This window comes from Mercurialis annua, linkage group LG3, assembly GCF_937616625.2.
Source record: "Mercurialis annua linkage group LG3, ddMerAnnu1.2, whole genome shotgun sequence".
Taxonomy (NCBI): Eukaryota; Viridiplantae; Streptophyta; class Magnoliopsida; order Malpighiales; family Euphorbiaceae; genus Mercurialis; species Mercurialis annua.
This window is the reverse complement of record NC_065572.1, coordinates 4,546,603-4,686,442: the sequence shown is the minus strand read 5'-3', so window position 1 is coordinate 4,686,442 and position 139,840 is coordinate 4,546,603. Positions and strand designations below refer to the sequence as shown.

General features: G+C 32.3%; 23 protein-coding genes across 27 annotated transcripts; 9 read left to right on the top strand and 14 right to left on the bottom strand.

The window, feature by feature from the left end:
• Positions 1-3,267: 3,267 nt before the first annotated feature.
• On the bottom strand, positions 3,268-5,191 carry LOC126671314 (NAC transcription factor 47-like). The gene is made up of 3 exons (XM_050365078.2): positions 4,914-5,191; positions 4,407-4,732; positions 3,268-4,124 (listed from the first exon to the last, which is right to left on the bottom strand). The coding sequence occupies exons 1-3, from the start codon at positions 5,083-5,085 to the stop codon at positions 3,507-3,509; spliced, it is 1,116 nt and encodes a 371-aa protein (XP_050221035.1). The 5' UTR covers positions 5,086-5,191; the 3' UTR covers positions 3,268-3,506.
• Positions 5,192-6,773: 1,582 nt separating this feature from the next.
• On the bottom strand, positions 6,774-13,819 carry LOC126671817 (pentatricopeptide repeat-containing protein At5g15010, mitochondrial). Of its 2 annotated transcripts, XM_056105275.1 has the most exons (4): positions 11,148-13,819; positions 9,856-9,991; positions 8,845-9,219; positions 6,774-8,699 (listed from the first exon to the last, which is right to left on the bottom strand). In XM_056105275.1, exon 1 carries the CDS (start codon positions 13,384-13,386, stop codon positions 11,608-11,610), a length of 1,779 nt encoding a protein of 592 aa, XP_055961250.1. In that variant the 5' UTR covers positions 13,387-13,819; the 3' UTR covers positions 6,774-8,699; positions 8,845-9,219; positions 9,856-9,991; positions 11,148-11,607. The 2 variants fall into 2 exon arrangements, with proteins under 2 accessions (XP_055961250.1, XP_050221582.1); XM_050365625.2 differs by lacking the exons at positions 6,774-8,699; positions 8,845-9,219; positions 9,856-9,991 and adding an exon at positions 10,755-11,046.
• A 425-nt stretch (positions 13,820-14,244) lies between these two features.
• LOC126671819 (apyrase 2-like) lies at positions 14,245-18,872 on the bottom strand. The gene is made up of 9 exons (XM_050365626.2): positions 18,201-18,872; positions 17,108-17,236; positions 16,969-17,025; positions 16,778-16,870; positions 15,967-16,172; positions 15,689-15,780; positions 14,984-15,201; positions 14,708-14,897; positions 14,245-14,617 (listed from the first exon to the last, which is right to left on the bottom strand). The coding sequence occupies exons 1-9, from the start codon at positions 18,519-18,521 to the stop codon at positions 14,502-14,504; spliced, it is 1,422 nt and encodes a 473-aa protein (XP_050221583.1). The 5' UTR covers positions 18,522-18,872; the 3' UTR covers positions 14,245-14,501.
• A 1,004-nt stretch (positions 18,873-19,876) lies between these two features.
• On the bottom strand, positions 19,877-25,292 carry LOC126675137 (aquaporin SIP1-2-like). Of its 2 annotated transcripts, none has more exons than XM_050369733.2 (3): positions 24,847-25,292; positions 21,079-21,351; positions 19,877-20,206 (listed from the first exon to the last, which is right to left on the bottom strand). In XM_050369733.2, exons 1-3 carry the CDS (start codon positions 25,228-25,230, stop codon positions 20,054-20,056), a joined length of 810 nt encoding a protein of 269 aa, XP_050225690.1. In that variant the 5' UTR covers positions 25,231-25,292; the 3' UTR covers positions 19,877-20,053. The 2 variants fall into 2 exon arrangements, with proteins under 2 accessions (XP_050225690.1, XP_050225691.1); XM_050369734.2 differs by lacking the exon at positions 24,847-25,292 and adding an exon at positions 22,075-22,705.
• Positions 25,293-29,460: 4,168 nt separating this feature from the next.
• Positions 29,461-30,994, top strand: LOC126671137 (syntaxin-related protein KNOLLE). Its single transcript, XM_050364855.2, has 2 exons — positions 29,461-29,611; positions 29,848-30,994. Exon 2 carries the CDS (start codon positions 29,870-29,872, stop codon positions 30,812-30,814), a length of 945 nt encoding a protein of 314 aa, XP_050220812.1. The 5' UTR covers positions 29,461-29,611; positions 29,848-29,869; the 3' UTR covers positions 30,815-30,994.
• Positions 30,995-31,116: 122 nt separating this feature from the next.
• Positions 31,117-33,774, bottom strand: LOC126674855 (violaxanthin de-epoxidase, chloroplastic). The gene is made up of 6 exons (XM_050369382.2): positions 33,629-33,774; positions 32,990-33,300; positions 32,721-32,881; positions 32,391-32,487; positions 31,812-32,203; positions 31,117-31,716 (listed from the first exon to the last, which is right to left on the bottom strand). Exons 2-6 carry the CDS (start codon positions 33,275-33,277, stop codon positions 31,215-31,217), a joined length of 1,440 nt encoding a protein of 479 aa, XP_050225339.1. The 5' UTR covers positions 33,278-33,300; positions 33,629-33,774; the 3' UTR covers positions 31,117-31,214.
• Positions 33,775-34,575: 801 nt separating this feature from the next.
• On the top strand, positions 34,576-39,874 carry LOC126674318 (probable leucine-rich repeat receptor-like protein kinase At5g49770). The gene is made up of 8 exons (XM_050368755.2): positions 34,576-34,868; positions 35,458-36,030; positions 36,120-36,143; positions 36,434-36,892; positions 37,348-37,463; positions 37,782-38,042; positions 38,957-39,157; positions 39,525-39,874. Exons 1-8 carry the CDS (start codon positions 34,772-34,774, stop codon positions 39,594-39,596), a joined length of 1,803 nt encoding a protein of 600 aa, XP_050224712.1. The 5' UTR covers positions 34,576-34,771; the 3' UTR covers positions 39,597-39,874.
• Positions 39,875-51,546: 11,672 nt separating this feature from the next.
• LOC126671377 (phenylacetaldehyde synthase-like) lies at positions 51,547-53,633 on the top strand. Its single transcript, XM_050365146.2, has one exon. The coding sequence runs from the start codon at positions 51,572-51,574 to the stop codon at positions 53,036-53,038; it is 1,467 nt and encodes a 488-aa protein (XP_050221103.2). The 5' UTR covers positions 51,547-51,571; the 3' UTR covers positions 53,039-53,633.
• Positions 53,634-55,233: 1,600 nt separating this feature from the next.
• LOC126671193 (uncharacterized) lies at positions 55,234-58,047 on the bottom strand. Its single transcript, XM_050364927.2, has 5 exons — positions 57,612-58,047; positions 56,869-56,919; positions 55,948-56,081; positions 55,661-55,761; positions 55,234-55,560 (listed from the first exon to the last, which is right to left on the bottom strand). Exons 1-5 carry the CDS (start codon positions 57,981-57,983, stop codon positions 55,403-55,405), a joined length of 816 nt encoding a protein of 271 aa, XP_050220884.1. The 5' UTR covers positions 57,984-58,047; the 3' UTR covers positions 55,234-55,402.
• Positions 58,048-59,648: 1,601 nt separating this feature from the next.
• Positions 59,649-62,104, bottom strand: LOC126671671 (uncharacterized). 2 transcript variants are annotated; one of them, XM_056105274.1, is made up of 8 exons: positions 61,853-62,104; positions 61,440-61,752; positions 61,096-61,267; positions 60,844-61,021; positions 60,680-60,760; positions 60,485-60,595; positions 60,076-60,345; positions 59,649-59,939 (listed from the first exon to the last, which is right to left on the bottom strand). In XM_056105274.1, exons 2-8 carry the CDS (start codon positions 61,726-61,728, stop codon positions 59,841-59,843), a joined length of 1,200 nt encoding a protein of 399 aa, XP_055961249.1. In that variant the 5' UTR covers positions 61,729-61,752; positions 61,853-62,104; the 3' UTR covers positions 59,649-59,840. The 2 variants fall into 2 exon arrangements, with proteins under 2 accessions (XP_055961249.1, XP_050221414.1); XM_050365457.2 differs by having other exon boundaries at positions 60,844-61,024; positions 61,853-62,102.
• A 1,543-nt stretch (positions 62,105-63,647) lies between these two features.
• LOC126672166 (uncharacterized) lies at positions 63,648-67,262 on the bottom strand. Its single transcript, XM_056104984.1, has 8 exons — positions 67,116-67,262; positions 66,704-67,016; positions 66,267-66,441; positions 65,135-65,300; positions 64,981-65,061; positions 64,615-64,722; positions 64,188-64,457; positions 63,648-64,004 (listed from the first exon to the last, which is right to left on the bottom strand). Exons 2-8 carry the CDS (start codon positions 66,990-66,992, stop codon positions 63,906-63,908), a joined length of 1,188 nt encoding a protein of 395 aa, XP_055960959.1. The 5' UTR covers positions 66,993-67,016; positions 67,116-67,262; the 3' UTR covers positions 63,648-63,905.
• A 1,095-nt stretch (positions 67,263-68,357) lies between these two features.
• LOC130014505 (uncharacterized) lies at positions 68,358-70,684 on the bottom strand. The gene is made up of 7 exons (XM_050365456.2): positions 70,299-70,684; positions 70,036-70,210; positions 69,581-69,761; positions 69,406-69,486; positions 69,217-69,327; positions 68,839-69,077; positions 68,358-68,687 (listed from the first exon to the last, which is right to left on the bottom strand). Exons 1-6 carry the CDS (start codon positions 70,648-70,650, stop codon positions 68,883-68,885), a joined length of 1,095 nt encoding a protein of 364 aa, XP_050221413.1. The 5' UTR covers positions 70,651-70,684; the 3' UTR covers positions 68,358-68,687; positions 68,839-68,882.
• Positions 70,685-72,891: 2,207 nt separating this feature from the next.
• Positions 72,892-76,003, bottom strand: LOC126671669 (uncharacterized). 2 transcript variants are annotated; one of them, XM_056104983.1, is made up of 8 exons: positions 75,835-76,003; positions 75,436-75,748; positions 75,009-75,183; positions 74,174-74,351; positions 74,011-74,091; positions 73,816-73,923; positions 73,367-73,636; positions 72,892-73,219 (listed from the first exon to the last, which is right to left on the bottom strand). In XM_056104983.1, the coding sequence occupies exons 2-8, from the start codon at positions 75,722-75,724 to the stop codon at positions 73,121-73,123; spliced, it is 1,200 nt and encodes a 399-aa protein (XP_055960958.1). In that variant the 5' UTR covers positions 75,725-75,748; positions 75,835-76,003; the 3' UTR covers positions 72,892-73,120. The 2 variants fall into 2 exon arrangements, with proteins under 2 accessions (XP_055960958.1, XP_050221412.1); XM_050365455.2 differs by having other exon boundaries at positions 74,174-74,354; positions 75,835-76,002.
• Positions 76,004-76,554: 551 nt separating this feature from the next.
• On the bottom strand, positions 76,555-80,308 carry LOC126672165 (protein FAR1-RELATED SEQUENCE 5-like). Its single transcript, XM_050366110.1, has 5 exons — positions 80,203-80,308; positions 79,609-79,646; positions 78,947-79,011; positions 77,598-78,697; positions 76,555-77,492 (listed from the first exon to the last, which is right to left on the bottom strand). Exons 1-5 carry the CDS (start codon positions 80,306-80,308, stop codon positions 76,555-76,557), a joined length of 2,247 nt encoding a protein of 748 aa, XP_050222067.1.
• A 14,709-nt stretch (positions 80,309-95,017) lies between these two features.
• Positions 95,018-97,716, bottom strand: LOC130015233 (uncharacterized). The gene is made up of 5 exons (XM_056104989.1): positions 97,712-97,716; positions 97,544-97,629; positions 96,578-97,462; positions 95,825-96,429; positions 95,018-95,746 (listed from the first exon to the last, which is right to left on the bottom strand). Exons 1-5 carry the CDS (start codon positions 97,714-97,716, stop codon positions 95,081-95,083), a joined length of 2,247 nt encoding a protein of 748 aa, XP_055960964.1. The 3' UTR covers positions 95,018-95,080.
• Positions 97,717-101,503: 3,787 nt separating this feature from the next.
• Positions 101,504-104,318, top strand: LOC126671387 (uncharacterized). Its single transcript, XM_050365153.2, has 4 exons — positions 101,504-101,759; positions 102,115-102,348; positions 102,995-103,231; positions 104,035-104,318. Exons 1-4 carry the CDS (start codon positions 101,754-101,756, stop codon positions 104,083-104,085), a joined length of 528 nt encoding a protein of 175 aa, XP_050221110.1. The 5' UTR covers positions 101,504-101,753; the 3' UTR covers positions 104,086-104,318.
• Positions 104,319-105,239: 921 nt separating this feature from the next.
• LOC126673244 (U11/U12 small nuclear ribonucleoprotein 48 kDa protein) lies at positions 105,240-110,155 on the bottom strand. Its single transcript, XM_050367320.2, has 5 exons — positions 108,717-110,155; positions 108,113-108,227; positions 106,872-106,979; positions 105,954-106,753; positions 105,240-105,870 (listed from the first exon to the last, which is right to left on the bottom strand). Exons 1-4 carry the CDS (start codon positions 110,102-110,104, stop codon positions 106,061-106,063), a joined length of 2,304 nt encoding a protein of 767 aa, XP_050223277.1. The 5' UTR covers positions 110,105-110,155; the 3' UTR covers positions 105,240-105,870; positions 105,954-106,060.
• An 867-nt stretch (positions 110,156-111,022) lies between these two features.
• LOC126673247 (germin-like protein subfamily 1 member 14) lies at positions 111,023-112,277 on the top strand. The gene is made up of 2 exons (XM_050367322.1): positions 111,023-111,169; positions 111,657-112,277. Exons 1-2 carry the CDS (start codon positions 111,046-111,048, stop codon positions 112,202-112,204), a joined length of 672 nt encoding a protein of 223 aa, XP_050223279.1. The 5' UTR covers positions 111,023-111,045; the 3' UTR covers positions 112,205-112,277.
• Positions 112,278-113,905: 1,628 nt separating this feature from the next.
• Positions 113,906-115,821, bottom strand: LOC126673246 (inorganic phosphate transporter 1-4-like). The gene has a single exon (XM_050367321.2). It carries the CDS (start codon positions 115,716-115,718, stop codon positions 114,114-114,116), a length of 1,605 nt encoding a protein of 534 aa, XP_050223278.1. The 5' UTR covers positions 115,719-115,821; the 3' UTR covers positions 113,906-114,113.
• Positions 115,822-118,972: 3,151 nt separating this feature from the next.
• On the top strand, positions 118,973-120,296 carry LOC126674757 (germin-like protein subfamily 1 member 20). Its single transcript, XM_050369258.1, has 2 exons — positions 118,973-119,109; positions 119,585-120,296. Exons 1-2 carry the CDS (start codon positions 118,992-118,994, stop codon positions 120,130-120,132), a joined length of 666 nt encoding a protein of 221 aa, XP_050225215.1. The 5' UTR covers positions 118,973-118,991; the 3' UTR covers positions 120,133-120,296.
• A 1,085-nt stretch (positions 120,297-121,381) lies between these two features.
• Positions 121,382-123,071, top strand: LOC126674490 (germin-like protein subfamily 1 member 20). Its single transcript, XM_050368940.2, has 2 exons — positions 121,382-121,581; positions 122,323-123,071. Exons 1-2 carry the CDS (start codon positions 121,458-121,460, stop codon positions 122,862-122,864), a joined length of 666 nt encoding a protein of 221 aa, XP_050224897.1. The 5' UTR covers positions 121,382-121,457; the 3' UTR covers positions 122,865-123,071.
• A 6,263-nt stretch (positions 123,072-129,334) lies between these two features.
• Positions 129,335-130,813, top strand: LOC126672164 (germin-like protein subfamily 1 member 18). Its single transcript, XM_050366109.1, has 2 exons — positions 129,335-129,461; positions 130,272-130,813. Exons 1-2 carry the CDS (start codon positions 129,335-129,337, stop codon positions 130,811-130,813), a joined length of 669 nt encoding a protein of 222 aa, XP_050222066.1.
• Positions 130,814-137,760: 6,947 nt separating this feature from the next.
• Positions 137,761-139,501, top strand: LOC126672162 (germin-like protein 8-8). Its single transcript, XM_050366108.1, is given in 6 exon segments — positions 137,761-137,778; positions 137,925-137,986; positions 138,255-138,324; positions 139,017-139,183; positions 139,185-139,361; positions 139,363-139,501. Coding segments are annotated over 6 exon segments (633 nt in total).
• The last annotated feature ends 339 nt before the right edge of the window (positions 139,502-139,840 follow it).

Below are 139,840 nucleotides of genomic sequence, written 5' to 3'. Positions count from 1 at the left end.
CAAAAACACGCGAAAGTTGGTGATTTTTTGTGCATTTAAACCTTAATTTTGTCAAAACAAATATATATATTTTTAAAAAATCTTCGATAATAGAAAAAACATATGAACGTAATATATAATTACCATAATAATTAATAAAAAGTTGTCATAGTAATTTAATTTGAAAATTTTCTCTTTCAATTTGAATAAATGACTGTAATTAAAATTAATTCTGTAATTAAAATTGAAAAATGAAAAATAAGTTAAAATTAAAAAATTTTAAAGTTTGTGTTTTAAACGAAAAAATGAAAATGTGGACAGATTTTTATGATTAAGCTTAAATTATATGACTAAAAACCATTTTCTAAATAAACAAAGATGGGGTTTGTTAGAATTTGAAAGGGTTTTCCTCAAAATAGACTCACATTAATATGCTTTTAGATATGTTCAAATTTTAAATTAAATGTGCACTATAAAAAAACATGACTATATAAATATATATTTCACTAAAAAATCATGTATAATTGAATGTGGACGTGTTTATAAATTTTCTATAAAAGGATTGAATTTTATTTAATTATCTAATTCCCAAAAGTGATCATATAGCATATACCCTCCTTCCAAGTTCCAACTGCTCTCAACCATGACAGTATTAATTCATTTTCAGTTATGAAAGCAAATATACTAATTACGTGAACATTAGATTAATCATATCTTGATTAATTACTGGTACTTGCTAAAATGGGAAATTAATAAACTATGGTATTACTTGTCTCTGAATTATCATTTTCCTTATTTGTTTTACTGACATAATCATCACCATTATCACGACTAGTTTCATTCTAACTTTATTATCTGTAATAAAAAAATAAAAAAATAAAATAAAATTTAAGTATATTTTTTTATAGGAAAAATTTAGGTTTATATCAATTATAGGCCGATGATAAAAAAATTCACACATGTTAGATCCATTTCTTCGTTGCACTAAATAGGTTGATTCCATTCATTTAATCAATGTAAGTGGGCGATTCACAAAAAAAAAGTGGATGATCAATTGGTCCATTATATTTTTATGGTGTGTTATATGGGGATATCCAAAAACCATGTAGTTTGCAAAATTTATTTATCTGGTTGTTTTTAAAATTTTTATTTTATTTTATTTTTAAGTTTGATTTATTTTAAATTTATAGGTGTTTTCTTGAACCAGAATAGGGAATTCGTTACATCTATCATAAAACACACGTGAGACATAATTTAAAAGGGACCAAATAAATAAAATATATAAATACAAGGGCCTATTAAATAAAAATAGAAAACCCAGTAAATATAAATTTAAAAATATAGAGACTTTTTATTACTTTTAAAGTAAAAATTATTAATCATGTAACGGCGATTGACATACTCACCACTTCCGTCTATAAAAGGACCTATTAAAAAAATAGAAAAACTTATTAAATAAGAAAAGATAAAATAAATAAATACCTAAACATTTTAATAAGTTATTTTTTCCCTTTCCTATGGTGTCATGTAAATTCATTGACGGCATAAATTCTTATGATTTATATAAAAAAAATACTCTCTTTGTTTAATATGTTTGTGCTAAATTGCTAATGTCAATGAAATTAATTTATTTTATTGTATTTTCCATAATTTTTCAACAAGACTTCCGTCATCATATACGAAGAATTTATTTAGTTATTCGAAATGTAAATAATAAAATTTGATTACATTTACAAAATCAGTCATAATCCAGAATTCTTTCTATAATAATATTTTGTATGCACAAACTATGTGATTAAATCTTTTATTGGATAAATAAACCTTCTATATATTTTTTCTGTTAGATTTTAATATTCAATATTGAAATCCAGATATAATAAATGTATAAATTTTGATAAAGGAACTGAACAATTATAAAGAGGAATTTTTAGGTAGACTCAGTCTATCACGTTATTTGTGAGTCTATCATATTATGACACGTCATTAAAATAGTGGCAATATCGTAATTTTATTTATTATTATTTTACACTTATGAATAGTAATATTACAATAGTGGAGAGATTTTTAGGTAGACTCGGTCTACCACGTCATTTATGTACTAACCTATTATATTATGACACGTTATTAAAATAGTGTGACCATTGTATTTGTTTATTTTTTTTTTACACTTTTGAATAGTAATATTATGATAGTGTTTATTTTAATGACATGTCATAATGTGATGAGTTTAGTCTATTAATAAATGATGGACCGAGTCTATTTAAAAAATTCTCTACAATAGTGTTATTATTTCAATGATTTATTATAATGTGATAAAGATATGCATTTAGGATAAAGAAATCATGACATGAAGCAATCATTTCAATGTCATGAACGAAGAATATTATAATCTAAATTATACTATAATTAGGTACAGATAGTGCTAAATCTGGCCGCTGATCAAGCAATTTCGTCATTGTCTCATTATTATGCATACTTGAGAAGTAGATTCTGCTAAGCATCCCCCATGACAATTCGAATATAATATACTAGACAAGATGATTTTATTTAACAATAAGTATGATCGAATTGAAAAATATTTTTAAAGAATAATTTTGACAGTCTGATTTATTAATTTTACGAATCATAACAACTATATCCAAACGGTAAAAAAATAGACTGATAAAATTATTAGTAAAAAAATACATAAAATTCTTTAAATATGGACTAATTTATCATAAAAATATGATGTCATATTGAATTATATCTTTTATTTATCAATTAAAGTCCTTAATTTTTTTAATTTGCTTAAAAGACGTAATTATTAAGACTTTTAAAATTAATAGACTTCTAAAATTATTTTTAAGGATGTTTATTCAATTTGGTCATAACTCATAGTTACGGCCCAACAATTTCATTTTGCCTATATTTTATTTGTTTATGAAAATATATATTTTTTTTCATTTTTTCAGTTAATTTTACATCACACGAATGAAATTTTCTATTTAATAATTATATTAATAATAATCAATTGTTATTAATTAAGTATGATTTTGATCCATCACCCTTATACTCGAAGCTTAACAAGAGTGTTGAACTTTAATGATAATTAATTATTTGTATCAACTACTATATCTATAAGTAATCATGATTACATGGCTAGCTAGTGTGAATGGAATCTTGTTAATTTATCCATCATCATCATCCATCACAAACTGATGCAATCATCCCAATAATTTTATAGCAAATTAGGATATTGATGATGCAATCAACCTTTATTTTATTCCATATTGAAAAGAACCAAAATCCTAAACTGTGAATCTGATTTTTCATTTCAAATTTATTATTTTACACATATTAAATTTCTACAAAAATCATGTCTACACATATATATGATGATTCCACATATACAATCAACCCTAATTTTTGTTTTCTTTTTCTAATTTTCTTTTGACTATTATCAAATGGTATAATCTTTTTGACATATACCATATTATCCATTTCAAGCAGCTCAATTTTTTTATGTTCTATACACAAGAAATGTATTCTTAATGATGCAATAATTTATCCTGGAACTGAAGATTAGGGTTTAAAACTAGTTGCTGGTTCAAGAACGGCTGGTTCAGGAAATTGTATTGATGATCAGTAATTTGGGTTGTGGTATTACTAAAATTGTAAGAATTGTTGAATCTCTTGAACGGCTGATAGTTATTGATATCTTCATCAATGGTGGATAATGGACGCTTGAGCTTATTTTCCATGTTTGGCATTAATGGAGTATCCGAATTCAACTGATCTGGTAACTTGTGAAGCAAGTAACTGCTACTGCTGCTAGTATTAGGGTTAGGGTTAGAGTTGTTTAGCATTGCAGTAGTAGTGTTGAGTGAATTATACTCAGTTGAGTTGAATTGGTTATTGTCTGATAGGAAATTACTGAGTATATTGTAATCCATGGCATCTAGTAGGTTTGAGAAAGAATATGATTTTTGAGGCATGAGAGGGTAATTGTTGGTTATGGGATTTTTCAAGGTTTTTAAAACATTTTCTTTGACAAATTGATCTTCTTCTTCCTCTTCTTCTTGATCATGATCACTAGTTTCCGGAGCTGCCGCCGGAGGTGGAGCTTGTGTTTTCTTGTAAATCCGGCAAAGAACCCAATCATCTAGCTGCAAAACACATACAAATGTTTTTTAAAAAAGTATTAATTTGTTTTCTAAATTTATTTTTTGAAAAAGGTAAAATGGGATTAAAAGTTTTGGCGATTACCAAATTTTAGTGTTTTTACACAATGGTTAACGACTTTCAAATTCTTCTATTTTAATTACCAATTTTAAATTTTACCTTACAATTGACAACTCACTAAATGAATTTGGACGAAAAAAATACTTAAGTGACGTACAAAAAAAGTGCAATTAAGTGCAAAATGCGAAGTTAAATGGCAAGCATACCCTCATTGTAGTGGTTGAATTTTTGGGCTTGTGATTGTAAGTTGGAGCATCAGCTAAGCGATATTCATGCATAATCCAGTTAGTTTTGATTCCTTTAGGAGGTCTACCCTTGTAGAACACAAGAGCCTTCTTCACTCCAATATTTTCTTGCACAGCACCGCCACCGCCACCGCTGCGGCCAGCAGCTGATGCTACTATAACCTTGTCTGTGCCGGTTGCCTTCCAATACCCAGAAGCTGCTGATCTATTAGGCCTTGCTCCATTAGGGTATTTCCTATCTCTTGGACTGAAAAAATACCACTCTTTCTCTCCAAACGCAGCTTTTTCTGATCAACAACAACAAAAACATACCATCAGCGCACGGAAACAAAAACACAAAAACACCGAAAAGTTACTGAAAACAACGAAAGCGGTGTTATAAATATAGAGTTTTGGAGTTTCAGAAGCGCTTTTAAAAATAAAAATGAAACATCAGAAACGTAAAACGGATAAAAGAATGAAATGAACCTGGTAAGTCCCACGGATCAAACTTATAAAGATCAACATCTGCAATGATCGAAAGAGGAAAAGGAAGTGAAGTGAGTTTCTTTTTAAGGTAATGAAGGATTAGTTCCTCATCGGTCGGATGAAATCTAAAACCCGGCGGCAATTTCGATTCCGGGTTCTTCTTCATCGTCATGTCTATCAAGATTTCTAAGTATCCAACTCAAACAAAGGCCAAAAAGACTGAAGATAGAAGAGAGCAAGTGGGAAAGATTGAAACTTTTGGGAGGACAGAATTGGATGGCAATTTATGGTTGAGGTAATTTGTCCTCATGTGGAAAAATATAGGGATTAGGACAAAAAAAGTGATCAGTTGCATGGCTAGGACCCACAAAGCCAGCTGGAGTAATATAATTGCTTTAATTTACTTTTGTTTTTAATAGATCCCACCTATCCAAATATGGCGGCTGGATTATGATCATCCAATTCCAAGGATTGATGAACTTAATCTCATGACATCATTTGCTTAAGATAAACACTTGACACGTGTCCTCTCTACATCTCCACATACACTCTTTTGTCGTTTTATTGAACCCTCAATTATATTAAGTTCAATGGGTGATAATTAATCTTGTGTCCTAATCATTCTTGCCTATGTTCAAATTGAAAAGACTGTAAATTTGTAATTGACCTTCTCAACTTTTTTTGCATTTAAGGACATTTTTTCAGTGATTGATTTACCTTTTTTAAAAGGAAACAATTATGTGATTTGTTGCGCGTTGTATATAAGCATTAGAAGTGGGGGCCTAAAAACAGTGAACATAGACACCAAATGACAAAATGAAAGCATCTAAAGCACATATAGAGATAATGATATGGAATATGGATGTTTTTGGAGGAGGAGGAGGTGGGGTTTTATGACAATGAAGGGTCCTTGTTCATGTTTTATTTTTATTGTAAAAAATTTCGAGTTCGAGTCTACTAACTCAGTTATTAGATAGAATTTGCCATATTTGTATAGTGAATATAAAAAGAACAAATTATTTTAGGATTAAATGCAAAGTCTCAAATCTTATAGTGATTTGTGAATAAAACACGAACTTTAATAAATTTTTATGTTTTGGCTAATCAGAAAACAAAGAATATTGATGCGGACACCGGATATATACATAGAACCAACATCCATATTACCCTTTTTTTAATATAAACATAATAAATTACAATCATTCAGTGGTTTGTTTGAAGAAGAATCAACCTCAATTGATACAATCAAGAGGGGACTTGACTACAATGGACTCTTTTTTAATTAGGTTATGATTAATAAAATTAAAAATGTAATTAAAATTGGTAAAAACGGCAAATGTTTAATCTTTTTAGCATCGTAACACTTAAATATTATGTGAATGATGAAATGTTTCCAATGCCCATATCCCCTAATTATGGAGCAGCCTTAAAACTTTTAAAGTTAAATTATCCCAATGCAGCCGGAGAAGATGTGGTTGAAAAAAAAAATGCAGGTTCTTACCTAACTTTATATGTATATGACCAATGAATTGTAAAATAATGTGTGTGTTGGCAGCATTGTACTAACATTGTGAAATTTAAATCCTTTCACGAGCGTTTAAAATCTTCCCTTCCTAAAAAAATAAAGAAAAAACTATATCTGTATATTGGCCAATCTTGTGAGAATGAGGTTGATAATGCTCAATTTAATTTAATATAAGGTCTGGAGCATGCGTTGTTTAAAATGAGGGACAAAATGTAAAAATAAACAACTCATTCAAGAATAATTATTGGTTAGTTTAAGGTAATAATTTATAACCTAATTGCATGCGCCAACATTATTGGCTTTCTTAAATAAGATAAAGTTAAAAGAGCAGACTATAAAGTTGAAGATGATGCCCTCCCTGTTCATTGCATTCATACTGAAATTGATACATAAAAATCAATTTTTTTTTATCATAGTAAGTATGTATAACAAAAAATTATACCCAGAAAACTATATAATACAAAATTTAACTACATTTTCAACCAATACACAACTTTTAACTGAAAAATGTGATTTTAGTTACTAAATAACTCTAAATGTGTACACATTTCAATTAAATTTGACTTGTAATTCAAGTTATGCGGCTCGGCGTGGTCCTCCTCACCCTTGCAAACCATGCTACCATAAAATATGCACGTTTTTTTCTATAAGTAACAACTTTTTTAATTCTGACATTGTACTCCAAAATGAGTAACAATTTGGTGACTCTAAACATCAAAATTACAATAATTACATTAACTAATTGTCACATGAACTAAAATAAAAATGTGCAAAAATTAATTTGTGGACACAAATGAGATTAATTAATACTATCAAGCAATGTAAATGGTAGTAGTTGAAAACTCTAACTCTCAACTACACATGATCTGTCAACTGCATTGAAATTAGTTTTTAATTAATTTTATCCTTAATCCTCCCTCATGGCAGTAATAAAGAAAAAGATGCACGTGGTGACGAAACTCTCTCCATATGATTATAAAGTCTTTTATAAAATGGTTAATTATAGTTTTATGTTTGTTTTTAAGTTGTTAATTTAATTAGTTTCAACACATTAGCATTCACATTAGATTAGAGTCGACTGAATTTGCTATTTTAATGTATCGGACACCTAAAATTAATTTTTTATACTAGATTCAATTAATAGTGGAGCATTCTCACGTAATTTTGAGCATAGGTATGTGCCGCCAAATGAAAAAAGGTTCATTTTCCCCTCAAACTTGGTACAAAAGATCAAATAAGATCAAATCCGTAGTTTGAGACAAAAACATCTTCAAAATCTATGATTTACAAATTGGAGCGTGATATAAAAATTGGAGATGAGGGGCAAAACGAAAAAAAACACTCATTTCGAGAGTGTTTTTGTCCAAAACCACGAGTTTGGATTTATTTGATTTTTGAGGCAAATTCAAGGGGCAAAATGAACCTTTGTTGGATGCCAAATACAGTGCACTTTATAGGCGTGTGTTTTTTAGTTAGTCATAGTAAAATATACCAAACTAAAAGATTTCCATTTCACAATAATGTGAGTCATAATCCCAAAACAAGCCTACTCATTACTCTTTCTAAGAATGACACAAATTTTGTCAGCATCTTCAGCAATATATAAACTTCGAGTAAGTCGGACTCAAAATCCTTTATTAAAACATAGTTCAAAAACAAAGTTTGTTTTAGTATAATGAATCCGATTATATCAAATATTTGAATTATTCATACGATTTTTCGACTTCAACAGCAATATTTCAATTTTTAAATTTGATGGCCAAATAATTAGCTAAAACATGTTGATTTTTAGTTTTTCCTCAGTATGGTAAAGGCCTCTCGAGTCTTGGCTATTAAACAACCACGACACACTCAGAGAAAAGAAAAATAAAGAAAAAAAGAGGAAGTTCCCTAAGTATGGGGATATTTCCACAATGCAATAAGGCCAAAAGGGTTGTTGAGCAAAAAAAGAAAGTTGTGTCAATTTGGAATCAATGTGTAGATATAGTTGATAGGATTTTGGGAGTATATGCTAAAGAGTTTTAGGTATAAATATAATCAAAAAAAGTTTCATGATTATCCACAACTCCTTAGACTTTATATTTATCCTTCAAAGATGCTTTTGTTTGGTTCATGGAATTTAACTTTATGTTTGTTATCATGCAAAGAATAGGATTTTTTTTGCTGTGAACATTATGTCATGTATGATGCAAAAATATAAGTACCTGAGATTTTGAATGATTCTTCTCTCCTTTTCCATAAGCTTGAGGTTACTTGTTCGGCTGAAACACAAATGCCCACATGCTAATTATGCAATATATTAATATTAATCATGAAATTTAAGTTCCACCTTGACAAAGTATAGTCTATAAGATTTGTCTAAGTTCCTCAACTTTTAGATAGATCAAGAAAGTTAAGGGTAATGACCTTATTGGTCAAAAGCTACTCTCCACCGAGTTTTCGGACTCTTGACTTCCAACTTACCTGCAGAAAAAAAATGCAATAACAGACACTTTTTCCCTAAAAAGGTAGATATGATAATGATAACTTAATCAATGAAAACTTCCTTAAAACCAATGATACAATCCTTATCCTAAACCCGCATTTCCTTTAACATGCCTTAATTCTATCTACTTACACATCATAATCTCGATTAATTTATAAAACAGTAGAGGATTTGATTCTACCTTTTATTTCCAGCCAACCGCACCAAGCACCCTGCAGCTTGAATTCATACCCTGGCCGAACATTTGATAATTTTGATTGGTTATCAATGTTACATCAGGCTATAGGAGGATTTGACTGGAAATCAATATTAAAATATGTTAGACTAGTCAAAAGGCATGGCAAGCATGTAACAGCTGCCAGAATTTCAACTATGAAAAACTTAAAAACAAAAAAGTCATAATATGGCAAGCTGCAAGCATGTAATAGCTATAGCAGGTTTTCAACCATGAAAAATAAAAAAAAGTCTTGATTATGACCCCCTGTAGTTTTCCACGTGTAGTTCACCTAATCTAATAGCTAGCTAGATTGTAGCTATCTCATGTCAAATGACAATGCACCAGATTTCCAATTTCAGACACTGCATAGTGAGTTAGGCCTAACCTAGAAGATGCATGTGTGGATTATTGTCTATTATTCTCTTGGCTAAAGACCCATAAGGAAATTGAGCTAGCATATCATTTTCAGCTAAGCAAGAATCATGGAGTGCACTATACTTATAGAACCAGAATATACAAGATAGTTATACCTAATATGATGCATGGTGAAAAACTGCAGTTTTTGTCAAAAATATGTATTTATCAAATAAAAATTGTCAATGGCTGCTATTCATTTTCTATCAACACATAAACGCAATGAAGCACAGGTTTAAGCCTGTTGACTCAATACAAATGAAAAATTATAGATACAAGCATCACCAAACATCAACTCTACCTCAACTGAACTGTGCTGAACCTTCATTCTGCAATAAGATACATCACTGATCTCCATGTCAGGCCAATAAAAATGGAATGACGATTATGCTCTATATTCGATTTCCACAGAAGTTCAAGTCTTCTCCAATTAGAAGCTGGCATCCGCCAAGAAAAATAAACTGGAAGAACAACTAAAACTTTCTTTTCCTACTTAGCATGCATGAGTATTTCATCAAAAGACATCCACATTTTCATCATTTCAGTTCTTTATTGTCCCAGAGTGGTTGTAAGTTGTAACAGAATTTTTTCGCTAAATAACGCATTCTAGAAGACTCTGGCAGTTGAATTGGTGATCAGCCTTGAGGTTATAGTGAATCACTGATACATTCTGATTGCCTCAGACAGACTCGAGCTGAGCTCTCACAAGAAAATTGATATAACAAATTAACCAGCAATATATTAAATGATAACTGAAATGACACGGAAATTCTTTAAATCAGTTTGGTGAAATATGAGATGATGCAAAGTTGCTCAAGCTATGCAAAATGATCATCCAGAAAATAGAGAAAGAATCATAGATAAAGAATGAGAACTGAATCCAGTGCATAAATACCCTATGGTAATTGCTTAAAGTGTACAGTCCCTCAGTTATATAGTTTTCATCTATTGAAACCAAAGTCTTTAAAAAACTTGCAGGCTGTAGAAAGACCATCAGTTTCAATCTCAATGCTAGGTAGACACATCTCATTATTCATTCAAATTTTATGTTCTAATCTTCTTCTACATAACCATTTTCTAACAAACTGACAAACCAGGGTATTGCTCTTTTTTCTCCTTAAACCACGTGCTACTATTAGGACATACACTACTTCTGAACCAAAGAACTTTTATGCAGAGTAAGTTGAAGGAAAACACCAATAAGAAAGAAGTTTCTAATACACACCACCCAGAAAAAGCAGGAAATAAATTGAAATTTGCGTAGCAATAGATCAAGCAACAGAATTTCTTCTGTGTTACAAAAGAGTGTGTACAAGCACTATTATAAGTTGAATAAACTAGCCTATTACTTAAGGCAACTAGGTATAAATAAAAAACCTACATCATTAGACAGGGAAAGCACAAAACTGATCAGCAACTGCAACTGAAAAGAGAAAATATTAGCCCAGGAAACCAGAAAAGATAACCAAATTCACAGCTTAGCCATGAGTTCCTGTCACCAAAAATGATCACATTGCTCAATTGAGAACTTCACACCCATGAAGCATTGGTTAAATTCTAACAACTTTCAAATCGGCTGTTGAATTAACATACCTCAAGGATTGACGAAATACAAAACCACCAGCGTCAAGATGAGACTATTACAAACTGATCGCCACAATGCCACTTCCCACAAGCATTAAAAAGTGAATGATCAATATTGCTTTTACCCTATGAGTGAACAGCTGAAGCAAGCAATATTGACACAAAAAACATAGCCTCTGAGAGTGTCATTATTATCACACCTTTTCTTAGTAGCATGTATCAATACATTATATTTGGACTATCAATTACATTAGTTGCCACTTCTATATCTTTGCCCAAGTCCGATTTGTGAAAATGTTGTTGACTGCTTTGCGATACTCACAACAATGTAGTATGGCCTTTTTTCCACTAAGACCCTAAGAACTCACGACAATGTAATATGCACCTGTATTAGTTCATGGAGTATTTGATGCTGCAAGTTGTTGAATGTGCGAACCACCAGCTATTTAGACCTACTGTTGCATGAAAACTACTGACCCAAGGAAAATCCTCGTTCTCTTACAACTGTTCTAGTATCAGTTTGCTGGATAAAATCCTTCTCATGATTAAATCTACTAGAGGTTGCTCTATTTTGCCTGCCTGATGGACTGCAATCAAATTGATCACCTTTCAATTCTTTCACTTGACATTCAGCTATTTGCTTATTGGAAAACCAAGTTTGAAGCATCTCATCTATCTTAGGCTCTGGCAATAAATGTTTTCCCAACATATCTGCATAGTATTTATATGCTTCCTCCAACTTCCCATTTAAGAAGAGTCCATGTATCAGCACAATATATGAGCTACGATCAGGACCTATGCCATTCTCACTCATCTCATTCCACACCTTAAAGACATCATCAAACTGACGCCATCGACAAAATTTTCTAATCAACATAATGTAAGTATCAATAATTGGCTGGCAGCCTATCTTTCTCATACTCTTCAAGAGAGCAAACACTTCATCCCCTGTCCTTAATTTACGAAAGAATGCATGATAAGTCTGTACAGTTGGAGAGTGACCACGCTGTAACATCTCATCAAAGACCCCTCTAGCCTCATCCAATTTCTGTGCCTTACATAATGGTCTGATCAGTGAATTGTACGTGACAGTATTAGGAGTAATACCATTCTCTTCCATTGTCTTCATGAGATTGATAGCTTCTTTGACATGTCTACCTTTTGCAAGAGCATGGATAACAGCATTGTAAACCTTCCTATCTGCTTGAATACCCATCTCCTTTATCCGATCATACAGCTTAAGCACTTTATAAAGATTACCCGCCTTTGAGTAACAAGATATAATACTCGCATACGACACAACATCATAACTAATACGCCTCTTGCACATTTCCCCCCATACTCTCTCAGCTTCACGAGGACTACCAATCACATTACACCACCCATTGAGCACAATATTAAAACTCTTGGTATTAAACGGGAAAACATCTTTATTACAAAACATCAAATGCTCAGCATCTTGAACATTCTTGTAACGACAAAGAGCAGATAAAAGAGACTGAAATTCATCAATACCCCTATCAAATTTAAACCGCTTATACGCATAAAAAGTATTTATAGCTCTAGCAACATCATGTACAGCACAATATCTCCTAATCATAATAAGCAAAGTCTGAGGTGTAACAAGAGAGATACCCGTCTTAACTCCTCGCATCTCATCAATCAACGACCAGGCTGTGTCGAATTTTCTCATTTTCGCAAGAATGGAAATCATGGAATGATATTCGCTCACCGAATGCGAATAGCCCGGCTGCTTACCAGCCCACAGAAAGAAAGTAAATGCAGCCTCCCAGTCATTTCTTACTCTAGACAAAACCTCTGTGACTAACTCATGTGTGACCTTAACTCCACATTGTTCAATCTTGTTTTTCATTTCCACAGGATTGCCACTCAACTGATTTAGTACATTCACAACGGTTTTCACATCTTTAACAAAACTATCATCATTTTTTAACTTCAACCGCCTAATGTTATCGTCGTCGTCGTCGTCATTATTAGAATCACTATGATCAGTCTCACTAGACAATTCCTCATGGTTATTTGAAATTTTTGGTGGGGTTTCAAGATTTGTTGAAGAGAAAGGGACAGGGAAATTGGAACTAAAGGGGTTTGTGATAGCGGTTTTAATGGTGGAAATTGCATAATGAAGGTTTTGTTGTTCTACATGAGGTGAAATGAGAAGGGAATTATTGGAGTATAAAATTGAGAATTTCTTTATGTTTGAAGTTATGATTCTGGTAACTCTCATTTCTAGTGATTGATTGAATAACTTCTAAAGCAAAGCATAAAAATATGGATGGAGGAGTGAATTGAGCACAACCTGTTTGTGAAAATGACTGAATGAATATAGAACGGTATTTGTGTTCAGACTTTGAACTCAGTATTACGGTAGTTCGAGTTTTGAAAATTGCTCGCCAGTTCCCTCGATTTGCTTGTGTGCGCTTAATGACCGCGCCAAGTAGGCATGTCTATGAACTTCAACTGCACTGGTCTAGTCCAGATTGGTTTTAAATGAACAAATGGTCAACCTAGCTTCGAACTTATATCTCGAGATCAAATAACTCAGTCTAAACTGTTTTTTACTCAATTAGATCCGCAAACTTGTGTTTTGAATGAAATAGATCTCAAATTTTATGTCTTAAGATCAAATAATTCACACATTTGAGATGTATGGATTAGGAGCTACTTGACCTAAAAAAAAAAAAGAGATCTAGTTGACTAAAAAGATTAAAAAATGATTCATTTAACTTAAATTATAAGTTTGAAAATCTAATCAACTTAAAAAGTTAAAAGCGACTGATTTGACCTCGAAACACGAATTCAAGAACCGGATTAATCTTTTGCTTGTTTTAAAATTGAAATTTATTTCTAAATTAACTTAATTCATTTCATTTTACTTTTTTTATAATTTTTGACATCCCTGCCATTTGATGAATTCAACACTATGACCCAAATCTTCGGTAAAAATATTGTGAAAATGAACAATAATGACTAGGCATCACAGGGCTCAGGCTGAAAGAATACTATCGAGCAAATGCGGGGAGACACATGAATTACAATTCACATACAGTTGTATAATCATTCGTGTTGTTTGGCACATCAAACAAAATGAACTAATAATTGAATTGAATGATTCTCTCAAAAATCAAAAATCAGAACATTTTGTAACATAATTACAAATGAAGATGTAAATGGAGCTATTTCTTTTTTTCTTTTTTCATTATTTTGATGTAATAATCCAATTTCAAATTTGCCGGTAATTTCTAACGCCGTTATAAACTCAGCAGATCTAGTAGACAAAAAAATTGCCAATGCCGAAGAACCAGATGCCACATATTCAACTCAAATCAGTTGTAATTTCCATCATTTTGACACTGACAGAGCCTCTATGGCACTGCCTAGTGGCCATGCTGCTTCAACACGGGAATCACGGTATTTGACCTGCTTCACTAATGTAATTTGTTGCCAAGGTTCAAGAGCTATCCACAAAAAATCACCATATGAGAAAAGTTTAGAATCCTAACACTAGTAATAGCAATCATCAGCACACAATCGATATGAAAACTTACCGAATCCGTCGACAAGCAATGTATACTGGTACACAAGATCCATGCATAAGTAGGGCAGATTGCTCTCTTCTACACGTGGATATGTGGATTTTGCGTCATCAATTTTCAATTCACAAGCACGCTTGGCTGCCTCCTCGAAATTCCCGGGATGAACTGTGGCGACTGGTTGAGCAGGATCAATAAAACCAGCCTACATATCAATTATTTTGTTAGCATACCAAAATGGATATACAATTTTGAATTTTTGAAAATGTCTACGAAAACCAAAATTAGTACCTCAGCAGCCCTGTCAAAAAAGAATGAAGCGACAAACAAATTCTTTTGTCCATCCCCACCTCCACCGTTCCATATTCCCCCAAATGTGCATTTCATGTGAGTACATGTTGATTCATTTACTTTGAGAGCCTTTAAAGCAAGACTTCTACATCCTTCCAAACTTGAACCAGAAGGAGTAGCTGATGCTTTATAGTTCACTCCTCCATATTTGTAAATACCTTTTTGATACAAGGGAGAAAAGAGAACACATGATCAGAGTTTCACTCGGCCAAACTAAATGTCGTAAGCCATCTAAGTTTGTGTGTGTGTGAAAGAACACAATGGAGCAGGGGCAATGGTCAAAAAGTAACACTGTTAAACATCACTTGTTATTTGGAAGCCCTAACCAGTTGATTGCAAATAGTGATAGGACTAGATAATAGAACATCCAAAGTGTGATACCGTTACAGAAATGACCAAGTTCGTTCCCACTACACTTATAATTAACAGCACTTCCAAACAGTGATGACATTGCATAGATATGTGAGCCAAAAGTAATATTTTGAAGAGTGCTTAACTGTTGTCAATGGGCATTATCTAAACATCTTTCACATCACCCAAAGCATACCAATTTTTTACTCTGCTTGTTGTGCAGCAGAAGCTAGAAATGAAAATGATGTTTCATTGAGGAGGAAGTCATAAAATTGAAAACTTTTTTTTGCATACCATCATAGCCTTTCGGGATGCATGCATTGTCAGAATCTTCAGACGCCTTCAAAATTTCAGCACGAGCTGCTAATAAACCATACTTAAGGTAACTGCAAATGCAATTGTGAAAAACCTTATCAACCAATGTGCAAAGATCTTAATGGCCAATTGGAAGTTCATTGAGAAAATCAGCTTAATTTTCTTTTAAACTCATATAACAAAATGACAACCCATCAGAATAAAAAAAATCCAAGAATCTAATCACAATATCAATTTATTAGAAGAAAGAGAGGAACCTGTGGACATAAAGGTGATAATCAGTATTCATCAAATGCATTTCTTTTACATATGTATCCTCTCCATCTGATACCCTTGGGGCCTTTGCAGCATCTGCCTTAGAGATAGCATATGCCATTTGAACAGATCCACCACCCAGATCAACCACTCCAACTGTATCTGAATACGACTTGCCCAAATTTCCTAATAGATAATTTATTGTCACCTGTCAAGTAATTTGGGTCACAACCTTTTTGAATGCAATGTAATTAATGTTTGCCTAAAATTGGAGTGTGAAATGCACAGAACGTTTTTTCAAGTCATAAGATAATCCCAAATCACTCTGTGTAGGAGTAAAATTGCAATGTTATAACTATGGTGCAACGGCACTTGCCGGCACTAGAGGGATCTTATAGAAAAGTTGAACGAACCCTATCTGCTATTCTTAGTTACAAACACTAACAGAGAGAAACCAGAGAAAGATATCTTTATAAGAAACTATCAGCCAATTTAAAGACTGGCGATTGTTGAGTCTAGATGTATGTTGCCACTATTCAACTGAAACAAGCAACATCAACAAACAGTTTGCCGCTGCTCCTACTTATCATCCTCTAGTCCAGTCATACAGAACGCATTAAAAAGACAGGTTACCTCAGATTCAAGGTCAATATTCATTATGATAGCCAAAATAGAAATAGAAACTCATTTGTAGAAACATAAAAAATATGAAATAAATAAATGCATAATTTGAAAAATAACTAGTATCATGAACTGTTGACAAAATACTTAAGGCCTTAACAGAAAATTGCTAAACTAGTCATTGCACCATACCCATTCATAAGAACCTTCTTGAGAACCATCAAGAACAGTAACTCCATCATCCTCGAATTTCAGGTGACTCCTATCTCTCAGGAGATCCCTAACCTAAAAATATAAGATAAAATATCTTTAGTTAGAAGATTATGATAAAGCATATAAATACAATAAAGAAACAAATACCACGTGATGTAAAAAGGACTTACTGAATCTAATATTCTATCTGATGCATCAACACCCAATGCCCTTAAACCAGCAGTAGCCTATATAGACATTAAAACCGATTGCATTAATTACAATGAAACTACAGAGTGAAAATCACTACATTACAAATTAGCCAATTACCCCAACTCTGACAGGAGTAGTCGGCCGTTGATCTTTAGGGACAACACTTTCTGCCTTATCAAGCAACGGAAAAAGCGAATTAGCTGCAGCTTGTGGGTCACTTGCATACGCGCTCAACCCTCCTTTAATCTAACAAGAAAAGGAAAACATCAAAATAAAATATTCCTAATCAAAATATTTACTTACACTTTTTTTAAATATCCCAAAACTGCAAGTCAAATCATTTTTATTCAATTATAATTCTACTTCATTAATTCTCATGTCTGGAAACCTCATAGTTGCTCAGGTTCAGTTCTCAAATGATGATCATGCACAATCCAATTCATGCTACATAATATTACCATGGCATCATTTATTTCCTAAAGTTGAAAGAATTGATATCAACTACAAGCAACATTTCCAAACACAAAAACTGTATTAGCCGGATTTCAATTGAATTGAAATTAACTTAATTGGATATAATTTTAATTTAAATTCAAAAAGGCATATAAATGAAGAAAAATCATAAAAACATAAGCAAAAACTAACTTAAAGTACACATAAATCTAAGGCAAATCCTCTGAAAAACCCCTCACCTTTCAACCCCCCTTCATTTGCACCCTCACCTTTCAAAATCTCCAATTTTACCCAAATTTCCACCTTTCATTTTCAATTGTACCCTAAAAATATTAAATTAGCTCTTTTTCACTATAAAAAAGTTCAAATCGATAATTTATATTTTAATTCATATTCTAAATAGTCCTCAATGTTTAAATTTCAACAATAAAACCATATTTCCTAAAATTTTAAAAGTTAAATTTTTTTATATAAAATATAAATCAATTAAAAATATCATTAAATATAGTTTTATTGTTGAAATTTAAACATTAAGAACTATTTAGAACATGAATTAAAATATAAAGTATCGATTTTAACTTTTTTTAGTGACAAAAGCCCAATTTAATACTTTTAGGGTGCAATTGAAAATGAAAGGTGATAATTTGGGTAAAATTGGAGATTTTGAAAGGTGAGGGTGCAAACGAAGGGGGGTCGAAAGGTGGGGTTTTTTTCAGGGGTTAAGCCTAAATCTAATTATTAAAAAAATGAAAATTACCTGAACAAAAAGCTCGAGATCTTTACCCATGGGAACAAGATCCATATTCTTATCAAAACAATAAACATGAACTCTACTACCGGAGCTTCCGGCATCAAAAATAACCGCATATCTCCTCCCACCTCTCAACGCCGGCGACATTTTCCTATTTAAATTATCTAACTCGTATTCCTTCACAACAGCACTCGGCGATCGACTCGGCATAACAAATAAAACAAACAAAATCAACATAACAGGTATCGAAACCACTAACAACAAGCTCCGGTGCCGGTGGATCTTATCAGACAGCGACTCATAGCGCGGCACCATCGGACGCTTCATGTTGTCGTGAGTGGGAGAAGTGGCGGAGGCTCCGTCGGCGGAGGAGGGGTTATTGGCGGAGGCGGAATAGGCCTCGAGAAGCTCGGTGGAGGAAGGGGAACGGTAACGGATCTGGCCGTTGGATGCGACGGTGACGGAGGTAGTGGTGGAGGCGGAAGCGGCGGTCGCCTTCAAGGAATGCGCTGGGTCCTGTAGTGGATCCAGCTCTCCTTGTTTTTTGATTGAATCTGTAATTTACGGGAAGGGAATTTGTTAAGGGAATGGGATTTGAAATTGGAATGTGGGGAATGAAGGAGGGAGGGAGAATGTGATGTGTCGTTTTGGAGTGGGGTAGTTACTGTTTGTGCGTTTGGTAATTTGGTTACTTTTATTTGTTTATATTGGAGGAGATTATTAGGATTAGAGTAGATCTTAAACAAAGGTGCAAATGATTAACCAGTAAAATATATATATATCTCTGTTTAATTAAAAAAATTATTTATTGATGAGCTATAGTTTAAATGTTTTTTATTGTATAATTTTTAATTAAATATATATGTGTGTATATATAATACATTAATTTTAAGAAAATATATTGGTTACCTTTTTCTAAAAAAAATTATAAAAAATATTCAAAGCTTAAAAAATTATGTTTTCTATTTATTAAATATTTTTAATTTATTTTTCATATTTTATTTATAAAATACTACTTTAAAAAACACCTAAAATATTAAAAATACACAATTGGAATAAAACAAATATCTGACCGGTGGTGGTATGCTCATTGTTGACCTCTGTTTTTCTGTTAACTATTACATATGAGTGTATTTTAAATGTTTTTCAAGTATATTTTACGAGTATTTTTGGTATTTTTTTGGTGTGTTTTGATATTTTTTTAGTATTTTTTAATCTAGAAATTTCATAAATATTTTTTTTCCAGTATCAGGAAAACTACTTTTTCTTGCCAATAATTTTAGATTATTCTGAATAGTTATTTAAAAGTTCGGATTACAATGGTTAGATTAGATTATTACTTCCTTTAAGCAGTTTCATTCATGCGAACTCCACAATAATTTTGAGGAATTATAGGCACAACAAATATTGAGTAACTACGGAAACTCTAATGCCTTTGAGTCCAGTTTCAGAATAAACCTCCGGCAATTTTGGCTTTTATGGTAAATACTACTACAATTTAGCTCAAAACTTGATGGTCAACACAATTTAGCTTAGCTTAACTTGTATTAATATTTTCTCCGTCCAAAATTAATAAACAAACTTTCATTTTACATGTTTTAAATTATAAATTTATTTTTATTTTTAAAAGTTGATTAATTGAATAAATATTTAAAATAGTTTTCTTAAGAAGCAAAATCACATAAGGAAAAGGAAAAATAAGCAATAAGGAAGATGAGAAAATATTGCCAATTGCCACCATTCCAAGCAGCTTAAATGAAGAATGCTCTAAACATTGAGGTATGATTAAGAAAGGCTAATAAAGTTGGTTTATTACAGTTGAAACGCCCAAGCTATCAACTAATAACAGAAGCTGTCTTTCAGGCTTTCTTCTGTTTTGGCGCCGCCGGCGGTGGGAATACGAAGCGGAAGGCCCAAGCCGCCAATATTGCTCCGACGAAAGGGCAAATCCAATAAACATAGAATTGCTCCCATGTGTTGTGCCATTTGTTTATGTATGCCCACCCAAAAGCCTGTCAAAACATTAAATCATTAGCATATATATATTTGAATCAGCTACACATATAAGAAAAAATAGCAGGTAATCATTCTTTTCATGATCATTTACATATTCATCGGAACGATGGACACAAAAACTATACAGTCAACTGAAAAAATGACCGAGGTATATTCATCTTGTATTTTCCGAATTCAATATTAGAAGCATAGGGACACGATATGAAGAAAGAAAAACCGGTTATGAGCTCAGAAAATGAACTAAGAAGAGCTGAAAAGAGCATGTTAACAATTCGAGTGTCCCAATTTCTCCGATGCAGAGTTTTCTTATTAAGGTATTGTCAACCATCAAAATTTTCTCGAGTAAAATACAATTAATAAGGTAGCATGTAAGAGCATAAAACAAAGAGTACTCGATTGACATGAAAATATGCAACATTTGTCATCAGTTAACATTTAGTTTATATGAAGGCTGAGCGCTAGAGGATAAGGATTTTCAAACAAATAACAAGTTAAACATTGAGGAGTATACGACAAGGTTAATTTTAAGCAAATAACAAGAAAAAAGTAAATATTTCAAGTTAACCAAAATTGTGAATAGAATAACAACAAAAGTTGATCGAAAGAAGATTAAAGCCAGATCGCAAGAAGATTAGAGCTGGAAGAATATTGTATTTAACAAGTTGATTGCAAGAGGATCATAGTAGGAGGGAGTACTATTACGCAACAAATAAAACAAAACAACTATAATTAAATCACTTAACAAGCACGCATTTATAGAATAGAATTATTTAAATCATTAAAAATAATGTGAAAGATTGAGAAAACTCTACAGTGATAAAATAAATGCAATAACTGAGTAAATTGAAAACAGAGTTTAGCTACTCACATTAGCCGGATTCATGGAAGGGCCAGTGTATTTAGAACCTGAAACAACTAATACCACGGTCACAACAGCAATCAGCCAGTTCTGGAGAATCGAGTTTCGTGGACCTCTCAGGATGATTAAAAGAACAGCAAAACTGATTAAAAAGGTTAGCACCCCCTCGGCAATGGCTCCAGTATGCAAGTCAACTTTCAATGTTGGGCCTCCAAGCATGTGCTTGTACTGCAACGGAATCACCTCCAAGATCGCCAATGCACCACCTACAGCACCCGCTGCCTGCCAAGAGAATATCAATTATCATGAAATACATTTTCTCAAACCACCAAGTTTTAAACAATCATCAGTAATATTCCTCAGACGGGTTAAATTATTCTGTTCTCTAGAAGATACATCATTATAAAGCAGTGTCTTTTCTTCCAAGGAGTCATTTTAGATCAATTAGTTTCACACAGGCAAGCAATACAAAATGCTGTATCCGAGATACCTCGACAAGTTCATAAAGAATTCGAACAAAAAACTATCCCTTGTTTGGTTTAATTCTACTCTAGAGTCTACTTTTTTCACGAGGACTCACTACCCCAAGAGGAAGCTCGGGATCACTGTCAAATTCCGGGATGCACACCGCCCGCAAACCCACATACCTGGCAATTTTGGGCTATAACGACCAGTAGCCCATTCCCAATCACTCCATTTATTAAAAAAGGCATAGCCGGGGTTTGAACCCGCAACCATGGGGCCAAGATGGCCGAGGCTTAAACTACTAGACCAAACTCGTGCTGGCAAAAAAAAAACTCATACATTCATTCGTTTTATTATTCATTTGTTCCATAAACATTGACTAATTCTACAACATTAATAAATAGAGCTATCAAATATAATTATAAATAAACCAAACACAGTCATACTCATTACCAATAAATTCTAACAAATTTAACGAAATTCAGTTGAACAAATAATCCGAATACAGAATTGTAAAATTGAAGCCATAATCAAGATCACCTGAGCAGGAAATTTAAGAGCCAACGAGAAAAGATTATCGCCACCAACACCAGCAGCATAAAAAGTAGCAGTAGCAGTAGGATTAAAACTAGCGCCACCCATAAACGACCCAATTATACCAAACAAGAACAGAAACACAAACACAATAACAGTAGTAATAAAAAGGGTGGTATAAACTTGATCTTGAACGCCGATTGCATTCGCTACAAGGCTTGTCAAAAACCCAAATAACGATGAACAAAAAACCCACATAAATGATAAAACTCCATCACCAATCGCCCCCGATATTGCACCCATCGATAATTCCTATCAAAATCTTAAAAAAAAGTCTCTGATTTTAATGATTAAAATATTTTATGTTTAATTATTCGTAAACTTTTTGTTTTGTTGGTATTTGGAATTTAAAAAGAAGAAAACTTTAATTGTGTTAATGGAGAGAGCTGGTATGAATTAACTCATTAAAACAAGATTAGAAGAAGATTAGTGGTGGTAAGGGTGAGATGGTAAGTGATAACCAGATAAGCTTCAAGATTTAAGATTTACAGTTTGCCAAAATCTTGCCAACTTTTGTGTAGGATTTTGTGTTCTTTTTGATCCGTTTTTTTTCCTACTAAAACTCTACCTCCCCATCTCTATTTTTTTAGTAATTTCTTTTTTTGAATAAAATTAGTTTTCTTTTTCTACTTTTTTTTTGTCAAAAAGTTTTCTTTTTCTACTTAAAAATAAAATTATATTTTATTATAACTCTATATGGAAGTATTCAAAACTTACGATCTGTAAATTTTGTTATTAATTATTTAACAAATGTAAGTAAATTATATCCTAATGTCATGATAAAGATAAAGATAATACAGTAGTATTGATAAAAAGTTGCATAAGAGGAAAAGTTCTTTTTTATTATAAAAGAAAAGAAAATTTCAATTATTTTCTCTCAAAAATTGTTATTATTTTAGGGAGAAATAAAAATTAGTTTTTCTGTTAGATGTCAAAAAATATTAAAAACAAAAAATTGTGTATATTAAGAAGCCACCACATTATACTTTTCTTTATCTAGTTGATTATTTAATTAATTAATTTTACTTTTATATTTATATCTAATAATTTAATTAATTTTATTTATTCAAAAAATTTAAAACTTAAAAACTGTTTTAATTTATTATTTTAATTTTTATAAGATTATATTATTATTTTTTATTTTATAATATTATGAAATAATTAAACTATGTTAATGGTTAATGTTTAAATTGAGTAAATTTATATTATCATAAAAATAACTTACTTTATTAAAATAGAAAAACATAATTGGAAATTTTATAAAGGTATCAAACTATCAAAAATATATAAAAAAATTACATATGATGATATATTTTATAATTTTAGATTTTTTTTGATAATCCCATCCGGTTTCCAAGGCTTCGCTCTGACTAATTAGGATCCGACCCGCGTCGCGCACCTAACATGGTGGGTGAGTTTTTCAGTGGGGATTTTCTGCATTCACAAGACTCGAACCCGTGATCTTGCTTAAAATTATAGATTTTTTCTAACTAGTAGACAACTAAACATATTGTTAATGAATTTTCATATTTTATAATAAATAATAATACTCTCTTATTATTGGCCTTTTTTCAAAATTATCCGGAAAAAAATTATTTACGAAAATATTGGTATGAATAAACAATTTTTTGAAGTATTGGAAATTTTTTGTTTACAAATGTTGGATTAAAAAATTCAAAAATAGATTGAAAATCAATCAAAAGTAAACCGGCTTTTGATTTATTTTTAATATTATTATGCTGAAATACATTGAAAATAAAAAATAAAAAAAAACACCTAAAAAAACCTTATAAACACTTAAAACAAACTCATACGTGGCATTCAATAAAATCAAATATACACCAAAAAGCACCAAAAATACGCTAATAAAATGTCAGGATATACTTATAAAACACTCATATAGTACAGTCAACAGTCCACCAATTAACAATAAGAATACTAAATATTGGCCATGTGTTAACTGTGTATGCATCGCCATTGACCGGAACATTCTCCTGCCAAATTTCGATGCCAGTCACAAACTTCGACGTTGTATTTTTTTTTATGATTTATGGTGTTTTTTTTATAAATGCAATATTTCTCTAAATAAAAGTAAAAAAAAATAAAAAAAATGTTGAAGTGGTTAAGTATGAAGTGTAATTTTTAAAATTTTATAGTATTTTTATAAATAAATTTTAAAAGGAGGTGAATGATACATTTTAATTTTCTTCTTTAAGCTTGATGTTATATTTTAGTTTTCAAGCATTTAGATATATAATATAAAAATAGATATATTAAAATTATTTAAAAAATAAAATAAAATTGTTAAATAAAAAATATAAAAACTAATTTAGCTAACTAATAAGTACTGCTCGATTAATACCCAATTGAGCTCGAATGAAATATTTGAGTCAAACTCAGACATCAAAATATTCGATTCGATAAACTCAAAAACATAATTAAATTTTATATCTTTTATAACAATAAATATTTACTATATTATCTTTATTTCTATATTAAACTTTATAAATTTTAAAAAAATTGGATAATCGAAATCGAGTTTTATCGAATTTAAGTTTGAATACCCAAAATAAAATTTGATCGAATTCGAGTCGAGTTTCGAACTTCAATGTCGAGCTCGAACTTGGGAGAGTTTCGTCTCTACTACTCCACCCTAGACTGTTAAACAAAGCTGCACAAAAACTATCAACCATGGCACGTAAAGAATGAATTATATACCTGAGCAGGAAATCGAAGAGCCATAGAAAAAAGATGATTACTACCGACACCAACAGCATAAAATGCAGCAGTACCAGTGGGATTAAAGCTAGCTCCACCCAGCAACTGAGCGATCAAACCAAACAAGAACACGAAAACAAAAACAAGATTCGTAGTAATAAAAAGCGTCGCCAAAACATAATTCTGAACTCCAAGTGCAGTTGCTATAAGTGCAGTAAATAATCCGAACATCGACGAACAAAACACCCACATAAACGTTATAACCGCATCACCCAATGCTGCTTTTACTGCACCCATATTGCAGATTTGATCTTTGTAATTATTTTTTCGATAAAAATTGAACAAAAACCTCAAAGTTTCTGTGATTTTTATAGTTGTGTTCATGTAGTTGTAAGACAGCAACTGGTTAGTGAGAGGAAAATTAACGTTAACGTTTTAAATTTGTTGTCTGAAAGAGATTAAGGTGCTTTTAAGGAAGTGAGAAACGTGGGGATTGTGAGTTAACTAAATAAGAGAAGATTGATAGAAGAAAGGTGGTAAGTTAGTGATTTTGAGATATGCTTTTAGTTTTTCTTAGTTGGATTTGTGTATTTTTGAGCTGTTTCTTAACCATTTATATCCTACCATGATGACTATATATCTATCTCCATATGGAGTTTCTTTTTATATCATACTAATGTAAGTTGGATACTATAGATAGAATCTCTATAAATTAGTAATTTGAGCGTATAGATTCCAATAATTGACAGGTTTATTAGTTTATGCAGTTCTTAAAAGGCTAAATCTATTTTGAGGTTCCTAAAACATACGGTTTTGATTCATCAGTTTTCTCAACTTTTATTTAGTTTCTTCAAATTTCTAAACTTTTGTTTTTTTGGTTCAGTAGATCCCTCAGCTTTTAATATTTAACTTTTCAGATCCCTAAATTTTTATTTTTTAATTCATTAGGAGCCTAAATTTTCGTTTTTGGTTCATTACGTCCTTAAATGGATCCCCGTTTAATGACCTAATTAACTAAAAAATAAAAATTTAGAAATTTGAGGATGTCAAATAGAAGTTGAGGGACCTGATGAACTAACAAAATGAAAATTTAAGGATCTTAGAAAGCCAAATAAAAATTGAGAGACCTAATGAACCAAAATAGTATAGTTTAGGAATCCCAAAATGGGTTTAACATTCTTAAAATTCAATAACTCTCCTTTCAGTTTCATTTTTAAATAATTTTAAGGTAATACCTCTAAAAAATTACTATTGTTCATGTGCCCGAATTGGGCAAGTTCAAATCGGATTTTTTACAAATATAAATATAAATTTTGTTTGGATTCGATTCGATTTAAATAGAATATTTTTAACTTAAGCCGGTTTATACCTTTTCATTTATATGTTTTAAAAATTCAATCAGACCAAAGGGTCAAACCGAGCTAATAAAAAACCAATCATCTTTCTCGTCCGGTTAAATATCAAAACCAAAAAGATATAAAACCGTTTAAAAATCCAGATTAACCGGTAAACTCTGATTTTTAACCAAAACCCGATTTCTAAAATTTCAAGTCCTAATACCTCAAAAAATCCTGACCTGTTAGCCCCTTTTCAATTCTACCCTGATGTTTAAAACTGATCAATTTTATCCTATTTGTATTTTCTCGTTTCAATTGTACCCTGATTTTTTTTTCACAATTTTTCTATTTAAATGATGAAGTCATTTAATTAACTAAGTTTAAAGATAAAATTAAATTTATTTCCATTCAAAAAAGTATAAATAAATCTTCTATTTTTAAAAACTAACTAAAAACCATAATCAAATTTAAACTAATTTAAATTCTTAATAAATTTAACTAAATCTAAATAAATTTTCAATATATACAATTAATATATGTTAGATATGGAGAACGTTTTTTAATTTTTTTTTCAATTGAAAAAAATGTCAATTTAATATTTCAGGGTACAACTAAAACACAAAAATATAAAACAGGGTAAAATTGACTAGTTTTCAATGTTAGAGTAGGATTGAAAATAGGCTAAAAATTTTGAGTTTTTTTGAGGCATTGGGCCAAGTTTAAATACCCATTTAGTTGAAGTTGACACTTTCAGTTAACAAATCTCCATCCCCGTGGGATACGGAGTCAAGAATCATGCTTCTTATACATTTTCTGCTTTATTACATATTTATGTGCTTTATTTCTATTTTTTTAACTTTTATATATATTAAAAATATATTAAAGGTTATAGATATATTATTTTATATTATTTTTTTACATTAAATGTAAAAAAATTGATATAATTAAATACATTATTAATTTAGCTAGCAAACTTAATAATATTAAAGGGCAAAAAGGAAAACATATGTTAATAACATAAAAATAATAGTTTGCTTGAAACATCAAAAAATATAAAACATGGCAAACAAATAAGACGGATGAAGTACTATTTAGTAAACTATTAAAATAATATGATGATAAACTTAGTTTTCAAATGAAAATAACTATTAAGAAAAATATTCAACTAAATTTTTATGTATATAAAATTGTAAACTTATTTATTTCATAAATTATCTCTAATATTTTCATAAATATATTTTAACAATTTAATTCATTACTAAATTTATTTATGATATCAACAAATAAAAATTATAAATTTATTAAAACTTATAAATATAATTTAATATGCATAAATTATATATGTAAAGTAACCAAATAATTTTGTTAGAATAACTATAAATTGTTGTTGAGAAATATTAATATAATTTTTGTAAGAAAAACATATTAAGATTTGCAAAATTTATAAAAAAAATTGGTACAAATTAGTTAAACACAAAAAGTACAATACTTATTTTTTTATTTAAATCTACTATCTTTTTTTATTAAATTATATATTTGATAATTAGTAAAATTAAAAAATCCGAGTTAATCCGGTTAAAACCGCTCGAAGATCCCCTTATAAAGCTGGTTTAATTTTTCGTCCAATCATAAAAACATTAATTTTGCAAAATTATATAAGGTTTTAATTAAAAATAAATAATCAAATTTATATATAGAAAAGCGGATCTAATAAAAAATTAATCGGACCAAATTTGATTAAAAATAAATATCTCTCTCCGTCCTAAATAAACCCAGGATAAACCAGACCAGATGGATACCTGGTGTAGCAACTTTTGTTTATTTTGACGGAGTAAACAACTCTACTTGTAGGTAAAATTTGAAAATGTCTATAAAGAACTAAATTTTGACAAAAAGAAGGTAGGGCATAACTAGACAAAGGTAAAATCAATTTTTATTTTTAAACAGATTCAGCTTTTTGTTTTTGTTTATTGGCTTTCTTTTTATAAGAGTTTGCAAAACCATGCCCCATGCCATATGCCAATAAAAGTTCTTTTTATTTTTTTGGTTGTAAATGAATTATAGTTCAAATGGTATAATATTGAACAATGTTTGTAAGTTTTTTTTTATAAATATAAAAATATTTACTTTACCAAAAAAAAATATCTTTTTAGTTTTTAGCAATCTATTTGAATTTTTATTAGTTTAATGGAGTCTCACTTTTTCGTATAGAACTCTTTTATTCCTCCAAAAAGAAAAATATATTTTGCTTTGTCTGTCAATCAAATTTTAATATTTATATTTGCCCTGTTTTTTCCAGCAATAGAAAGATAAACAAGACAATAAAACATTTTACAAATTGAGATGCATCCAAATAGCAAATCTAGCCTTGACTTCCTGAGTCAAATCATGAGCCTCCCCAACTAGAATCTGAGGAGGAGACTCCTGAATTAATGGATTGGGATACAGGATGGCATCGTCTTCGAAACAAACACTTTTCCAATTGTTGTTAAGGCTCCAAAGCATAACTTCCCGTAAAGTTAGGAATTCCATAATGTCAAGTCCCAAATGTGTCCGAAAATGGCGAACAATTCTAATTATTTTATGTAGGGTGAACGGTTCAAATTATTTTAAAAGTAAAACTTAATGGCCTGACATGGATTAATTATTTTACACTAACATGTGACATACTTAATTCGTAAATCTATTTAAAAATAAAAGTTAATGAATTGTTTCATAAAAAAGTGTAGTTTCAAATCAAACTCTCTTTTAACACCCGTAAACTAATTTTTAATATCATATCAACCATAACATTCAATTCAACCACCATTGAAGACTCTTCTATGAAAAAATTTCATAAGAAAGGGACAAATAAACCAGATAATTTACAAATATATCTTCGTAAGTAAAAAAATATATATCTAAACAAGATAATTTGAAATTTCATTTTTTTGTATTTCTATTCTAACAATAATTAAAAAAAATACCTCCATCCCCTCCATAATTATTTTCAATTGGTTTGGGTGTAAAGTCATTAGAAAACAAAAATATATTATGAGTGAGATTTTATTTTGAAGTGGAGAAGCATAAGATTACAATGGGTTTCATGTGGAATCAGTTATGGGCCAAAAATCAAACACAAAGGCCCAATAGCATAAATTTAAACAAGCGACGATAATCAATAAACAACGAGCTAACGGAAATCAAAAATAATATAGCCGTTGGGAGCTTACAACGGCTACTTTTCTTAATCAGATTCTAAAGAAGACACTATATTAATTTTCTTTCCTTTATAACTCTTACAATTCCCAAAAAATATAAAAACCAGTTCAAATCTGAGTTTGTATTTCCATTTAAGAAAATCAAAACTCAAGTTCATCATCATCTTCGTGCTCACTTACCATATTGATCAGCTGTTTACTTCTGTTTTTTCTACCTGCTTGATTAAGGTATGCATTTATTATAGCTCTTAAACTTATAAACATTTCTTGCAAATTTGTTATGAAATATTAATCTTATATTACTTTCGGCGAATACCCGCGTTTTTAAATGGAAATTTATCTAATAATTTTATGATTATTCTGTTTTTTCTATAGCTGTTTATTTGATTAATTAGTCACAAAAGCTTAGTTTGAGACATAGTTTTTCATGTCTAATGTTAATTTTTGTTGTTTTTGATGTCTAGGTGTGATTAATAGCTTATAAAGATGAATGATTTGATGACAAAATCCTTCGTTAGCTATGTGGATTTAAAAAAAGAGGCCATGAGAGATTTAGAAGCTGGTCCTGACCCTGATCTTGAAATAGCTAATGCATCCAACACCATGGACCGTAACCTTGGTTTATTTCTTGAAGAAGCTGAGAATATCAAGAAAGAAATGGACTTAATTCGTGATGTTCTTCTTGTTTCTCTCAAGGAATCAAACGAAGAAATCAAATCATTGCATAAACCCGAAGCCTTAAAGTCGGTCCGAAACAAGATCAATTCAGACATTGTTACTGTCCTAAAGAAAGCAAGAACCATCAAGTCTCAGCTTGAAGAGATGGACCGTGCCAACTCAGCTAATAGGCGGCTCTCCGGGTTTAAGGAAGGAACACCAATTTACAGGACGAGGGTGGCTGTTACTAACGGTTTACGCAAGAAACTAAAGGAGCTTATGATGGATTTTCAGGTGCTGAGACAGAAAATGATGACTGAGTATAAAGAAACAATCGGGAGAAGGTATTTTACGGTCACGGGAGAGAATCCTGACGATGAAATCATCGACAAGATCATATCAGACGGTAATGGGGGTGAGGAGTTTTTGAAGTGTGCAATTCAGGAGCATGGAAAAGGGAAAGTGTTGGAGACAGTAGTGGAGATACAAGGTCGGCACGACGCGGCCAAAGAGATTGAGAAGAGCTTGTTGGAGCTGCACCAAGTGTTTCTTGATATGGCTGTGATGGTTGAGGCGCAAGGCGAGCAATTAGATGATATCGAGCATCATGTTTTGAACGCGAGTCATTATGTTAAGGATGGTGCGAAAGAGCTGAAGAGTGCTAAGGATTATCAGAGGGGGAGTAGGAAATGGATGTGCATTGGGATTATACTTTTGTTGATTATTATTCTTGTGGTTGTGATTCCTATTATTGTTAGTTTTAGTCATTCTTGAATTGCTTGTTTTTGAGATGTAAGAAGAAGATCTTCTTCTAGTCCTTGTTATGGGACTCTAGAGTGGCTTATTGGTTTATTCTTTTGAGCAATATTTACATTCCGATATGTAATGTTGTGATTGATGATGTAGATCTGCAAATTTCTAAATATAATATTGATATTTGTTATGATTTTTTCATTGCTCTGTTTTTTGTTTGGTAACAATTAAAAATCTTCGAAATGGTATGAAAATTTTGAAATTCAATTATCCGGTTAGCAACTGGACGTAATGCAAAAATGTTTGAATTCCCAAATTTGACATCTAGTGAAAAATTGAAGCTCTTTTATGGAGATTTTGGAAAAGTATAATACGATCACACTGTCAAAAAATAGAAGATTTACAAGCTTTAGGATGAATTCTATCTTAATTTCCTGATTGGCAATGCTTGTCCGAAGAGTTTTTCTACCTCACTTGCTTCCAATTGCAGTCCATCCAATATTTCTTTTTCTTCTTTACTTAGCTCTCTCAGGATATATTGCTCATCTTGCTGGAGCTCTTTTAACCCTTCTGCCAATCTCTCAAGCAAGCTCAATTCCGTTTTTTCAATCTTCTCTACCTCCTCTTCGATTTCTTCTACCTCGCGTATAATGGTTTTCTCCCCTTCCTCTACTGTCTTCTCGATTCTCTCAACAAGCGGAGGCTCAGGTCCACAAGTATTGTCTGTCCTGATGAACGTGTTGAAATCTCGCCCGACGCTTTTAGCCGCTCTTTCCAGCTCAGGTATAATGCTTTCCGGCAAAACAGAACTTCTTGTGTATATTACAGCGCCGCCGTATCCATCCCACGCATCATTTCTGCCGCGATAGTACACGAATATGTAATCATCAGCGCTATTCTCTATCTTGGATGACAAAATATACCTGGATGTGCCGTGTATGATACGGTTCGTTATTCTTGACAAAAACTAAAATGCATTATAGAAATTAATAGTTGCAGAACAGGAAGAAGACGTTACCAATCATCTTGATAATGAAGAAACTCGTTGTCGTGATTGTAGAGTATTCCAGGATTCTCAGGATCTTGAACAAACTTCTGCACAGCTGTTCGAGTGAAAAAGCCACTATCTGGAGTTCGGATTCTCCATGTCAGATTTCCGACAAGTTTGTTAGATTCCATATGGAATTCATGTAACTGGCAATCAAAGACATCAAAGGTAGGATTTAGGCCACTTGTAATGAACCACTTCCCAGTGACATCCGAAATGTTAAAGTTTTTGACAAGAGCAGCAGGGTCAGGGACGGGAAACTCCCCAACATCAGACTTCTGAGGTACACACTTCTTTCTTGAGACTGCACATTCATTGAACTGATCAACAACAGAGTTCTCAAACAAGTCCCCACATTTGATCTGCAAATTGCAACGGAGGGTACATTTTATGATAACCATATTTCCTTTTGCATAGGATTTCACTTGTGCAATCCATAGACAGAGTCAATAACATGCTAAAAACTTCAACAATACTTATTTATAAATTAAAAGTGCGTCTATTATTTTTTCCATATACATTACCATGTCATGAGAAAACAATACTGACCTGACATTCAGTCTCGTCAGGGCGGTTATTGCAGGTCTGAAGGCAAGCAACATTGGCTGCACATGCTGGATTTGCAATACACTTGGCCAATTCTAGCCTAACAACAATAAAATTTATCAAGTTGGATGATAATTCACACACAGTAAACAAAAATAAGTTCAAGCAGAAATGCAACATGTTAATAGCTGAATTTGGATGCAATTAAATTCATAGGATTTCACAAGTGAGTAGTCTTCCTTAGTGTATGATTTTCCCAAGAGATCAGAAAATTCAATAACCATAACATTAAATTCAATTTAGATTTTTAAACTGTAAAGAAATCAGGATCACCTGCACTCCTTCAATAAACAAGTGCAAGTTTTGAGAGCATCGACAGCATCAGCTGATGGAATGATTATCAATGCACATGCCACTAAGGCGGCAACTTCCAAGTGCTGGAATTGGCGACTATTTGACATACCCATCATCAAGAAATCAAACAATTCTTTAACCTAAGAGAAGAATCAATTCGGAAAAGAAACACATCAGAAACTAACGAAACAGCAACGGTGACAAACAACTCACATTGAAAAACAAAGCAGACACTAATCAGGAGTCACCTTAGTTATACTCGAGCCCCTGCTACACACCGAGAAAAACTTGTTCGTCCAGCTAGAGACACGCGAGCTGCTTAGCTCGAGCAACTGGTGATTCTTCCTGTGAGTACTCATCAACTTAACATATCTTGATTTTCTACTTTTGGGGAAGATTTTACACACAACTACATTTTGAGAATGAAATTCTCTCCTCCAATGAAATCTTTTGTCACTTGTCGAAAGTCCCGATTTGAAGCAACAACTAATACTTTCCTCATGAGACAAACAGATAGAGTTTGCTGTTAAAGCCATACTTCAGTCTCTGAAACTCCAAACTACAATTCAAAATTAACCACACTAATCAGCTTCCATTACCAGTCACCAACATATCCATAAACATAACTATCCTTGCCTGCTCACTAGCGGAACACGGACACGGCGAAACTGTGTTATTTTAAGGTTCATTATGTTAAAAATGAAGTTTCGTGTCTGAAAAGCCAAGCGAACCGGAAAAGTCAAATTTAGTATTGAAAATGTGAAAAATCTTGAAAAAAGATAGCAACTTTACAATTGAATCAAAAAAACATACAGACAATTACTAAAGTAAACGAAATGTAGTAGAAATTACAAAATGAAAGCCCAGAAAGATACAGAGAGACTGACCTTGAAGAGTGTGAGATGGTGGTTTTCATGACGGGTTTAGTAGTTAAAGAGATTGGGGATAAGAAAAAATTGTGTGGAAATTAGAACTCTAACGTGGATTTAACCTTGTTTATTTTAGTACTTCAATTTGTGGATTGGGTTTCATCTACTATCTACTATCTTTTTTAGGTCAAATTTCTGTCCTATCTCAATTTTGACATTACCTAAATATAACCTTGCTCCAATATAAATTAAACAGGAAATAGATTTAGATATTAGAATTACTTTGTAAAATTATAATTTTTTTAAATATTAATTTAAATCCGCGCGAGCTTCCGACTAGTTATATATCCAAAAAAATTGGATATTTAATCTAGACGTGCTTTCAATCTTGAGAGTTTAAAATTTAAGTCTTTTCTCTCATTATAATAAAAAAAATTACTACTATTTTTCACACTAAGAGTTGTAATAATTGAAAAGATCCTCATAAGTTTAGGCAGTGAAGTTAAAATTTTCCCTCAACTTTGTATCCTTTGATTAAGGAAACTCTTCTTGTTCTCGTGTCAGGAAGACATATCCATTAATGATGCTGCGATGTGATTGAAGAATAAAAATTTAGGAATATTTTTAATTAATTTAATTTGAAAATAAAACAATATGTGATACTAATTAATTCAAGTTTGATGTACTTAATCAATATTTTCTATTTTATAATTTAAGAGCTTGAAACAATATGATAAAAAAAACTTTATAAAACAGACCTTATTAATTAATTTCAATTTTTTTATTATCAAAGAGAATAATCTAATTGGAGCTAATCGAAGACACATAAAAGCTTCGATTATGAGCTCCGTTCTGATTGGTATAAAAAATTGCGGATTAAAATTTCTTCTCTTATATTCGTCCCCGGATTAAAATTCTCAGCTATACAACTGGATGGGCCAACCAAACATTGATAGAGACAGATGAATCTGAAGCATATGCTACGGCAATTACAAAGACAAATAGCTAGCTGTAATCACCAAGAAATGTCATCTTGTTGCTCCATCGATTCTTGCAATGAACTAACTTTCTCTATAAATATATGTTTGAATTGTTGCCACGGAAAAACTCTGCTTAAAATTCTACTGTATAGCAGCTATATGGCCTGAGACTTCAGGGGACATGATCAAGACTAGACCCCCTTCTTTCAACCTTGTCTTCCTTTTCTTCTGCATTGCTGCCTCCTCCTCCGCGGATTTAACTCCGCCCGATGCTCAAGGTCCGCTTCGTATTCTCATTTCATCGTATTTTGATATGATATATGCATGTTTTCATAACCGGTAAAGGGATAAAATTAAGGATAGAGTGGGCGACCACTTTCTATCCATCAGTCATCGATCGTCTCTCTATCTCTTTTGATATTATTTTTTTTAAATTGTTTCGTTTCCTTCTTCGATCATTTTACTCCTCTCTCAACCCTCTCTTTGTTTTATAATTCCGCTACTATAATTAACCATTTTTAGTACTACTGGGTCGAAATTTAAATTTAAATTATAAAATGCATAAACAAGTTGGTATTTATTTTGAACTTAATATTTAATTATATTGAAATGATTGATTTTATTAATTGTCATACATATCTAATTTATTTGCACGATTTTTTGAAGAAAAAAAAATAGAATTTGATATACCTAAAATTTTTTAGTTTTTAATATTTATAAATATATTCCTATATTTTTATCATTTATATTTGTTCCATGTTTTTCGTTTTTTATATTTTGAGTAATGTCCTCGTTGTTGTTTTTGTTTTCATTTCCATTTCCGTTTTCGCACAGCATAGTTACTAACAAGCTCCGAAACGTTCACAGGTTCTTGTTCCGCCTTAAACTTCACAAAATTCCCTTACAAGCCAACCGGAGAATGCATAGGCGATCAAAAGAAAGTCCAGATTTTAGGCAGCATCAGCACAACACTCTGCTGCCGAAATGTTCTCAATTTCCTGACAAAAACCTTAGCCTGGAAACTATCCAACACAAGTTCCGATTCTGTTTTTCTTCCACAAGATCAATGGATAAACTGTAACGCCGCCTTTCCCCAAGATCAATCCCCCGTTTCGCCATTTTTATGTGGTTTCGATTATCTTTACACCGGTTACAGTGCTTGCTCCAGTTATTCCCTGTCATCAATCAAAGAAGATTCATATTACAAAAAAGCAGTATCCACATGCTCGAGTTTCAACTCTGCTCCGTATAACGACGCATGTTCAAATTGCACCGCAGCAATTTCGGCTGCTATTGATGGTTTAATGTCAAAATTAAATGCAGAGAATGGAAAGGCCATATGTACAGTAGCTATGATCATTTCGATTGCTGCGGAAAATGTTGTCGATCCGGTTTTTATCGACGATTTCTACAATTGTTTGCCTGCCTTAGATGAATTCGGTAAGAGGTTTATACTAATTCTGTGATTGCTTTCAGTTCTTGCATAACTCAAGCCTAATTCCTGACAGAAATTTTGTGTTTTTTGACAGATGTGGGTTATGACAAAATCAAGCGTAAGAAGAACTTACAATTTTTATATAGCTTAAATATCAATTTTGCTCGTGAATTTGTGCATAATGAGCAATTAACATCAGAAATAAATTTTTTACGTAACTGGAGTTTTTTTTTTCCAAAAGCCAATAGAACCGAACCGAGAAACCTAATTTTTTCTATAACATCAGACTGAACCAAACTGAATTTGTCAATTTGATTCGGCTTGGTTCGGTTCTTGCACACTCTTAAGTGGAGTAACACTACTTGCCCCGAAACACTCACACGAAACTACTTTTTGGTTTATGATCAGATAGTACATTGAAGGCAATATTTGCGACTTTTTTGGCAATAGTTGCGTTGATGCTAGTACTTATTTTAGCCATCTATGTAACTAAAAGCAGAAGAAAAAGCAAGCGCCCGCCTAACCCTATCCTTGTTCGTCCGAAAGAGATCAAATCATGGTACGGTCTTTACAGATTCTCCAAGGCGGAGATCGAGAACGCAATCAACTACGGCGATGAGCGAAAATACTTGGGAAGAGGAAGTGCTGGTCAGGTTTATAAAGGAGTTCTGCCAAGCGGACAAGTAGTAGCTGTGAAGCATATACATCAAAGTAGTACTTCTGATTCTTTTCAACGCGAAGTTGAAGGGCTTTCGCGAGTTAGGCATCCGAATCTTGTGTGTCTTTTCGGTTATTGTAGCGAAGGAGATGATCGGTATCTTGTTTACGAGTATTGTTCAGCTGGAAATCTGGCTCAGCATCTCCTCAGTAAGCTCCCTTCACCCTAATTGCTTGTGGTAATTGATTTTAGAAGTCACTAAATTTTCAAATTATTTTATTCTGGTCATGAAAGTTTAATTTTTTTTATATTGGTAAATAAACTTTTATTTCATTACAATAACAAGGATTTTGTTTTTAGATCGACAAACGCATAAATATCAACTTGGTTCGTAACTGCTTATGTGTTTAGTGTACATAAATTAATAAAGTATAATTTGAAATAAATAATCAAAAATTGATTGCCACATGTGCGAAATCAAAAAATTCTTCTAGTTGGAATGAAATTAAAATTTAGTCTCAAAATGAAACAAATCAAAATTTTATGATAAAAATGAAATAATTAAAAAATTTAGTAACTCCTACAAATAATTGCCCTGATTACTTGTGACTTGATTTTGCCATTTCTTGAGGAAGAAGTTAATTTGATTTGTATGTGATTACAGGAAAGGAAAATCTTCTGACATGGGAAAGAAGAGTTCAAATCCTGAGAGACTGCGCACTTGGACTCAGATACCTCCACCATTATATAGATGGTTGCGTCGTTCATAGAGATATTAAGGTAATGTCTAACTTCTATTCCAGGCAATGGTATGTGGCTACTTTTCAATCTGATATAACGACCGGCTGAAGAATATTCTTATAATATCCTGTCACATCAGTCGCCATATGACATATCGCCTGACATAGCAACATATTATCACATTATGTTGCTATTGACTTATTATGATATGAATTTTATTTATTGACTTAAAATTGAAGTTCTGATATCATTTCGATACAAATTAAAACTTTTGATACTAAATTGAAACATAAAATAAACATTTTGATACCAACTAAATTTTTAACCCTTTAATTGTTCCTCATGTTTGGTTCACAGCTTACAAACATACTTTTGACTGAGAATTTGGATCCAAAACTGTCTGATTTTGGATTGGCAAAGATGTTGGGTATGGAAGAGAGCAAAGTATTTACGGATGTTAGAGGAACCATTGGGTACATGGACCCAGAATATATGACCAATGCCAAGCTAACATGTGCAAGTGACATCTATAGTTTTGGCATTGTCATTCTCCAAATCTTATCAGGCCAAAAAGTCATTGATTTGGACCTTGATGCCAGAGACCAGCTCACAAGAAAAGTATTTCTTCTTGCTTTTGTGCATTTTCATGTGTTTAAAATTTTGGCAAAATTATTTTATATTTCATACTTTTAACTAAATCAATAGAAGATATTTAGAAAATAATAATTTTTACACTTTAATCTATCAATTTTATAAATCTTGATAATTGTGTCAATCAGTAAATAAAAAATAAAACATCTAATTGATAAAAAAAAATTCTTAGCTCGTTAATTGATTTTTATGATAAATTAGTCTATAATTTAAGAGAAATAACATACTACAATTTTAAGAAATAATCTATATAATTTTATTAAATTTTACATGATATTATTAAATAATTTTGTCATTGTAGAAATCTTAGAACATTTCCATAAATATGAACTAGTTTATCATAAAAATGATATAATTTTTTTTAATTGTAACGATTCACAATATTCACGGACTAAACAATCCAAATTTCTGAAGTTTTTGTCAACATGGTCATAGTATTGATATATAAAATCTTTTTGCCTAAACTTTTCCGCGGTTATTGAAATATAGATTCTTTATTGAACAATTGCTATTATTTTATTAGTTTTTTTTAGAAGAATTATTTTATTAGTTATGTTTTGGTTATTGAATTTTCACATTTACATCAACGAGATGTTACTATAAAAATTCAAACTAAAATTGCTTATGTATATAGACAAGTAGGATAATCACATACATTTTTGTTACGGTATAAACAATTTTTAATCTAAATTACTAAAATAACTTTCCGTTGTAAAAATGAAAGTTCAATTATTAAAAAATAATTAATAAACTATTATAACCATTTTGTAAATAGCCTATAATTCAGTAACCATAATTTTATTTTACCTACAGTTTTTTATGTGATAAATCAAAAAAGTGGAAAGTTTGACATTAATTTTGAACTGGTTTTTGTTTTGCAGGCAAAGGATGTAATAATGAGAAAACGTCCTGTGACAGATTTTGAAGATCCAAGGCTTAAAGGACAAGTTAATAGGGCTGATTTTGAAGCAATCTTGCAAATCGCAGTATTATGTGTCGCTAAATCAAGCAAAGGACGACCAACTATGGATGTTGTCTTTGAAGAGATGGAGAAAGCCTGCAAAAATACAAGTGCATACATGGTTAATCATTTAAATTTGGCTTAATTTCAAAACAAATAATATTTTTTTAACGGATTTTATAATTACAACATAAATTTTAAATCATAGTAATATTAACTATAATTTTTTTTAAGTTCGAAACACCAAATAATTTTTTAAATAAAAAATGATGATGTAGACACAGTATTATATAATATTGTTCCATTGTTGACATCGGTATTTTTTATTAAAAATTAATCGGCAGTGCGAATTGTAAAAAATTGATAGTTCATATTTTTTGTTACGTAGTTCATTTTATAATTACCAAAATATTAAAATTGTATTTAAGCCTTTAACTTTTCTTACTCACATTAATAACATTTTAATATTTAATCTAAATTGAATGCAGAAGAAATTAAGGGGCGAAACCAACACATCAGCAACGTCAATATCAATGTCCATGGAGGCAATTCCAGTTTAAATAATAAAGGAATTAAGTAGAATTTATTTGATGATTAAGCCTTCACAAAATGAGATCCATATTTCTAGCATTAATCCCTTTACTCTTTTTTATTTTTTAGTTTTATGATATTCTATTATGAATTTTACATGTATGTTGTGTACAGTTTTGCTTTGAGTTTGTTGTGCTGCAATTGTAATTGGGCTTCATTCAGGGACAGACATAGACATGTAATTTTGAGGAGCCAACTTATAGTGAGATGTAATGACAAATTAATTTCAAAAATCATATTTATCTTACTCTGTTATTTTTTTTTTTGGTAAATTACTCTGTTATTTTAATTTGAATATAATTTTCCAAGTACATTTTTTGTGTGAAAATTGAAATTTCATATAAAGTTTAAAGCTTGTGTATGAACTTTGCCCCTAATAAATAGAAAAATTATTTTATTTTGAAGGAGCTAAGCTCGAGCTAATCATAAAATTTCCGATTTTTCGTCATTTCTCCCAATAGCTAGCTCCTTGATCTGACATGCTTCATGAAAAATTGCTGAAATTATATGAAACTATGATATTTTGTTTTCATTAACTTGTGTAAATTTATACAGGAATAACAACGGCTATTTCCAAGTACATTTATTTGTGTGAAAATTGAATTTTTATATAAAATTTAGACTTAATGCCTCAAATTTTTTTAACCTTTTAGCCCCTTTTCAATCCCGCCCTGACGTTAAAAACTGGTCAATTTTACCCTATTTTGTATTTTTATGTTTCAATTGTACCTTGAAATATTAAATTGACGTTTTTTTATTTGGAAAAAATTAAAAAACATTCTCAATATCTAGCATATATTAATTGTATATGTTGAAAATTTATTTAGATTTTATTAAATTAATTAAAAATTTAAATTAGTTTTAATTTGATTATAATTTTTAGTTAGTTTTTAAAAATAAAAGACTTATTTGTACTTTTTTAAATGAAAATAAATTTAATTTTATCTTTAAACTTAGTTAATTAAATGATTTCATCATTTAAATAGAAAAATTGTGAAAAATTAAAAAATTAGGTTACAATTAAAGCGAGAAAATGCAAAATATGATAAAGGTGATCAGTTTTCAACATCAGGGTAGTATTGAAAAGGGGTTAAAAGATCGGAATTATTTTGAGGTATTAGGTCTAAAATTTAATGCTTGTGTATTAACTTTGCCACCATAATAAATAGAAAAAATATATTATTTTGAAGGGGCTAAACTCGAGTTGATCATAAAGTCTTGTTATACCCATTTGAATTAGGTTATAATATTAATTGTAGAAAATCAAACTCCCAACAACTCTTAAATTCATTCAAATTTTTATTATACATCTATTTATTTTTATTAATTGTTTGTTGTTCTAGTTAGCTAAAATATTTATTATTAGAAAAATACTATTCCCTCCGTACATAAAAGATAGGCTGATTTCTTTTTTTAGTTGTCCTAAATTATAGACTGATTTTTTTTAGTAGTTACTTGATTGTATAATTGTCCAAAATATCCCTAATTATGCTATTACTGATACTTGATCAATTTAATTTGAACTCATGTTTTAATTATAACATCAATTAGTAATTGGTTCGGTAAGTGTGCAGCGCATGAAAAGTTTTGTGTATTAAACTCCACCATCACTTTTTGCTCTTTTTTCTATGTTATATATTTTTTTTTTTTGATAATTGGAGAGGTGGGCGCTTGTGGGAGGAATCGAACCACAACCTAGCAGTTTGCTGCCTAGCGCTTATACCGTTTGAATTATAGCTCATTGGTTATGTTACATAATCTTAATGATCAATAGTATTATGCATTTGTGGAGATAATAACTGTTTCAATGCATATAAAAGGATAATGCAGTGTATCTATCTGAGTAGTGCTATATAACCCTCCTTTTTAACCCACCTTCTTTAACCCACCTGACGTGGCAACAAACTAGCGGATGCATTAAAAGTTGTTTTTTGAGATATACACTTTTGGAGGATAATTGGACGAATTAAATGCTGCCACGTAAGGAGGGACAATGAAGGAGGTACAAAATGGTGGGTTAAATAGCATTTTCCTATCTAAAATAAGGACATTATAGAAAATTAAAGTAATTTTAATCAAAATAACTAAAAATTTTAAATATGTATATAAATTCAAATCAGCCAATTTTTTATAGACGGAGGGAATATTATATCACGCCAAATGATGCAACATGAAACAAACTATATGCTTTGATAACTGTAGCAATAAATGCATATTTATGCCTTTCTCTTTTTCTACTCAATTTTTTTTGTTTTATTTTATAAATGACACTTATTTAATTTAATATAATTTTATCAAAATTATAATTCCTTTTTTAATTAATTTTTTATACATAATTCACCCATTTAAATAATTTTAGTTTATAAAATTTTCATTCTATCATTCTTTTTATATTAATATTATGTTTATGAGTATTAAATATTTACAAAATATTAATCAAGAAAATTAAAATTGAATATATTTAGTACTTTTTTACAACTTTATGCAAATATTTTTTAAAATTTAATTTTTTAGTATTTAGAGTTTAGAATTCGTGGATTAATTAGATTTTAGAATTTATATTTTAAATTTGTGATTTAAGAGTTAAAATTTTAAATTTAGAATATAGAATTTAGAGTTTAAGGTTTAAAATTTATAATTAAAAAAATTAGGATTTACAATTTAGAGTTTATAATTTAAAATTTAGCATTTAGTAATAGTGTCTATAATTTAAAAGTTAAAATTTAGAATTTAAAATTAAAATTTTAAAGTTTAGAATTTAAAATTTAAATCATAGAATAAATACAATAAAATAAGAGAGAACTAAAAAGAAATCCAAAGATAAACGGATTATAATTTTGATAAAAAAATTAAAGTTAAGTAAGTGTTATTGTCAGAATAAAACAGTAAAAAAAATAGATTGAGTAAAAAAAGGCATAAATATGGATTCATTTCTGTAGTTACCAATACATGTACAGTCGACCCTCTGATAATTAATACACATGGTGGATCAAAAAATATTAATTATTAAAATTATTAATTTATTAAATATATATAAAAAAAATTATAAAAGATATTTTAAACCATCTACATTAATAGACCTAATATTAATATTATATTATAAAAAAACTAACTAAATACACTTTACAATCACTCAATTTAAAATAAATAATTTTATATTCAATTTAAGAAATATCAATTGATATCAAACTAAAAAATAATTATTAAGAAGTTGTACTTATAAAGTAAAGTAATTTTTAATACTTTTTATATTAGAGATACTTTACTTACCTTAATTTGTTTATCTAATAACTTCTTTTAAAAAATTTCAAAAGAATAAAAAAGTCATAATTTGATGGTATTTTAACTTCCACTTTATAAATTATGATTAGTATTGCCTCAAATAAATCATCAATTGTATATATTTCTTTAAAAAAATCTCTCTAATAATTAATATTCATGTAGAATATATTTTATATTTTATTAATTATTAAATAATAGAAATATTAATTATCCGACGTGGAACGAAGTTGGTTCTTTCAATTTTCTATTAATTATTAGAATTATTAATTTATAGAATATTAAATAGGGGTATTTCTATTAAATAGCATCACCTTTAGCGTTTTTTGCAATTTAAGCACATACTACAAAGTGTCTCAATTGTTAGCCCAAACTTTCCAATCCTTCTAATTATTAGCACAGCATATTTCTGGCATCTGAAATCCCACGTGGCTCGCCGGATTGCCTCGTCAGCGCCAGCGTGGCATTCTTTATGCGACATCGTTTTGGATTATTCCTACCAAATAACACGAACTACCATTTTGTCTCAAATATTAGCACAACCTTTCAAATATTTTTAAATTTTAGCCTAAAACCTGTTTCCGGCTATTGGAATCATATGCGCACATTTAAGAATAATTAGTGTCGTTTCACGTGTTTCACACGTGGCTCGCAGTGTGATTCGTCAAATTATTAAATAATATTTAAAATAATAGTTAATTAGAAATAGTTTATCATATATAATACTTTGGATGATTAATTTAATAGTTTAACGTTTTAAATTGATAATAAAATTTTATAATTATAAAGAATTTAAATAAAAAAATCAAATAATAATTAAAATACTAATTTATTAAAAGTAGTTTAACTTATTTAGAATTTTATATGATTTACATATAATTAAAATAGTAATTGTTAAATATTTTAAATAGTTTATTTTACTATAGTAGTTTAATTTAATTAGTACTCTAAATTAGCTTAGCATAGTAGTTTATTTTAGTTAGTACTCTTTTTCTAATAATTATCTCAATATAGCCTAAACAGGTTTTAGGCTAAAATTTGAAAATATTTGAAAGGTTGTGCTAATATTTGAGACAAAATGGTAATTCGTGTTATTTGGTAGGAATAATCCAAAACGACGTCGCTAAAGTAAGCCACGCTGGCGCTGACGAGGCAATCCGGCGAGTCACGTGGAATTTCAGATGCCGGAAATGCGACCTGTGCTAATAATTAAAAGGATCGGAAAGTGTGGGCTAACAATTGAGACACTTTGTAGTATGTGCTTAAATTGCAAAAAAACGCTAAAAGTGGTGCTATGTAATAGGAATATCCCTATTAAATATTAGAGGATCGACTGTAGTGTGTTTCGTGTTGTATCACTTGGTGTAACATAGCATTTCTCTTATTATCATTTTTTAGATTATTGATCAAGTCTTACTAAAAAAAATTAATTAGTGATGACACCTTATTTGTCGAAGTTACTTCATATTTCTAACCCATAGACATTCGTGATGATCAGTTAGCCTAGAGCAAGCAAAATCCTTTTGTTCATATGAACTTTTTGGGTCTCTTTGCTTATACAGCAACTTATGTGCCATGGGTGAGTTAGCTTACACAAGGCCGGCCTTAGATGAACTGAGGCACTAGGCAAATTTTTTAGTTTTTTTTATAATAATATCTATTTGTAAACTTATTTATAAAAATAAGCTTTTTTTAATTCTTTTCACAAAACACGTTCTTTTCATTTTGTTTTTATAAAGGTCCACTCTCGGTAAATTTTTGATATCTTTTAGTAGATCGTTGATAGATTTTTAGTAAATGCATGTTTGGTAAATTGTTAGTAGATTTTCATAAAATTTCTTTGTAAAAAATTATATTATAAAAAAAACTATATATTCAGTGTATTTACTGTTTTTTCTATTTGATAGATAAATAGATAGATTACGCCCTAAACGATTAAAAAATATAAATTATATATTATTTTTATTTGTATTACTAGTTATTACTAAAGAGTTTAATTACTAAACAACAACACCTATCACCAAAAAGGGGTCCTTTAAAATTTATTTTTTAATTGCTAGAATATCTAATTAAATTTTAAATTAAAAATTACATCTATCACACAAAAGATTAATAAAACATCAAAATATTTAATATAACATTTTTTTAATGGACCCCATATAAATATGGGCCCTTTAATATTTGTGGCCCTAGACATAGGCCTTAGTGGCCTATGCCTAAGACCGGGCATGAGCTTACACCATGATTCATGTCATCAAACTTATGTGATGGATATTAAATTTTGTAGATCACTAGACTTCTTTCAAATTACAGAAAGACCACTAAACAATTTTTTGTATAAAATAATCATTGAATTATACCTTTTGTTATAAACATATTGTTGTTATAAAAAAAAACATTATTTTTTTGTGAATAATAGAAAAATTATTGGATTAAATCTTTTATTACAAAAAGATCACTAAATTATGAGTCTTTTTGTAATTTTATTTTGCCATATAAGCAAAAATATTACATTTTAGCATGAAAACAATACGTTTTATATTAGTGAACCCCATTATAACAAAAGATAAAGTTCAGTGACTATTTTATAAAAAAAGTTTGTTTAGTGATCTTTCTGTAATTTAAGAAAAATTTGATGACTCATGAGTTTGATATCCCTTATCTGATCATAGAATAAGGTGACATTTGATAAAATTGAAAATTAAGCGCTGGATTTCAAATTGTGACAGTTCAAACTCTTTTTCTATAATTAAGGCGTCGTATTCGATCTTTTACGTTTCAAATTTCAACAAAGAATCAACTCTAAGGTCATCCAAGCAAGTTTTATTGATTTATTATTTTATTAGAAGTATATATTTAATTTAAAAAATAATTAAGTTTTAATTTTTTTTACATATATACGCTTAACTTTGTACATGCGTGTGCTTTTTCTGGGCCTAGCATTTAAAGTTACATGAGATCTTTTGCGATTTATGTGATACGTTGTAGTGACTTTCTAATTATGATCCGGAGAAATTTTTAGGCAGATTCAATCCATCACGTTATCCATGAACCAAATATATTATATTATGACACGTCATTAAAATAGACACTATCGTAATATTACTATTTAAAACTGTAAAAAAATAATAAATAAAATTATAATAGTGCTATTATTTTAATAATGTGTCATATTGTGATAGGTTAGTTCACGGATGATGTGATATATTGAGTCTACCTAAGCATATCTGTGACCAGATATAGAAGCGTATTTAAAATTTTATTTCAAATATCGTTTTGGCGCTTACCGGCTACTATCAGCTGTTTCCACATGTAACATGTTTTTGTGATTCCAGGAATGATGGTATTGAAAATTCAAAATTTATAATAGTAGTGGATTGAAATTTTGAATAGTAAGGACATGGTGATGGGATGAACATGGTTGACTTGGCTTTGCGGGACACAAAGGACCAAACCAATTCTTTCAAAGCTATGTACACCACATAAATTTTGTATAACATTTTGAATTATCATATTTAAAAAGTGTATATTATTTTTAAGAAATTGGTAATGTGAATGTTTAAATATAAATAGTTTGTATATTATTCTATTTATTTTATATGTATAATAATTATCTAATGCACAATAGTTACTTTTATAAATATTAAATTAAAAGAGATCATCAAATGCAGAGATCAATTATAAAAATTAAAATACTAATTTTAAAAATGTTTATAAGTTATGAATTATAAAATATTGTGAATTCATAGATTTTAAAGATGAAAAAAAATGTCTCCAGACATATTCGTTTTAGAGACATAATCAGAAATGTTGCTATCAGGTATACGTCACGAAATAGTAATTGATTAGAGATGATTTTTCTTCATCCATAAAAGATTTTCATAAGATTACTCTCACATTATTTGTCACATTTTATTTTTGTTATAAAAGTTTTTTTAAAGTTATGTTGTTCTATTTTTGTCCTTAATAACTATCAACAATTTGTTTTAGAGACGCACATAAGATATATTTTGACGTTTTTTGTATTTTTATGACATTTTCACGTCATCACAAAATGTCATTTTTGTTATAGTGAGTATTTAGAATTTTAAATTAGTTTTAATCAATATTAATTATAATTAATTAAAAAATGTTAATTATTTTTAAATGTATATAAAGTTTTACTATAAATAATATAACTAATTTATTATTAATTTGATCTAACGATTGGATTTGATTTTGGTTGGATTAATATATGGTTTATTATGTGGTTTAATCAAGTTATAGGTGTTGTCATGTCAACTATTAGCTGAGTTGGCATTGACCTGACCGATATACTAATAAAAAAATCGGTTCGGTTAAAAAAGGTTATACAATATACACAATATCACAAAATCATCTATTCCCGCAGATTTTTAAAGGTTTAGCTACAACTGATTTGACGCACAAAAATTTGATATTTTTTCGTGATTATGCATACACAATATAATATTTATAGCTATCTACTCCCTTCGTTCCATTTTAAAAGCAATTTTACACAAAGATTAATTATTATATTTTTTTTATTTTGCCTTTATTAACTCTAGTTGAATTTTCCATATATATATATATATATATATATATATCTTCTATTTTATTTAAAGAGGGACAAAAGAAAGTTTTGCACCAAAATTAATAAAATAAAACTATCTTATTGTTCCTTATTTACCCTTATTAATTGGTGGCAGTGGAGAAGCCACATAAAAAAATAGTTGGTCAATTGATCCTCTTTTGAAGAAAAAAAAATATTCCAACACTTTATATAGTTCTAATTATATAATTACACTTATAATTAAACGGCAGAACACCACGATATTGGCTTCTTATATAGAACATTTAAAAATGAAATATGTACCTTCTTAAATGGAAGGATAGAGTAATTTTTTAAAATTTTATTTAATGAAAGATAAAAAGAAAAATTTGATATAAATATTTTTTAAAAAATAAAATTTCATTTTTAAAACAAAATATTTTTATTTAGAATATGTGACTTTTAAAATAGGATGGAGATAATATATTTTTATTAAAATTCATAAAAACTAATAATGCGAGTTACTAGTTTTTAGTAAGTATTCCAATAATATACTCAAAAACATATCTGAGATTTTTTTTGATTTTTTCGGTTTTTGATTTGGAAAATTTTCAAACCGAACTGAACCGAACTTTTAGTTTGGAGGTAAAAAAACCGAACTGTATTGAACCAAAATTTTTGTTTTGGTATGGTTCGATTTAAATCGAATTTGACTATTTTTTTTAAAAATAAATTCAAATACTCCCTCTGTTCCAATAGAGTTGTCCAATTTGTCTTTATCACATAGTCTAAGAAAAGCAATTATTGTTTACTCCCTCCGGTCCATAATATTTATCGCATTTGAGAAAAAATTTTGGTTCATAATATTTGTCATGTTATAATATCAAGAGAGTATTAATTGTTATTTTTTCATGTTTGCCCTTTATTGAAAGAATACAATAAACAAATTAAAATGGTAGTCATAAATGTAACAAGTTTCAATGTAGGGTTAATTTAGTAAAAGTGTTTATAAATTAAGACATATTAATTGTTTTTTTAATTCTTATGTCAAAGCCAAATGCGACAAATATTATGGACCGGAAGGAGTATATGTTTTATAAAAAAAATTTTACTTTCCTTATCATACCCCTATTTAATATAGGGTCCACTTGCAATTTACTTTCAATTTATTTATTAGTGGATTTTAAATAGGGATAGTATAGGAAAATTGTGTGTAAAAGTTAGTTACTTTTTGAAAGTGGACAAGAATTTAAAAAAAAAAAAATTCTCAAAGTGGACAACTCTATTGGGACGGAGGTGAGTATTAAATAACTAGAGTCTAATAAACTATCATATATGTTTAAATAACGATTATAAATTTATAAATTAATAATAATTAAAATATAAAAACAAAAATTATAAATATATAAGGATATATGTACATTATTTTTAAAATATATGTATATATTTTATGTTAAAGTTCGGTTAATTCGGTTTTTCAGTTTTTAAAATGCTTAAACCAAACCGAACACCTAACCAAACTTTACCTAAAGTAAAAAGCCAATCAAACCGTTTTCACCAAAAATCAAACCAAATAACAAAATTCGGTTCGATTTGTTTTTTTTTGTTCTGGTTCGATTCTTACTCAGCCCTAATTATATGTCAATCCAAAAAAAACATGGAGCATGCAATTATGTATTATAGACCAGTGTTTTAAAAACCGGAGTGGACAGGCCGGTTCGACCGTTAAACGTAGTTCAGTCCGGTTTTTTGTACTTAAAAACCGTATTTACGGTTTGACCACGTTGAACCAGAAAAAACCGGAAAAGTGGGCATTTTTTGAAATGGTTGAACCGGAAAAACCGGCCGGTTCGCTTTTCTATCTTCACTGTTGCTTTAAACCAGAAGTTTCAATGAAATGACTGTCCCATTTTAAAAAAAAAAGATCACGGTTCCTATTTAAAGATGATATACAACTTTTGTATATAGATATATAATAAAAGGCCGAAGAAAAAAAGAACAGGAATAGAATGCTATAATTGTATCTTCTGGTTATTTCGAATTTGGACACAAAATTTGACCCAACAAAAAAGAGAATACGAGAGTAACAATGGTTGTAGAAATAAGCAGAGGAGAGGTGGAGTAGAAAGCTTAAACAAACAAGAATAAATGAGGGCCATACAATTTGAAATGATATGTACAGATATTAATGTCTATTTTAATTTATTTATAAAATTAATAAAGTATCTCTCAAAGAATAAAACCAATAAAGTATGGTTATGTTTAGTCAAAATTTTCAGGGAATATGGCAGAGATAACGTGTGGGTCTGATTTTATGTGCTGATAGCTCTATGTAAACGGTTCAACCGGTTGAACCGCTAACCAGTAATTTTATCGGTTCATTCGACGGTTCGATTTTTAAAATACTACTATAAATAATGACGGACTAGACTTTTTTTTTGTAGGATCTAAATTTTAAAAAAAAATTATGATAACCTTTAAAGTAATAAAAAATATAAATTAATAATCTTTCTATTAAAATCGGCGCATAATATGTTTTTATTGCTAATACTTACAAACACGTCTTTTATAATAATTATTTAGCAGTTCAGAATGCATTTCTTGATTTAATCATTTTAATGGTTTCACATTTTTTGTAATTTTTGATTGAAATGTATCTCTAATTTTCAGAGAAAAGTAAACTTAAACGACTGTTAGTTTTGTCCAAACTAATTAACTTGCCCCACTTGATTTTGTTTTTGAAACAGTAGTTAAATGTACTTTTTAAAAATCGAACTATCTTAAAATATTAGTTAAAAATAGTATTTTAAACCGCTCCTCAAAAATTTGACACAACAGAAAACTAGAACTTGGAAGACATTAGTAAAATGTTACTAATGTTTATTTCAACCATTTAGGTTATATAATTATCAAAAAAGAACCATTTAGGTTATATCTTGGTAAATTTAAATTAAATAGCTTAAACAATAAAATACTTTAATTTAAATTATTTAAAAGTTTAAAATAATGTGTTTTCACGTTTTTATCTATATATATTTTTTTTTCAAAATAAATTATCAATAAAATAAATTTTAGAAATTACTGAGATACTATTTTAATAAAAGTAAAAGCGTAGCTATTAAAATTATCTAAAAACGTGTATCATATCTTATTTATTTATTTAATATATTAATTATTTTATTCTTAACAGTTTTCTAAGTTAGATACTGCATTACTATAAAAAGAGATGATTATGGTTGCTCATTTTAACTTGTAGCTTCACTTCCTTCTTTTTTCCTTTTCTCTCTAACAAACTCTAACTACGTAGACCTTTTTTTTATTTTTTCTTCGGCAGCCGCCAATAGTTTAACTTTTCTATTAACGGTAGCCACAACTTTTATTTATGTTATTTTAATTTCATAGAATATAATAAATAGCCAATTTTTTTTCATTTTTCTGACGGATTAAAATTTATCACGAAACACAATTCAATTATCAAGAAATGACGATAGATTGAAGATTTTTCAGTAGCAAAATGGATTAGTCTATGAGCTGTATTAGTTTTATTTATTTTTTATTGTTTGTCTTTTTTATAAATGTTCTACTTTGTCATTTTTTTATGAAAGGTTTGTTGTCTTTTCTCTGTGAAAGGTTTGTTGTCTCCTTTTTAGGAGTTGTGGTCTCTTTTTTAGAAGGAGTTATATAAGTGTTGATTGAATCGGATGCTGTGAGTTTGCGGGTGTTTGGAAAAGTTTGTCAAAAAGTGATTGAATACTGCACTTAATTCGCGAAATAGTTAGTAATTTATTTTTATTTTTGTAAGTAAGGTCTGCAAATCAGGCAGCATGTTGTCTGTTCCATTTCAGATCCTCGGATTTAGTTTTTAAATTATCCCAAATTTCTTACAAATATAACTGTTTCATATTCAATTTAATGAGATCCGATGAATTAAAAAAAATTGTAGCTTCAAATATATTTGTGCTCCTCTTTATCCTTTTGTGTTTATTTCCTATAAACGAATTACAAAAAATAATATCAAATTGCAGAGGGGCGCATTGCACCCCTTGGACCTAAGCTGTGTCCGGCTCTGCCTATAAATGATCCTGCATGCTAAAGTTGAGGGACATCAAAACAAAAATGGGCAGTCTCCCTACCGACACATTTTGCTCTCTAGACACAAACACTTTCTCTGATGAATCAAAAATTATGATAGATTTCATTACTGAATATTACAACAACATTGAAAAATACCCAGTTCAAAGCCAAGTTCAACCCGGATTTCTCTCAACCAAATTACCAAAATCAGCCCCAATTTCCCCTGAACCATTAGAACTAATCCTCAAAGACATTTCTGATAAAATCATTTCAGGCTTAACTCACTGGCAAAGTCCCAGTTTCTTCGGTTACTTCCAAGCAAATGCTAGCAATGCTGGTTTTCTTGGAGAAATGCTTTGTTCAGGACTCAACATTGTTGGTTTCAACTGGGTTTCGTCTCCGGCCGCAACGGAACTTGAATCAGTTGTCATGGATTGGATGGGAAAATTGTTGAAGCTTCCGTCTTCGTTTCTCTTTTCTGGAAATGGAGGCGGTGTTTTGCATGGAAGTACTTGTGAGGCTATTGTGTGCTCTCTAGCTGCAGCTAGAGACAGGGCTCTGCAGATTTTCGGATCCGATAAAATCACAAAATTGGTCGTTTACGCCTCGGATCAGACGCATTCCACTCTCTATAAAGGCACAAGATTAGTCGGAATCCCACCTTCTAACATCCGATCGCTTCCTACTTCAGTTTCATCCGAATTCTCTCTGTCTCCTGAAATTTTACAGGACGCGATTGACGCGGATATGAAATTAGGGTTTATACCTTTGTATCTTTGTGCTACTGTGGGAACAACCGGCTGTGGAGCGGTTGATCCGATCTACGAACTGGGGAAAATCGCGAAAAGGCACAGTTTATGGTTCCACATTGATGCAGCTTATGCAGGAGGGGCCTGCATTTGTCCGGAATTCAGGCATTATCTGAACGGTGTAGAGTTTGCTGATTCGATCAGCATGAACCCGCATAAATGGCTTCTTACGAACATGGATTGCTGCTGTTTCTGGGTTAAGCAGCCAAATTTATTAGTCGAATCGCTATCTTGTGAAGCAGAATTTCTGAAAAATGAAGCCAGCGAATCCAAAACTGTTGTGGATTACAAAGATTGGCAAATTTCTCTGAGTAGACGATTCAAGGCTTTAAAACTGTGGATTGTAATCCGCAGACATGGGTTGGTTAATCTGATGTACCATATTCGCAGCGATGTCAGCTTGGCGAAGAGGTTCGAGTCACTGGTTCGAAATGACGACAGGTTTGAGATTGTGGTTCCGACGAAGTTTGCGTTGGTTTGCTTCAGGTTAAAACCCAACAGGAATGGAACCAAAACCAATGAACTGAACTGCCGGTTTCTGGACGCAGTGAACCAGAGCGGTCATGCGTTCATGACTCATGGAGTGGCCGGAGGGGCGTATTTTATACGGTGTGCAGTCGGATCAACATTGACTGAAGAACGTCATGTGGATGATTTGTGGAAGCTGATTCAAGAAAAAGCTGATTTCGTTTTGAATTAATCATTTGGTTAAACGAGTCAACCAAAATAAAGTTGTTCTACACAACGGATATATACGGGATATTTTATCGGTAACTAAACTTTTAAATAAATTTAAAAAAAGTATTGAATCTTAATTTATTTTTAAGGTCATCAAACTTCGATTTTTATTTCATAATTTTTTTTGATCTTATTTTACTTATGTGACCATCTGATTTTAAAATATTTGTTACATCAGCAAATATTATCAAATTACATATTTTATTTTACTTGGCGTATAAATGAGTTGTTAATGTGACAAATATTTTTTTAAATAGTCCAATTCGAATAGCTACATCATCAAAATTAGATGAGAAATATTTTTTTAAAACAAAAATTAATGTTTGATGATCTTGAAGAAATAAATTAAAATTTAGTATTTTTTCTGAAATAATTTAAAAATGTGACCCTTATTATATCTGACCCGTAATATATCTTGTGTAATCAATTAAATAAGAGTGTATAATTTTAATTATTAACAAAAGAAGTGTATACTTTATTATGTTTATTTGCGTGTATTATGTTCGTCCGATATCAATAAATATGTATTTTCTTAGTACGACATGGACTTTCTTGAATTTCCATCTTCTGAAATTATTTTAAAGAGGCCCACTTTTTTCAATATTTACTGCAAAAAATACTATATTCGGTAACAATAATTTTAAAGTTAATTGACATTTTATAACAATAATTTTAAAAATTGCAATCATCAGTTAAGCTATATGCAGCATTTTAGAAAAATTACTCTCAATAGTTAAATTTTATGCAATATTTTAAAAAGTTGTCAATAGTTACATTATATACAACAACTTAAAAAATTGCTGAAACAATTAAATATAAAATAAGCATATACCAAGTCATCTAAGATATTTTTCATTATAAAAATTGAAGGAAAAAGAAATTTTACTAAACCAAATATTCCTATATAAACAAAATAAAATTGAAATAATAAAAAGTTTGAGAATCTTAAATTAAATTTTAAAGATAACTAATTCTAAACGTATTTAAACTATCATTTTATTTTATTTTAATGACCAAATTTTAATTTGTTACTATATGATATGCAGTTGGATCAACATCGACTGAAGAATGACACAAGGATAATTTGTGGAAGCTGATTAAAAAAAAAGCTCATATCATTTTGAATTAATTCTTAATTAAAATTCCATCAAAAAACAAATCTTAATTAAAAATATTATTTTTATTTGTCATAGCTCATATCATTTGATTAATACAAAATGATGATTTGTGGAACCGGCCGGTCCAGTCTGGGTTTTAAAACATTGGTATGTTCTACCCTAGTTGAAAAACTTTGCATTAACTTATTTGCTTTAAGAAAAAACATAAATTTAACACATAAACACCTAAAACAAACATTAATAATTTGACTTAATTACTTAAAAACTACTCACCTTGAACTTTTTTTTCGTCTATACCCTGACGTATGTATTTATGTTTCACCTCTACCCCGAGGCACTTAACCTCTTTTCATTTAAAAAAAAGTTTAAAATAGTTCTTTATTTTTAACCCAAGCTAATTAGAGTTTAATTAGAAATGAATTTTTCTCTAAATGAAGGACTATTTTAATTTTTTTTTTTAAATGAAAAGAGGTTAATTTAATGTCTCGTGGTAGAGGTGAAATATAAACACATACGTCAGGGTATCAATGAATTTTTTCCTAGATCAGGGTATCAATGAATTTTTTCCTAGATCAGGGTATAAACGAAAAAAAAGTTCAAAATGGATGGTTTTTAAGTAATTAAGCCATAATTTTAATAGTTTGATCATCATTAAAACTTCTAGTATTTATCTCATGCATTGGTTGTGCCATGTCATATTTATAACAAGCCAATGAGCATTTGCGATAGGGAATCTTTTAATTATTACTTAATTATTTTGTTATCAATTTTTCCAAATAGCTAACACATCATTGGTTTGTTATACGAATGACATGGCGCAAACGGTTGCATGCAATAATTTTTCTAAAACTTCACTTAATGTAATCTTGATCATGAAACTTGGGGATAAACAAAAATATTAAATATAGTAGAAAATATAAATTGAAACTTTAAAACATCTAATGGCATTAATAATGAAGAAAAGCATGGTGTTATTTGAATTTATGGTATAAATAAATGCATAAATATTGAGCAAAATAAAATCAAATGAAAGTGAATATTAAAAAATAAAAAATAATTTTTTGGACTAATTTACCAAAAAGTAGACAAAATATTTATGTACCAAAAAACTATGTCAACTCTCTAATATATATGCACACAAGAAATTATTTAACTCTGTAGAAACTCCAACCTGTTAAATGGATTCCATTCTTGCAATTCCATAGTTATCAATCAACCTCATTTTCTGATCGGAATTCCCCTCGTGAGAGCATATTCATTACAGACTTGGTGGCTTGGCCAACGGCTCGGGAAGTCTTTTTTGCAGCCCCAGCAACAACCGGCTTCAATGAGATGACAGGAAGGTTGGCTCTCTCCTGAATCATTGCTACATGAAAAGCAATAGTCATAAGACTATAACAAGCTAAGAGGTGAATGCGAAACTACAAGAATACAGTGCCGATATGTTCACAGAAAGCACAACTCACAGATGGTGCGTTGATGAGCAATGGAACCAATCTGTCGAATCCCCGCTTCTGCTGCTTGAACAGCTTGAGCTGATTTGTTGACTCCATCAGTTATCTCCTGGCTGAGTGTCAATTTAAAAAAAATATTACAAAACAATAAATTTCAAAAGATAAATGCAATTGGTTAGGGGGTCAAGTAACCGAACAAAACTGACATTCAGTTTGTTTTGAATTATAAAAAAAAATGGTTTTCATAACAGTTTAATTTTGGAAGTTGAAAAATTTCAGTTTACATTTGGTACCATCACCTCAAATCACTTAATTCTAATGTAAGATCGCTGATCTCCATTCCTGAAAGCCTTATCGCAGCCATTGTACTTGGGAGTTCCTCTCGAGCTGTATCTGCTAACTTTGATAGCGACGTTGCGGCTCTAGCCATTGCCTACCAAAAGGCAACAAAGTAGATAAACAAGGATCCATATTTGCAAAATCAAAGATGTTCCACATTCATTTGCACATATTACTTTCCAGAAATCGGATAATCCACAATAATTGCAATCCTTTAAAGGCAAATACATGGGATTATATATTTGTTGACAGGATTCTAATACCGATTGGCTAGAAGAAATAAAAAAATTAGAATCACTTTAAACAAAATTACTAAAATGCCTCTCCCTTCGCCAGAGAAATTTAATGATATAGGGGAAAGTTAGACATCAATGGACAGAGACTTTGGAGCAAAATGGACAGTCCAGCGATTACTACCTTGTTATATAAGGCATGGAATCTCATAAAATCAAAAAAGAAACTGAGGGTAGCATTTCTAAATCTGGGAGTTCTTGACTGTGGTTTAGTGGTTACCATTTTAAATGAGATAATGATCATTGCATGGTAAGGAAAACATTGATTATTATCTGCTTGAATTTCAGTTAAAGTAATAAATTATAGTAATCTATGATTTGAAACATCAAAATAAAAATTGCCCTTCAATGCTACGAAGATCATCGAGTATTCAATCAGTCTGTTGGTACAATATGTGAAAACTTATGATGGTCATAATCTATAAAACTTATTGGATCGTATAGAATTTAACGGCATTGACAAGAATAAAGCATTCAAGCTACAAAAGGGAGTGAATAACTCTAGGGAATTGGAACCAAATGTAGCAACTAATGGTAGAATTTCCATTAGAAGGTCTTCAGAAAGATGTTTGAGGTCAAATTACTCACATGAAGTGTTGGAACGGCAGCAACGACAAGGCTTGTAAAAGCTATAGAAGTCTGCGCATTGTCAAAATGAACTCATATTAATCAGCCAAGCATAAGAACTTCAGCATCGAAAGACTTATAAGTCATTATTTAAAAACAAAATCACAGATTTTTCATAGTAGAAATTTAAGTGTATCGTTGCAATTCAGCTGAAAGACATACATAAACATCTATGGCATTTGCAATTGTTTAAACTGGAACCATAATCATAATAAACCCATTAAGAACATCATTAACTAGGCTCTTAATCGCAATCAAAAACTTCATAAAATGGCAGTAGGAAATCAATAATTTCCAAGTAGAACTACAGATTAGGGCCAATAACAAGTCCTAGTTCTTGATAACAGCACGAACACTGCAAAACAGGACACTTATATACAGACACAGCGGAATCGTATAATTTTAAGGTTCCTATGCTAAAAATAAAGTTTCGTGTCTGAAAACGTTTCAGACACGCCTCCGAAATGGAAAATATTGATCAAATGAAGTGTTGGTGCTACATAATATCAGCATAACTTTAAAATTTAAAAGGGTAATCTGCAAGAAGACCATAGATGCCCAAAGTTTAAAGCTTTTTCAAAAAATTAAAAAAATCCTAAGAACAAAAGTTACATAATTGATAAAAAAAAACTTCGTAAATTGAGAAAAACATTACTCAAATAAACTTAATTTAGGACCCAAAAGAGTAATTAGAGAATTAATACCGTGCAGGCAATAAATGATAAAAGAAAAAAAGCTTGGTCATTTAAACTAAGCTTATTCCATGGCTGAATATAAGAAGGAACAATTGGATTTCCAATTCCCACATTGAATTCCTCTTCATTTGAGGTCTCAGTCTCACCCACTTCTGCAGTGTTTGTATTTGATGGTAATTCGCTAATTGGGTTTGATTCATTGGTGGAATTTGAAATGAAAATAGGGAGGAAACGAGAAGATTTTGAAGAGTGGGGAGTTAAAGATAGGGAGTGACTGGAAAGTGGATTTGAAATTCTGGGAAATTGAATTGGAATTGGGTTTCTTGAGAGTAAAGAATTAGAAATACGGAAGCAATTGGTGGTGATGAGATCAAGTTTCATGGTGGAATATACAGAGAAGAATAAGCTCTGATTAACTGTTTTAAAAGAAAACAAAATTGAGTAAAGAGTAAATCCAGTACCTGAACTTGTCACTCAGGTTCAGAAAACTCACTTTCAATCAACTGAGGACAGTATCATCTATTTTTATAGTAATTAAGGGCAAAACTGGATTATTCTAGTGCCTAAACTTGTTATATTGTACAATTTTGTTTTAATTAACTCAAAAATATAAAATATCTTAATTGATTAAATACTTTTTTTTGATTGAAAATAGCTTATTTGATTTAGAATCACAATTAAATTAAAAGATCTAATTACTCCTTTATTATAAAAAATATCAATAACTTTTCTTTGATTTTTTGTTAATTATTGATTTTATATTGGTTTAATCATCTAAAAAAATTAAAATATGTCAATTTTAACTTATTTATTCATGATAATCATTTATTTAATTTAAGCATATTAATTTAAAAAGACCAAATATTTTATAATGTTTTCAATTCTAATCAAATTTATTAATATTTTCAATTATTAAGTACCAGTTTACAGGATAAAATTGGCCAGATTAAAAAAATTGGTTAAAATTAAATAAAAAGGAAGTTTTTTTTGAATGAAGCCATTAAATTAAATAGTTGGCACTAATTGAAATAAATTTATGGAAAATAGATAAATGATGGTTTTAAATTTTTGATATGAATAGAAATGACACGCAAATGATTGACTTCTTTTTTTTTTTGTAAGCCCATCCGGTTTCGAAGACTTCGCCCTGACTAATCCGGATCCGACCTGCGTCGCGCACCTGGCATGGTGGGTGAATCTGCCAGTGGAAATTTTATGCATTCACAAGGACTCGAACTTGAGATCTTACTTAAGCGATACCAAGCCGCTTACCATTTGGACCAACCTCCATTGGTATTGACTTCTTTTTTTAGGTAATTAACCTTTATATTGCTATGTCTTAATTAATTAAAAACCACCAACTTTTAACTTTTTTGCATTTATACCCTCATCTAGAAAAAAATTTAATTTGCACTCTAGTTTGGATTTTTATGTCCCACCTCTAAATTCCGTCACTAAATTCCGTCGCTAAAATTTATCGCTGAAAGCCTGTATTCTAATAGTGTCCTCCTTCCGACAGTCCGTCCGATGATTCAATTTTTATAATTTATTTTGCTTTGTCGAAAAGTATTTTTTACGGGTTTTAATTATAAATATTTATTGATAATTAATATATTAGATAAAGAAATTATTATAATTTGTTAAATTTTGTGAAGAAGAATGTTTTTTGTACTACTAATAATTTTAATGTCTAATTAGAATATATGTAAAAAATGAAAAATTATTTTAATTTTTTTTTTCAAAAGAAAAGAGGTCAATTTAATACCTCGAGGTAGAGGTGAGACATAAAAACTCAAATTAGGGTGCAAATGAATTTTTTTCTAAGTCAGGTTATAAATGTAAAAAAATTGAAGGTGGACGGTCTTTTAAGTAATTAAGCCTATTGCTATTGAAACTTTTAAATTACATCGCTCACAAAAATCAATTTGAAATTTGAGTGTTTAGCAGCAACAAGAAAAATATATTTGTAATATTTTAGTATCTGTCTTCTTGCAAAATACAAGCATAGCTTGCTAGTGGCAAAGTCATGAATAGAGGCAGATGGAGTTTCCAAAGCAACAGCATTGGCATTTCAAAATTAGAATTGAAGGACAAAATAACCAAAAATAGAGCTGAAAACAAATTCTTGCAACATTGTCTTCTTCAAAAGTCCTTCCCATTCCATGCACACACTATTTTAATTCTTAAGCTATACACAACGAAAGAAAGGGAAGTGGTGTAGAATTAACAGAATTCGGCTCATGTTAAAAAGGTTTCACAACATAAGAAGTTGTCCCATATCAGCATCAAGCTGGATTTGAGCATGTTCGAGACAGACTCATTTTGTGCTCCTTGTTCCTGAAAATTGAAAGCAATTCCGTTTTAAAATCCAATGATACTTTTACCAAACAAAGAAATGCAGTGTTATTATCATAAATTTATGTTCGCGTTATTAGATAAATGCCGGGCGTAAACACTTACGACCATAACTCACCAAAAATTCTGAAACTATCCCTTTCAACTTCATATGAACTTCCTTTCCAGCTTCTCCAAATCCCTTCCTAAAATCATATCGGTCAGCATGTCGTACTTTGAGCCGAAGTGATGGACTACTATAGGCTCTAGTTACGGTGTGCCAAACTCCAACCACACTAAATCTGTCTCCACAAGATGTCTTCCCCACAGGCCATCTCAACCCACCCTTCACATCTGAATCCAAAACCGCAGAACTAACCAGTTCTTTTATGCTATATATCTCATCCTCCTGCAAATTACACACAACAGGCAGCCTATAAAACTCGCTCTAGAGAATACAATTTTTTTAACTAGAACATCATAGCAAAGGACAAACACATCGGACAATACAATTTTTACAGAGTGATGACGGATTTATTTTTACTTACAGTAAGATCAGCTGTTAAGATCCTCTTGGAGCACAGCATTAGCCTCAGATCGAGATTCTTATCAAGGCACGATATATCAGCGACCATCTGGCGTACTTGATTTAGTTCTACCTAGAGCGAGAAGATAGAGTACTTGGTTCAGTACCACTTGTAATAGATGGATTAACATTCTTGCTATGTAGCAGAGAAATTTACCTTATAGAACATAAGTCTTTTATCCGCATTTAGGCTACATTTGCATAAAACAGTTGAATCTGTTCGCGTGTTATCAGACAACTACATAACAAAACAAAATAAAAGTCAGTAACAAATTGAATCAGATGTGGTATAATGAAGAGGTTTGTAACAGCAGCACATACCATTACACGGTAGATGTCTTTTTCCTCTTCAAAATCAATTCCAATTTTCTGCACCACTTGGTCTTGGATATTTTTCATGTATAAAGAAGGAATAGTTGTGTAAAATGATCTTTTCGATTGTCTCAAAAGAGTTTTATTGACCTGATTTTGCTGCAAGTTCTCTAGGCTTACTGATGGGCTACTGCATCACAATAGTAAGTATAAATAAGTTATGCCGTCTGTTAGCATATAAAGGAAAGTCGGAATGCTTACCCATGAAAACGAATTTTACCAAATCTAGCAACCAATGCCGGCTTTACTTTTTCGAACCCATGATAGCTCATTTGCTTCCTCAAAATTTCAAGAGAAGAAAATAGGTCATGTTCTACCTTCGAAGCTATTGTTAACCATGGACTTCTCATATACTTGCTCAGCTCAATAATCTCTACAAAAGAGAAACACTTATAAAAAAAATTAGGCAAATGGGACACTTGGACATAGATATAGCAAAACGGTGTTATTTTTAGTTTTCGTTGATCCAATGAAGTGTCCGTGTGGATTAAGTTATAAGTAGATAAGCTAAGCAACAAAACAAGAACATAGGGAAGCTTACCAACCTTCATTGACATTAGTGTTCACCAAGATTAAAGATTTTCCTCCTGATTGGTGCTTAAAACATTCAGCGGAAACTGGCTCGAGACGAACGTGAGACTGAAACTCGTCATTGTCACTCAAACCAACAGCAAACCATCTAGATATACAACTTTTGGAATACACTATTTTGCCACTCTTGTTTCTTGTATTCAGACTCAGATTTTTCTGGAAAAGAGGTCTAATCGACTCTGCAACGGGCGGCGGTCGATCCTTGTCGAGTGAAAGCCGCTTATGTGGAGGAATGTACGCCATTGAACTAGCAAGATGTTATTATATCTGGAAAATTAACAAGAATATGATCATATGATCAAATAATCAAAACGGGAAAAATGGGAGAAAAAACTGATGAATCAAAATTGTAAGCAGAGAGTGTTACCTTAGAGTTGAAAAGCAGTGCGGGTTGATGAGATAAGCTTGTCTTATGCACATACGATTATATAGAGTCATCTACTTCGCAAACAAGGGGACGAGTCATCTACTTCGCAAACAAGGCGTTGCTTACTTTTGTCGACTTATTACTAGGAAATTCAAAAGTTTCAATTATTAAAGAGTCTTAATTCGTCATTTATTTTGTCGTGAGGATTCGATTGGTGAAATATAAAATATTTTTTGAGATCAAGTTTCATGGTGGAAGATACAGAGAAGAATAAGCTCTGATTAACTGTTTTAAGTGAAAACAAAATTGAGTAAAGAGTAAATCCAGTACCTGAACTTGTCACTCAGGTTCAGAAAACTCACTTTCAATCAACTGAGGACAGTATCATCTATTTTATAGTAATTAAGGACAAAACTGGATTATTCTAGTCCCTAAACTTGTTATATTGTACAATTTTATCTTAATTGACTCAAAAATATAAAATATTATTCTTAATTGATTAAATAATTGAAAATAGCTTATTTGATTTAGAATCACAAATTAAAAGACCGAATTACTACTTTTTTTTATAAAAAGTATCAATAATGTTTCTTTTCTTTTTTGTTAAACACTATTATTTATTAATTTTATATTGGTTTAATCATCTAAAAAATTAAAATCTGTCAATTATAGCTTATTTATTAATGATAATCATTTATTTAATTTAAGCATATTAATTTAAAAAGACCAAACATTTTATAATGTTTTCAATTCTAATCAAATTTATTAATATTTTCAATTGTAAAGTACTAGTTTACAGGATAAAATTATTAAATTAAATAGTTGGCACTAATTGAAATATATTTATGGAAAATAGATAAATTATGGTTTTAAATTTTTGATATGAATAGAAATGACACGCAAATGATTGACTTCTTTTTTTAGGTAATTAACCTTTATATTGCTATGGCTTAATTATTTAAAACTTACCCACTTTTAATTTTTTTGCATTTATACCTTCATCTAGAAAAAATTTAATTTGCATTCTAGTTTGGATTTTTATGCCCCATCTCTAAATTCCGTCACTAAATTCTGTCGTTAAATTTTATCGCTAAAAGCAAGTACTCTAATAGTGTCCTCCTTCCGACAGTCCGTCCGATAATTCAATTTTTTTAATTTATTTTGCTTTGTCGAAAAGTATTTTTTATGGATTTTAATTATAAATATTTATTGATAATTAATATATATTAAATAAAGAAATTATTATAATTTGTTAAATTTTGTGAGGAAGAATGTTTTTTGTACTAATAATAATTTTAATGTCTAATTAGAAAATAAATATAAAAAATGAAAAAAAAAATTAATTTTTTTTTCAAAAGAAAAGAGGTCAATTTAATACATCGAGATAGAGGTGGGACATAAAAACTCAAATTAGGGTGCAAATGAATTTTTTCTAGATCATTTTATAAATGCAAAATTATTGAAGGTGGATGGTCTTTTAAGTAATTAAACTTATTGATATTGAAACTTCTAAATTACATCACACAAAAATCAATTTGAAATTTGAGTGTTTAGCAGTAGAGAGATTCTTAGATAGACTAAGTCTATCACGTCATCCGTGAACTAACCTATCACATTATGACACTTCATTAAAATAGTGCCACTATTGTAATTTTGTTTATTACTTATTTACACATTTGAATAGCAATATTATGATAGTGTCATTATTTTAATGACGTGTCATAATATGATAGGTTTAGTCCACAAATGACGTGGTGGACTGAGTCTACCTAAGAATTTCTCTTAGCGGAGAAAGTAAGAAGAAAAATATATTTGTAATATCTTTGTATCTGTCTTCTTGCAAAATACAAGCATAACTTGTTAGGTAAAGTCATTAATAGAGGCAGATGGAGTTTCTTTTTTTTTTTCTTTAACAAAGGGGAGTTTCCAAAGCAACAGCATTGGCATTTCAAAATTAGAATTGAAGGACAAAATAACCAAAGATAGAGCTGAAAACAAATTCTTGGACCAGTCTTCTTCAAAATTGCTCCCCATTCCATGCACGTACTTGGGCTCATGTTAAAAATGGTTCACAGCATAAGAAATTGTCCCATATCAACTTCAAGCTGTCTTTGAGCATATCCGAGACAGAATCATTTTGTGCTCCGTGTTCCTGATAATTGACAGCAGTTCGGTTGTATAATAATCCAATGATACTTTTACGAAACAAAGAAACACATTGTTATTATCACAAATTTATGCTCTGCAGAATCGTAAATTGTTTCAAGATGTGCACCAAAGTATCAGGTTCTTGGAGAAATGTCGAACGTTGATACTTATGAACATAATTACTCACCAGAAATACTGAAAGTATTCCTTTCAGCTTCATATGAACTTCCTTTCCGGCTTCTCCGATTCCCCTCCTAAAATCATATCGGTCAGCATGTCTTACTTTGAGCCGAAGTGATGGACTACTATAGGATCTAGTTACAGTGTGCCCAACTCCAACCACACTAAATCTGTCTCCAGAAGATGTCTTCCCCACAGGCCATCTCAACCCACCCTTCACATCTGAATCCAAAACCGCAGAACTAACCACTTCTTTTATGCTATATATCTCATCCTCCTGCAAATTACACAACAGGCTGCCAATAAAACTCGCTCTAGACAGTACAATTTATTTAACTAGAACATCACAGCAAGGGACAAATTTATCAGACAAATACTCTTGTTGATTGACAGCAGAGACAAAGGTGGTGCGATGCAGATTTAAATTAACTTACGGTAAGAGCTGTTAAGATCCTCTTGGAGCACAGCATTAGCCTCAGATCAAGATTCTTATCAAGGCATGATATATCAGCGACCATCTGGCGTACTAGATTCAGTTCCACCTACAGCAACAAGATACGAGTACCTGGTTCAGTACCGTTTAGGCTATGTTGGGCTCATGGAAATGAATAGCACGGAATGGAATAGCTATTCCATAACATTTTGAGAGGAGTAGTTATTCTATAAAATTATGGAATAGCAATGCTATTGGAGAATTGTTGTTCTATAAACGTAAGGAATAGATACTGCATATGGAATAGCTATTCTATTCCGAACCTACTTTATGAACCAAGCATTGCCTATGTAGCAGAGAAACTTACCTTATAGAACATAAGTGTTTTATCCGCCTTTACGCTACATTTGCATGAAACAGTTGAATCTGTTCGTGTGTTATCAGACAACTACATAACAAAACATAACAAAAGTCATTAACAAATTGAACCAGATACGGGATGAGACCAGCGAAGCGAATACCTTGACATGGTAGATGTCTTTTTCCTCCTCAAAATAAATTCCAATTTTCTGGACGACTTCATCTATGACATTTTTCATGTATGAAGAAGGAATAGTTGTGCAAAATGATCTTATCAATGGTCTCAAAACAGTTTCATTGACCTGATTTTGATGCACTGATGGGATTCTGCATCACAATAGCAAGAATAAATATGTTTAGCTTTCTCGTCTGTTAGCATATCTACAGGATGAGAGATCATCTATTTGTATCACCTAGTAAGAGTTAATTGCCCATCTTCTTCTTCTTATTATTATTATTATTTTAAAATATAAATATAGAATTTAATAGTATATAGTTTTTACGCTATAAATTTTATAGCATTGGAAACCTTAAAATATATATTTTATCAATACAAACTTTTAATACAATTTTACCCATCTTATAGAACATTTTTTAGTCGCAACTGATTTTTATGATAGGAACCAAAAGAAAACATTAGGCGAGAAAAACGGTCGGTTAAGCCGGATTATCCCGTGCAATTGATTTGGTTAGTATGGTTACTTGATTCATTTCGACATATAAAATATTTTTATTTGGTAAATGATTAAAAGTTTTAAAATTTCAATTAACCAAAATTTTCTATTATTATTATTATTATTTATTAAATTAAATTAACCGAATTAATTGAATAATTCACTCGGTTCGGTGTTGCATTTTTAAGATTATCTTATTCTTACTCGGCTAAACCCATCTAGAGACCCTTGTACTATATCATTTTTATTCAAAAAGCCCTTGTACTATTTTTTTGTTTTTCAGGTCCTTGTACTTGGCAAAATTCCGATTTTTAGGTCCTTTTGAGGGACTGGAGGAACAAAAAAATTTGTAAGTAAAGGGACTGAAAAAAACCAAAAAAGGACCTAAAAATCAAAAATTATGTAAGTAGAGGGACTTGAATAACAAAAAAATAGTACAGGGGCTTTTTGAACAAAAATATTATAGTACAAGGGCCTCTAGATGGGTTTAGACTTCTTACTCAAACCTAAGACATGTAATGTAAAGATAATACCCAAAAAGAGAATAGAAAAACTGCCAAAATAAATTGAAACAATAAATAATAAAAATTGTGTTAAATAAATTTAATGGAATGCTTACCCATGAAAACGAATTTTACCAAATCTAGCAACCAATGTTGGCTTTACTTTTTCCAACTCATGATAGCTCACTCCCTTCCTCAAAATTTCAAGAGAAGAAAATAGGTCCTGTTGTACATTTGAAGCTATTGTTTCCCATGGACTTCTAATACAATTCTTGCTCACCTCATTATTTTCTACAACAGAGAAATGGTACACTTATAGAAAAATTAGGCAATGCCATTAAGTTGTTTACTAGGCACGAACGAAACAGGATACTTGGACAGGAATACGACGAAACAGTGTTATTTTAAGGTTTTCTATATAAAAAAATAAAATTTAGTTTCAAAACCGTCAAGTGTCCAAAACGTTTCGGAAACAAGAGCTACGCTACCTACGTTATATGTATTATATACATCAATAAAGCAACAAAACTAGAACATAGGGCAGCTTACCAACCTTCATTTACATTAGTGTTCACCAGGATTAAATATTTTCCTCCTGGTTGGTGCTTAAAAGATTCAGCGGAAACTGGCTCGAGACGAACGTGAGACGGAAACTGGTCATTATCAGTCAAACCAACAGCAAACCATGTAGTTATAGAAGTATTGGCATAAACTATTTTGCCACTCTTGTTTGTTGCATTCAAACTCATTTTTTTCTTGAAAAGAGGTCTTATCGACTCTCCAACGGGTGGCGGTCTATCCTTGTCGAGTGAATGCCGCTTATGTGGAGGAATGTACGCCATTGAACTAGCAGGATGTTATTATGTCTGGACAATTAACAAGTGTAGACAAATATTAACTAATCAAAACAGAAAAAATGGGAGAAAAAGTGTGAAATAAAAGGAAAAGAAGAAGCATAATCTGACCTTGTAGTTGGGTGATTTTGCACATAAGAATAGACTCAGAAGGGTACGTACTCCTCTACTTATATATAGTAGAAGGGGAGGAGTCATCTACTTCTCGAAGAAGGGGAAGAGTCATCTGCTTACTAGCCAATTCTGAATTTTAATTAAAGTTTCTGAGTTCATCATTATTTTGTCGCCATAAATCTATTGGTGGAATTAACATTTTGATCTAGTAAAGAGAACTAGAGATAGTAAAAATAATCATATTTATTGTTAGTTTAGAAAAAAATTATTAAATAATCTTCATAAATTTTATTATATGAACATTAATTGTAGTAGTTTCAGTATTGTAAGAATATTTTAATATACTAAACATAATTAACGAGTTTCGAGTTAAATATTTTTTTGGTCGCTGAACTACACTATTTTTACTAAATAGTTACTTAATTATAAAAAGTTATAAATTAAATAATTACCGAATTATAAAAAACTATAAAATGGTTACTGTATATTATTTTTTGCGAGACCATCTTGATGATGTGGACAAGAAAAATATGTATAAGAAGATAACCTTTTTATGAAGAAAAAAAAACAGTTCGGTAACCGTTTTGTAAAAGAATTACAATTCGGTAACCATTTTGTAATTTTTTACAATTTGGTAGCCGTTTTGTAACCATACTATAATTCGGTAATCATTTTATGACTTTTTATAATTCAGTAACCGTTTTTTTACAAAATGTTGTAGTTCGGTGACCTAAAAAATATTTAACCCATGAGTTTCTTAATTCTTGTAAAAAAACTACTTTTTCTATTTTTATGGGGTAAAAGGAGTATTTGAGTAAAGGGTTGATAAGTGTCTTTAGAACACTTATTTAGAGGTAAATGAATTTAGAATAAATTAATTAACTTATATTTTCAGTTATTTAATGCTTTAACGACCCAAGAATCTACACAAACAAACTATTTATCGAACAAAAACATGCGAAAAACACATAAATCTCCAAAAAAAAACATAGCAATTTATTCAAAAAAAAAATGAAATAGACGAGTTAAGAGACGATATCCGCCAAAAGCCAAAAATTACCAACTTCTGCATTCGAAACGACTTTCTCTCTCTATAATTTTTTTTCTCTCTAAAATTTAAAAAGACCAAACATTTTTTATTGTTTATTATCAATAACAAGAAAAATATATTTGTAGTTTATGTCTTCTTGCATAATACAAACATAACTTAAATGAAGGGCCTAATGGAGGCAGATGGAGTTCCCAAAAGCCACAGCATTGGCATTTTCTTAAAGCCGCTAGAAACAGAATGAGGTAAAACAGAATTGAAGGACAAAATAACCACACTTCAACCAAAAACATAGCTGAAAACTAATTCTTACAACATTGTCTTCTTCAAAATTCCTTCCCATTACATGCACACACTAGTTTCATTCTTAAGCTACATACAACAAAAGAGAGGGAAGTGGTGTAGAATTAACAGAACTCCGCTCATGTTAGAAAGGGTTCGCAACATAAGAAGTTGTCCCATATCAACTTCAAGCTGTCTTTGAGCATATCCGAGACAGAATCATTTTGTGCTCCTTGTTCCTGATAATTGAAAGCAATTCATCAGTAGTAAAATCCAATTATACTTTTATCACAAATTTGTGTTCGGCAGAATCATAAATTGTTCAAGAAGTGCACCAGAGTATCAGGATATTAGAGAAATGTCGACCGTAAATAGTTATGAACAACTCACCAGAAATTCTGAAACTATTCCTTTCAACTTCATATGGACTTCCTTTATCGGTCAGCATGTCTTACTTTGAGCCTGAGTGATGGACTACTATAGGCTGTAGTTACAGTGTGCCAAACTCCAACCACACTAAATCTGTCTCCAGAAGATGTCTTCCCCACAGGCCATCTCAACCCACCTTTCACATCTGAATCCAAAACCGCAGAACTAACCAATTCTTTTATGCTATTTATCTCAACATCCTGCAAATTACATACAACAGACAGCCTATAAAACTCGCTCTAGACAATACAATTTTTTTAACTATAACATCATAGCAAGGGACAAATATATCAGATAATACACTTTTTACCGAGTGATGGAAGATTTAAATCAACTTACAGTAAGATCAGCTGTCAAGATCCTCTTGGAGCACAGCATTAGCCTCAGATCAAGATTCTTATCAATGCATGATATATCTGCGACCATTTGGCGTACTTGGTTCAGTTCCACCTAGAGCCACAAGATACTACTTGGTTAAGCACCACTTGTAATAGATGGCTTAACACTCTTGCTAGCAGAGGAACTTACCTTATAGAACATAAGTCTTTTATCAGCCTTTACGCTACATTTGCATGAAATAGTTGAATCTGTTCGTGTGTTATCAGACAACTACAAAACAAAACATAATAAAAGTCATTAACAAATTGAACCAGATACGGAATGAGAGTGGTATAGAGAAGAAGTCTGTACAACCAGCAAATACCTTGACATGGTAGATGTCTTTTTCCTCCTCAAAATCAATTCCAATTTTCTGCACGACTTCATCTACGATATTTTTCATGTATGAAGAAGGAATGTTTGTGTAAAATGATCTTTTCAATTGTCTCAAAAGAGTTTCATTGGCCTGATTTTCCTGCAAGCTCTCTAGCCTTACTGATGGGATTCTGCATCTCAGTAGCAAGTATAAATAAGTTTATAGTAGGTTATAATGGTACTATATGATAACATGTATTCTGACGTCCACGTCGACATCTTTTAACGAAAAATTGCTCAGTGTTTTAATTTGCAAAAAATAATAGTAATAGTTTATGTTTTAACTTGCCAAAGTTAAAAGTTAAAATTACAGAATATGTAAAAGTTCATAACTTCTTTTGCAAGTAACTCGCTGCTAAACCAAAAGCATAGAAATATAAAATAAAGGGAACTCGGATTACTTACCCATAAAAATGAACTTTACCAAATCTAGCTACCAATTTTGGCTTTATTTTTTTCAAACCATGATAGCTCATTTCCTTCCTCAAAATTTCCAGAGAATAAAATAGGTCACGTTCTACATTTGCAGCTATAGTTTCCCATGGACTTCCAACATATTTCTTGCTCAGCTCATTATTCTCTACAAAAGAGAAACACTTAAAAGAAAAATTAGCAAAAGAACTGTAACATATAGATTGTAAAAATTCCAAAACGTGCAGCTAACCAACCTTCATTTCCATAACTGTTCACCAAGATTAAAGGCTTGTGCTGGTGCTCAAAAGATTCTGAGGGAACTGGCTCGAGACGAATGCGAGACGGAAACTGGTCATTATCACTCAAACCAACAGCAAACCATCTAGATATAGCGTTATTGGCATACACTATTGTTCTAATCCTGTTTCTTTTATTATTTAAACTCAGGTTTTTCTTAAAAAGAGGTGCAAACGACTCTCCAACAGGCGATGGTGGTCTATCCTTGTCGAGTGAATGCCGCTTATGTGGTGGAATATACGCCATATATGGAACTAGCAAGATGTAATTATATCTGGCAAAAAAACAAGTGTAAACTAATATGAGCATATTTAATTAAACATGCACAGAAAAAACTGATGAATCAAAATTGTAAGCAGAGTGTTTCCTTAGAGTTGAAAAGCAGTGCGGGTTGATGAGATAAGCTTGTCTTTTGCACATACGATTATATAGAGTCATCTACTTCGCAAACAAGGGGACGAGTCATCTACTTCGCAAACAAGTCATGATCTGCTTCGCAAACAAGGCGTTGCTTACTTTTGTCGACTTACTAGGAAATTCAAAAGTTTCAATTGTTAAAGATTCTTAATTCGTCATTTATTTTGTCGTGAGGATTCGATTGGTCAAATAAAGCTTTTGCTTTAGTAAGTAAACATATTATATTGTGTATATCAGAGGAGTCTAAAATCAAACCTCAACCCTCCAACTTTTCTACCACTAGTTTAACCGGGTCAGTCAATTTGAGAGTTATTCGAGCTATTTAGAATTTTTTTTTTTAAAATAAAAATCGAACAAGTTAATCATCGGAGATGCATCTAGGAATTTCAGCTAGACTAGCACCCCCTAAGCAACTCAACAATAATATCCTTATTTGTACATTATACAGATAATCAAGTCGACTTGAGTTCGACTATCAATTATTTTATCGAGTTTAAGCTAGAGCTTTTAAAATGAAGTTTAGTCGAGTTTGGGTCAAGTTTCAAACTTATAAATTTTAAAATTGAGTCAACTTCGAAAGTAATTGTATTTTTCTTAGAATATGTTAATATCAAGTGATAATAATGTCTTGCTTAAGTAATAAAGTAAGCTCGAAATTGAACGAATAATAAATTATTATCGAAATTGAATCAATCAAACAAAAAAAAGAAAAAAAGAATCAAAATCAAATTGGCCGAATAGGACAATAATTCACAATTCGGGTAGAAATGACATAAACACTAGAAACAAATCTAGTTTATTTGGTTAATTTGGATAATTCAAATCTCAAATCGAACCAAAAATCGATATATTTTATCGAAATTGAACCAGACAAACTCAAGCTTATAATAGAACCAACTGAAAATCAGCAGTGCCGTTAGTTAATTTAGTCTGTCGGTAATTTTTAGAGTCAATGCCAGCATATAACACAACCTTTCGCATTTTTTTATTTAAGCACAAACTAAAAGACTCATTAGCATAGCCTTTCTAAATTTTTTATTCTATAGCCCGATATGCATTTTATGTTTTGTTTTGTTTTTTTAAATGACGTCGTTTTTTGTCGTACGGACGAATAAAACGACGTCGTTTTAAGACATTTATGCTATATATGTCATATAATAAAAGGTTGTATTATTAGTTGAGACGCTTTATAGTTTGTGCTTAAATAAAAAAAGCGCTAAAGGTTGTGCTATATGATGACATTAATCTTAAATTTTTATCACCCCTAATGGTGGTATTTAATCTATTCAGATAAGAAAAGAATATTTGAACCTATTCATACACGAAAAGTGTATTTTGAATTTTCCGTACGTGAAGGGTGTATATATATATGAACCTTTACATTCATAAAGGGTAATATTTAAATTTTTTCGTACGTGAAAGACATACTTGAACATCAAGTCAAATATTGATCTCATATTGGAACTATCTCAAATTCAACAAGCCACGTTAAATTCCACCTAAAAAAGATCTGATTTTTCGAACGGTGTTACAAGAAGGAGCTTATTTTAGCCTTTTTTTTAAGCGTTAAGTTTGTTTAATACATTTTTTAAACATAGCGAGGGCCAACTTGATCCAGGGCCAAACATAAATGACATTTGATGCTTTCCATTATCACATGAAGAAAGTGTATTCTTCTAATACACATAAGCTTCAAATAGCCGAAAAATGGTGTTGGAGCCCAACTTAATTACAAGCATAGGACTATAGTGTTACTCTTAAACTTTGTGTTTAAAACACTACAAACCGTATCAATTTTATATTTTCATATTACTTGCATAATTATCTCATAAAATTTCATTAAGTTTCATGACTTTATCACAATCTTTTTACATTATAATAAATATTCTTTAAAATTAGGTACGAAAATTTTATAGAAGACAATACAGTAAGTGCATAGGACAAACAAAACTTTAACTAGTACATAAATTTAATTATATTCACGTACACTCTTTAAAAATAAGAATAGAAGATCAGAAGTATAATAACAAAAATTATCCAGTTAAATTTTATAGATGTCAAAGTAATAAATTTACACCTAATGATATAATAAGACCAGAAATGAAAAATGATAAACCACCAACAAGCAAAAAATATTTGAAACATTTTAGCTTGTCTTATAAGCATAGCTTGCTATTGGTTTTTCATATTTCCTTCACAGAAATGAAGGACAAAATAACTACACTTCAGCTATAGAATAGTTGAAATCAAATTCTTACAACAATATTGTCTTCTACAAAATTCCTTCCCATTCCATGCACACACTAGTTTCATTCTTAACCTATATACAGAGGTAAGCGGTGTAGAATTAACAGAATACGGCTCATGTTGAAAAGCGTTCGCAACATAAGAAGTTGTCACATATCAACTTCAAGTTGTCTTTGAGCATATCCGAGACAGAATCATTTCGTGCTCCTTGTTCCTGAAAATTGAAAGCAATTCAGTTGTAAAATCCAAGTTATTAATATCGCAAATTTATGCTCTGCCGAATCAGAAGTCGTCTCAAGATATGCACACCAGAGTATCAGGTTATTAGAGAAATGTCGAACAATACTTATGAACAACTCACCAGAAATTCTGAAACTATTCCTTTCAACTTCATATGGACTTCCTTTCCAGATTCTCCAAATCCCATCCTAAAATCATATCGGTCAGCATGTCTTACTTTGAGCCTGAGTGATGGACTACTATAGGCTCTAGTTACAGTGTGCCAAACTCCGACCACACTAAATCTGTCTCCAGAAGATGTCTTCCCCACAGGCCATCTCAACCCACCCTTCACATCTGAATCCAAAACCGCAGAACTAACCAATTCTTTTATGCTATTTATCTCATCCTCCTGCATATTACATACAACAGGCAGCCTATAAAACTTGCTCTAAACAATACAAATTTTCTAGCTAGAACATCACAACAAGGGACAAATTTATCAGACAAATTTTCTTCTTGATTGACAGTAGAGACAAAGGTGGTGCGATGCAGTTTTTACCGAGTGACAGTAGATTTAAATTAACTTACAGTAAGAGTTGTTAAAATCCTCTTGGAGCACAGCATTAGCCTCAGATCAAGATTCTTATCGAGGCATGATATATCAGCAATCATCTGGCGTACTTGATTCAGTTCCACCTACAGCAAGAAGATAAGAGTACTTGGTCCAGTACCACTTGTAATAGATGGATTAACACTCTTGCTATGAAGCAGAGAAACTTATACCTTATAGAACATAAGTCTTTTATCTGCCCTTACGCTACATTTGCATGAAATAGTTGAATCTGTTCGTGTGTTATCAGACAACTACATAACATAACATATTAAAAGTCATTAACAAATTGAATCAGAATGGTATAATGAAGAAGTTTGTAACAGCAGCAGATACCTTGACATGGTAGATGTCTTTTTCCTCTTCAAAATCAATTCCAATTTTCTGGACGACTTCATCTACGGTATTTTTCATGTATGAAGAAGGAATATTTGAGTAAAATGATCTTTTCGATTGCCTCAAAAGAGTTTCATTGACCTGATTTTGCTGCAAGTTCTCTAGGCTTACTGATGGGCTACTGCATCACAATAGTAAGTATATATAAATAAGTTTTTCTTTCTCGTAGCATATCTACAAGATGAGAGATGATCCATTTGTATCGGGAGCGGACCTAGTAAGCGCTTATGGTGGGCAATTCCCGACCTTATTATACCATCTATTACCTAAATCTAAATGCCACTAGTTTGGATTATACCATTTTTCCAAAAATGCAGATGTTTGTTCCTCTATGCCCCCTACTTAATTTCAGAAGCTTCATACTAGAAGGCAAAATGAAAATAGTATGAGAGACACTCAACATCAAAAAAGTCCACTAAAAACTTCAGTAGTATACTTTACTAAACGTTCATGCTACCAAACCAAAAGAAAAAAAAGAAAAGTAATACTATCTATGTCCCAATCTAATTGAAAGGATACTCTATGCACACATAATGTATAAACCTTCGACTATATATACTCAAATTACATTGACTACATATATGCTAATTGAAGAGGGTAAAAAATTAAGGTAACTGTCAATTAAAATGAAACAAAAAAGATATGTATATCGATTAAATTGAGACAAACATGTAATAAAGAAAAGTATTTGCTATGAAATTTGAACATGAACTCTATTTATGATTCATTATTTATAATGAAGAGGATATGATTCGGAGTTCTTCGGAATGCTTACCCATGAAAACGAATTTTACCAAATCTAGCAACCAATGTGGGCTTTACTTTTTCCAACCCATGATAGCTCATTTCCTTCCTCAAAATTTCAACAGAAGAAAATAGATCATGTTCTACCTTTGAAGCTATTGTTACCCATGGGCTACTCATATAATTCTTGCTCAGCTCATTATTCTCTACAAAAAAAGTATACATTCATAGACAAATTAGGCAATGCCATTAAGCTAGGCAGCACAAGCACGGAAACAGGACAATTGGACATAAATCATATAGCGAAACATTGTTATTTATGGTTTTCTATATAAAAAGGAAAATGTGTGTCTGAAACGGGAACACGTTGATTGAATGAAGTGTCTATGCTATTTAGTAGATTAGTTATAAGTAGATAACTTAAGCAACAAAACTGGAACATGGGGCAGCTTACCAACCTTCATTTACATAAGTGTTCACCAAGATTAAAGAGTTTCCTCCTGATTGGTGCTCAAAAGATTCAGCGGAAACTGGCTGGAGACGAACGTGAGACGGAAACTCGCCATTATCGCTCAAACCAACAGCAAACCATCTAGATATACAACTGTTGGCATAAACTATTTTGCCACTCTTGTTTCTTGTATTCAAACTCAGATTTTCCTTGAAAAGAGGTCTAATCGACTCTGCAACGGGTGGCGGTCGATCCTTGTCGAGTGAAAGCCGCTTATGTGGAGGAATGTACGCCATTGAACTAGCAAGATGTTATTATATCTGGCAAATTAACAAGAATATGATCATGATCAAATAATCAAAACGGGAAAAATGGGAGAAAAATTGTGAAATATAATTAATCTGACCTTATAGTTGAAAATCAGAGTTGGGTAATTTTGCAGCTAGAAGAGCAGTACTTTTATATAGTACAGACGCCCAAGTGGAAGGGGATGTCATCTACTTCACCAAGAAGGGGAAGAGTCGACTACTTCATAAACAAGGGAGTTGCTTGCTTTTCTCGACTTGGTAGGGAATTCGGAATTAGAAAGTCCCTCAGGTATATTATAGTAATTAAGGGCCCGTTTGGTTCGTCAAAAAAAAGGGAGAAATGGAAATGGGAATGGGAATGGAAATGATTCCCATTGTTTGTGTTTGTTTTGTCAATTACATTAGGGAATGGAAATGTGATTACCCCTTCAATGGGAATCACCCATTCCCCCTTACCCCATGGAAATGAACTTTTGAGAATGAGAATCAAAATTTTAAAAAATATTTTAATAATAAATAATAAATATATAATTATTAAATAAATTATTTTAAATTTTTAAAAATATACTTAAAATAAAAAAAAATTTATTTTTTTAAAATAACTTTTTATTTTTTTTAAATATTTTAAAAAAAGTAATTTTTTTTAAAAAAATATTTTATTTTTAAAAAATAATTTTTTATACGAAAAAATATTTAAAAAATTAAAAAAACTATTTTTATAAATAATAAATAATTTTTTTATTAAACTTTACCCATTCCCATTCCTACATTAATTTTGAACCAAACAAAAAATAAAAGGATTGGGATTCTCTCAAGTTTTAATAAACATGTTGATCTTTAACTGAAATTCTTATGATGATCTTATGATGATCTTTCTTTGTTTTCTTTGTCTTCTTATTATGTTGGATTTCAACCGAACTTTTTAGTCGTTTTCGACCTTTCCGACCGGTTCTTTTCTTTAAGCCCTTCACATTCTTAATCAAATTTTCCACCTCAACTCTTTTTTCTGACAAGGAGGAACATGTCTTTTGGTTATCTTCGGAACAATTGCTGAACTTTGAACCCATCGCTGTAATTTGCTTGTTTAACTCATCAATAGCTTCATCAATTAACTTATATGTATCCTCAAATTCAGATGCTGCAGATGCCAATTTCACTAATTTAGAGCAAAGATATCTATAGCGTTGTGTCACAACCAATTTAACATCTTCATGAACTATCTTTCCACTAACATTCTCTACATTTTCACTCTTTGCTTTTCTTGTCCACCTCTTCACAATGTAATGGTCAGGAATTAGTTTTATATCCATCACATCAAGAACTTTCAAAGCATGACAACATAGAATACCAAAAGTTTCAAATTTCTTGCAACTACATGTGACTGTTTCTGCTGATGGAACCCCTTTGACATTGTACACTCCTTCACGGTCAAAAATTGCAACACTATATTCATAACTTTCTTGAATCTCTTGTCGACTTTTTATGAAGGCTGCTAATGACCAGTCATATTCATTCTGAAATAACTCAAAAATAGGCGGAGTATAGATTTTTGCAGCTTGTTGTAACAACGGAGATTTCTGCATTCTTAATTTAGGCAACTTTTCTCTTGAGCTATACTCAGCCTTTAATTCATTATAGCGCTTATCCTCTAAAACTCGTTCAAAGTGCTTAAAAAATTGAGAAATGTCCAAATCTGATTTCAAATAATCCTTCAAGTCTCCATTTAAACTTTCACTAAGTTGTGTACTACGCACTCCTAAAGTGCACGTATTTTTCATATAACACTTAGCCCATTTTTCTTTCACCTTGTAAATTCTATTTAACCAATTATTATCTTGGATGTTGTAACGACAAAGCATACCTTCCCAAGCGGCTTGAAATGTTACTTCTTCATCATACGCATAAATACAAGCTTTCAAGTCTTTAAGAAGATTTAAACCATCCTTCAACATATTTCCTAAATTCTTAACAGCATTTTGCATTATATGCCAAGTACATAAGCCATGATATGTTTCTGGCATTATTTCAGTCAAGGCACTAGCCATTGCTAGATCTTGATCAGTGAAGATAGTTTTTGGCTTCTTTTGCTTGTGGGCCTCTAAAAATGTTCTAAACAACCATGCAAAAGATTCACACGTCTCATCGTATAAAAGAGCAGCCCCAAAAATAGTAATTTCTCGATGATGATTGAAGCCTATAAATACACCAAGAGGCCTAAATTCTTTATTTGTGCTATATGTGGTGTCAAAAGTAATCACATCACCAAAATGAGCATAATCAATTATCATTCTTGCATCAGCCCAAAAAATATTTGTTATTTGTTCATCTTCATCCAACTGAACAGCATAAAAAAAAGACGGATTATCTAATGATTGTTGTTGAAAGTACCTTAACAAGCTTCCGGCTTCTCCATACATTAAGTCTCGTTGTCGTTTACGTCGAAGATAATTCTTTTGGTCCAATAAAATATAGCCAACGCTCGATTTTCCTCCATTATGTCTACTCATTAGTTCATAAGATGATTTTGTCTTAATTCCGGATGCATCAGCCAGATCAATTTCAAATGCTTGCGCTTTCGATATTTTCCGTTGAGATGACATCATATGGGCAGTCTCTGAAAGATGAAGATAGTGATTATGATCAACTACAAGATCATGTATCTTATATTTTTCGCTTTCCTTCACAAAGGTGATTCCTACGCGTGCAGGACAATTTGTTCTAGTCTCAGCTCGAGGATGTTTAGTCAAATTGTCACGTTTGTCTTCTCTTCGTGATCCCTCTTTATTGCAAACAAATCGGGCGGATGATATTTTTCCATCTTTTTTGTTCTTATTAAACCATTGCTTTCGACTATCAAAACCATTTCTCGCACCATAAGCCATCCAAAATTGCCATGCATCTTCAATAGTATCAAATTCCATGCCAATTTTAGGAATTAAACCATCTTGTACATAATTAGAACTGCATAAAACATAATTAATTGTTAATTTTAGCATAAACAAATATAGTTTAATTACAACCAAGGAAATGGTTTGACATAGCAAAATATAGTGCAAGTGTGCTATAGAAATGGTACAAAGTATTAGAAATTCCAATGATTATTGTCACTACACGTCTTTTTTATCTGGGTGAAGTATTTTGTAATTCAAGATTTTAGAGAACTCAATTACACAAAATTAAAGTTAAAATTAAGATTATAATTTACTATACCTTGATGGAAGTATCGGCAATTGACAATGAAGATTAGAATTCATATTTGAAAGGTAGATAGTAATCTGATAAAAGATAATATACACCAGAACATAACTTTATTTATGTTTTGCTTCTTACTGGATACAATTGATGATTTAGCGGGAAAATTAATTTTGGAGAAACAGAGTGGTGGCAAAGTTAGCGCCAAGATAATTAACATTTTATAGTTTAACAGTGTTAGTTTAGATTTTTAACACGTGAATTTTAGAGAATAGGAGTTAATGTTGTATAATTAAATCTGGGCCATCTATTATAAGGAACGGTCTAGATTTACTTAACATGATAGGTCATGTTTATTAAAACTTGAGAGAATCCCAATCCAAAATAAAAACAATCATTCCCATTCCCATTCCTTCTCATCCAATTCTCATTCCGATTTCCATTCCCAACCTTGAACCAAACGGCCCCTAAGAGTATGATAAAATTTATTTTAAAAATTTAGTTGATAGTTCCTCAGTTTTAATTTTATTAATTGGAAGAACTTTCCGTTAATTTGGCGACCAAATCGTTTGACGAAATTGAAACTGAGATACCAAATTTTTTAAAAGTGAGGTATCAAATCGTTTAACAAAATTCAAAATTGTGGGAAAAAATCGATTACGAAATTAAAAATGGGGTACTAATCGTTTGAACGTAAATGTCGAAATTAACGGAGGACCTATAGTTAACAGAATTGAAACTAATGAATCTTAAGTAAAACTTTTGAAATAAAAATATTAAACTGTTAATTATAGTATATATCAAAAATTTCAACATAATTTTACTTTAGTAAGATCAATTTTTTAGAAAAAGCCAGAGCATTTATAATATATACTCTATGCTTTTATTAAATGCTCAATGTTGAGCGCTTTTCCAGCGTTGCGTCATTGTTAGGGAGGTGGCTTTGGTCATTATTTATAAAATCACCTTCTAAATTTTCTGTAATCTTTAATCTTTACACTAAATAAATAGATTTTCATATATTATTAGTTTTTTTTGTTTTATTAGTTCATCTACCCTTTAAATGAGTTTTATCTACAATATATAGATTTATTTTCCTCAAGTGGTGAATTTTGCAAGTTTTTCGACGATTTTTCGGTTTCACCTAATCTTGCATCTATTAGGCATCTTCGGCATTTATAGTGTTTCCACAACATCTCCGGCGACTTTGTCGATATCTCTGTTTTTCTGGTGAATCAAGATATGTCCGCGCGACTCCTGTTTTCCTTAGGCACTTTCGAAGTCCTTCTCGATAGGATATGTTCTTGGAACAGATCCACGTCGGATCTGTTTCAAGAACAGATCCACAGCTTGGGGATCACCGGAAAATTTTCCGGTCATCATTTATTCGGAGAAGATGATCGGAAAATTTTCCGGTGGCGGTTAGGGTGGCGGCGGTGATTGGGCGGTTGGGTTGGTTGTTGTGGTTAATCAAATGGTTTAGATTAGATTGGGTTGATTTTTTTTTTTTATCCTTCTCTTAATTAAATTGGGGATATTTTGGATGTTTGGAATTTTAAAGTATTTTGCTGACGTGACGGCTGATGTGGCGCTGTCATTTTTTTAAGATTGACAGCTGACTGAAAATGACGGCGCTTGGAGTATTTTGATTATATTTGGGATTTAGGAAATTTTGTGAACACCGCCATAAATATCAGGAGGTTTTGTGTCCGTTTTAAACATTAAGGGTTTTTTTATGTATGTACTCTTAGCCATGGATGATTAATAGCCTTTCATGCCGGCTAGATATGATCAGGGCTTGGGTGTTGGCCCGTCTAGGACCATGTGCTTCGGTCCAAATTTTGAATAATTGTCTTTTTCTATCTTAAGTCAAGTTCAAACCCAAGCCTTAGAAGCCTACGTTAAACACATGCTTTTTATAGACGTGTTTGTTTTTTATAATTACAAGTTTCGCACTACAACGCATGTAGCTTGTAACATAACTCGTCAATTTATATAATAATTAAATTTATTATAATTATATCAATTTATTTTATTTATAATTAATATTAAACTATTTAATTTTTTTATTATAAATAAATATAATTGTTTGATTCACTAATTTTAAAAATTAGTTTGACATTAATAGCATTTGTTTGTAATTTATTATGAGTATACCATATATGTAATATATTATAAATTTTTTAAATTTTTTAAATTTTTTAAATTTTTTATTGGATTAGAAAATATTTTTATAAATTGGATTAAAACTATTGATTATAATATTGGCTAATTATATTAATATATTTTTTAGCAAAGATAGAATTATTTTATAATAGTTATTAGCGAGGGTTAGCAGGAATTAATAATCAATACCAAATTTGTTTTTAACCTGGCAAATCACGGCCTAAAAAGAATCGGAGTTGAACCCCCTACCTCACGCACTATAAGGACCTGGTCATTATAATTAAAGTAATGGTAAGTGCAATCAAAGGCTACGATAGTAACCAATTATTCTAAATGAATTTTATATAGACTGCAAAGTCCACACAGTCGACCCTCTAATATAAAAACTTATTAATTATTAGAATTATTGAACTATTGAATATTAAATAGGACGTAATATTAAAATTAGTTTCCTGAAATTTTATTAATTGTTAAAATTATTAATTTATTAAATATTAATTATTAGAAGATTTACTGTATATATAATACTTTCTTTGCATTTTTTGAGAAAATGAACAATGTCAAAGTACTAATGTGCTACTCAGACTGAATCATTCAATTAAATGAGAAGACAGAAGTAGGAAAAAAATAGTGAACGATGAGAAAAATAGGACGAGGTGGTGTAAACAGTAAAAATAATAATACCGAAATAGTTAAGGAACAATAAAAAAATATAATAGGTAATGATATTTTTATAGGAGGACTATCCAAAAGAATCTTTAATTATCAAAAATAATTCCAAAGTCTCAAAATTTCATATTTATTTATTTTAAATAAAAATTATAAAAAATCAATTGCAATTGCATATCAAATACTTTAAATAAACATTACACATTGTTGAATATTTGTATATTTTAAATATCTCTCTGATATATAGTGTTCAAGATATTAAATATTAAATAAATAAAAGTAAGATAAAAGAATGTTAAATTTAAATGTTTCCGTCTTTTATCAATTGTGACCATTAATTATAATAATTATGTCTGAATTTAAAAAAATTAGTATAATTATAACAAAAATTTGAATTTTGTCTTTTAAATTTCAACTTTTACGTACTTAATTAACTTCAACCAAAATTTTAAAATATTATTTAACTTTTAAAAAAAATTACTATAAATATTTGATTGGAATTAATAAAGAAAACCAAAAAAAAATAAAATTTAAAACAATTTTACCTAAAAATAAAATTTTGATCTCATTTTTGTAATTTTTCCATTTTTGTCCCATATCTAGGTCCGGACAAGGTCACGTGAAAAATTGGTGTGGTAGCTTATGTAACGTTGAGACAACAAGCTGGCGGGTACTGCAATTCATGCAAAGGCAAACAGAAAAATAGTACTCTCTTACACCTCATCTCATGCAATTCAACTCTTTTTTTAATTTCGTTCGTCAAAGTCTTAATTCGTTTGCTTGCTTTTTGTTTTGTTAGAAAATAAAAACTGTCGCTAAATATATAATAATGTTAGTTGAGGTTCATTTTGGCATGTTGCACAACGTCCCCAATGGTATTACAAGTCAAAATTGTATCAGCTTGGTTCACTCCACGAGGTAAAATTCAGCTGTTTCAGACATAAAATCCTCATCTTCTGTCTCATTTCTTGTTTTTTTTGACCTTTTTTAGTTTTTTTTTTCAAATTTTCTTGCTGGATATATGAATGTTACAACTTTCATGAAATTTAATGGTTTTTTTTGCCTGTTTTTGGCAGAATTATTTGGATTTTCTCATTTACCATGGAATTCTTTTGTTAGATTCTTCATGATTAATTGATGATCACTTCGTCTAGTAATGGAAGATGTCATAGAAGACACAAAAAAGATTTGTGACAACACTTGAATGTAGCATGAGCATTTGGTCGGTTGGATTAAAACCGGACCGAATTTCTTATAAATGATCAAACTAAAAACTGACCAGTTCAAGATTAGTAACCGGCCGAAGTTAAACTTTAACCAAAATTGAACTGATCCAAAAAAATGAAGAAAAACATTCAAAACCGAACCAAACAGAAAACAAATAAAAAATGAAATACTTATCGGTTTGGTTAAAACCAGAAAAGATACAAAAGATATCAATAAAAAAGTTTTAGTTATTTGGGTCCAATTATTTTGATATTTCAAAATTGAAACTGATACCAAACCAAATGATAAAAGAAAAAAAAATCAAAACGGAAACCGACCAAAATGTTAACTAAACTCAACCAAAAATCATCAGTTTTCAGTGTGACATTTTGCTGACCCTACTTGAATGTTGCTTAATTAGTTCACACTATCTTATTTTGAAAAGTCAAAATTGTCAAATTCAAAATTATATTGCATTTATTTTTTTGTATATATTCATTTTTATTTTCAAGAGCTTAGATAAAGTTATAAAATTTATATTCTTCAATATATTATTATAAAGTTTAATTTTTAATATATTATTAAAAAGAATAGTACTTTTTTTTAATTTGAGTATTTTACATATAGATCTCGAATTAGAATCCATTACATAAAGCAATGTAGTAAAAGGGACAATAATAATAAAATGAAATTATGTGAGTTTTATTTTACATATAGGAAGAAGCAAGACATTGAAGAATAAGAATGAAACCCCAGTAATCTTCACTAAAGTTGGAAACTGATCATCATATTTCTTTTTCACATTGACGGTGGGACAAAATTAGGTAATTCAGTGTGGGGACGTTAAGACATGCAAACTCTTCACACTGTCTGCTTAATTTAATACTCCATAAGATGGGTCAAAGGACAATTATTCTATAATTTATGATTTAGAAAATTTTGGAATAACGGAACTAAGGGGACTTTAAAGTCATTAAAATTTTAATATTATTTCATTTTAATATATTTTAATTATTTTAATTTAAACACTAAAATATTAAATTATAAACAACAACAAATTCTTCATTGATTTCAAGACAAATTAAGTGTATGGGATAATTTAATCTTCATATTTCCTCATATTAATAATGAATATTAAATTTATATGATCACTAATATATATAAAAAAAATGCTTCATAACGTGATAAGATCCACTTGCCAAATAAATTAAATTTGACATGAAATTACTAAATTTTTTTATTTGCTTACTAGTTTAAATATAACTTATTAATCTATCGTAAAAATCATTTCTATTTGAGGCCTTTTAAAATATTTAATTTCTTAATTTAATGTATCCATAGAATTTCTCTTATTTCATATGTTCAATTTATTATCTCTAATTGTAATGTTATTTAAGGTAATATTGGTAAATTTGACCGACCAAATTAAATTAAATAGATTGAATTTAAAATTTTGAATATATATGATTTAATTTTGATTTTGAGTGTAAGTTTTTAATTTTAATTGAACCAATAAAAAATGTTTTTAATAGGGTTCTATTAATATATTTTTTAGAATTTAAAATAAAAAGTCCATTTTTTAATAATTTAGTTAAATTTACAAAAAAAAGGAAAGAGTAAATTAAATTATATTTAATAAATATTTTAAATATTAATATAAAAATATTTTTAACAACATAAAATTTGATTTAAATAACACTGAATGCAATAAGGAAATAAACAATAAATGCATTAATTGAATGTAGTTAATATTCTTAGAAATATTAATTGTTGTCTGAAAAGCAAAAAAATGTTACTCAATAATGAGGCGTAGCGTCTCTGTTAAGACTTCCAAGTTCCAAATGGGTTGAAGTTCAAAGTCAGTGCCATGTCAAATAAGCCATGCTTTTTTTATTTAATTATGACTCAACAATCAAAGTCAAAATTCTTTCGAAATTCAAATCTCCTTTCAATTAGTCAAAGTTTGGTAAATTACTTGCCTCAATGATATCGAAGTTTAGAATAATTTACACCTACTATAAAAATTATAAATTTCTTTATTTTTTCCATTTAAATGTTAATTGTTTTAGAAATTAATTGAAAATTATAATATTTTGTTTAAAAAGATTACTAAAGAATAAAAAATATATAAAATTAAATATCTTAAAATATAAATATTTAATTTATTTTTTATAAAAAACAGTATGCTAATTTTTCTTTATGTGAACAATTTGATTACAATTGACAAAACTTTAAACTTATTTAAGATCGATAGGTTTTAAATTCGAGTCACCGCATATGAAGATAAAAGTGAATTCTTATAATGCTTATAAAACAGAAAGAAAAAATAAATAAATATAATCACTAAATTATAGAATATATTTTTTTACCAATATATCAATCGGATCTAGTATGTTATAGTATATTGTTGGGTTAACATATATGATAAATAAAATTCATTTTTTCAATTCATTGTATTTTATTTTTTTGAACATGTGTCAGAAATAAACTAACATAAAATAGGATAATATACAAAGGGCACTGCTATTTAGCCCGAAAACGTTGGACACAAAATAGCCCGAATTTGCTAACAAGTCCCTTTGTTGATTTATACATAATTTTCTATTTGCACATGGGACCTTTCTATTTTTCCTTATAGACACGGACGGAGTTTTGGATATTGCTAATAATTACTCCATCCCACTCAGAATAAGGTAACACTAACATTAATGTTCACACACACATAATCCCATTTAATGTTCTTACTTACTATAGTATCCCCTTTTCTTCGATTAATTCTTAATCTCTCTTAAAATCCCAGATTCTAATACTCTCTTCTTTTTTAATTAAAACACACTTATATTTAATTATGTTAATAGTCCCAGATTCTAGTAAATAGTCCCCGCACTACTGATTAATTTTTTTTTTACATAAAATCAACTGAAATAAAAAAATATTAATATATAGATTTATAATTCTTTTTGAGGAAAAAGATATAGATTTAATTAATATATTTTTCGGTCCTTAATATTTGTCGCATTTGCTTATTTTACATAGATTAAAATAATAATAAATATATTTCAATTTATATACATTTTTATTAAATTGTCCACTTATTTTTAAATTCGACTAGTACTTTTAATCCCACTGAGTTACTTATTGACAGGGATAAACTTAAAAAATATTTGTCGCATTTGCTTATTTTTAATGGGAGTCATCATATTCCATACCATTTTTTTATCTTTAATATTTAATTATTTTATAATTTTTAATATTTATACATTTTTTGTCAATTATACCTACAACTTTATTTTAATTCTATATATTTCGTGATTATAAAATATTGTAGTATGTTTCATGTTAAAATGATTGTCAAATTAGTCTATTATGCCAAAAATATAAATATGTTAGGTAGACATAATCTACTGATAATAAACTATACATATATATTTAGCTGTGAATCTTGAAATAGTAGAAAGATTTTATTAAATTATTTAAAAATAATACTAAATAGTGAATAAGCCAATTTCAAATTATTTAACATTTAATTTAATAATTTTTTTATTATTCAATGTGATTTTATGGCTATCTATTTACTCATATGGCTGTTTAATTATATCCTAATTTAATTTAAAAAAAGTTGCATGGTTTAATTTTAGAGATGAGTTAGTTAAGTATAAGATTGTCGCATAAAATAAATATATTATATACTAATGTTTAACCAAATGCTATCTCTTTTAAATTTTGTATTCATGTTAAAAATAAAATCACTTCAAATAGATCAAAAAATTTAAATAATATAAAATTAAACAGTTTAATACAAATTATCCTCAAAAATAATTTTATTTTATAATTTTTTTAAAGTAAGTATAATGTGATAATGTGAATTAAATAAGAATAATGTAACCCCTCTATTATTTATAAATTTATTTTATATTATTTTTAAATATGAAATTTGATATGGATATTATTATATATAATAGAAGAATTTAATTAAAACACATGAATTTAGTTGTTTAAGTAAAACCAATTTTTTTAATTAAATCAGTTTTTTTATAAATGAATTATCTTTTTTTTTTCTAAAAACAATTTATTAAATCTAACATGTCTTTGAAATTTAAGAAATAAAAAGTAAAATATTTGAAATGAATTGTAGATACTTGATATTGAAACAATAGTTTAATTAAATTTGAAATGTCAAGCAGCTATTCTAATTTTGGGATGTACAACTTACAGCTGTTTTAAGTGGTTAATGGGGTGAGAATTACAAATTTATTGGTAACTGATAACGTAGCACATCTAGTAGGGGCGAAGCAACCTCGCCAGGAACAAACATCACTAAGTCAAGCATTTCATCGACCGAGTAACAATATCCGACCTTCTTGAAATCATAGAGCACATGACTTGGGGGGTCACCGGATCGATGGGAATTTAAACATCATCCGAGACAATCATGCCTGATAAGGTCGGACCAAGAATCTTACCCGAGCTCTAAAGTATGTCTAATTCATACCTAGGCCGAGCTCCGAGCTCTTGAGCCCGAAAGACGGGACCATCTTGTCCGAGCTCTGAGCTGCTCTCAGATACGGGAACCATGATAACTTGACTCCCAAGTTATCCGGGATCCGAGGTCCTGCCCAAGAGCGCTCACTCGTGTACCAGATCCTGGGACCACAGAAGATTTTCTGACAGGTACGTGAGGAATGTTCCCTCTGACACACCTAACAACCCGTGCCTCCCGCAGGGATATTCTACCACGATTTCTGGGACCACTGGGCTCACAGCCTGCCAGCAAGGCAGGTTTGTCCTTAAACCCTAACTATAAATAGAGGGTTTAAGGACAAACCCTAGGTAATTTTCTTTTTCTCTACTCTAAGCACTCTCTTTTCTCTTCTTCTTCTTCCTTTACCTCAAATCTTACTTGAGCGTCGGAGTGAACGTCCGGTGACCCCCACCGGAGTTCTTTCTGACCTCTGTCTGCTTGTGGTGTGCAGGTCGCTACAGCTCGGATTTAGTTTGGTGATTCATCACTTGGCGCCGTCTGTGGGAACGCGTTTTGTATTCCCCTGTTCTACTCTGGTTCTCTTGACGTTGCTGATCAGATCTTGACAAGAAACAATGGCTGATGATCCTGTTTTGGACAGGGTAGATCCTCTGGGTACTACGGCTACGGACACCAACTTGGTTGGTGGAGTTTCTGCTAGTGGTCGGACCTCTGTGATCACTGGCTTAACTCCTCCGGCGAATGCTCAGGTGGGGGGATCCAGGGCCTCCGGCAGTGGAGCTGGATTTGTGCCTTTATATGGATTGGAAAACTATCCAAGGGTGAACCCTTTTGCTTCAGATGCAAGTCACACCCACCTAACAACGCCAGGAACCACCGTGCCTCAGAGCTTCCTCCACAATACCCTGTCTCCCACTCAACTCAACTTCCCGGTAGATGCAACACTGGTGGCTACGGGAACGGGAACAACTTCTGGACAGGATATACCTCCGGCGGTCTTACAAGCTCAAGAATATTTGGAATACATGGCTCGTCAACTACACCAGGCCCAGCAGATGCATTTTGCAGTCATGTCCCAGTATTACCCAAGTTACAATCCCTCGGCCACCCCCGTGGCCCCCCCACCCCAAGTTGCTGAGTTTCAGGATGGTCGTCCTCCGAGAGAGGAAGGTCGGAGCGATCACCCACGACCCAGACCTAGGGGTCCCACAGAGTATCAAGCACCAAGAGGCGAAGATCATCGTGACACCAATTTGCCGAGAGACGAAGGTCGGCATGATCGCCCTCTGCCGAGAGACGAAGGTCGGCATGATCGCCCTTTTCCGAGAGACGAAGGTCGGAATGATCCTCCTCCTCCTCGAAGGGAGGGGGTGCAAGACGAGAATCTACCACCGGGGACACAGCGCGGTGACGCTGGTTTGGGGAGGGGAGACCCAGACCCGGAGGCAGATCCTCTGCGGACCGCGAGGGCAGGAGTCCCACCGGTCAGGAGAAACGGGGCAGAGAGTGTTCACAGCTCGGGTGCAGCATCTCAGCATCAGAAAACTTTGCATGACGAAGTTACTCGTTTGGTCCAGGCCGAACTGGATAGGCATAAAGGGCACAAGGCAGAGTCTCGACCTTTTACTACCTGTGGCATTGCTAGCCCTTTGTCAAAGGCTATATGGGATGACCCATTTCCAGATAAGTTTAAATATCCGCCCATTGACAGATATAACGGTAAATCCGATCCGATGACTCATTTAAGTTGCTTTCAGGTTGCCATGGGAGTTCAAAGTGTCTCGGACGCCACGGTGTGCAAAGTGTTCCCTTCAACGTTGAGCGATGCGGCGCAAAAGTGGTACCAGAACCTCAAGGAGGGCTCTATTACTAGTTTCAGGGAGCTCGCTATGGCTTTCAAAACTCATTTTGCCCCGAGCATCGAACGAAAGAAAAGATCCAGTGATTTGAAGAAATGCTTTCAAAAGCAGGGAGAAAGTTTGAAAGCTTACATTGCTCGGTTCAATGCCGAGGCGATCATGATAGAAGATTTGAACGATGATACCGCCATCGATGCTATGAAAGATAACACCAGCATGCAAGTCTTCCGAGACAGCCTGATCACCAACCCGGTTGACACTTACACCGAGTTGATGGACAGGGCTTGGAATTATATCAATCTTGACGAGGAAAGGCAGAGGAAGTCTTATGGGACGGCTAGCCCGGTTCCCAGTAAAACGCAGAATACTCAGGGATCTAACCGTAACCAAGATCGGTACCGACCTCTGAACGAGACTTCGGGGTACAGAGGTAACAAGCCATTCAATGCTCAGACCAGTCCGCCAAGTACGGGGCCTGGTACTAAGCCAAGTTTCAGTATTGGAGGAGGAACGGAAGGATATGTGGATCGAGCAGGAGTACCGAGACAATACGTGCCACTTAACACACCAAGGGAGCAGATTCTATCCTGGATCAAGCACAACAACGAAGAGATTCGTTATCCACCAAGGCTAGTGAAAGATGGAGACCGATCCAAGTTCTGTGATTTTCATGATGGTTATGGCCACGAAACGGAGGAATGTGGACGTTTGCGAAGCGAGATAGACAAATTAGTCTGCCAGGGGCGATTACAACATTTTGTTGTGGCCAAGGAGGGCCAAGACCGAGGAAATACGAGGGTCAACTCGGTCAGGTCGGAGCCCGGGGGGAGTAGGGAAGCCCAATCCCCATCAAAGAAAACACAAGTCACGGGAGTAATCAACACTATCTCGGGAGGAACCTCAGAATCCGAGTATGGTCGCAAACGCAGAAAGAAAAAGCAAAAGATGGTCATGTCGGTATCTACCGGGTCGCCATGGCCTAACATTGTTTTCGGGCCAGAGGATGCGAAAGGAGTAGATTTTCCTCATGAAGACGCTTTGATTGTATCGGCCATCATTGGATCAAAATGGGTAAAACGATTGCTGGTGGACGATGGAAGCTCGGTTAACTTGTTGACTCTATCAGTCTTTTTGACAATGGGAGGATCCAAGACTGACCTCAAGCCTGTGAACATTCCTCTCCTGGGGCTGGGGGGAGCTCCGGTCACCCCAGAGGGCATGGTCGAGCTAGACTTAGAGCTCGGCATCGAAATAACTCAGGAGGACGGAACAGAGGGAATCCTGGCGGAACCAACACGGAAGGTACGTTCACTGTTCATGATAGTTGACATGCCTCTTGCTTATAATGGTATTCTTGGTAGACCTATGTTGTATAGCACAGGTGCAGTGACTAGTATTCGTTACTTGATGATGAAAATCCCAGTGGAAAACGAGGTCATAACTATCAGGGGAAACCAAACCCTATCTAGGCAATGTTACATGGCCACTATGGGCAGCACGGTGGAAACGATGAACATCGATACACCCGAGCTGCTCATCAGAGAGAAAAAAGCTCAGAAACCCCGAGAAAACTTAGAAACGATTGAACTTACAGAGGGATCCGAGATGTATGTAAAGCTGGGGGTAGACTGGCCAGACGAGCACCGGGAAGCTATCATAGCTCGGATAAAACAGTATGTGGAAGAGTTTACCAACAAGCCAGAGGATATTGGGGGGTAGACCCTAAGATCATCTCGCACAAGTTAAACGTGGATGCGAAATGCAAGCCTGTCAAGCAAAAGAAAAGAACTTTCTCTCTAGAGAAACAGATTGCTATCCGAGACGAAGTGGAGAAGCTCTTGAAAGCCGGGTTCATCAGGAAAGTAGACTACCCTGAATGGCTGGCCAATGTAGTCTTGATCAAAAAGTCCAACGGTAGATGGAGGCTTTGTATAGATTTCACTGATCTAAACAATGCCTGCCCAAAGGACAGTTTTCCTCTGCCAAACATTGACCAACTGGTGGACGCGACGTGCGGATTTGCGGTCTATGCCTTCTTAGATGCTTCACAGGGATATCACCAGATCCCGATGAGTAAAGATGACGAAGAGAAAACAGCTTTCACAACGGATCTGGGGACCTATTGCTACAAGAAGATGCCTTTTGGTTTAAAAAATGCTGGGGCAACCTATCAAAGACTCATGAATCATGTTTTTAAAGATCAACTGGGCAAGAATGTCGAGGTTTATGTGGATGACATAGTAGTAAAATCTAAGGGGATCGAGGATCACGCACAGGATTTGGCAGAAACTTTTGAAAAGCTGAAGGGTTTTAACCTCAAGCTGAATCCAGAAAAGTGTGTTTTCGCAGTCCGCTCGGGGAAGTTTCTAGGGCACCTCATCTCGGAGAAAGGCATCGAGGCCAACCCGGAGAAAATCGAGGCAGTAATGAGCATGAAAGCACCCAGCTCGGTGAAGGAAGTGCAAAAGTTGAACGGGAGAGTAACGGCGTTGGGCAGATTCATGAGTTGCTCGGCCAAACGATGTTTGCCATTTTTCAAAATCCTGAAGAATACAAAGAATTTCAAGTGGACAGAGGAGTGTAACACAGCTTTTGAAGAGCTGAAGGTTTACCTCAGCACGCCCCCGGTGCTAGGTAGACCTGAGCCTGGGGAAATCTTATACTTGTATCTCTCGGTGAATGACGAGACAGCAGCGGCAGTCCTGGTGAAGGAGGATAAGGGTCTGCAAACCCCAGTTTACTATCTCAGCAGGGTCTTGAAAGGCCCGGAGGTCAGATACCCAAAAATTGAGAAATTTGCTTTGGCATTGAAGGTGGCAGCGGAAAAACTAAGGAGATATTTCGAGGCTCACATCATTGTAGTACGTACGAACCAACCTTTGAGAAAGGCGCTGCAGAGGCCAGAGATGTCGGGACGGCTGGTCAGCTGGTCGGTCCAGCTGGGAGGATATGACATCCGGTATGAACCAAGACCGGCTCTGAAAGCACAAGTATTGGCAGATTTTATAGCTGAGACCACAGCAAGCGACCAACCTGAGGAACCTGACGAACAACTTCTACGGTGGGTATTAGAAGTCGACGGGGCATCAAATCTGGATGGATCTGGAGCGGGCGTAGTCTTGAAAGGCCCTCACGGAGTCACACTCCGAAGCTCGGTAAAATTCGATTTCCCGGCATCCAACAATGCCGCGGAATATGAGGCTCTGTTTATCGGATTGAGAATGGTAAACGTGGTAAAGGCCGAGCACGTAACAATAAGGAGTGATTCTCAGTTAGTCGTTTGTCAAACCCTGGGTACTTTTGAAGCTCGGGATTCGGAAATGAGGAGATACGTGGACAGAGTCAAGTTCTTCTTGAACAAGATTCAGGAGCTCGGAGGAAAATGGGTAATAGAGCAAGTTCCTCGTTTGGAAAATCAAGAGGCCGATGTGTTGGCCAAAGCAGCAACAGTGAACGAAAAGATACCAGGAGTCCATTTCTATGTTCAAAAGCATTCCAGTATCGACAACTATGAAACCATTTTTCTAACTCAGCCGTTGGAAAACTGGATGCAAGGTATAGCCCACTACCTGATGGATGGAACTCTGCCGGAAAACAGAGATAAAGCCTACAAAATCTTGCGACAAGCTCCGTACTACGCGTTCCTCGACGGAGTCTTGTACAGAAAGACATTCACCCACCCGTGGTCGAGATGCCTGACGGCAGAAGAAGGGGAGTATGTGTTGAGAGAAATACATGAGGGTATTTGCGGGGCACACATAGCTCCTCGCATGTTAGCAAAGAAAGCAGTGTTGCAAGGCTACTACTGGCCCTTGATGGTCAGACAGGCAGAGGAGATAGTAAAGAAGTGTGAAAACTGTCAGAGGCACCAGAACATCCGACACGCTCCTATTACAGAGCAGTGTCCTATTACCAGTCCTTGGCCATTTGCAACGTGGGGAATTGACATCCTGGGGCCTTTCACGCCAACCACGGGGCAGAAAAAGTTCTTGATAGTGGCAGTAGATCACTTTACTAAGTGGCTCGAGGTAGAGGCAGTGAGCACCATCACAGAAGCTCGGATCCGGGATTTCTTCTGGAGGCAAATTGTGTGTCGTTTCGGTATACCCAGAGCGTTGGTAACTGATAACGGAAAGCAATTCAACTGCCGAGCCTTCAAAGAATTTTGCAACGACTTGCACATTGACCTGCGTTTCACTTCAGTAGTTCACCCGCAGAGCAATGGGATGACCGAAGTAACCAACCGGACGATCCTAAAAGGGCTCAAGGCCAGGCTAGGAGAGTTCGATAGACAGTGGCTGGAAGAGCTACCGAAGGTCATATGGGCTTACAGAACCACGCCAAGGGCAGGCACAGGAGACACCCCGTTTTCTCTAACATATGGGTGCGAGGCAATGATACCAGTGGAAATCGGGATGCCGACTCTAAGGGTCCAGTTCTTCGATGAGGCTAAGAACGAGGAAGAACAGAAGTTATGCTTAGACCTGCTGGAAGAGCGAAGAGAGCAGGCAGCGCTAAGAATCGAAGCATACAAGCAAAGAATGGCTAAGTATCATAACAAGAGAGTTAAACCCTTGAGTTTCCAAGTCGGCGATCTGGTCCTACGACGGGCAGACATTGCTAAGGGAAATGCTGGAGTGGGAAAGCTCGAACCTAATTGGGAAGGCCCCTATCGAGTCACTGAGGTCGGACGAGCAGGAGCTTATAAAATAGCACACATGTCGGGCAGAGTGCTCCCGAGAACTTGGAACTCCCAGGTTCTTCGGAAATACTATCAGTAGTTACTTGTTTTCATTTTCGAGGTACCTAGGGGTTTTTTCACTTATGTTTGAGTTAGGCTTTTGTAAAACTCAAACATAAGTTTTTCCCCTCAATGAATAAAAAAGATTAAAAAGAATTCATGTCTTTTCCAAAACCCGAGCACTCTACTCGGTAAAAAATCCACGGGCTATGTGCCATCCACGGGCTATGTGCCATCCACGGGCTATGTGCCATCCACGGGCTATGTGCCATCCACGGGCTATGTGCCATCCACGGGCTATGTGCCATCTACGGGCTATGTGCCACCAGCGGGCTATGTGCCATCTACGGGCTATGTGCCACCAGCGGGCTATGTGCCACCCACGGGCTATGTGCCACCAGCGGGCTATGTGCCATCTACGGGCTATGCGCCACCAGCGGGCTATGTGCCATCTACGGGCTATGTGCCATCTACGGGCTATGTGCCACCAACGGGCTATACGCCACCAGCGGGCTAGATGCCACCTGCGTACTACGAGCAATTCTCGACCCCGAGCAACAACAACTCCGGGTTGTCCCAAGACAATAGGCTATCCACGCCGAGCAACTTGCTTAAACTTGGTCTATGAATAACTAAGAACCTATCCTAACATTTTCTAATCCCACGCCTAAGTCAAGAACCATACATAAAAACAACATAGAAACTAGAAAATTTACACTACTGGAACCAGCTCGGAAACTAAGCTAAGTTAGCTATGAAAAACATATTGTCACGTACTTAGCCAAAATTCTCAAAAGCAAAAACTTCATTCAGAAAGTTAACAGCAAACATTCAGATAAGAAACACATAGGCACTCAGACAAGCAAAGGTCATGGTATATATACAAAAGAAAAGTTCATCCAAGAAAAACAAGTGTATACGAAAGACAATATTCAAACTTACAAAAGAGAGCTCGAGGCTCAATATTCCAAAAATACAAAAAGAAAACATTGTTTAAAATTTACAAGATAAAACTATCTAAGATAAAACTATCTAGGGGGGTCGGAGCTCGGACCCTGATCATCGGCAAGGTAGTCCTCGATGTCGGCAGGCACATCATAATCTTCAGGCAGCTCCTTGGCCCGCCGACCCAACTCCTCGATGTCCAGAACGAAGTCGGAAACATCCAGCTCGGCTCCGAATCGACCTCGGACATATTCACCTGCCTGGACCTCGCTGACATAGAGGATGCGGCGGAAGTCGTCATAGATCTTCTCTTCCCGGCCTGTGACTTCCTTCACCTCGGCCTCCGCTTTCTCAGCCCGCTGGGTGATCTCATCGATCTGCTTCTTCTGGTCGGCCACGGTCTCCCGAAGACCCTTAGAAGCCAGATCGTTCCGAGTTGTCAAGTCGGCCAGCTGCTTGGTGAAATCGTCCCGGGCCAGGACTCTGTCATTCTCGAGTTGAGTCACCTCAGCTCGCAGCTTCTCCAGCACACCGAGGTCCTCAGCTCGGCGGTCTTCCGAACTCTTCAGCTGGGATTCCAAGGTGGCAACGAGGGCAGCCCCCTCAGAAGCTTTCTTCTCTGCTTCGGAAGCCCGCCTCTCAGCTTCCCGGGCCTTTTTCTTCTCGGTCAGAAGAAGGTCCTTGGCCAGTGTCAGGTCGATCTCCACCTTGCTCTGGTTTTGATCGGCCATGTAGGCCATCTGCGAGGCCTGCAATAAACAAAAAACACAAGTCAGAATAAACACAAAGACAAAACAAGTAAAAGGATGAGAATAGAAGATATTTACCTGGAGGCAAAAGGAGGAAACCACAGCCCACAAATTCTCAGGCTGGTGGGACTTGTAGTGCTCTCGGTCAGCAGGAAGAGTGGTCACACGAGCAACGTCGCCCGCAATGACCAGGTCATGCAGGGTAGCTGGTCGACCATCGTTGTGCCTGCTGACCCACTCGGCAAAGCTGGCTCGAGTGATGGTCTGAGGACCCGGGGCTGTAGTGCTCGACCCCGACGAGATGTCCGGCAGATCAGGCACTCGGGTCGGCGGAGCCCTGGAACTTTGGCCGGCAGGCTCGGTAGTCGCCCCTTGGGGATTGGTTGGGCCCCGAGCTGGGCCATCCACCGTCTCGGTAGAGTCCAGGTTCACGAACGGGATGTTCCCGACCGGTTTGGCACCCACCGGCACCTCGATCCCCTCCGGTAAGCGAACCCGGAGGGGGACAGCATCAACACCCCGTAGGGGTTCTTCAGGGACACCCGGGGCATCAGGTGCCTTGGCAGCAGGTGACTTTGGCTCCTCGGTAGCTCGGGGAACTGGAGCAGGAGCCGGGGCTACACTTCGGCTCGCCGGCCTCTTCCTTTTCTTCCCGGCTAGCTTACTCAGATCTAGGCTGTTCACTGCAACAAAAATGTACACAACGAAGTCAGTACTCACACAAGTAACAAAATTCAAGGTAAAAAACAACAAGACAAGCTAAGCACGTAAAAAAAAAAAAAAAAAAAAAAACAAGACTAAGCAAACAAGACTACAGAGCAAGTCACAAACCCCCATCACCGGGCGCCGAACTCTTCCAATAGTCAAAAGCAAGCTTCGGGCACAAGTCATCAGCTTGTGCTTTTTTCCCCGGGGGGGCATCATCCCGAAGGGCCGCGATGTCGTTATCCTCCAGAGGTCCCGGGATGTGGAACCACTTCTCCGGCTTGTAGCATTTGGTTACCCACGAGGTACCCATCCCATCAAAGGCCGAAGGATGGGAGATTTGAAAATAATCTTCTTTGAAATCCCGGAGTGAATCAATCACCCCAGAGACCAACCCCCCGGGAACAGCCTTCCTTTCGCTTCGGAACCGCAGGTATGCAAAATGGTTCCGGTCTTTGAGGGACATGAGGTACAGGCAGCAGAACAACCTCATGCTAGGCACCACCCCGGTTTTCTCGCAGAGCTTCAAGAAGCAAGAGAAGTGTCGAACCCCATTGGGGTGAATCTGCGACAAGGGCACCTCGAAGTAACGGCTCAACTCCTTGTAATGCTCGAGCAGTGGAAACCGAATCCCGGACTGCAAGTGCTCCAGTGTCAGCATGATGGTATTGGCCGGGGGAACATCGTTCAACCTTTTTCCTTCCGGGACCAGAGAGAGCTCGTATTCTACAGGAATACCGAACGTTTCCCGGACCGCTCTCAGATAACCCCGGGTGCATCGTGACGCTTTGATATCACGGTCGTCATTTTTCTCGCCGACCTCAGGAGCATTTTTCTTCTTTTTTCCCTTCTCGGCTGGTAGAGGTCGGGAAGTCTCTGTCTCTCCTACATCCGGGGTGTTACCTCGGAGAGGGCGGACGACTACAAACTCCGTAGATGGTTCGTCTGTTCCCATGTCTTGATCGTCATACCCCATCCCCTCTTCACGATCTAAGGTTTCACCCGACATGCCTAAAAGACACAGAAACTAGCTCGGATGAGACGAGTTCCAAATGAAAAAACTAGACAAACGCGTAGAAAAATCAAAATTACAGATCAAGACTAAATTCCTAAGGGGTGAAACCATAAGAACGTGAAGAACATCGAAATGAATCCCCAGAAATTCTGGAAACTCAGTTCTCAGACAAAAAACATAAAATTCAAAACACACAAAAGTAAATCAAATTCTGGAAATCAAGAACAACGCATTTAGCAACGTACGTCATTACTCACAGACACTAAATCAAACACAAAGAGTTAATCCAAAACTCTAGAAAATCAAAAATGCCAAACACGAAGAACACAGAAGAATTTCCAGATTTCTGGAAATTCCTCTCCCAAACAAAAAACGCAAAACAAAGAACAGAGGAATTCACAAGGAAAATGAAATCAAAAACATCAGGCAACAGAATATCACCAAGAACACATACATCTAAGCCAGAAATTACAACACAGAAAATAAAACACAAGGAACCAGAAATGCTTACTTGTATAAAATCCTTCGAAAGAAGAGTTGAGAACGAAGAAAACCACTCGATGAACACAGTATAAACAGCAGCAAAAAACTTCAGCAAGCTAACACCAGAAATGTTTCTCCAAACGACAAAGCCAGTGATCACAGAAGTTTTTCCTTTTTCAGAGAGCAAAGTTGAAGACGAAGAACTTAGAGAGAATGTGAAAAGTTTTTCAGTTTTTGAAAAATTAAATTTATAACTGAAAAGAGAGGGAAATTGAAAGGACGCCTTTAATTTTCTCTCTCTTCCCACTCAAAACGTCTCCTGGGAAAGCGCTCACGCCTTAACTGCTAGACACGTGGACCCAGCGTAGACAACAAGCAACCGCCACATAGGACAACGGCTACAACAGCTGTCAGAAAAGACATCTCGACAGTCACGTCCTTTCACACAGCCATCTTAGCTCACCTATCTCTCTGACAAGCAGCTCGGTGTCAGAGACCACCCATAAACAGAACAAGCACGCCATGGATCACGTGACTCCATAACCCGGACAACACTACCATCTCGGACATAAATATCCGATACACTGGGGGGGGACTAGTGATAACGTAGCACATCTAGTAGGGGCGAAGCAACCTCGCCAGGAACAAACATCACTAAGTCAAGCATTTCATCGACCGAGTAACAATATCCGACCTTCTTGAAATCATAGAGCACATGACTTGGGGGGTCACCGGATCGATGGGAATTTAAACATCATCCGAGACAATCATGCCTGATAAGGTCGGACCAAGAATCTTACCCGAGCTCTAAAGTATGTCTAATTCATACCTAGGCCGAGCTCCGAGCTCTTGAGCCCGAAAGACGGGACCATCTTGTCCGAGCTCTGAGCTGCTCTCAGATACGGGAACCATGATAACTTGACTCCCAAGTTATCCGGGATCCGAGGTCCTGCCCAAGAGCGCTCACTCGTGTACCAGATCCTGGGACCACAGAAGATTTTCTGACAGGTACGTGAGGAATGTTCCCTCTGACACACCTAACAACCCGTGCCTCCCGCAGGGATATTCTACCACGTCAGCATAACTGATTTCTGGGACCACTGGGCTCACAGCCTGCCAGCAAGGCAGGTTTGTCCTTAAACCCTAACTATAAATAGAGGGTTTAAGGACAAACCCTAGGTAATTTTCTTTTTCTCTACTCTAAGCACTCTCTTTTCTCTTCTTCTTCTTCCTTTACCTCAAATCTTACTTGAGCGTCGGAGTGAACGTCCGGTGACCCCCACCGGAGTTCTTTCTAACCTCTGTCTGCTTGTGGTGTGCAGGTCGCTACAGCTCGGATTTAGTTTGGTGATTCATCAGTAACCCAATTCTAAATAGCTAATGCTGGTTTAATGATTAATGGTAAATAAATATTTGCAAAGAGGTCCTTTTTGGCCATTTTGTGTCCAAGACACTTCGGGCCAAATAGAATTTCCCATATACAAAAGCAAAGAGTGTTTCAACTTGAACTCTTGTACTATAAATTAAGAAAAGAAATAAAGTTAGTTGAAAAGAGGGTTTGTAATAAAGAATGGAGCAGAGGGAGATGCTAGACATCACCAGTAGTAGCAGTGACAGCGCCTGTATTAAGCAAATTTCAAGATTTTCTTCAGAAATGGGGAGACACCTAATTAAAGCAAATCAAATTTTTACCTTTTCAGTTGCCCCATTTTGTCTCAGAGTCGGTCAATATCAAATAAACCCACTTTTTGCAACAGTTAAAATATTTTTACATTTATAAGTAGGAAGAGCAAAATGTCTCTTTTAACCTATTGAACCGATAATTTCCAGTTCGGCTGAGTAAAACTGAAGTTGGTCAGATTTTAGTTTTTGATCATGACTTTAAAAAATTAAAATTAATTGAACCGATCGAATAACTGATAATTTATTTGATATATTTTCAATTTTGTTTGTATATTTATCAATTTTAACCACACCGATCGATATTTCAAAAGAATTTGTTTTTTTTTTCAGTTTGACTTAAACATTCAACCGAGTAGTTTGGTTTTTAAATTTCAGATTAGGTTTTAGCCGAACTGAACGAATCCTCACCCTCGTAAGTCCTAACCATAATTATAAATTTAAGAAAAAAATGGATCAAACGCTTCAACTAGTTCGACATGAAATTAGAGGTCAGACAAGTTCCGTTTTTCTTTACAAATTGAAAATGCAATTCAAGATGTTTAAATAAAAAAAATGAAAATTTTAAAATTATTAAATCTATTGAACCTTAAAAACCATTTCATTCCTTATTTAATAGTTAAAATACGATCAATTTACAAATGTTCAATCTATTTGCTAATTAAGATTATATATATACACATAATATTATATTTATTTAACTAGTTAAATTAAAGATTGAACCGGTTGAATTTTGAATTATGGGCTACACTGATTCAACCACAGATTCAATTTTTAACCATATTATAATTTAAGAGTGTTTATCTCGATTCATCAAAAAATAAAAGAGTGTATCTCATGGAATGGTTATGACATGTCATATTTGCAACAAGTTAATGAGCATTTATAATAAAAAAAATTTCAATTATTATTTATATTTTTAATCATTGAATTTTTTAACATATACTCCCTCCGTCCCACAAAGATAGGCCATTTAGACAAACACAAGATTTAAGAAAAATATAGTTAAGTTTATTAAAATTAGATTTTTTTATTGAACTTTCCAATTTTATCCTTTTATAATATCTAGATATAAAAATAATAATTAATGATTAATTTGTTTATTGGTCAGTTTTGTATTGGAATATGAAGTCATTAATTCATTTGAGGATAACTAGGCATATCTATTAGGGGTATATAAGACTTTGAGTTTTTAAGTTGCTTACCAAATTTAGAAGGTGGCCTATAATTTGGGACGCCAAAAATAGAAAAGTGGCCTATCTTTGTGGGACGGAGGGAGTAATTAGTTTGTTGCATGATTGATATAAGAATCGCTGTGTTAAATAGTACTCCCTCCGTTTTGAAATAGTTGTCGTTTTAAAGAAGAAATTTTGTTTCATAATACTTGTCACTTTAAAATACCAAGAAAGCATTTATTGCTATTTTTCCACATATATCCTTCATTTATTCATTAAAAGAATACAAAAATACAAATAAAGAGTCATAGCAATTAATATTAACAAGTTTCAAGAAGGGCTAATTTAGTAAAAATGCATATAAATTTAGACATATTTATTGCTTTCTTAATTTGTGCGAAAATGGCTAAAGCGGCAACTATTTCAAAACGGAGGGAGTAGTAAATTTTATAGTAAATGAAATCAGAAAAAGTTACTGAATACAAAGAAACACAACCCTCCAAATCTGTTGAAAAATTATGTGGCCCCATTTGTTGTCTGAGGGTGAATGAAGCCCAAGAAAACTGAAAAAAAGCTTCTCCACATATACCAAATATTGGAAATGGGATTAGATGATTAGCCATATAGTTCAACAAAAGTGACCCTTTTACTTTCTTTTTCTCACTGCACTCTACTATTATTACAGTATTACTATTACTAATACTGTTTGTTATAAAGAACTGAAATGTATCTTTCTTTCTAGATTCTTTCTCTGCAAATTCTCTTCTTTGTATAAAAACTTATTTTCCCTTCATAATCCCATCTTTTTCAAACCCTTTTTGTTCTCATTCTTCTTTCTATTACATTACAAAACAACTTTCTCACAATCTTTTCTATTTCTTTTTAACTCTTTGCTTCTGTTTTGTTTTGGGATTCCCTTTTCTTGACTTCTTTTTGCTGCCTTCATAACATGGATGTAAGCTCTATTTTCTTGTTTTCTTTAATTAAGTTTCAAGAAATTAATTCTTGAGAAGCTTTTTTCTTTTGGATTGGGTTTCAAGCAATACAATTCTTGAGAAGCTTTTTTCTTTGAATTTGTTCAAGAAACAAGTTCTTGATTGAATTTGGTTTCAAGAAAACAAGTTCTTGAAAAGCTTTTGTGCATTGGGTTTCAAGAACACAATTCTTGAAAAGTTTCTTTGAATTGGGTTTCAAGAAACAAGTTCTTGAAAAGTTTTTTTTTTTTTTATAGTTCTTGAAGCTACTTAGTGTATATATGTATATGGTTTTAATTTTTTATTTGTTTTCATGATTGTGTTTTTTGATGATAGGAATGGAAAAGGAGTGGGCAAATTCCAGCATTTGGAAATTGGGAGCATGCAAATGAGATGCCAATAACACAGTATTTTGAGTGTGCAAGACAAGCTGGTTTGATTCGATACAGTAATTCCTCCGGAGAATGCGATCGTCACGGCAGCCGCGGCTGCGGCGGAGGAGGCGCCGGTGATTTATATGCAGCTAACAATTTCAAGAAAGCTTCTCGTGATCTTGGTCCACCAAGAAAGGTTTCACCCTTTAAACTCGTTTACTCTCTAATTTTTTCTTCTCAAATAAAATAAAATATGATTCAATGTGAACATGGTTAGTAGTACTTATTTTTATTATTTCAAAGAATTTGTCTATTAGTGGTAAACTTTAGTGCCAATAGTCAATGGCCTTATTATTTTGTTGCTCGAAAGGAATGTAATTTTTAATTAATTAAACATAGTACTCCCTCCGTACTTTTTTAGTTGTCCATTTAGCCAATTTTATTTGTCTACAAATAGTTGTCCATTTAGAAATCCCATGTAATATTAACTACTTATGTTCCAAGTTTACCCATCCCTAATAAATGACTCTATGTTTTAATATAAAAGACATTTATTAACTAATAGGACTATATTAGTATTTTTCTTTATAAATTAAGACAAAATAAGCACTATCTTGGTATGTGTAATATTGGCTAAATGGACAAATAAAAAAGAACGGAGGTAGTAGTAAATTTATATTAATTTATTGTATTATTTTAAATAATACTACTAGTAATTTTATCAAGATTTAGAATAAATGAGAGTAATTAAATTGGAAATGTAAAGAAAATTAAATGAGGAGAATGATGATGAGAAACATAAAGATGGTATTAATGATGATTTGGAATTTGGTGTAATGCAGACAAGGGTGAGTAGGGAGAGAAATAGAGTGGTTTCTTCGTCTGGTGGGCATGTGAAAGAGCAGAAAAAACAAGGCAAAGTGTGCGACGTGACTCAACCGCCCACGAAACAACATCAACATCAACATCAGCCCATGAATGGTGGGGGAACTGTGAATCATCGCCCTAAATTCCCTGCAAAAGCTGTCGATGAAGATCTTTACAAAATTCCCCCTGAGCTCCTACGCTCTTCCAAACGGGTTAGTTTCTCTCGTCCCTTCACCAGCTTTACCAAATTAAAATATGGACTTTAGCGTCTTCCCCAGGGGCGGAACTACGTACTTTCAAGTTAGGGCAGATTCCAACCGTGTCGAAAATTCATTAAAATTAGAGGATTTTTTTAAAAAATTTATAGTAAATTTAGAATTAGATAAAGATTAAATTTGGGCTGTCGAAAATTTAAAAGTGAATTCAAAACTAAGGTCTTATTGAGAAAAAAATTATAATTTTGATACTGATTTAACACGCATATTTAATCTTGATAAATTAACCACAAGCTATCAATCATTTTATCTCATTTATAGTAGTTTTTTTAAATTATGTTTAAAATTAGGGTCATTAATATTAGAAAGAATACTTATATCTGCAATGATATTAAAAGTATTAAATAAATTTTTAAGTAGAATAAATAAAAATAGAATAGTACTACTTTAAAAAAAAGTGTGATGGAAGTAGTGAATGGATGAAAAGAAATATGAAAATGAAGTCATTGTAGGCAGGTTAGGTATGTTGCATGATCCACTGATACCTCATAATTTCAACTGAGATAGAAAAATTGTCAACTAATACATTGATTTTATTTCACCTTTAGGGTCCACACCACTGATAACATACCAAACTTTGTTAAATTTCAATCAACATTCAAGTCAATGCAAGTCTTCGTTATTGTAACATTGGGCTAACTGGGCTACTTGGCCTCTTATACACACTACTGAAAAAGCCCATTAAGCACAAACTGATCTGATCCCATATTTATTTACTAATTTGGTTTGTGTATATGCAGAAGAAGATGCCAGGATTCTTTTCGTGCCTTGTGCCTGCCTGCGCTTCCTAAAACTGTGATGCTTTTATACCAAGTAAAAGTGTAGAAAGCAATAGTAGGCCAAAAAATATAAAATGCTCTCACTTTTGTGTTTCCTAGAATGTTTAAAGATACTCCGAGCTGTGAAATGAATATATATATATGTTTATAAGATAAATTGTACATTTTATTTGAACTAAAATGAATCAATACCGAGCTGAGCTGAAATTTTATTGAATTAAAGGAATTCAAATCGAATTGAACTACTCAACTTGCTCGGTTTTTTTAAGTTCGATTAAGTTACTTTGTCTGGTTTACGCTAGATTTGTTTTTTCCCGAAAGCTAATCAAACTAAACTAACCAAATTTCTTTTATGATAGTCATTTCAATTTGATTTTTTCACACCATTAATATATTTTCATCTGCATGAGTTTAAATTTTGCTGAAGCAGAAGAAATTACAAAATTCCAATACAAAGCCCGAGCAGCTGAAAATAAAGTTAAACTTCATTGTAGGGAAGTCAAAGTAGATTGATGGATCCTATAAGGGCAACTCGACTTAGAGCATCTCCATTGCATGTTGTATTTTTTATGTTATTTTTAGCACAAAATAAGATAAAATGCTATATATATTATATATTATTGAAATTCACTCCATTGCAAAATGCTAAACTAAATGCTAAATTTATAATTTTATAAGTGATTATCATTATTAATGGCAAATCAGTAAATAATTTAGATATAAACAAATTTGGCATATGCTAAACTTTCTAACAAATTTGGCACAAAGTTTAACATATGCTAAATTTAGCACATGAAATAGAAGTGCAATGGAGATGTGTTTTTTATATTAAATGCTAAATTATAGCATTGTGAGGTATTTTAGCACTAGAGTGGAGATGCTCTTACTATGTCCAATTAAAATCAACATGAACACAAACAGATAACACCACCAACCTCACGCACTTAATTATGTTTAATTTAATTTGTATTTCATAAAGGCGGATTCGCTAGAAGAACCATAATACAGCCCAACCGTTTGTTTTGTGTAATAAACATGTGGGCATGTTTACGATACAACCAGTTAAGGCTCAATCCAGTTTCGCCAATTTTATATGTTAGGCAAATTGGATTATTGACAGCCTATTTTCAACTGTTTTGATGAGTTAAATTAAGAAATATGCAAAGTAAAGAAAGATAAATACATTAAATGTTCTGTACACAAAGCGCCACATCATACAAATCTTCCTAGGACATCAAATACACTCGATATTCTATAATTGATATAATTATCTCTTGGTGTTAGATTGAAGTTTCCTCAAGTCATGTCCTGCCACATTGCCTCTTAAAATCCTGGTCTGCCTCAACTTGCCGCTTGCGTACCGCCCATTAACAAGGACTTGTACAGTCCTCTTACCGAAAACGACACCTTACTAATATCAATCTACGACTGAATTTAGTCATAAAAGTGACTGCCATGGGATCGTATTTCGACCATTCATCATAGAACACCTAGGTGAGTCAAACTTGATATGTAGAACCTAGTGAATCACTTACCCTTTGCAAACAATTTCTTCTTCTCTCAGAGTAGATTTCGTGATCTTAAATGAAGTATGCAAGACGATAATTCTAATGTCTTAAAAATATATAAATAGAAAATGTATTTATACTAAAAGCTAGTATTGCTATAGTATAATGATGCTCCAGCAAGTTAAACAAAAGAGTCCATGCCAAAGAACCACAAAGAAAACAAGAACACTAAAGGATACATAGAAGGATACAGCTGTAGATAAAACTGCTGAAGCCCGATCACTTCCTACTGCAAATTCATATAGAGAACAAAATGCAGTAAGTTTCATGTAGAATATTTTAAGCTTTATGAAAGGGGGGAAAATCACTTACCCCACATCAAAAAACCGCTTATATTTAGGTAATCATGGAATTGGTAGTCACAGAATTTCCCAAGACTTTGCAGAAGAGCTGCTAACCTAAATGACTCTTCTGGACTGCTATGCTTGTTGTCCAGAGTAGACATCGTCTTCGCTGGTTTTATGAGATTCTGCAGGGTTGTATCTATCCTCAAATGCATTTTTTCCTAGAAATTTGGACCTATGAATCCCATCAGAGTTCCTTAGGTGCCTGTCCTTAACAACTGCTTTCTCATGATAAATTCGTGCACTTGGATTTTTCGCCAAATCTGACCCGTAACTGTAATAATCGGACTTGTCAGAAGATTTTTTCTCACGACGCTTGAAAATGTTGGTTTCCACTCCATCTCGTTCACTTTGGCGGTTATTCTGCTCATGCAATGAGTCATGGCTTCTCTGCCTTTTCGAACTTCCAGAATGGTCATCGGTACCACGACTATCGTGACGGTTTCTTCTCTGATATTCTACATGTTCAAGATGCCTATGATGGCTTTTTCCGCGTTGCTCATAATCTCGATTTGTAGCATCCTTGGAGCTCGTAGATCTGATGTTATGATCAGAGTATGAATGGTTCCCGTAATGACCTGAAGTTACTCTCCTTGTTTCAGCAGACTTGCCACTGTTTTTTCTATATTCGTTATCACCTGTTGTAATATCAGAAGAAACAGAAGGTTGGAGCACCACGCCTTCCTCTGAAGCTCTACTCTCAAAACAACCAATCCCTCCAGCTTTTTTGATTTCCTCCATAAATTCTTCTATTATATCTCGCATAACCTAGGAGAAAAATTATAAAATATAAGCAGAATAGAAAGGTTGTGGCTTTTCAAAATCACAAACAAGATGGTAAAATAATAAGTAAATTGACAATGTCAACAAGAATACACAATTCAACCTGCAAAGTTGTCCTTTTCAACTTCTTCCCGCGGTATGACATTCTTCTGCGTTTGTAATCCCTTTCTTCAGCCAACAACTCCTCCCTTGTCTTAATCTTGCCTGCGTCCTAGTGCAAAGGGAAAAAAGAAACCTAAGTTTGCAGGAACCAAACCTCATTGAAATATATATTCATATTTACATGGAATAACCTGATAGCAAAACAACATTAAGTTGTCAACTTATTATTTACTTGAAAACAAGACCTCAAACAAACTACCTAATTAAGACACTAGATTGACAAGATCATACTTATTGGTCGTGTGATTTCAAATTTCAGCACAAGCTACTACACATGCAGTCTTCCTGGAGAGAAGCAAGAAACGCTGTTTACTAAGAAATGCACTTATCAGAAAGCACAGATTGGAACTTGCTTCTCATTTTGATTCAAAAGAGAAATCTTTTTGACTTGCTTTCAAAGTGCAAAATGAAATTCATCATTTACTTATCAATCAGAGCAGGGCCGGCCTTAGATGAAATGAGGCCCTAGACGGGTTGTTTTAACATTTTTTTAAATATATATTTGCTTTATCTTTTTTTATATAAAAAATGACATTTCACTATTTTTTCTTATAAAATTACGCTTTTAGTAGATCATTGGTAGACTTATTGAATCGTTAGTAGATTTTTAGTGAATTTTTGATATATTTTAAAAATCGTTATTTTTTTAAACAATTAAAAAAATATCTATTTATCAATAAAAGAATATAAAATATATTTTTTAATAAGTAAATAAATAAAGAGAGATCATCTCTATACGGTTAAAAATATATAAACTATATATTATTTTTATTGGCACACTGATTATAAATGGTTCCAATTAATATTTAAAACAAAAATTACAACACCTATTTTTAAAAAAACCAATGATCATTTTATATTTTAAATAGCTTAATATTTTTAATAAGATCTTATAGGAATATAGGGGCCTTTTTAATTTAACATCCTAATTATTTAAATATATAATTAATTTTTAAATAAATTTTTCAACACTTATCAATAAAAAAAATCCAATAAACATATAAAAAAATTAATATATATATATATATTTTTAAAGAACCCCATCTAAAATGGGGCCCTTAAAAACTTGAGGCCCTAGGCATAGGCCTTAGTGGCCTATGCCTAAGGCCGGGCCTGAATCAGAGTAAATCATTAACGGCACAAACACATGATATCCAGTTCAATCTTTTTCAGATGAAGTACCTCATTACTTAATTGCTTGCGAGGCAGGCCATCATGATCAATAATAGCTCTGTAGTTAGAACGCTTCTTACGCTCGTCCTCCGCTCTTTTTGATACATAAGTATGCTCGTTCATCCTGCACAGAAGGATAAGTTATATCAAGCTTACAAAATTTTTATGCACATTCAAAATAATGCATATGTTGGACTTTTAAGCTATCAAAATATTAAAAGCAGAAAACAAGCCAATCCAAAGTCAGAAATAAAAAGACTGTTCACCTAAAGTAGAGTAAACCCACCAATTACATACATCAGATCAGAGCATTTTCAAAATTGAAAAAAAAAACTGAGAACTTCAAATCATTAAGCTCAAAAATTCCAAATAACCATCAAAGGAAGCAGAAAACTAGCTAGATTAATTGAGAGCCAATTCATATAACCATAGTTTCCACTCTGGCTATTCTTCTCCTAAACCCAGATCCTTAATCGGCTCCCTCGCCAAAGTCAGATGCTATATGTGTCAAATTTCAGCTGTAGATCAATGTGTCAAGTGGATCTATTCTTTGCTTGCTCACTTATACTAACATAAATTGAGCAACGAGGAAGGAAATAGAAGGATGGCATACCGCATATATCTTGGTGGTGGATGATAATTCCGTAATCGCTTAATCCTTGCTTCTAGCAAGGCCCGCTCACGCAAAGCTGCAACAGAAGCTGCTACCTGGGACACAAAAATTACCTCCTCATCAACACTTGCATTCACATCTCTGTCCATTTTACACTCTATACTTCCTTCCACAGGCTCTTGAAGTTTAACACCTCTTACATCACTCCCATCACCATTCTCGGCTGATCTTTCAGTGACATTTGCCTCCAGGGGAAGTAAAACTCCATTGGAAACCTCTAATATACATTGCCTTAGAATATGAATAACAAAGCCATTAGCATTTCCCTCACCATATAAAACCGAAAGCTGAGACACGATCCACATAAAAACTTGAGCCAAAACAGGACAGCTAAAATTCAAATTCACATTAATCCCATGACATACAAAGCTCATAGCTTCTCTTTTAATCGCATTTAAACAAAGCCGTAAAAGCAGATAAATATGATCCCTCATATACACATCAGTCACAACACCGTAACGCGGAGAATTAGCAATAACCCACATCTTTAAGTCACTACATTTAACAAAATGTAACCTTAAAATAGCACAAAAAACACCATAAGAATACACGCTAGGACAATCAACCCAACCCTCAACTTCTCTCCTAATAAACCACAGATCCGACGGCAAAATTCTAAACTCATTTCGATCAAAACCCTTAAAATCATCCTCAATTCTATCAACAAAATTAGCACATTCAACAGATAAAACACCAGGCAATGTGAAACTTTTATCTAAGCTATCTAAGTCGTTAAATTCAACTACACCGGGGCAGTCCTTGTAAAAGAAATTAGAACCAAACTCACTGCAAAAACCATCTAAAGACAAGCACAAATCACTGTTTTTATTGACTGGGTCATTATTAAATTGGGCTGTTTTCAATGGGTTTTTAAGGTTTAAAGTTTTTGGGTAATGAAGAGAATCAATTAGGGCAACTGGGTCTTCGAAAAGAGGAGATGGGCAGCGAAGAGAATGGAGAAAAAGAGACTCTGGCGGCATGAGGTGGTTGGGATTGTACGGACATGAAATAAAATTGTCATTTTTATTGTTATTACTGGTGCTATTAGGGTTTAGTACAAGTGCAGAAAAGGAATCTAGGGTTCGTTGTGAGAGATGGATGAGATTAGATAGACAAGATAGTGTACTGGAAATATCGGTAATTGGAGTGTTGGTGGTGATCGGAGTAAGTTGTGGCGGTTGTGGTGGGGGTGGCGGTGGTTGGGGAAGAGAGTGGTGGAATGGGAAATTTGGATTAGGAGTTTGATAATTAGGAATTGTATGGTTGGGAAGTTGGTAATTAGGGTTTTGAATGTAAAGGGGATATGGAGTGGAAGAAGATGGATTCATGGAGGAGGAGGAGAAAAATTGTAAATTATGGCGGAAAAAAGACGACTAATTTGATGTTTAGTCCCTTTATACGATAAATTACATTACTGATGTCTGAAATTTTCTAAAGCTTTCATTTTGGTGTCTGAACTTTTCTTTCTATTAAATAATTGTTTTAACCAATAATAAAAGGTTAACCAATTTTTCTATTTTTGTTAGAACAATTTATAAAATTTAATAAAAAAATGGTACTTTTGTGCAAAGCAAATTTCGTCTTTTTTGCCGCGATAGATTAAGTATAAATTTAAATAAAATACTTTTTATTTTATTTTTCATTACTATATATAAAATTTATACTAACTTATAAAAAAATTGACTGATACCTTTAACACTGAACTAGTTAATTAACTTGAAAAGTGGTTAATTACTTATAATTAGTGGTTAAATTAAGACAAAAAGAAAAGAGAAACTCTTTGTAGAATGGCATGCAATGCAAGTAAAGTGCTTAATTAGCACTTAGGGTTACTCTACTACTAGTAGCACTACATGCTAAAATGTCACATTAAATTGTTTGTTAGCAATTAGGATTTTATCCCACAAAAGAAAAGGCAATGCTTCCATTTCTGCACTCAAAATGATTTCTATATTTTACCTAAATGATCTCTTTCCATGAAACAGAAGTAATTTGGCATGTTGTAAATTACTTAATTTCTGGAGCTATTACAATAAACAATGCACTAATCTGGTTGAATTAAAGTGTGATTAGCTGTTTCAGCTCGTATAATCTAACGACGATAGAGACATTATAATTTTAAATAGAGTCTCGTATATATTCGATTTCATCATCTATCGTCATGGTAATAAAATAAGGACGACGAGCTGCATATAAATATCGGACAAGGTTTTGTACCATTTCATCCAATTCAACATTAACAAATAGAAGAATCTAAGAGTTACACATAATGAAAGTTGATAATTTCATATTTATTTTTGCTTTATTGGCTTTGGCTTTCTCATTAGCCGTTGCTCCTGATCCTGCACCTCTTAATGACTTCTGTGTAGCACCAACTGATCTCAAGTCTGCGGGTAACTAATGTCTTTTATTTCTTTCTTTATTGATATTACTATTGTTACAGTTTAATTTGACGGATATCTGTTACGAACAAAATTTATTGGTAAAATTTTGAAGGGTTTTTATAATTATAACAGAATATTGTGACAGAAAGAGATGTTATAAAATTTTATGACGACAATATATCCCGTCACAAATCAGTCACAAAATTTTATGAAAATACTTTTTCAACAAAAAAATTGTAATATCAAGCATCAATGTGTTTATGGTAGATTTTCATTGTAGGATTATTAAAATTAACAAAAGGGGTTTTTAGTATAGCGCAAGTAAATATAAGAATGTTCTAGGGTACGTATTTTTTAAATGTCGGAGTATAAAATATCAAATTTTAGGGTTGAAAGTACGTAGTTACCTCCAATTATTACTATTATTGTGATTAGTATTTTATTGGGAAACTAATATTAGCAGTTTTATGGACTAATTAAGATTTTGTTGATGCAGAAATTGTGAATGGACAAATCTGCAAGGATCCAGAACAAGTGAAAGCAGATGATTTCTTCTATTCAGGACTGAACAAAGCAGCAGACACAAACAATAGAATAGGAGTAAACGCTACTCTTTTAACAGTCGAAGAAATTAAAGGACTCAACACCTTAGGTATAGCCATATCTCGAATCGATTTCGCACCCGGCGGTGTCAACCCTCTGCACCACCACCCTCGATCATCCGAGATCTTTACCGTCTTAACCGGCATTCTCTTTGCCGGTTTTGTCACGTCGAACCCGGAGCATCGTCTCTTTGCAAAGATTCTACGTCCCGGAGATGTTTATGTATTTCCACAAGGGTTAATTCATTTTCAGGAGAATATTGGGAAAACACATGCAGTTGCAATTGCAGGTTTTAATAGCCAAAATCCAGGAGTTGTTACAGAAGCTAATACAATCTTTGGATCAGTGCCACCAATTAGGCCTGAGGTTCTTGCTAGGTCATTTCAACTTAAAGAAGAAACTGTGACTTTTCTTCAAAATCAAGAATGGGTTAATCCCTAAAAATATTTGGAATTGTTCTATAAACATTTCCTGTAGTATTCATTTGCAAAAAACTACTTAGAAATAATTACTATTAACCTTCAAGTTTGGGTCAAAATTACTATTTTTTCGTTAATATTTTAAGAAAAATAGTGCTTGTTTAAAAAAAATTAGGGAGAAAATAGTAGTTTTGACTTGATTTGAGAGGTCGATAATGATAATGATTATCCAAATAATATTCTTCTTGGCTGTGTGCCAACTTGCTGGTTTGTAATATTTCTTCTTTTCAATAAATAAATCTACATGTTTTATGTCTTATATTTCAATTATCGATGTTTATATTTTAAGTTATGCAACACATAAAAATCAAGGTATTAAATTATGTAGATCACTGAACTTTTACTAAATTTCAAAAGAAGAAAATTCTATATTGATAAAATAAATTTAAATTGATTGATGTCAAAATTAAGGGAGAATATATAGTGCTACATAAGACTAATTAAGATCATACCCTAAAAATACATGTTGTTGAATTTTTCTTTTTTTATAATTCCTTGCATAAGAATTTTAAAAATATTGGGTTCATGTTTATTATTCTTGCCCGACGAGAATAATGGGAATTTTTTTTTCCAAGTATACTTTATTTTGTTTATCTTTTGTTATCAAAGTTATAATTTTATTTTACCAGAAGTCATTTGCTGGAAATCGATGCGATGCATGTTATCATTTTATTTCTTTAAATATTAGAAAAACTAATATTAACTTAATGAAAATAATAAACTTAATCAGTAAGAACAAAACTACAAATTTATCAAAACAAAAAAAAAACTACAAAAGAATATGTAACTAAAATTATAAAAAGAAAAAACTTGATGACCTACAAACTTCATCTCATTTCTTCTTCACCTTTCAACCACTACCATCCTTTAAAAAAAAACATTCACCACAATTTGTTTTTTGATCTTTAATTAAGTGGACTACTATTTACCGCCCCAAATTACTACCTACCGCCCAACTTTTTACCAAAATACCCCTAAGCCATTTTCAGTTTTTTTTTTTAAAAAAATCAATTCTCTCAATTCAATTAAAACCCCAACGAATACCCGAGCGAATTTATAATAAAAATGTCAAAATCGACTAAAAATAAAAGGCGGAACATTCGGTAAATAATCGGTTTTTATTTACTTAATATTTTAATTTTTTTTAATGGACCATCGCCGTCAGATGGCGATGGCCCATAGGGGTCATCGCCTCGATTTGGCGATGGACCCATAGGTCCATCGCCAAATGATGGCAATGGCCCCATAGGGCCATTGCCATCTCAAGCAGATGGCCCCATAGGGCCATCGCCATCTCAGGCAGATGGTCGGCCATCTGCTTGAGATGGCAATGGCCCTATGGGGCCATCGCCAAATCGAGGCGATGACCCCTATGGGCCATCGCCATTTGAGGGCGATAGCCCATTAAAAAATTTTAAAAAAAAATTAAAAATTTGAAAAGCGAAAAAATTAAAAATCGATTAATTATTAGAAGTTACCGTCCTCTAATTTTAGGTGATTTTGATATTTTTATTATAAATTTGCTCGGTTATTTGTAGGGTTTTTAGTTGAGTTGAGAGGATTGAGTTTTTTTTTTTAGCTGAAAATGGCTTAGGGATATTTTGGTAAAAAGTTGGGCGGTAGGTAGTAATTTGGGGCGGCGAATAGTAATACCCTTAATTAATTATTCGACAAATTACAATAGATTAATTTTTTTAAAAAAGGTTACATTGAGATGACAGAAGACTTGACTAAAAGAAAGAGAAAAATAAAATTCTGATGCATTTTGTCCATTACATGGATAATGCATCAGATAACAATAAATCAAACTACAATAGCCTTCATTTACAAAAAATCATGCTACTACTTGAAAGTGGAAAATTAAATTAAACCTAACGACCCAATCTGATTGTATTTCCAGTTGTTAGCTCATCATCTTCCTCATTTTCACCAGACATCTCCTCCAAAGATTTTCCCTTAGATTCTGGCACCAAGAAAGTCAGACACATTCCTAAGAAATTCACAACTCCCAGCACAATCAATGAGTTCCTCACACCAATGCCTGGAGGGTACCCTGCATCTGCCTTCGCCGGGTCCTGATTCTGCGCCAAATACAAGAATCCGAACGCACCAACCATCGCCCCGAGCTTTCCTGCCGCTGCTGATATTCCGTGACAGGTTGACCTTAACCTAGCAGGGAATATCTCGGCCGGAACGACGAATGTGGTTGCATTAGGTCCAAAGTTGGCAAAGAAGAATGTGAATGAATACATAACCACAAATCCAATTCTGTTGTCCTTGTGAGTCCAGTGGTTGTACGGAAGTGCCAAGGCGAACATGAACACGGTCATGAAGAAAAATCCCATAAGTTGGATGGCGAATCGTCCCATTATGTCGATCAATGCTACGGTAAACCAGTATCCTGGAACGGTACTGCATAGAGCGATAAGTGTTTGTGCTCTTGCAATTTTGTAAACTTCTTGAACTGCATTCATACTCTTGGCCGCAGGAATCCATCCGATCGCGGTGAAAATATCTTTCTGGAATAGATTCTGACTGTAAAATGCAATGTCAAGCAAGAACCATGTCGTTGTTGTTCCGAGTAAGTGAAGTCCATGTCGATGAAGAAACGCTTTCGAAAACAACCCGAATGAGTTGCTCGATTGCTGATTCAACTTCTCAATCTTATGCGGTTCTGCCTCGATATCAACCTGCATAACTCTTGACATATCACTAGCTGCCTGCTCTGCATTCTTGGCAACAAGAGCAGTGTAACGGGCGGTCTCAGGCATCTTCATACGCCAATAATAAGTCAATGCAGCCGGCAATGCGCCAAACATAACGATAATTCGCCACACGTAATCCGCCTGAGGGACCGTCGAACCAATAGGATCAATCTCATAGGCAGGAGCATTGAACTTAGATTCGAATATAGCTGATATGAATATAGCAAATATTCCTCCAGCTAAAATGCCAAACCCTTGCATAGCGAAAACAGCAGCAATGAACGCGCCCCGAGTTTTCTTATTCGCGTATTCCGACATGATCGTTGCGGAAAGAGGGTAATCCCCACCAATGCCAAATCCAAGCCAGAATCTGAAGAAACAAAGAGTTGCCATCACAGATTTTGCATCTTTCCCGAAAGAAAGACCCGAAGCAACCGAGCAGACCACCATAAGCATAAGGGTCATTCCATAAACTTTTTTCCTGCCCATTTTATCACCGAGCCAACCGAAAAATAGCTGGCCCGATAAAGTTCCGACGAATGCCACCCCGTTAACAGCTGCTGCAACGTTCGGTGGCAATGATCCAGGCTTCGCTGAACCATCGACGTGATAATATATTCGACCGAGCAATTTTGTTACGAGCGATATGCAGAAAAGATCATATGCATCCGTGAAAAAACCCATTCCAGCAATCACAATTGCAGTGAAATGGTATAATTGTGTTTTTGCTACATCAAGTGCATTAAGCACCTGTAATTGATCGTTCCCCATATCCGAATATGTTTCTTTTTTGAGAGAGTAATGGCAGAAGAATTTTTTTAAAATCTAGAGGAAAAGGATTTGAATAAATTCATACAACTGACAAAATTTTAAAATCTAGAGGATCAAAAGATATTTCAAAATAATAGGTCAAATAATATATTGTTTGGTCCTAAATTTTTTGAAAACAAAAATCATTCGGCTAAATAACATTTTGCGCTCCCCCAATAACATTTATGGCTCATTCACTAATTTTAACCAAAATATATATAGACTGAATTGTAAGAGCATCTCCAATGTATTCTTTAAAATAAAGAGCATATTTTGTAAAATAAAGAGCATCTTAAAGATAAAGAGTGATATTTAAAATTTTACTCCAATGGACTATTTAATATCAGTTTTTTATTGTATATAATTTTAATAATTAATAATAAAATAAAAAGTATTAAATAATAATAATATTAAATTAATTGCCTCTATAATATTAAATTTTATTTTATTTTATTTTCATAAAAAATATTAATAAAATATTAAATATTAATAAAATAATTTTTTTATTCATTTATTTATTCAGTTTTTTTACTAAAAGTAAAAATATAATATTTAAAATTAAAAATAACCACCTTATTTTTTAAAATTTAAAATTTTACTATTTGAAAAATTAGAGTGAAAATGGCTCTCTACATGTGGAGAGCCATTTTCACTCTCTACTCTAAATATAAAGAATAGAGAGTCCATTGGACTCCTAATTTATGGCTTAATACATAGTTTGACCTATGAACTTGTACCCTTTTACCCATCTAACCCCTAAACTTAACGTCTCACCTATCGAACCTATGAACTTATTAAATAATCCAATTTGACCCCTGAACTTGATAAATATGCAAATATTGAACCCTTCGTGTCCACCTGTCACTTGAAACGTTCTAGAAGAAATTGTGTACGGAGGGGTTCAATGTTTACGTATTTATCAAGTTCGGGGGTCAAATCGGGTTATTTAACAAGTTCAGGGGTTCGATAGGTGAGACGTTAAGTTTGGAGGTTAGATGGGTAAAATGGTACAAGTTCAAGGGTCAAACTATGTATTAAGCCCCTAATTTATTGTCAAACTCTTTAATTTAAAGAGTTTGACAATTTTAAAGAGTCCATTGGGGATGCTCTAACCAAGTCAAAATAATATATATGTTTGATTCATTCATTTATTTGGTTGATCGAATATGCATGTAAGTTTCATTAACATCGGTGATAGCTTTGCAAAAAAATAAAAGATGAAAAATTTATATAACACTTTTTAAAGTACGTGATTAAAATGAAAAAAAATAAATAAAAGTGGTAATTTTATATTTACCTTAAGAAAACAGCACAATAACAGAATTATTTTGATGTTAATTGCTTCTAACATACAAATTCAAAGAGCAAATTAATTTTTGAGTTATAAGAAAACTACAATAATGCCTTAGACTTCTAAAGATTATAAAAATAACAATGGTTATATACTTCAGTTAATTGGCCTAATGGTCAAATCTTTCCATTGCATGAGGACGGGGTTCGAACCTCCGATTCTTTTCAGACTGTGATTTGCATGGTTTAAATTTTAAAAATGCATACTAACTCCAGCTAATTTCCGCTAACAACTAACTTAGAGTAGTCTATCTCTGATTAAAAAAAAGTTAATTAGGCCGGTTGTGTTAATTCAAAAATTCCAAACTAAAAACTGAACAGAATCAAGCAAAAATGTTAGAATTGTAAACGATAACTACACTAGATTAATCAGAAATTAAACCAAACTAAAAATTTTGTTTTGATTTAATTAGTAGATTAAAACTCTATTGCACACCACATGTACACCTAACCATAATAAAGCTTAGACTTGCATAAAGAGACCTTAAAGACTAGGAGCTTTATTCATTAAATGATAAACGAAACGATAAAGGGCTAAAGTATGTAGATTAGTTAGGAACCACTTCATCATTGAAATTGATTTTGATGTTTTAGACTATACACTAATTATGAGGCTAACTTAAGACAAAAGAAAAAGGCAAAATTGAGTATATTGAATACTATACAAGGAAAGTCCTTATTTAGAATGACTTAAATGAATGCAAACTAAGTCCTACTAGGACATGACAAGAGGTCGCTCTTGAAGATAATATTATAATTGGAACCTTACCAAAAAAAAAAAAATGAATTGACTATACAGGATATTAGAGTCTCTAATAATATTAAAATTTAAAAGTTTAAAATTTGATCACTGTGAATTCCCATTTAATTAATTAAATTAACATACAAATTATAAAATGAATTCAATGAATATTTATTGGAATATTACCTTACATCCTAAATGAACTTTCAGGTCTAATTTATCGATCCAAAATAATTTACTCAAGTTAATATAGTAGTTTTTGAGCATTATAAACTATTAAAGCGACCATTCTCAACACTTTTAATGTGGAATTTTGAATAACTTAAGTTTTTGAGTGAATTAATTATTTTACAATCATATTTGTTGGATATTAGTGTTTTAGTTAGTCCACAAGGAAAATAAATTAGATAATAGATTCTGCTTCTCTTTCTAGACACAGAAGGAAAAAATAATAATTTAGAATTCTTCCAGTAGTAGTTTATTTTCTTGAAATATATAATAATCACTTAGGGGCCGTTTGGTTCAAGGAAATGAAAATCGAAATGGGAAGAAATTAGAATGAGAATGATTGTTTTCATTTTTTGTTTGGTTCAAAGTGTAGGAATGGGAATGGGAATGGATAAAGTTTAAGAAAAAAAAATATTTATTATTTATTAAAACTATTTTTTTAAAAATAAATTATTTTTTAAAAAAATAAAAAATTATTTTAAAAAAAAATAAAAAAGTAAAAATAGATTTTTTTTAAAAAAATATTAATTTTTTTTTATTTTAAGTATATTTTTTAAAATTTAAAAATAATTTTTTAATAATTATATATTTATTATTTATCATTAAAATATTTTATTAAATTTTGATTTCCATTTCCCAAAGTTTATTTCCATGTGGTAAGGGGGGAATGAGTGATTTTCATTAAAGGGGTAATCACATTCCCATTCTCTAGTGTAATTTGACAAAACAAACATAAACAATAAAAATCATTCCCATTTCCATTCCTTCTTTTTTTTTCGCGAACCAAACGGCTAATTAGTTTCAGTTTATAACATATAGGCTATAATTTGTGTATAAATAGGCTTGTATAATGTACATTAAGAAACATATATCTTATCAAAGTCAAATAGAAAAATTAAACTGAATACAAAGCAATGAGACCAGTTGATATATTCCAAGCAATTTTTGCATTTTTGGCTCTTGTCATCCCAATTTCGTCAGCCCAACCTCTTAATGACTTTTGTGTAGCACCAACTGATACCAAGTCCGGCGGTAATTAATGAATGATTCTATTTCTTTATAGTCTTTGTCAAATTCTATACAGTTAATTTCAGTTCAGTAAATGAAAATTGTAGTTTAGTTATGGTTACAAGTTTTAAAATTTTATATTTTATATCTTTGTTAATTTTAATAATTTATTTTAAATTTTTAATCAGTTTAACCAGTTCAATTTGCATTTTGAATAATTTAATTAATACAAACTAGCAATTCAATCTGCAGTTTGATTAAAAAGATAAATAATTTAGTTAGTCTAATTTTATTTAAATCGTCTTACTATTAACCGACCAGTTGGATCATCCCTAAATAAGGAACCTGTTAATTTTATCTTTATCCCTTTGTATGCAATAATTTACAAAAATGCACAATTCAAAAGTTTAGTATCACATATTCTTGTTTTGCAATTTATATAATGGCAATAATTAGGTGAGATGTTGCCCTAATATTTAACATGTTTTCCATGCAGCAGTGTTCGAAAATGGGGAATTCTGTAAGGATCCAAAGAGAGTTACACCAAGTGATTTTTTTTACTCAGGATTGAATATACCAGGAAACACATCAAATCAATTTGGTGTCAACGTTACTGCCGTAACAGTTGAACAATTAAAGGGCCTTAACAACAATGGTTTAGCGCTAACTCGCATCGATTTTGCACCAAATGGTGTAAACCCTATCCACCATAACCCTAGAGGAACAGAGGTTATGGTAGTCCTAAAGGGCATTCTCTATGTCGGTTTTATCACGTCGAATCCGGATCATCGTCTCGTCGCGAAAATTCTACGTCCCGGAGATGTTTATGTATTTCCATTAGGGCTAATTCATTTTCAGAAGAATATTGGTAAAACTCATGCAGTTACAATATCAGCTTATAGTAGCGAAAGTCCAGGACAAATAACAACAGCTAATACAATATTTGGATCAGTGCCACCTATTCAATCTGATGTTCTGACCAAGTCGTTTCAGATTGACGAAAAATTGGTGGCTTATCTTCAAACTAGAGATTGGACTCGTCCCTAATAATTGGAATTTTATGCTTTGGGAATTTTGTTTTTACTGTGACTATTTCATGCAACAAAATAATTATATGCCTTAGCTTGCTATATTTCTTATTCTCGAGAATAAATCTCATGTTTTGTCACAAAATAATTGAGGGTTTGCTCTTTCCTATATCATACTTTATTACCAATAAATTTCTTTTCAATTATGTGTAATTTGATTTTGTTTTTTTACAAGGTATATTTGATTAGTAGATTATAGAATTGCTGTGTAAATTATGGTTTTTGGCCATATATTTTTATTAGCACTATATAAAACAGTCAAATTTTGATTGATTGTAATGGATTTTTGGAGCATCACTAATTTTTTAACAAATATATATTAATAATAGATTTATCAAATTTATCCGAAATAGAAAATTTTGACAGTTTGGTCATCCAATTATATAATTTATATAGATAATTATTTCCAAACAGAAAATGGAAAAGATAAAATTAATAGTCTTTTTGATAAAAATAAAACACTCCTTCCATCCCTTAAAGATGGAAAAATTATTATTTTTGTTGTCCCATAAATATACAAATATATTCAACATTAGTGAAAAATAAGATTATCAAAATGAACATTAAATATTGTAACTCTATTATGATTGACATTTAAAATTGATCAAAAGGGTATTATACAAATATAGTACTTGAATTTTTTTCTAATTCTAATCAAATACAAAACATTGAATCAATTAGGACGAAATGTTAAATATTAGTGTTCTAATCAAATAAAAATCTCACCTAATTATAATCAACCACTTGAATTTTTTTTCTAATTCTAATCAAATACAAAACATTATAATCTATGAATAACATATAAATATAAAAACTAAAAAGTCACGTTATGAATAACATATAAATATAAAAATTAGAAAATTCACGTTATGAATAACATAAAAAGGTTAACCGATAAAATAAAGTAAACAGTTTATAAAAATTAGAAACTCACGTGAAGATTGAATTATATAAATATATGCAGATTAATCGGCTAAAAATAAGATAGAACAAAGTAGATAAAATGCTATACACGTAAAGATCTGAATTAGAATGGTAGGGTGCAAAAGGCTTGATGCTAAATTGTCACTTTTATTTGTTTGTGGCCAATTATATAATTAGGCAGTATTAAATTCTGCTCCTTTTCTGGGTACGAAGGGTAAAAAAGGTTTGATTTCTATATTTTCCCATAATAATAAACTTTTCATGAAACAGAAACTAGTTGGCAAGGGAAGATGTGGGAATGCTTTTAAATATGCTACGGTTCAGTGTTTGGGATTATAACATAAAACCATACACAAAGTTATGGAAATTAATATTTTGTTAGCAATTTTTGGTTTCTTGGCTTTGGGTTTCTCATTTGTCACTGCCACTGATCCTGCACCTCTTGATGACTTTTGTGTTGCACCAAGTGGCTCCGAGCTTGCGGGTAACCATGCATTATCTTTTTGGTTTATGGTTAAAAAATTTAAACTTTTACGTTTCAGGTAAATTCTGATCAAACCGTTCAAAATCACCTCATTTAATCCGCTTTGAAGGTTTGTGTGCCAATTGCAACCATTTTCAAAAATGATCAATTTTTTTTATCAACGTGGCAGCCATTTGAATGACCTAAATTTAATAAAAAAACCTGATTATTTTTAAAATTGGCTACAATTGACACACAAACTCCGGACTAAATGGGTTGATTTTGAAAGGTTTAGTTATAATTAAGATATTAACCTCAAAAGTAAAAGTTTAGTAATTTTAAGATATTAAGCTTGTTTTTTAAAATTGAAGAAAAGTTATTTTAGTCAATAAATTTGTTTGATATAATCAATTAGGTGTGATTTTATATATTAAAGTCAAATAAATCTAAAATTTTATGATTCAAATAAAATCTAAGATTTGTTAGAATTTAATCTTGATTTGAATCTATTTGACCCAATTTTAAAAAGTTTTAAATCTATTTAACCTAAATAAATCAAATTGGATCTATCTAGAAATGACCTTATTTTATTCTTGTTTTTTTATTCTTTTAAATGTTATCACAAAATACCAAATGTTATGAATTTACCAATTTAGTAATAATTTGATAAAAAAAACAATTTAGTAATTCACATCAATTGCACAATATTAATAAATTTTAAATTGTGCTCAGAAATAACGTGACTAATATGTTTTGATGTAGTAATTGAAAATGGACAATTATGCAAGGATCCAAAGTTAGTAAAAGCAGTCGACTTCTTCTACTCGGGGCTGAATATACCAAGAAACACAAAAAATAGAATAGGATCAAATTTCACTGATGTAACGGTTGAAGAAATAAAAGGATTAAATAGCCTCGGAATATCCATAGGCCGTGTCGATTATGCACCAAATGGTATAGCTCCTCCTACTTATCATCCTCGAGCATCGGAGATTCGTATCGTCCTAGAGGGTACTCTCTATATCGGTTTTATCTCATCGAATCCCGATCATCGTCTCTTTACAAAAATTCTACGCCCCGGAGACATTTTTGTAGTTCCAACTGGCTTAATTCATTTTGTAAAGAATGTTGGCAAAACTCCTGCAGTTGCAATTTTAGCACATAATAGTCAAAATCCAGGGTCCGTAACAGTACCTGATACAATCTTTGGATCAAAACCGCTTATTCACCCTCAAGTTCTTGCCAAGTCATTTCAACTCGATAAAAAAACGGTGGCGTATCTTCAGGAACAAGATTGGATTTAAAATATTTGTCATGTATTTCCATTTTCAGTAGATTTTGCAACATAATAATCGTAAAGGCCGGATTGGGTCTTGAATTGAGTTTCACAGTATTTCCTTATGATGAAAAATAGAATATATGTTAAAAGAAATAAGCATTTAGGTTTCTATATATGTTGCAACTACATTTAGCAGCCAATTCGTTTCTCTTGCATGTATTGTCGTATTTTATATAGGTCAATTTATTTTTTAAATTCAATTTTTGCTTCTTTCATTAATTACGATCCAATTTTTTTAATTATGTTCAATTTAAAACTTTTTTTTTTGCAATTAAGTATAAAATTTCAATTTCAGCTTTCAAATCAAAAAAATTGCGTCTTTTATCAATTCCGACAAAACTTGCATAGCAACTCTTTTTATATGCAACTCTTTAAAACTTGATCGTAATTGATAAAGAATACATATTTGAATTTAATAAATGAAACTCAAAGTTTTAGATACAATTATAATTTTTTTCATTGGATATATAATTATAAAAAATTAAAAGATTTAGTTGTAATTAAAAAAAATGTAAAAATTTGAATTTGAATATGTTTTTCCTTTTATTTATGTTCAATGATGAAGCTCCTGTTTCCAAATACAAGTAGAAGTCTTTTATCTTTGATGTTTAAATTTGTTTCAAATGCTATCTATATTTCATCGATTAAGTTTTTTGGATTTTGAGTACTCGGTTAGCCAAGAAGCTGTCGACATCTAAATCAGAAAGCCAACATTATCTCTTCAAAAATTATACAATTTGCTGAGATATTGATCTACTTGATGTCAGCAGCATATTGAAAGTAATAGTATAGATAGTGATGGATCCAGAGAGACGGTTTGATATGATTTCTTATGAATCTAGATGTAGTCTAAGAATGAGTCGGATTTCCTGTGGAAAATAAATGAGGAAATTACATCATTTATCAAAAAAAAAATAAAAATAATTACAAAACTACATGTTGACTTTTTCATTTACAAAAATGTTAATAATATTTACAAAAGTATAAAAAATAAAAAAATAATATCAAACATACGGTATATACTGTGGGTACAATGTTAGTATACTAATAAACTAACATTATATCAACATTATATTAACATTATACCAAAATTATACCAACATTATACATATTGAGATTTTATTAATATTAAATAAAAATTTATCAAAATTACATCAAATCGTATACTAAAATTGAATTAATAATATACCAAAATTATACCAGCAGTATACCAAGAGTGTACACATCAAAATATATTGAAATTTTATTATTACATCAACATTACACCACATCGCATACTAAATATTAACCTAACAGTATAATAAAGTTATACTAACAATATACAAATTCTCTATTTCATTACCTACTATTGTGAAAATACATATAAAAAAATATATACATGTTATCAACTAGAAAATATATATAAAAATTTATAATCGATATACCGAAAATATATTGAAATTATACCAATAATAAACCACATATTATTTTTAAATTATCTGATTTATAGTTTTAATATTCCAAAATTATACAATAATTATACCGACATTATACAAATCGTACTTTTGTAATTAATTTTCATTTTTTGGTACTTTTGTAATTAATTTTAAATCAGTCGTATTTGTGTAAATAAAAAAAGTTTACAGGTACTTTTGTAAATATTTTTAAAATTTTAGGTACTTTTGTCATCGTCCCAAAACAAATACTAGAAGCGAGTAAAGGGGAACTTTAGACTTTGGGCCTCGAGCTCACTCCAATGCATAAGTTAGTAGAATATTTAATAGGGTCATAGATGTTAGGGGTGGGCAAAAAAACCGGTCAAACCGCAAAACCGAACCGAAACCGTAAAACCGAACCGGAAAATATGGTTAACCGGTCCAAGAGTTTAGGTTTAGGTTTTAATTTTTGATTTTTATGGTTAATGGTTTAGGTTTAGGTTTTGCAATTTTAAAAACCGCGGTTAATCGGTTAACCGGTTTATAAATAATATATATTTTTATAGATTATATATATATATACATACATATGTTTTTAATTATTCAAATAAAATATATTTTACATCTACACATATAAAAATTCTAAACAAAAAAAATATTTAAAAAATATTTTATTTATCAATATATTTTTATTTTAGGAGTATATATATATATATATATATATATATATATATATATATATATATATATATATATATATATATATAAATATATAAAGAACTTTATTTTTCTTAATAAAATATTTATATACCTAATTGAAATAGAAATAAATAAAATTTATATTTTAATAATTAAATAGAATGAAAATTAAAGTTTAATTATTAGACTATATTTAAAATTTTATCGATAAATTTTATCTTTTTTATATCTAATTTTTTAATGGTTTCATGGTTAAAAACCGCAAAACCGAAAAACCGAACCGTTTTAAATGGTTAACCGATTTAATGGTTAACCGTTTAAAATTTTAGGTTTAGGTTTTTAATTTTAAAAACCGAACTACTATGGACCGGTTTACATATTACCCTCGTGGACCGGTTAACCGGTCCATGCCCACCCCTAATAGATGTACGTAGTCAATAAAGAAATGAGACAGTCACCCTTTTATAAACTTCTCCGTATGGCCTTACTCTCTTTGGCGATGTGAGATTTTTGGGTTTTGTAGTGTTTCATCAGATAGAATTATGGAAAAATTTAATTATTATTGATATGAAGATCGTTCTATATACAGTAGTAAGTTACAACAGATTGTCTAAATATTAAAGTTATTATAACAATAAATATTCAAAAGAGTTTGAACTAATCTAGTCCTATATATAAGGAGGAGAATCCGTTAATATGCCCCCTCAAGATGGACATCTTGAAAGGAGTCCAATCTTGCTCCGAAAATCCAGAAACCATGGTCTAGGAAGTGCCTTTGTAAGAGCATCGGCCAACTGATCCTTATATGAGACATGTGCAACTCTCATTGAACCATTCTGAATTCTTATTCACGTATGATAGAAGTAGAAATATTCCTATTTCCGAGGTCTTTTTATACTAATTTTCACGTTGTTTTTATTACATTTAATCTTATTTTGGTATTTATTTGTGTTGTCCAAGTATTGCAGGTGTTCGCATGGAAATAGGCGTATTCTGAGCTTGGTTGAGTAAAAATGGACATAGGTGAAGATTTGGGAAGCTTCAGAATGATTTTCAGTGTTTTTGGAAGCAAAGTTACAAGTCTCACGACGTGAGACTGGAATGGAAGTCAATTATCGCCGAACTCTCCCACGAGGTCCTCACGTCAAGCTTCACGACGTGAAGCCAGAAATCTTCAGCCTCGCTACCCGAGGGATGGGTCTCGCGACGCGAGACCCTTGGTCAAACAACGCCGAACTTTCTCACGGGCTTGTCATGTTGAGTCTCACGTCGCCAAGCCAAAATCATGTTCCTCGTGATTTTGGTTACACCTCTGTCTGAATTCTTGTTCACTTATAAAGTGAAAGTCAATCGCTGCATGTTTCATACGAGAGTGAAAAATTGGATTAGAGCATAGTTGCGTAGCTCCCACATTATCACAAGAAATGACATGTGGGCACTTGAATATGTAGGTCTGCTAACAGTGAACATATCCAAGTTATCTCAGCTACAACGTTTGCAACAGAGCGATATTCAGACTTAGTGGAAGATCTTGCCGCTGTTCTTTGTTTCTTTGAACCCCAGGAGATTAAGTTGCCTACCATATAAACCAAGTAAGCTCTTATGGATGAAAACTCATCTTTGTTTCCTACCCAATCAGCATAAGAAAATGCGTGCATCGTGGTAGAAGAGTTGTAAACCTTCTTTAACAGTATCTGTTAAGTAATGAAGAAGACGTTTAAGTAATGAAGAAGACGTTTGACAAACGTCCAATGATCAAATGTGGGAAGATGCATGTACTAAGATGATCGATTGATTACGAAGGCTATATTTGGTCTGCTGATTAGAAGGTATCGTAGGCTGCCCAATAAAGCTCGATATTTAGTTGCATCACTACGTAGGTTGTCTGAGTTAGATGTAAGCTGAGTATCACAAAGCAGGCGTTTGCACCTCTATCATCTTAGCTTTAGCCAATAACTTCAATATATATCTTTGCTGCGACATGATTAAACCGTGGGATTAGGCAAAACTTCGATACACAAAAAATATCCAAGTGTCCCCAGATCTTTGAGAGATAATGTTTTAGCAGGAAGTGTTATAAATTCAGCAACCTTTTGAGGATTGTTTCCAGTAATTATGATATCTTCAACGTACATTATGAGATGCAATATATGTGTACCATCATTGAACACAAACAATGACGTATCAGCCGTAGAATTCTTGAACCCAAACTGAAGAAGATAAGTTATAAGTTCAATATACCATGCTCGGGGAGCTTGACGTAACCCATAGATCCATAAAGACATGAAGAGAATCCTGTTAGTCCATATTATATTCATCCAAATGAGGATCCAGCTCCTGTTTTTGTTACACATCTATTGAATGGTGTTAATTACCATTCTAAGTCAAGATCCATGAAGACGGCTCTTTTGGCCAAGAATAAAATGAAAATTATAGATGGATCAATTTATGTGCCTACTAAGGATAATTCAATATATTCCGTGTGGGAACGAAGTAATAATTTGGTGATGTCTTGGATCAAAAATTCAGTTTCTCCTTCTATTAGCAAGAGCATTGAGTGGATTGATGCTGCTCTAGAAGCGTGGATTGATCTTGATTCCAGATTTGCATTAGGAGATCCATATAGAGTTTCAGATATTCAAGAAGAATTGAACAATTTCAAATAAAACACATTGAGTGTAGTTGAGTATTTCACACATCTCAAAGAAATGTGGGATGAACTTATTAATATGAGGCATGTTCCAGGTTGCAACTCTGATCCTCAGTGTAAGTGTGGAGGTTATGAAAAGATAAAGAATTATTGAGACAATGATGTTGTTATAAAGTTTCTAAATGGATTGAATGAGAATGTTGCTAGATTGAAATTTTAAATCCTGATTATAGATCCATTACCGAATCTCAACAAAAATTTCTACACTCAAAATTCAAATTCTAATTTTGCACATTGCTGATTCCACTCCTACTATTGGAAATGTTCAGAAGAAGGGAAATTACAAGAAGTTTTCAAACACCGGTATGATGAAATGCACTCATTATGGATATTCAAGCCATAAAGTAGATATTTGCTATAGGAAACACGGTTTTCCTCTAAACTACAAGCCAAAAGGAAAATATCAAAATTCTTCATATGCTAATCAAGTTGAAAGTGGTAAAACTGTAGTCAATAATCGGTTTAAAACTTAGACTATGAATACAAGGTCTGGTCGATCGGACCAAGGTCTTGAGCTGGGCTCTAGACTAACTTGGGGCCTAGTGCGATCACACCAAGCTTTGGGTCGACTTTCGGGTCCGATTTTCTTTGTTTCACACTTTTTTGTGCCTTCGCTTGTACCCAGCTGATCTCCGAAACTTCAAAACATTTAAAATATACCTCCAAATACCTTAACTTTGTACAAATGACCTTAAAATAGCTCAAATAAAATAATAAGGCAATAAAGCTAAAAAAATAGTGCAAAATCACATGTAAAACAACTAAAAAGATAAGAGTATTTCTACTCCTATCATTTAGGCTTCTTTAGTATGGATATTCTAACGGTCAACCATTTATTTTTGTAAATTAAGATGTCATCATAAATTAAGATGATGATTAAAAAAGTTGTATATTAATCCAAGGTGTCCAGTCATTTATTTTTGTGAAAAAGTTAAAGGTTGCTTTGAACGAAATTAAACTTTTGTTTTGGTGCATGTTTTAAGCTGTAGCTTAAACTTGCACCTAAATTAATAGAGATACATGTGTTGGAGCTTTATTTATTAAATGATAAACCAAGAGATGCTAAATTTTGAATCCACATTCACCATTGAAGTTGATTTTGCGATGATTTAGACTATTTAACTAGTAGTGTCGTGTAATATACAATCGTTATAATTTTTGTATTGAATTATTTTAAAATTAAATATTAACAATTTTTATAATAAAATATTTTAAAAAATAAAATAAAAAATTTTATAAAAATAAAAAATTTATAAGAAAAAATTGCGAATTATCTGAATTATATTGATATTTAAAATAATTGGCTAAAAGAAAGGACAGGATAGAATAGATTGAATGTAGTAATACACGTAAGATCTGAATTAGAAATTAGAATTAATATAGCTAAATTGTAATTTTTATTTGTTTGTGGTCAATTAAGATTTTGTCCCATAATTAAGGCAGTATTTAAGTTTGCTTCTTTTTCTGGGTACAAAGGCCAAAAAGGGATTAATTTCTATATTTTCCCATAATAATAAACTTTTCATGAAACAGAAAGTAATATTGGCAAGGGAAGATTTGAGCATTCTTTAAATACTGGATTTCAGTGTTGGGATTACAATACACAAAGTTATGGAAATTAATACTAATTTGTTAGCAATTTTTGGTTTCTTGGCTTTGGGTTTCTCATTTGTCACTGCTACTGATCCTGCACCTCTTGGTGATTTTTGTGTTGCCCCCAGTGGCTCCAAGTTTGCGGGTAACCATTAATTTTTTTTTTATTCATATGGAATGATCAAATATGAATACATTTGAATTTGAGACAATATTACAAAAATTGAAAAATATTATTAAATTACAAACACGCATAAATATTTGAATTTTTTATAATGAGACCTTTCATATATTAAACTAAGTCAACTTAAAATTTTACAATTTTAGATCAAATGAATTTTTTTTATATCATCTTGATTCCAATACATTTGATCTAACTTCCGAATCTAACGTAGATCAAATTGGATTGATATGATCTAGTGACATAATTTTATGGATGGGAAGGATCATTTTCTTCTTCTTCGTACATATTATAATATATATTTAATTCTTGCATTTTTAGACAATTGATCCCTAGAATATCAAAACTAATGTATTTTAGCAATTTGATAATTAAATTTTAATTTGTTTTATTTTGATTATTAAATTTTAATTTTACTTCAACTAGAGATTTTTTGGTGAATAATGCATATGTGACAGCTAGATTGTATTGTAATTTTTTATTTGAAAATTTGTCACGTATGCATAATTTGAAATAAAAATTCTCCTCCAAAATGAAATTATGCATATATGAAATATTTTTAACAAGCAAAATATAATTGCCACATGTCAATTAAAAATCGCAAAATTAAAATTTGGTCACTAAAATGTAAAAAAAGAACAATTATTTGACACTCTCGGGATCAATTATCACTGCATTTCTCAATTAATTAATTTAGATCAATCGGATAGTTTTAATAAATTTTGAGTTGTGCTATTTTATTTTTGTGAACAAGAGTAATTATTTCCGGTGCAGTAATTGAAAATGGAAAACTCTGCAAGGACCCAAAATTAGTGACGGCAGACGATTTCTTCTATTCGGGACTGAATATGGCAACAAATACAAAAAATAGAGTAGGATCAAATTTAAGTGTTGTAACAGTTGAAGAAATAAAAGGATTAAACAGCTTGGGAATATCCATAGGTCGTGCCGATTATGCACCAAATGGTGTAGCCCCTCCGAGTTATCATCCTCGAGCAACCGAGGTTCTTACCCTCGTAAAGGGTACTATCTATATCGGATTCATTACATCAAATCCCGATCATCGTCTTTTCGCAAAAGTTCTACATCCCGGAGACGTTTTTATAGTTCCATTTGGCTTAATTCATTTTATATGGAATATTGGTAAAATTCCTGCAGTTGCAATTGTGGCATACAATAGCCAAAATCCAGGATCCATAGCAGTACCTGATATAATTTTTGGTTCAAAACCACCTATTCACCCTCAAGTTCTTGTCAAGTCATTCCAACTTGATAAAAAAACGGTGGCGTATCTTCAAGGACAAGAATGGAATTAATTTTTTTTTTTTATCATGTATTTCTGTTGATTTTGCAACATAATAATTGTAAAGGCTATGTCGGCCTTGAATTTGAGTTTCGGAGTATTTTCTTATGATGAAAAGTATAGTATATGTAAAAAGAATAAGCAAATATGCTTCTATATATGTTGTAGTTACAACTACAATTAATTATCAGCCTATTATTTGTTTCTCTTCCATGTATTGTATTATCTTAAATAATTCAAACTATTTTTTAAATTTAAATTTTATATCTCTTATTAATTACAATCTAATTTTTTATTTTTCTATAATTATATCTATTTTAATGATTTTTTTTGTAATTACGTCTAAATTTTTGAATTTTATTTTTTTAAGTCAAAAATTTTGCGTTTTTTTATCAACTGCGATCAAGTTTTCATTGTAACTCTTTTTATATTTAACCTTCAAAATTTGATCGTAATTAATTGATAAATGATACAAAGTTTGAATTTAAAAATAAAACTCAAAATTTTGAATAAAATTGTAAAAAAAAAACCTTTAACACGGACATAATTAGAAAAATTAAAAGTTTAATCGTAATTAATAAAAGACTTAAATTTTAATAGTGATTTTCTATTAATATGTTCGATGATGAAGCTCATGTTTCCAATACACAAGCAGAAGTCTTTTATGTTTGATATTTATAATTGTTTCACACAAATTGCAACTCAAGTTATTTCGGTTTTTGTATTTCATCTGTTACCTTATACTCCCTCCATCCTATTTTAGAAGTCCCATTTGACTTTACACACAAATTAAGAAAACATTAATTATTCTTGTATTTTCATGTTTTACCCCTATTAATGATATTGGAATTTTCCATAGAACTCTTTTAAGATGACTAAAATAAGGGTAAAATAGGGTATTCAATGGAAAAATATTCTAAAAATAGTAATGGAACTTTTTAAATGGGACATACCAAAATGGAATATGGGACTTTTTAAACGGGACGGAGGGAGTATATTATTTGTTAGATTTTGAGTCGCTACCCTGTTAGCTGTGAACACTGCTAAGCGACAAAAAATTTGGTCACCAAAACCAAAAAATTGTCGCTGGAATTTTTGATGACTAATCAATTTTGTCGTCACGACTGTTGCCAGAAAGGGGTTGCCTATTTGAAACAGCAACCAAAGTCGATCCTCATTTCGTCAAATAATGTTTAACGACGAAATTTAGTTCGTCGATAACTAAATATTGGCGACATTATTTTCGTCACTAATACTAATAAATTTTGTCATTATTAAATTAATAACCTGAGTTGATGGTGATATATATGTTGGAGCTTTAGCTTATTTATTAAATGAAAATTCAGATTAAATTATTAAATTTTGAAAAACCAAAATAAAGATGTTTTGAAGGAAAAAAAATATTTAGAGGGAACAATTATGTAAAAATCTAAACATAATAACTATAATGTTTTTTAAAAAATTAAAAAAGTCTAATAGTTTTTTTGAGCCAATTTTTTTTTTGAAAGGGCCAGGGCCCCTCTTGAGGATAACATAACTCCACCCCTGAGGATAGCTGAGATATAAATTTGAAATTAAAAAATTGTTAAAATACGTTTTAAAGTTTGGGAACCGTTGGTAGAAATGGCCCGTCATAAATCAATAAGATGTCATTACAAAAATGATGACTATAATTTACGTACATCGGATAAAGGTGCATGGGTAATCATTTATTTTATTTTTTTAAAAGAAGCTTGCTTCTTGTCAAATTAAACTTTTGTTTTAGTGCATCTTTTAGGTTGTAGCATAAACTTACACCCAAATTGATGGAGATACACATGTTGGAGATTTAGCTTTATTTATTAAATGATAAATTAAAAAAGAGAGCTAACTTTTTAGTGAAAAATCCACCTTCATCATTAAAGTCGGTTATATGACGATTTAGACTATTTAACTAGTAGTGTCGTATAGTATACAAATTGTTATTCGTTGCAAAAGGCTTGTTGCTGAATTGTCACTTTTATTTGTTTGTGGTCAATTATGATTTTAACTCATAATTAAGGCAGCATTAAGTCTGCTTCTTATTCTGGATAATAGAAAATGAGAGAAGAGAGAAATGTAAATCTTTATTGAATCAGAAAATGAAATCTTGATTACAAAATGAAGATTAAACTAGTTAGTCTATTTATACTAAGCTAGAGAAGTAACTGCTCCTAACAAACTTGCTGACATGGCATCACACACTGAAAGTGTGTTTTCATCAGCAACAGAATCTTATGACTGAGATCGATGACATGGCACAGATGACAGCTGCAACAGCAAAACTGTGAATCTTGCTCAGGAAGAAAGCAAATGCAGCTGAAGCAAATGCAGATACAGATACTTGTGTTACCCTCCCTCAAGCTTAACCATACACATTGTGTGGACAAAGCTTGGCAACAGCAAGATCAAATGCAGCAGGTGGCAAAGGTTTAGTAAAACAGTCTGCAATCTGAAATTCAGAACTGATAGGAAGCAAATGCAGTAAACCAATGCCAATCTTTTCTCGAATAATGTGGCAATCTATCTCTATATGTTTTGTCCTTTCATGGTATACAGGATTATGAGCTAACTGAATAGCTGACTTGTTATCACAAAAAACCTGAGCTGGCAAAGAGAATGATTGGTGAAGATCATTAAGTAGATAAACAACCCATTGAAGCTCACAAGTCAATCCTGCAAGGGCCCTGTATTCAGCCTCTGAGCTAGAACGAGATACAGTGGTCTGTTTCTTGGATCTCCAGGAAATTAATGAATTCCCAAGAAAAACACAGTTACCAGAGATAGATTTTCTTGTGTCAGGGCAAGCTGCCCAATCTGAATCACAGAATGCTTGTAGTTTGAGAGTGGATGTAGCAGAGAAAAAGAGGCCTTTGCCAGGAGCCTTCTTAATATATCTCAACACTCTATGTACAGCTTGCATATGAACATTAGTTGGACAATCAAGAAATTGAGAAAGTTGCTGCATAGCAAAGGAAAGATCAGGCCTGGTTGTGCACAAATATAGAAGTTTACCCACAAGCTTTCTGTATTCTGTGTTATCAGGAAGAAGATCTGCAGGATCCTTAATGAGTTTTTTTGAAGTAATCATAGGTGTTGGAACAGGTTTACTGTCAAGAAAACTAGTCTCTGTCAAAAGATCCAAGGCATACTTCCTTTGAGACAAATTTATACCAGAATCAGTTCTAGCTACTTCAAGACCTAAAAAGTACTTGAGTTTGCCAAGATCTTTTATACTGAATGTGACATGAAGGTAGTCCTTGATGTCTTGAATAGCAGAACTAGAATTACTTGCAACTATAACATCATCCACATAGATCAATAAAGCAATGAATGTACCTTCTGCATTCTTGACATAAAGAGAAGGATCAGCAACTGCAGGCTTAAATCCTTGAGCACAGAGAGCAGAGGTTAGCTTAGAATGCCATTGTCTACTGGCTTGTTTGAGACCATAGATGGATTTCTGAAGCTTACAAACTGTGGATGATTTCTTAGTGCTATCAAAACCAGGAGGTAGTTGCATATAGACCTCTTCTAGTAAATCTCCATACAGAAAGGCATTATTAATGTCTAACTGATGTAGTTGCCAATTATTTATAGCTGCTAATGACAATAAAGTTCTAATGGTTGTCATTTTGGCAACTGGAGAAAATGTCTCAAAATAATCCAATCCTTCCTGTTGATTGTAACCTTTGGCAACCAGTCTGGCCTTACACCTTTCAATTTCTCCATTGGATCTATATTTTACTTTATAGACCCATTTACATCCTATGGCCTGCTTTTCTGGTGGCAAGTCAGTCAGTATCCAGGTTTTATTTGCTTCCAGAGCATTGATCTCAGTCTGCATTGCTTCCTTCCAACAAGGAAGCTTAATGGCTTCACTATAATTTTTAGGCTCAGAAATGGAAGAAATACTTAAGGAAAAGGCTTTTTGAGTAGGTGAGAGATGTGTGTAGTTTAGAACTGAGGATAGGGTGTGTGGTGTGGTTGTTGTTTTAGTAGATGGTAGTGAAACAGTGTAATCCTTCAAGTGTTGTGGTAAGTGTGTTACTCTCTGAGACCTTCTGAGTATAGGAAATTCATCTTCTTGAAACTGAGCAGGAACTGGCAAATGATTCCTGGAAGGTGAACTCCAAGGTAAAACTGGAGAAGGGGGAGTTTCAGAAAGATGTCTCTGAGTATTAATGGTCTGAGAGTGAAGAAAATCAATATCCAGAACAGGATTATCATTTTGGCTAGAAGGTGAGTAAGATGATTTTTCAGAAGAAGGAAAGATGTGTTCATAAAAGACAACATCTCTAGAAATAAAAAGTTGGTGAGTTGAGAGATTGTATAATATGAAGCCTTTAGTGTTTGAAGGATATCCTAGAAACAAGCATTTTGATGCTCTGGAATCAAACTTTTTCTTGTGTTGCTCTACATTTGCTGCAAAACTGAGACAACCAAAAGTCTTGAGATGATCATAGGATGGTTTGTTTCCATGGAGTCTTTGATATGGTGTTTCTTCATTAATAACAGAAGAGGGGATCTTGTTGATTAGGTAAACTGCATGACTAACACAATGTGCCCAAAACTGCATAGAAATGCCAAACTGGAACTTCAGGGCTCTTGCCACATTAAATATGTGTTGATGTTTGCGTTCTACAATGCTATTCTGCTGTGGTGTATGAACACAGCTTGTTTGATGCAGAATTCCATATTTATGGTACAGCTCTGGAAATTTGAACTCAAGACCATTATCTGACCTCACAGTCTTTATAGTTTTGAAGAATTGATTCTGTGCATAAACCACAAAATTCTTCAAATGGCCCCTGGTTTCTGACTTATCTTTCATTAGAAAAATCCAAGTATGTCTAGAATGATCATCAACCAAAGTCAGAAAGTACCTATAACCTTGAATGGAATTTGTAGAAACTGGTCCCCATATGTCTACATGTAACAAATCAAAAATAGCATTGCTAACAGAAGAACTCACTGGAAAAGGCAACCTTTTTTGTTTAGCATAGTGACATACATCACAAACATCTAATCCAGAAACTTGAATAGATGAGTCTATCTTGTGAAGTAATCTTATTCTATTAGGTGACAAATGACCTAATCTGTAATGCCAAACATTAGAGTCATCAATACTATGCTTAGCAACTTTATTACATGAAGAAATTCTCAAATCATCCTGCATCATGATGTACAGCCCCTTTTGCTTTCTAGCTAAGCCAATCATTCTCCATGTAGTTACTTCCTGAATAAAGCAAGCATCATGATAAAGAATTAAGCATAACTTCTTATCATCTGTGAGTTTGCTTGCTGAAATGAGATTGAAAGTGAAGTCTGGGACATGTAGAACATTGTGCAGAACTAGATGATCACTCAACTGTATTTCACCTACATGTGTTACTGAAACTAGCTGGCCAGTAGGTAATTTCACATGAACATTTGTAACACCATGATAGGTTTTAAAGAAACTTGAATTGCAAACAATATGATCAGTTGCTCCTGTGTCTAGGATCCAAGTATCTTTATAGGAAGTAGCAGTAAAAGAACAAGTATGAATAGTACCTTGTTCAATGGGGATAGAGTTGAAATTTGCAGTCAGAGAATCAACAGAATTGACATGTGCTGTACTTCCTTGTGGTATACCTTTAGCATCCTGTTGAATTAAGGCCATGATCTTCTGGCATTGTTCAGGTGTGAAAGGAAAAACTGATCCTGTTGAAACAGAAGAATCAATATTTCTATGATGAGCATTATAAGAATCAGTGTTTGGTCCATGCTTCCCAGGATCATTCATTCCAGCATTTTGATTCATTTCTGATGGACCATGAGTTGAGAAATCAACTTGATTAGCATAAGAGCTCTCTCCTCTGCCTTTTGAAGCAAAACCTGGTGGATAACCATGTTTTCTATAGCATATGTCAATAGTATGACCTGTATAACCACAGTAAGAACACAGTTTTGGTTTAGCTCCTGGTATGAATGGAAAACCAGGAGGAGGCTTTCTGAATTTTCCTCTGTAGTTGTTTCCACCTCTTCCTCTAGCATAACATACACTAGACTCATAATCAGAATTCAGATCAGTATTATCTCCATCATATTGATTGTTTCCTCTAGCAAGTAAGATATTAGAATCAACTGCATTTCTGGCATTATATGAACCAGAAAACTGTCTCTCATTTTGAATCACCATTGAAAAAACCTTGTTCATAGGAGGAAGAGGTTCAATCATAAGAATTTGCTGTCTCACAGTTCCATATTGATCATTCAAACCTTTCAAAAACTTAATGACCTGATCATTAGCAAAATTCTTCTTAACAATCTCATATCCATTGCAAGAGCATTTAGGCAAACAAATACAAACAGGAAAAGGTCTTAAACTCATCCATTCATCCCAAAGTGTCTTGAGATGAGTAAAATACTCAGTAACTGATAAAGAATTTTGTTGAAAACTGTAAATTTCTTCTTGAATATCACCTAACCTGTATGAATCTCCTTCTGAAAAACGATCTTTCAAATCATTCCATATGTCTAATGCTGTATCCACACAAGATATACTATCTGCTATGGTAGGAGTAACAGATCTATAGATCCAGGACATCACCATTGTGTTACACCTCTCCCAAGCAGCAAACAGATTATCATTTTCATTAGGAACAAGAATTGAGCCATTAACGAACTTGAACTTGTTCTTGGAGATAAGTGCCATCTTCATAGATCTGAACCACGAATGGTAGTTGTTTCCATTGAGTAAGTTTGAAACAAGAATCAGCGAGGGATTCTCATTAGGATGTAGGAAAAACGGACTTGACATTGATTCTTCTGGTCTACCTTGAAAATTCGCCATAATAAAACTGTTTGTTTGCTAAGAAAATTCTTGTTTGTTTGCTAAGAAAATACGAACTGAGAAAATCAAAAGCTGGTTTTAAAGCTCTGATACCATAATAGAAAATGAGAGAAGAGAGAAATGTAAATCTTTATTGAATCAGAAAATGAAATCTTGATTACAAAATGAAGATTAAACTAGCTAGTCTATTTATACTAAGCTAGAGAAGTAACTGCTCCTAACAAACTTGCTGACATGGCATCACACACTGAAAGTGTGTTTTCATCAGCAACAGAATCTTATGACTGAGATCGATGACATGGCACAGATGACAGCTGCAACAGCAAGACTGTGAATCTTGCTCAGGAAGAAAGCAAATGCAGCTGAAGCAAATGCAGATACAGATACTTGTGTTACTGGATACAAAGGGCAAAAAGGGACTGACTTCTAAATATTTCCCATAATAATGAACTTTTCATTAAACAGAACGTAGGAATGCTTTTAAATTTTGAGGTTCAGTGATGGAATTATTAACATTATTATACAATACACAAAACTATGGCAATTGATAAATTCTTAGCGTTTTTGGTTTCTTGGCTTTGGGTTTCTCATTTGTCAGTGCTTCTGATCCTGCACCTCTGAATGACTTCTGTGTTGCACCAAGCCACCAACTGACTTCAAATTTGCGGGTACTGTTTTTTTGTTTTGAAAGAAAAAAGTTCGCCACGTTCATAAATTTATATTGTTTTTTTTGATAAATATAAATTTATTTGTACACTATTATTCGAAATATAAGAGTTAATTTTAAATAAAATTGCAGACTTTATAGTATCTTGCTTCGAACATAAGAGTTGTTAAGAGTCAAACTCCCCTCATCCGGTTCTCTATTGGGGAATCTTCACTCACTGCTTCTCCTAATATTTTTTTTAATTATATTATGATTTTTTAGCAAAATTGATCATCAACTTTTATTTTTTTATTTTTTGACAAATCGGAACACAAACTTATATTTTGTTGAAAAAACAGTTAATGTGAATGGTGGAACAAGATATGTCATCGTAACTGTTATTCAATGAAAAATAGTACGATTTAATTTGTCAAAATATGAAAATTAGTGATTGATATTCTCAAATTTAAAAATTCATATTCTATTTATAAAATCATGCTAAAATTTATAATTAATTCATATTATCATTAAAAAACTTGGATTGTGCTATTTCATTTATCATTGAGGAAAAAAAATATTTTAGTGTTTGTAGAACAATTTAATCCCACGAATTTAATAAAATGCAATTCAACACACATAATATCTAAGCGATATCTCCTTGGTTTAATTGTGTTACTTTATTGTTGTGTTTAGGAATAAGAAGACTAATACATTTTTGATGCAGTAATTGAAAACGGGCAATTGTGCAAGGATCCAAAGTTAGTGACACCAAATGATTTCTTCTATTCTGGATTGAATTGGCCAAGAATTCCAAATAATGTAGAATCAAATTTAACAATTTTAACAGTTAAAGAAATAAAAGGATTAAATACCAACGGATTATGTTGCACAAAACGGTGTAGCCCCTCCCGGTTATCATCCTCGAGCAACGGAAGTTCTTACAGTCTTAGAGGGAACAGTTTATATGGGTTTTATTACATCAAATCCCGATCATCGTCTCTTTGCAAAAGTTCTACATCCCGGAGATGTTTTCGTAACTCCAAAGGGTTTACTTCATTTTGTATGATAGCCAAAATCCGGGATACGTAACGGTAACCAGTAGTATATTTGGATCAATACCGCCTATTCCACCTAAAGTTCTTACCAAGTCATTTCAACTTGATAATCATATAATCACTTATCTTCGGGGACGAGAATAGGTTGATTAAACTTTTATGTACTTCTTCATGTATTTCTATTTAATATAATAATTTTAAAAACCTTGCCAGGTCTTAAATTCAGATTTAATAATAATTTCATGTAATAAAAATATGATCTAACTAAGAATTTTATGTTTTTATATTAATAATATATATTAGTCTATGTATTCATAAAAAAAATCCATGTGTTTTTTTTTATATTTGTAGTAAGAATTTTTTTTTTCAATGATGAATCTTATTGATGAAGTTTGTTATGTGATACACGACCTGTAAAATGATGATTATACAATTGATATGACGGGAGTAATCCGATGAACGCTCCGCAAATAAAGTCAGTTT

Bases quoted from the DNA above. Each gene is read 5' to 3' on its own strand.
- LOC126671137 (XM_050364855.2), top strand. From the start codon at position 29,870: ATGAATGATTTGATGACAAAATCCTTCGTTAGCTATGTGGATTTAAAA.
- LOC126672165 (XM_050366110.1), bottom strand. From the start codon at position 80,308: ATGACCGGAAAATTTTCCGGTGATCCCCAAGCTGTGGATCTGTTCTTG. The intron at 79,647-80,202 runs GTGCCTAAGGAA...TGTTAACTATAG, and splicing joins TATCGAGAAGGACTTCGAAA to GTCCTCCGTTAATTTCGACA. The intron at 77,493-77,597 runs GTATGCTTTGTC...CGTGCACTTTAG, and splicing joins ATTTCAAGCCGCTTGGGAAG to GAGTGCGTAGTACACAACTT.
- LOC126674318 (XM_050368755.2), top strand. From the start codon at position 34,772: ATGATCAAGACTAGACCCCCTTCTTTCAACCTTGTCTTCCTTTTCTTC. The intron at 36,144-36,433 runs GTAAGAAGAACT...GTTTATGATCAG, and splicing joins GGGTTATGACAAAATCAAGC to ATAGTACATTGAAGGCAATA. The intron at 37,464-37,781 runs GTAATGTCTAAC...TTTGGTTCACAG, and splicing joins TCGTTCATAGAGATATTAAG to CTTACAAACATACTTTTGAC.
- LOC126673244 (XM_050367320.2), bottom strand. From the start codon at position 110,104: ATGAATCCATCTTCTTCCACTCCATATCCCCTTTACATTCAAAACCCT. The intron at 108,228-108,716 runs GTATGCCATCCT...CCTTCTGTGCAG, and splicing joins CCACCACCAAGATATATGCG to GATGAACGAGCATACTTATG. The intron at 106,754-106,871 runs GTTGAATTGTGT...TTTTTCTCCTAG, and splicing joins TGAAAAGGACAACTTTGCAG to GTTATGCGAGATATAATAGA.
- LOC126671387 (XM_050365153.2), top strand. The intron at 102,349-102,994 runs GTTTCACCCTTT...GGTGTAATGCAG, and splicing joins ATCTTGGTCCACCAAGAAAG to ACAAGGGTGAGTAGGGAGAG. The intron at 103,232-104,034 runs GTTAGTTTCTCT...GTGTATATGCAG, and splicing joins TCCTACGCTCTTCCAAACGG to AAGAAGATGCCAGGATTCTT.
- LOC126672164 (XM_050366109.1), top strand. From the start codon at position 129,335: ATGGAAATTAATACTAATTTGTTAGCAATTTTTGGTTTCTTGGCTTTG. The intron at 129,462-130,271 runs GTAACCATTAAT...TTTCCGGTGCAG, and splicing joins CAGTGGCTCCAAGTTTGCGG to TAATTGAAAATGGAAAACTC.
- LOC126674757 (XM_050369258.1), top strand. From the start codon at position 118,992: ATGAGACCAGTTGATATATTCCAAGCAATTTTTGCATTTTTGGCTCTT. The intron at 119,110-119,584 runs GTAATTAATGAA...TCCATGCAGCAG, and splicing joins AACTGATACCAAGTCCGGCG to TGTTCGAAAATGGGGAATTC.
- LOC130014505 (XM_050365456.2), bottom strand. From the start codon at position 70,650: ATGCTCATATTAGTTTACACTTGTTTTTTTGCCAGATATAATTACATC. The intron at 69,487-69,580 runs GTATTTGCTGGT...TTTGTTTTGTAG, and splicing joins AAGACATCTACCATGTCAAG to TTGTCTGATAACACACGAAC. The intron at 69,328-69,405 runs GTAAGTTCCTCT...TTGTGGCTCTAG, and splicing joins AAAGACTTATGTTCTATAAG to GTGGAACTGAACCAAGTACG.
- LOC126672166 (XM_056104984.1), bottom strand. From the start codon at position 66,992: ATGGCGTACATTCCTCCACATAAGCGGCATTCACTCGACAAGGATAGA. The intron at 65,301-66,266 runs GTAAGCATTCCA...ATTGTGATGCAG, and splicing joins GGTAAAATTCGTTTTCATGG to AATCCCATCAGTGCATCAAA. The intron at 64,723-64,980 runs GTAAGTTTCTCT...TTGTTGCTGTAG, and splicing joins AAACACTTATGTTCTATAAG to GTGGAACTGAATCTAGTACG.
- LOC126671819 (XM_050365626.2), bottom strand. From the start codon at position 18,521: ATGAAGCGTCCGATGGTGCCGCGCTATGAGTCGCTGTCTGATAAGATC. The intron at 17,026-17,107 runs GTAATTGGCTAA...ATGTCTATATAG, and splicing joins CTACTCCTGTCAGAGTTGGG to GCTACTGCTGGTTTAAGGGC. The intron at 14,618-14,707 runs GTAAGTTTTCAT...TTTTGTGGATAG, and splicing joins ATTGCTTGTCGACGGATTCG to CTCTTGAACCTTGGCAACAA.
- LOC126671669 (XM_050365455.2), bottom strand. From the start codon at position 75,724: ATGGCGTACATTCCTCCACATAAGCGGCTTTCACTCGACAAGGATCGA. The intron at 74,092-74,173 runs GTATCTGCTGCT...TATGTTATGTAG, and splicing joins AAGACATCTACCATGTCAAG to TTGTCTGATAACACACGAAC. The intron at 73,637-73,815 runs GTAAGTTAATTT...TGTAATATGCAG, and splicing joins GGATTTTAACAACTCTTACT to GAGGATGAGATAAATAGCAT.
- LOC130015233 (XM_056104989.1), bottom strand. The intron at 96,430-96,577 runs GTTTGTGACTTG...TTTTTGTTGCAG, and splicing joins TTCGGCGCCCGGTGATGGGG to TGAACAGCCTAGATCTGAGT. The intron at 95,747-95,824 runs GTAAATATCTTC...TGTTTATTGCAG, and splicing joins TTTCCTCCTTTTGCCTCCAG to GCCTCGCAGATGGCCTACAT.
- LOC126674490 (XM_050368940.2), top strand. From the start codon at position 121,458: ATGGAAATTAATATTTTGTTAGCAATTTTTGGTTTCTTGGCTTTGGGT. The intron at 121,582-122,322 runs GTAACCATGCAT...GTTTTGATGTAG, and splicing joins AAGTGGCTCCGAGCTTGCGG to TAATTGAAAATGGACAATTA.
- LOC126673247 (XM_050367322.1), top strand. From the start codon at position 111,046: ATGAAAGTTGATAATTTCATATTTATTTTTGCTTTATTGGCTTTGGCT. The intron at 111,170-111,656 runs GTAACTAATGTC...TTGTTGATGCAG, and splicing joins AACTGATCTCAAGTCTGCGG to AAATTGTGAATGGACAAATC.
- LOC126671671 (XM_050365457.2), bottom strand. From the start codon at position 61,728: ATGGCGTACATTCCTCCACATAAGCGGCTTTCACTCGACAAGGATCGA. The intron at 60,761-60,843 runs GTATGTGCTGCT...TTTGTTATGTAG, and splicing joins AAGACATCTACCGTGTAATG to TTGTCTGATAACACGCGAAC. The intron at 59,940-60,075 runs GTGAGTTATGGT...TTCAATTTTCAG, and splicing joins GGATAGTTTCAGAATTTTTG to GAACAAGGAGCACAAAATGA.
- LOC126671817 (XM_056105275.1), bottom strand. From the start codon at position 13,386: ATGAGAGTTACCAGAATCATAACTTCAAACATAAAGAAATTCTCAATT.
- LOC126675137 (XM_050369733.2), bottom strand. From the start codon at position 25,230: ATGAACACAACTATAAAAATCACAGAAACTTTGAGGTTTTTGTTCAAT. The intron at 21,352-24,846 runs GTATATAATTCA...TTCTCTTGGCAG, and splicing joins CTCTTCGATTTCCTGCTCAG to GCAGCGGGTGCTGTAGGTGG. The intron at 20,207-21,078 runs GTGAGTAGCTAA...ATGTTTTGACAG, and splicing joins CTTCCATGAATCCGGCTAAT to GCTTTTGGGTGGGCATACAT.
- LOC126673246 (XM_050367321.2), bottom strand. From the start codon at position 115,718: ATGGGGAACGATCAATTACAGGTGCTTAATGCACTTGATGTAGCAAAA.
- LOC126671193 (XM_050364927.2), bottom strand. From the start codon at position 57,983: ATGAAACTTGATCTCATCACCACCAATTGCTTCCGTATTTCTAATTCT. The intron at 56,920-57,611 runs GTATTAATTCTC...GACAATGCGCAG, and splicing joins TATCATTTATTGCCTGCACG to ACTTCTATAGCTTTTACAAG. The intron at 55,561-55,660 runs GTGAGTTGTGCT...CTTTTCATGTAG, and splicing joins TGCTCATCAACGCACCATCT to CAATGATTCAGGAGAGAGCC.
- LOC126671377 (XM_050365146.2), top strand. From the start codon at position 51,572: ATGGGCAGTCTCCCTACCGACACATTTTGCTCTCTAGACACAAACACT.
- LOC126671314 (XM_050365078.2), bottom strand. From the start codon at position 5,085: ATGACGATGAAGAAGAACCCGGAATCGAAATTGCCGCCGGGTTTTAGA. The intron at 4,733-4,913 runs GTTCATTTCATT...GTTGTTGATCAG, and splicing joins TGATCCGTGGGACTTACCAG to AAAAAGCTGCGTTTGGAGAG. The intron at 4,125-4,406 runs GTATGCTTGCCA...TGTGTTTTGCAG, and splicing joins ATTCAACCACTACAATGAGG to CTAGATGATTGGGTTCTTTG.
- LOC126674855 (XM_050369382.2), bottom strand. From the start codon at position 33,277: ATGGCTTTAACAGCAAACTCTATCTGTTTGTCTCATGAGGAAAGTATT. The intron at 32,882-32,989 runs GTGACTCCTGAT...TTCTTCTCTTAG, and splicing joins GGGGCTCGAGTATAACTAAG to GTTAAAGAATTGTTTGATTT. The intron at 32,488-32,720 runs GTGATCCTGATT...TATTGTTGTTAG, and splicing joins TGTTTATTGAAGGAGTGCAG to GCTAGAATTGGCCAAGTGTA.